At 39.0% G+C, this 112,125-nt stretch overlaps 2 protein-coding genes, 1 long non-coding RNA gene, 1 other non-coding gene and 1 pseudogene across 5 annotated transcripts; 1 reads left to right on the top strand and 4 right to left on the bottom strand.

Annotated features, from left to right (window-relative positions):
- Positions 1–6,485: 6,485 nt before the first annotated feature.
- Positions 6,486–20,636, bottom strand: CNRIP1 (cannabinoid receptor interacting protein 1). 2 transcript variants are annotated; one of them, XM_072635370.1, is made up of 3 exons: positions 20,046–20,636; positions 17,083–17,233; positions 6,486–7,604 (listed from the first exon to the last, which is right to left on the bottom strand). In XM_072635370.1, the coding sequence occupies exons 1-3, from the start codon at positions 20,222–20,224 to the stop codon at positions 7,440–7,442; spliced, it is 495 nt and encodes a 164-aa protein (XP_072491471.1). In that variant the 5' UTR covers positions 20,225–20,636; the 3' UTR covers positions 6,486–7,439. The 2 variants fall into 2 exon arrangements, with proteins under 2 accessions (XP_072491471.1, XP_072491472.1); XM_072635371.1 differs by having other exon boundaries at positions 20,078–20,629.
- Positions 20,637–23,897: 3,261 nt separating this feature from the next.
- On the bottom strand, positions 23,898–37,430 carry LOC140520912 (uncharacterized). Its single transcript, XR_011972703.1, has 3 exons — positions 37,369–37,430; positions 34,988–35,058; positions 23,898–26,041 (listed from the first exon to the last, which is right to left on the bottom strand). It is a non-coding gene; the product is annotated as an uncharacterized lncRNA (long non-coding RNA).
- A 15,011-nt stretch (positions 37,431–52,441) lies between these two features.
- LOC140521940 (U6 spliceosomal RNA) lies at positions 52,442–52,548 on the bottom strand. Its single transcript, XR_011973200.1, has one exon. It is a non-coding gene; the product is annotated as a U6 spliceosomal RNA (small nuclear RNA).
- A 6,986-nt stretch (positions 52,549–59,534) lies between these two features.
- Positions 59,535–95,867, top strand: PLEK (pleckstrin). Its single transcript, XM_072635372.1, has 9 exons — positions 59,535–59,687; positions 78,024–78,179; positions 80,742–80,923; positions 84,623–84,714; positions 88,332–88,516; positions 89,496–89,600; positions 92,401–92,484; positions 93,474–93,543; positions 95,313–95,867. Exons 1-9 carry the CDS (start codon positions 59,646–59,648, stop codon positions 95,447–95,449), a joined length of 1,053 nt encoding a protein of 350 aa, XP_072491473.1. The 5' UTR covers positions 59,535–59,645; the 3' UTR covers positions 95,450–95,867.
- A 1,677-nt stretch (positions 95,868–97,544) lies between these two features.
- LOC140520910 (DET1 homolog pseudogene) lies at positions 97,545–99,886 on the bottom strand (annotated as a pseudogene).
- Positions 99,887–112,125: the final 12,239 nt, after the last annotated feature.

The following is a 112,125-nucleotide window of genomic DNA, read 5'->3' as shown; positions in this document are numbered from 1 at the left end:
GAGAGGATAAGGGACTTTCTCACAGTTGCAAAACTATTAAGTGTTCATGGTAAGAACTGAATCTAGATCTGTCCAGGCTCCAAATCCAGTGTTCTTTACGTTATATCCCATTGCCTCTTTAGTGTAGTAATAATATATCAAAATTATTGGGGGAGGGGAGACAAAATAATATGTGAAGGAAGGGCATACCTGTACTTCTAGGTTCTCAGGTGGCATATAGTTGAGGCTTCCAGGTAAGTGAAGCGTCACCATATAGAAATCCAAATATCTCTACTCTTTCACCTGTTTGAAGGTGCTTTGGTCACCATCCTAATCAGAAGGGTCAGTTCCTCAAGAGGAGGGGAAGTTACCTGATGCTGAGAAGTAGAGACATGACTACAACTTGTATAAAAATAGCCCTTCCAGATGGCCTAGGGGCAATATGACCACTCAGCATTTCATTATAGCTGAGCACTCAGATTTTAAGAGTAGGAGCAAAGCTATGTGAACAGTAGCCAGAAACCAGGCTAAAGTCCAGTCATAAGCAGAACAGTTTGAGCCAGGGGAGATCACTTGACATGCCAAATCAGTCGAAGAGATTTACTGTTTTTCCAAGTTTTCAACACTTCCTCATATCCCCATAACTTCACCTATAGATTTAGATTCCCTAACTCCTAGGGAAATATATGTAATGACACAAGCTGTGCAAAAAACATAGAACTTTACAGCTAGAAGCAACTATGAAAGATTATCTAGCCTAAACTTCTTCTTCTTCTTCTTCTTCTTCTTCTTCTTCTTCCTCTTCTTCTTCTTTTTTTTTTTACAAATGAGGAAGTTAAGTTTCAGAGATACAATGTGTCTTTCCCCAAAATGGTAAAATTAGGTAAAGTTAGAACCCAGGTCTCCTGATGTTGCTTTCTATGTTCTTCTCCCTTTCCCTACACTACAGCACACTCTGTGCAAGAATGTGTGTATTCACTCATGTGTGTACTCTATGTCAACACCTCTATGTTTTCTGGTGACCCCATCTTGGTTTGGCAAAATCAGAAATTTTTTGGTTTCTTAGCACATTGAACCTTTGGAAAGTTAAATGATTTGTAAGTTCAAAATTCAAAAGTAGTAATAAAGACAGACTAAGATTTCCTTTTGGGTGAAAACCAGAGCTATAAGTAACATGGGGAATCTGAAACTTTGTCCAAACAGACAAACATAAGGTTAAGAGAGTGAGGTGAAGAAAAAGCATGATCTCTTTCAGAGGGACTTGGTGCATTTGCTTAATAAATGCCTTTTCTTTAATTCATTTATGTCTAACTCTATAATATATGTGTATATAAATGTACATGTGTCTATATATACATGCATATATATGCATATGTGTATATACACAATGCACATATACATACATATATGGTATACATGGTATGTACACATGTACATGTACGTATTCACACATATGCACTTGTGTATATATATACATATATATATGTATGTGTGTGTGCATATACCATGTGGTCCTTTGCTGGTCTTGTGCAACCTGATGCAACTATCTCTCTCTTTTCTTTCTCCTGAGAATCCTGTCATCATCATGCTCTCGTACCTGGACCTGTCTTCCTTCACTACCATACTGGGATGACTGAATCTGAGCAGGGGAAGTTACCCAGGCATAACTTTTGAGAATCCAATGTTAACTCCAAGTCATAATGAGGGATTGAAGTAAAACTTCTTGGTTACAGCTATATACAAAGCCACTTCTTATTTCTTTAAATTCCTTGTTATTTCAATAGATTGATGATCTCATCAATGTGGTTACTCCTGCATCAGTGCTGATAGCAACCCATCTGTGGCTTCTCACCCTGTATGACTTTTATCTGTGTCTTATACATTCTCCACAAGGAATTTGCCTAATGAGCTAGGGGCCTCTAGAACATTTGCTATTGTATAGATACCAATGTAGTGAATAGGTTGCCCATCTGTTATCCTTCACTATTACTGAGTGACCAAATTACCTCGTTTTCCAGTCATACAGCTTTCTGATGACATCCTGTATACTTCTTTTCCTGTGTGAATCTTTATTTGTAGCATTGTATATACATCTCATAACCACCAGTCACTGTCACATTGCTCCATGGGTGACCTGTAATTAAATCTTCAAAGGCATTTGAAGAGTGATTCCATGGTTTGAACCCAAACAACATCACTAGAAGAATATTAACATTAAAAAGAGGAGACTTTGTAGTTTTCAGAAGAAGAAATTGAAACCATTTATAATCACATTAAAAAAATGCTCTAAATCACTGTTGATTAGAGAAATGCAGTTTAAAACAACTATGAGGTAACACCTCACACCTAATATAACAGAAAAGAGACATGACAAATGTTGGAAGGGATGTGGAAAAATTGGGTCACTAATGCACTATTGTTGGAGCAGTGAACTGATCTAACCATTCTGGAGGGCAATTTAGAATTATGCCCAAAGGGCTATAAAACTGCTGATACCCTTTGACCCACCAGTACCACTCCTAGGTCTATGTTCCAAAGAGATTTTATAAAAAGGGACCAATATGTACAAAAATATTTATAGCATCTCTTTTTGTGGTGGCAAAGAATTGGAAATTGATAGGATGCCCATCAACTGTGAAATGGTTGAACAAGTTGTGGTAAATGATTGTGATGGAATATTATTATGCTATAAAAAATGATGAGGAGGATGGTTTCAGAAAAACCTGGCAAGACTTGCATGAACTGATGTAAAGTGAAGTGAGCAGAACCAGGAGAATGCTGTACACAGTAACAGTAATATTGTAAGATGATCAGCCATGCATGACACCTATTCTCAGAAATACATTGAATCACATAATTCTGAAAGACTATCCACTTCAAGAGAAAGAACTAGTAGAATTTGAGTTCAGACTGAAGCATATTTTTAAACTTTATTTTTCTTGTTGGTTTTGTTTTTGATCTGTGTTTTCTTTCACAATATGGCTACTACGGAAATCCATTTTGCATGACTATACATGTATAATCTATGTCAAATTGCTTAGCTTCTCAAGGAAGAGGTAGGTCTGGAAGAAGGAAGGGAGAATTTGGAACTTAAAATTTTAAAAATTAATGTTAAAGTTTTTATGTGTAATTGGAAAAACACATATAAATTTTAAAAAGACATACTAAAAAGAAAGAAGGGCTTTTGTTTTGAAGAGAAGCTGGCAAACAATAAAAACAAGGTAAAATTACTTAGGTGAGATGCAGCTCAATCTTTCTGAATTAAATTGAACTTAGTTTATGGTCTATCTGGGGTCTGTCCTTTGTGTGAGTGTTTGTGTGTATGTGTATGTGTGTATGTGTGTACATGTAAGTGAATTTTGCCCTTCCACTTTCCTATATGAATTATTTCCCCCATTAGAATGTAAGTTCCTTGAGGCCAGGTACTATTTTTGGTTTTGTATTTTATCCCCAGTGCTTAACATATAGTGAACTATTGCCTTTTAATTTTTGTACTAATATATGTGTGTATATTAATGGACTAGCTCTACATATTGTCCATCCCACTGTATATCACAGTGTTAACAATAAGCATTTCTCATCTGTTTGATCTTTCTGAGTGAATAGTCAGGCTAAAGTCTTTTGAGTCATTGTGGATATCATTTAGGAGATTCTGCAGTATTCTAGGGCTTCAACAGATCAGCAAAATATTATGTAAAAAACTAGAGAACAGCTTCTATCCACGAAATTACAGCAGTTTTTGCCTCAGTCACTGCCAGGAAGGAAAAAAAGAATGAGATATCAGCAGGTTATCATATCACTTTTGTATGAACTCGGTTCCAGCTCAAAATCTGAGTTATTGACTCTTCCTGCTCTGTAGCCAATTCAAAGACTTTGCCATCACACCCCTTAATTGTGCATGACTGGAAACCAGCTTCCTAAAGTTCCACATGTTGTACTGCAACAAGGCAGATGATGTCTACACGTTTTCAGTGTAATACACCAGGAAGGGCAAATCCATGAGCATTCTAAAAACTGGTGTGTCATTGACTGGTCCCCTTATTACACTGCTTTGATGGAATCTTATATGATTTTTTTGATATATGCTTGAATGATATCTTGATCAAGAAGATCCTGTAAAGTGGCATTTTGCTGTACCAAATCAATGATTTTATAATTGATAAACAGTGGGATCTTGTATTTTCTACATCTCTTAGTCAACTGAATGACTTATGTGGTCCACTACAGAATATAACTTGCAAAAATCTGCCTACCTATTCTTAAAAGATCTCATAAAATATCTCCTTTGCATAGAAATTCTTACAAATATTTTGTGCCTCATCAACATGAAAGTGACCCTGAGGTGTTGAGGAAGCTCTGGAACATGCTAGCATCTTGGAAAGACTGTATTGTTCATATAGTCCTAGTAATAGACTATGACTTCTTTTCAAAGAATATTCCAACCAAGTTCAGAAGGGGCTCATCATAGGAAGACTGATCTTAGGAAGGTAAAGAAATTCTTTAGCCAAAGGAACCTACAAATCAAAGAAATTTCTTTTCATTTTTAGATAATTTGTCATGATCTTTTCCCAAATTACATGACTCTTGGCTTCAGATACCTAGGTTTCTTTCTTTTTTTATGGGGATGAAATTATTATTATTATTAAATTATGGAATAAAACAAGCATTTTCATGACATAGTATAATAAAAAATTATTGCACATGAAGACTGCAAATCGATTATATACAACTTACTGTTCCTTTTAAATATGTAATATAGTTATGTAAATTTCTTTTTTTCTGTTTTTCCCTGTTTATTCTTCTCTCCCTCCCCACCTTAGAGATGCCTACGATTAGGCACAAATAGCTATAGATATAGATATACGTAAAATTATTCTATACATGCTTCTGTTTATCAATTTTTTCTTTGGATGCAACTGAAGTCTTTCTATTTTTTAAAAAAGGACAATGAAGTAGAAAAGCAGATTTCTTTCCAAGATAACTGAATCTATTAAAAGTCTGGCTATTGGATGGGCAAAGTCATATGTAAATCATTTCTCATTTAATGGCAACCTATCCTAATTGCAATCAAAGTGGCCAAGGATGGTGGAAAAGCAATAACAACCTTGGATATTGCTTTGCCTGTAATCCCCAATCTATAATGAATTAAGTGATATCACACTTATTTTCCTTGCTATCACAAGCTTCATGGATAGCCAAAACAATCAGAGTTAACAGTCCTTCTTATTTGCCACTAGTGATCAGAAATCCATTCTGTGTAATGAACATTAAGTAGTCTTCCATAAGAGCCAGTTCTTCAAGGGAAAGTATTTTGTTTTTTAGGAAATCTAAAATATATGGGTCCAAATAGAAATGTTATTATGTATCTTCTTATGCTTTTAACTAAATGAGCATTTTGTATGTTAGATTCTTGAATGCCTGTTATATACAAGATACCAAGCTATAGGCAAGAGAGACGTAGAGTGGGAATAATCACTTAATTCTTTATAATTATATGACAGAATGTAAGCTTCTTGAAGGTAAGGAGTACTTCATTTTTGTCTTTTTATCCTCAGTGCCCAATCTAATACCTGGAATGTATTAGCTGGTTAATAAATGTATGAGTGAACAAAATGAACGAATGATAGCTGACTATTTGAATTCATTCTGTGAGATGTAGCCCCCAAACTTTTTATTCAGTCCCTCATAACGACTGAATTCAATCTCAGAAGCAGCCCTAAAAGCTCAACATAACATTTTGACTTGTTTCCTCACCCAGAGAACTCTCTGACCATATCTCACATGACTCCCCTTTGCATACTCCTCATTTCAGCCAAACTGGCCTATTATGCTGTTCCTCAAGGGTGGTCTTCCATCTTCCACATCCATAATTTCACTGAGATGTTACCCCAAGCTCAGAACACTCTCCTTCCTTTTGGAAAGAATCTAGGGCTACCTTTGGGAGCCAGTTCAAGTGCCACCTTCTTTGGGAGATCTCTCCTCATCTTGTTATTGTCCTGATCTACCAAATTTCTAAGGTTCCCCACCTTCCTACCATCTTGCTGAAATAACTATATTTACTTTGTTTTATAGTCTGTATTTACTTATATCTGTACATATTTCACACCAGTAGAATGTAAGGAATTATTTTGTTTCAGTCTTTGTATTTCTGGCACTTAGCTTAGTGCTTGGCAATGTAGTAGGCACATGATAAGCGCTTTTTCAATTTTATTTAATTATAGCTTATGTCTAGGTCTCCATAAATGTGGGTAATAATGTCTCTAGCTTCTGTATAAACATTCAAGGTGGCAAATGCACATTGGGTACAGAGAAGACTTTATTTCACCACTCAGAAAATGAATCTGATTCAAAAGACTCATAGGAGCCCATAAAAGCAAGCATAGAAAACCTGTAGAAGATAACCTCTTAGGTTCAGATTGTATGAATGGGTAGGAGCTGAGGTTACTAGTGATATAGTCACATTGGCTTTACCAAAAGGGTCATTAACTAAATCAAGAGAGCAAATGTATGTTTTTTAATTCCTTTATTAGAAAGATCAAAAGTTGATTACAATTCCATATATAGTTTTACAAAGTTCACATGAGGGAGTAATGAAGGGATGCTACTAATATGTAGGTTTCAACCACATAGGTAACCAGTAGTTCTTAAATAAAGGGGCAATATGACAATTCAGGTAAACTGTCTTGCAGAAAGCAGAGTTCTGATAATCCCTTAGGCCCTACACTAGTACCTTGAGTTAGATTAGATTTAAGTTACTTATAGGAGCCCTAGGTATAGAGCTAGACTACCTCTGAGGTCCCTTTCATTTTAGACCTCTTATTTTACATATAAGAAAAACAAAAGTAAAAACGCTATCTCTCTGCAAGCTCACTTCCACAAAGTCAAGCTACAAATAAGGAACTCTGCCTGGCAAACCACATTAGTTATTGCTCATCATAGTACATATCTTTTCAAAGAGCCTGCTTTGAAAAATCATTCTAGAGTCTGAAACAGCAAAGGATACACATCAACAAATTCCACATGGCAAATATGGTCCATACACATTTTTTTTTTTTACAACATTGAACACAAAGGAAGAAGTTATTCAACTTGGAAACAAGCAGCACAACGGCCCACAGAACCACTTAAGTACACAACATCTAACTTGCATTTCTGCTTGGCTATTGCCAGAGGTGGTCAACAGTGTGACCAAGTACTTTGGGTGCAAGTACACAAACACAAAATATAGAAAGGTGTTGTTTTGTGATGTTGCATTATGATCTGCAACATGGCAGGGAGGGGATTGCATCAGAGGAGGATTATACCTCCAAAAGTTTGGGACTCATTTATTACCTGTACCCAGTGGGAGAGAGCAGCAATCCAAGTATGCCTTAGTGAAGGCTTGTGCTGGTCGTGGGTTTGATTTTTTTTAAAGGTAGATTTCTGAGGAGATTGTCCAGCAATATCAGCCAGGCTCACGTTCATAAGAATGATTCCTTGTTCACCCACATCAAGCTGCGTGTCTCATTCGGCTTACATTCATACTCAATGACAGAGAAGGGGCTTCCCCATTGGCAATGATCCCGTTTGTGGTAATTGTAGAACTTCACTTGCCACACAGTCTCAAAGGTCCCAATATCAGCAAACTGGGGGGAGAGACAACATAGCCATAAGAATGACAGTCTATTTCTATCAGCAGACAGCATTTTTTTTTTTTGAATAGCAAGGTTCTATGCTACCTTTCATGTACTCTGTATTCATCCCGTTTTGTAGTTAATTACGTGTTGTTTCTCAAATCAGAATGTGAGCATCTTGAGGGCAGACAATGCTTTTACACTACCACCATCTTTTTTTAGGTCCGTAGTGTGGAGCCCAGTGCCTAGCACATAATAAGTACCTTAGTACATAATAAGTACTTAATAAAGTTGACTATTACATAAAGTATAGTAAGGTCTTCTTCACTTTGTGCAAAGTTAGATTTCTGATACATAGTGTCATTGATGCATTGATATGAGGAACCTCAGAGAGTCCAGACTCCCTCCCTCCAAAGGCCTAGAAAGGAGGAAGTGATTTGCCTAAGGCTACACAGGTAGTAAGTGACAAAGGCAGAATTTGAACCCAGATTCTCTGACTCCAAAGCCAGTACTTTTCCCATTGTACTTTTCTGACTCCCAAAGTTTTGTAAAATCAAATAATTTTCATTATACCAGGAAACTTATTCTTTCAAAGGACCCCATGGCAGCTCCATTAAAAAGTTAATAATCATCTACTAATATAGCGATTTTAAGAATTGTAAAATTAATAACAATTACTTGAACACATAAAATAGAGGACAAAATCTTGCCCCAAATAGTTAGCCTTTAAATAGACAGAACTAAGCAATTTATCAAACAAATGGAAAACTGTTTCCATAGACATGAAAATGTCTTGCTAATTTATCTTACTCTTTATCTATGTATTATCTATTTTAAAATTCTAGAACTATCTATAAGAATCAGAATTTTAGAGGTAAAATTGTGCATGGTAAAGCCATTGCTTGCCTGACACTTGACTCAAGGAGACATTAAAAATATCCAAGGAAAATGTTAGAGATCCTATTCTAATTTCCTGGTATCTCTGAACTTTCGCAAGCCAGGAATACATTAAGGTTTCCCAGGGTAAATCTAAACCCTGAGATTCATTAAAGCTATTTAAGAGGTTTCTTGGGAGAAGTTGTAATGGCAGATAAGCAAATAGAGCAAAATCATTCATTTTGCTAAGTTGGTTCAACAACATGTACAGTTGATGGGAATGAAGAACCACTGACATTGGTCAAAATGGATATACTGGATACTAAGGGAGCATTCCTCAACTGGGAAGTGAATAAACAAATAATGTTAGGTGACTGTAATGGCATTCTATTTTGCCATGAGAAATGTAAGCTTCTTGAGGGCAGGGACTGTCTTTATTTCCTACACTTGAGATAATACTTGGCATATAGTAATCACTTGATAAGTGTGTGTTGACTATCATTGGCAAAAATTGCAGAATTAGAAGACCTGAAGGGGTTTTTATTTGTATTAAGTATTCACAGGGAAAAAAAATCATAGATCCATTTAAGTATCTAGGAAAAATCATTAAAGAACCCTCTAATTTATATAAGCTACTACTTCAAAGTTTATTTTGCAGAGGGTTTGTTAACAGGGTATCACAAGAGCAACTAGTATGAGAAACATTGTACCATACAATTAACCAAATATTTAAGTGCTTAATGCACATTCACTACTGTGCTGAATGCAAAACAAGAACTAAGATACCATGCTTGACTCAAGAAGCTTACAATATCCTTCCATAAAGGAAACCACATATACTTCCAAGGCAGGTAGGTAGAGTTGTCCTACATGGGATTCACTGCTACTCTTTTAGTTCAATAGGTTAGAAGAGTATAGGATACTCCACAGTCCACTCAGCAGATGCTTGAGTGCCCGATGGGTTAGACTGACCCAGCTGCAGTCCTCCTTGTGCTATTTCAAGACTTTGACATAAAGCACCAAGATCCTTGTCCTTATTTTATCCTCGACCCTCTCTCAATGTGGGGGTGGGGAGTAATCCCTTGGCAAGATCCCTAGACTTATCACTAGCCAGGAGAAATGGGCAGGAGGGTAGTCAGAGCTCTAAGACATTGCCGCCGCTAAAGAAGGAGGGATGTCAGAAGCTCTCCAAACATTTCCCCAGGATGCCTAAAACAATACCTCTGTCATTGCTCCCACCCTAGCTATAATCCATCTAATGGACTTTGGAATCAAGAATTATTTTTTCCTTTGTGAAATGTATTTTCCTTATGATTCCTAGGTTTCATTAGAACACTGAATAGAATTGCTTAAGTTTACAAAACGCTAACCACAGGTATGTAAACAGAGCCTTCCTCCCATTATATTGTCATGACTATGGAAAAACACTCAAAACACAGGAATAACCTAATCCTAGAGTTGGGGAAGGGAAGGAATGAACACATCTCACCATGTTTATGGCCAAAATGTCCATTCACATTTAGAATTGTTTATTCATTAGCAATATTATGCATTTGTTATTGCAAATTTCATCTGGACACTCCACCAAAGAGTTTCAGGGATGGACGACTTATATATTACTGACTTGGGTCTCCAGGGAAGTAGCTTAAAAATTCACTGGACTAGCAATCAGAAACTCTAGTTCAGGCTCTATCTATAGTTAGATTAATTGCACTAGGCAAATTATTTAACTTCTGTGTCTCAGCTTCCTCATCTGTAAATGGGTATAATACTGGCCTTATCTACCTTACTGAGCTGTTGAGAGGATACAATGAAGAAAGTACCATAAAAATCCTTGACAAGTAAAAAGGGCTACGTAACTATTGCTGTTCAGTCATTTCAGTCATGTTCAACTTTCCATGGCGACATATGGGGTTTTCTTGGTGAACATACTGGAATGGTTTACCATTTCCTTCTCCAGCTCATTCTACAGATGAAGAACTGAGGCAAACAGGATTAAATGATTTACCAAGGGTCACACAGCTAGTAAGCGTCCAAGGCTGGATTTACAATCAGGTCTTCCTGACTCCAGGCCCAGTCTTCTATCCAGTACCACCTAGCTGCCCCAATGTAATTGTAAGGCACTATTATTCCATGTCCCTTTTACCTTCAGTAGAGGGACTGCTTGGGAGGCACCTGTCTCCACAATTTTCATAGTTTAATCCATTAGAAAGGTTTTTGTTTGTTTGCTTTGGACTGGACATGATTTAATTGGAACTTAGGTAGAGAGTTGCTTTAAGCATTGAGAAGTTAGGTACATGCTAAGGGTTACATGGCCAGTATATGTCAGTCATAGAGCAGAAACTCAAGTCTTGCTGATTCGGACACCAGTTCTCTAACCACTACCTCTCTTAGAGGAATTATAACACAGATACCAAAGGGTCCAGAATTAAATGGAAGTTTCAAATCTCAGAAAAATGCCACATTCATTCTCAAACAATACTTTTACATCACATTCTTTTCTGATTGTGTCCCCCTGCCCTAATCCAAGCAGCTGTCCCTTGTAACAAATATTAAAAAAAAGAGGAAAAATATTTAATAAAATCAACATATTGGATGGATATAATAATATGTGCAATATTTCATACTCAATCTCTATTGTTATAAATAAAGGAAGGAGGTGCATTTTCTTGTCTTTCTCAAGATCCAGTTTGGCCTATAATGATAAATTACAGTTTTTAGTTTAATTTACATTACTGTACTCATGTGTGTATTGTTTTGCTGGTACTGTTTAGTTCACCCTGAAACAGTTCACATAAGTCTTCCTATGTTTCTCTGAATTCTTCATATTCAATGATTTTTATGGTGCAGCAGTATTTTATAAAATTTAATATCACAATCTGTTTAGCCATTTCTCTATAGATAAGTACCTTTGTTTCCAGTTCTTTTCTACCATGAAAAGTGCTGGTAGAAATATTTTGGTGTACCTAGTATCTTTCTTTCTGTTTTTAACTCCTTTGATTTATATTTTTAATAAATCAATCTCTGAGTCAAAGGGTATAAACATTTCTGCCACTTAAAAACAATGCTATATTGCTTTCTGGAATGGTTGGTCCAATTTGTAGCTCCACCATAGGAATGAATATTTAGATATGAATTAGAATGTATGACCACCTCAGGAGACTTTATGTACTATGACCAAGAAAGTGATCAACACAAAAACCCAAAGTTGCCAGGATGTTGTTGGTACAGTCAACTCTCTATTAACCTGTAATAAGATATTGGAGTGGTTTGCCATTTCCTTCTCCAGATCATTCTATAGATGAGGAACTGAGGCAAACAGGATTAAGTGACTTGCCCAGGGTCACACAACCAGTACATGTCAGGACTATTAGGAGGAAGGGTCTAGGATTTGTATTTTAAAGACTCCAGATCCTGCTTCATTCATACTCTTAATTCAAGATCAAAATGCCAAGTAGCTTGCTTTGATCATGAGCTGTCCAACCTTCTTGCTTAGGGATGGTGTTTGTGTGTTTGTGTGTGTGTGTGTGTGTGTGTGTGTACACACACACATATATATATATACATATATGTACATGTACATATAGATGTAAGGGGAAAGAACTTAATCTATACAAGAGTCTGCCAATTAATCTCCTTTTAATGATGGATATTGTAAGTTATTATCTACAGTCATTTAAGACACTAGCCTAATATTTCACACAGGAAGAACAAAGTAGATGAAGAATGCTGGTTTCCTAGACTATGATATGCAGTTATATCAAAGTCCATTCAGTTAGACTATAAGAACTCTATCTTAGAAAGGCACTGAAATTAGATAATGAGTTTGGCTCATAATGGAATAGGAGGAAGAGACCAGGCCGGCTTATCTTTGGGAAACTGCATAGCAATTTCAATTTTCCCAAGCTTCTACTTATTTGATTCTGAACCTAACAAAAGTCAAATAAAATGGGCATTTCTATGTACATAGAACAGAAAAGGTACATGAAACATACATCTCTATTATGTATAGTTTGACTCTCTTTTAGAGTACATAGTAAATTCAACAAATAGCTTTCAAAGCTATCCCCTGCTTATCTGTGTTTCTTTTCATATATTCTCTGTGTTAAAAAAGAATACCTCAATGACTGACTCTCTCAACACTATTATTTTTGAAGAATCAAAATTTTGGGTAACCCAAAAGACAATGAAGACTATTTGGGGAGAGGTTTAGACCTATAATTTCATTGGTCTAGGTAATTCCTAATGAGGAAAGTCCCTTTACCAATGTAGATAGCTATTCTGCAACTTCTAATCTTAGAGAACTGCTGCAGGGCACTGAGAGCTTATAAGAATCACAGAGAGTCACACAGCGCACATGTGTAACAGGCAGAATTTGATTGCAGACCATCCTGTCTCAGAATTCTGCCTGTTTTCCTGCTCTGTGACATCATTGCCCAGAGAGGTAAATGCCAAGTAGCGTTGGTTTTAGGATATTGGCAATGATACCTTGTGCAAGAGGCATAAAAGACACTATTCAACAATGTGTAAGACTGTGAAAGGGGGGCTATTTTTATAGTGTTAGCAAGGGATAACATGCACAACCTAAATGCTACATATTTTGAGACTTAGCCCTGTGAATCCTTTAGCCTTTAGGTCCTTTACAAAACTATGTGGTCTTTGGGAAGTTGGGAAGATCCTGAATTTGATCTCAGATATATCCCAGCTGTATGACCCTGGATAAGTGATTTAATCTCTCTCTGCCTCAGTTTCCTCAACTATAAAATAGGGTTAATAATAGCACCTACCTATTCTTCTGTGGTCCAAATGAGATAATATTCATAAACAGTGCCTAGCATATGAGTAGGCACTTAATAGGTGTTTTTCTTCTCTCCTTTTGCAAAGCATTTGTGTAATGGTATTGTTTTCCTAAGAAGCTGAATAATTAATTTTCTTTTAAATTACCACGCGAACTCAAAAATTCCTTGGGCCTCCTGAAATTTCTACTAACATTTAAGACATTTCTACAATATAATCAATATCCTACAATATAACCTTTTGCTTGTAACAAGCACATATCTTACTGAGTTCTACGATTTATTTTTCTCTTTGTAGCAGAGGGACTCTTTCAGTTGTTTTTCTTGGACTTCGAAATGAGCCCTCTGTATACTAGCTCATCTTGTCAAGGAGGCAGCCTGGAACTACACTAAGTAGTTGGGAGAAACAGTACTAAAATATTGCTTATCCCAGATAATATTCAAGGAGGCAGTAGACATGATTGTAAAAATGTTATTTAGATTATGATGGCCATATATTATCAATTCATCCAATACCAATGATGTGTCAATTATATATATATATAATATATGTATATATGTATGTATGTATACATATGTATCTGAATATGAAGCCCTAAGTGAGTTATAGACAATTAAAAGAAGGTTCATTTCATAGAACTTAAAATCTAGCAGGCACAGGGATATAATACACATAAACATACAATACTATGCAATAAATGGATAATTGCAATGTTGACTATATAAACAGAGAGGGTTCAAGGTGCTATGTGATGGGATTGAAAAAGAATCAAGGGAAGGTTTCCTGGAGGAGATGCCATCTGGCTTGGTTTTGCAGACCATGTTAGGTTTCAAAAGTTAGAGGTGGCAGGGGGAGGAGATTACAGACAAAGGGAATAACATAACATATTGTTCATCTTTAATTTTGAAGAGGACCAATGACCTCACAGGGTGATGTCTTGACTTGAGCATGAAGTGGATTTAAGTGAGGCAGGGTTGCACAAAGTTGTCAGGCTCACTCTGTCTTTCAGAGTCATCAAAGTCCAGTGGCAGGACAAAGTCAAGATGACTGGCAATGGCCCAGGATGCTATAGATGACCTTGGCATCTTCAATGTCTGACCAAGCTCTAAGTGTTCCATAATACCTACTTCAACTACTTTCATGGCCACTGGAATATATCGTTCTCATTTGCCCATTCTACCAGGGAAGTCTTTACGTGGTTGAGGTAGACATCCTCTTAACTCCTTTCTGATAGATTTGAGGCCTGTGGGTTACTCTCAAGCTGGTTTAGCCTATCTGCTGAGATGGATTTACTAGCGTATGGCCACTGCACATGCTATAGCTTTTTGGAACCACAGGTGAGTTGAGTGCCAGGTGGACACCAAGCCCTCACACCAGAGGTGCCAATCCTCCCTGAACACAGCATACATAAGCAAAGGCACTGAAGTGGAAGAGTTCCAGATGAATAGTGAGAGGAGAGTAAGTTGTTTGGCTAGAGTGTAACATATGTTGAAAGGGGGTGTATAACAGGTTGGAAAAATAGGGTGGCATCTAGTTGTTGAGGGCCTTGAATATTAGGGTTATAAATTTAGAGTTTTGTTTCATAGGTAAAAATGAACCACTGAAGAATTTTGAACAGAAGAATGATCTGAACTGTGCAAAGGGAAAATTAATCTGGGAACAATGTGAAAGGGGGGAGGGGGAGATGGGGAAGAGAATGGAAGAAGAAGCCAGTTAGAAGCTGTTGCCTTAGACTAGGCAGATGGTTTAAAAAAAAAAAAAAGGCCTGTGCTAACAAGGAGAGGATAATGACAACAGAAGGGCAGAGATTTCAGAAAGCAAAGTTTACCAAAGGCATTTACCATTTTTAAGACATTACTATTAAGTCAAATTTCGACTTCACCCCAAGCAACTAAATCTGAAAGTTAGCACCATGACATGGGTGACTAAAATAGAAAGCTGATCACAGTAACACCAACACTTAGAGTCGCAAGATCTGAGAAGTTTGAGGGTGTTTCTATTTTGATTTTACTTCCATTTTATTGGGGCGATTGAATGTCACTGAGGGAAATAGTCTCCAGATATGCAGAAGTATATGCTTTTTGGGGGGATTCCTTGATCTTTATTTATTTTTTTAAATTTTCCATCGGCCTTCTTCCCTCTAGTCATTCTTTTGCAGTTTTAATTCCAGGCCTTCTGAATTCACTAAGAAATTTAATAAGTCTCATTTTTCCTTCCTAACCCTTTTATACAACCAATGAAGAACAGATGGTATCCTGAGAAGTTGACATTCTTTTCGAAGGAAGCCTGAGTATCTTTCATTGCCTTAATTCTCCATACCACTTCCCCCAAGCCTGCCTAGCCTTTCAAAGGGAGCAAACCCAGGAATGTGTTGTTGGTTCATCATACACATGCAGTGCAACAGGAAGAACATGGGATCTGGAGTCAGATAACACATGTTTACATCTGGAGTCTGATATTTACTAGCTCTGTGAGTCTGAGCAAATCACTTAACCGCTCTGGGCCTCAACTTTCTCATCTTTAAAATGGACTGAGTGGGCAATCTTTTTACCTTTAGATTCTATTTCAAAGATTATTTTCCAAGGAAAATAATATTTTCTCCCTAAGCCTCAATGTTGTTTAATTTTAGGCTCCTTTTGCTTGAATCTCCCATTCATCTGAATTTCCCAGACAAGGGAGAAACTTATCGTAACTTGTATCAAAATATGGAACGAAATGAAGATTTTTTTGTTGTTAGTAACTAGGCAAGTCATGACTAATATTAGATAGCTACTGCTAAGTTTCTATAGACATATTGCTGTTGTTCAGTTGTGTCCTACTCTTTGTGACCCCATGTGGGCTTTTCTTAGCAAAGATACTGGAGTGGTTTGTCATTTCCTTCTCCAATGGATTAGAGCAAACAGAAGTTAAATGACTTACTTAAGGGCATACAACTAGTGAGTGTCTGAGGCCAGGTTGAACTCAGGTCTTTCTGACTCTAGGCCCAGCATTCTATCCACTAAGCCACCTTATACCTAACAATAAAAAGTTACTCTTAAGGTACCCACTAGCATTAGGAATCAGAAGACCTGAGTTCTGGTTGTGGTTACAATGACAACAACTATTAATTAAGGATATAGTGGTATATGTATTGTGTCTAAAATTGATTTACTCTCAGTAATTATTAAGCAAGTATAAATATCAATACAAATGAGGTTACTATGAGGTTGGCATAGCTTAGGGCATAAGACCCTAGCCTTAGAATTGGGAAGACAGGTTCAAATTCTACCTTAGATACTTGCTTTGTGGCCCTGAGCAAGTCACCTCATCTCTTTGGACCTCAGTTTCCTCAGATATAAAATGAGGAAAAAGGATTCAATGACTTCTTTCCAGCTCTAAAATTTGGATCTTATATATTTTCTCATGAATATTTAATTTAAAGATAGACTTTTTTAGACCTACTATCAGGGTTAGTCTTGACCTAGATGAATCAAAGCAGGAGAAAAGAAATACATTTCACTCGTCGTAATGGAGGCATATACCTTTTGGTTTTATTTTTGATTGTTTCCTTTGGCACCTACAGGAATCAGGTTTGTACAAAACCAAGAGTCTTTCAGCCTTCCCTCTCTTGCTCAAGTAATGGCCCTTAATTCTCCAACTCCTCTGTATTCCCATTCCCAGTGTATTTGGACTTTGTATATGTTTCCCAGGAGAAATATGCTAGTGATTCTATTTCATTTCCTCTCTTCTCCTTCCCTTCTTTCATATCTTCCCCTCTCCCATGCCCCAGAAAAAAAAATAAAACAACACACCATGCACACAGCTCCACTAGACTTACAGGCATGGTGATCTGGATGGGTTGTCGCTCCCCACTTTTTGTCGGGGCCACGCCTTCTGTGTCATATATTCCAGTGTAAACAACTCGGTCCCCATCGGGCTCTTTGGATTTCAGTTCTAATGGGACAAGCACACCACCAATGGAGATGTCTCTGCAAAAGATGAGAGAGAATCACATGCAGTAGGAAGTAGGTTCACCTCCTATACCTTGGAATAGAGCAGAATTCCCAATCAGGTTTGGAACTACGTCAAAACAGATTAGGCATTTACAATGGTGATAAGGGAATAGCAAAGAGAAAAGATCACTGGCCCAGATATCAGGATATATGGGTTCTAGTCCAAGATTTACCACTATTACAAACTGAATCAAGACAACTTACTTGACCAACTGAGCCTCAGTGTCCTCAGAGATTGTTTCAGATCAGAGGTTCTTAACCTGGATTTTTTTTTTTAAAAATTCAATAGCTATCTCAATACAAATTATTTCCCTCTGTAATTTTACTTATTTAATTTTATGCATTGTTATAATTTAAAATCATTATTCTAAGGGGGTCATAGAACTCAGCAGGCAGCCTAAGGGATCCATGACACACACAAAAGTTCAGAACCTTTGGACTAGAGGATCTCTAAAGTGCCATCCAGCTCTCATCTTAGAATTTATTGGATACCAACAGACCTACGTACCCTCAATTCCTTCCTTTCAGGTCTATCACAGTAGTAGGAATTCCTTTAGGAATTGGAGGTATTGTTAAAATGGAAGTTTTATAAAAACAATGTGTGACCAAAAAAGCTACATGAGAGTATAACTACCTCTCTTCTTCAAGGAGGTGGGACACTATGTGTATTAAAAAATGCATATGATGTTCAATTTGGTTGATATGTTGGTTAATTTTGTTGAATTATCCTTCCCCCTTTATTATAAGTGAAGGCTCTCTATAAAGGGGAGGGAAGAGTTATATATTGATAAGTACAGGTGATATAAAATTTTTTAATACAAGTGTTAACTAGTAGGGCAACATATCATTGCTATAATACATAAAGGGTCACAAAGCACTTATAGAATTTAGAGTTCATGAGACCTTAGAGATCTAGTCCAACTTTGTTTCCTGTAGCAGCTAGGTGACACCGTAGATGGAGTGCTGGATCTGAAGTCAGGAAGATGTGAGTTCAAATGTGGTCTCAGCAACCAAGTCATTTTGACCATTATAAATATCCAGATTAACTGCAAAGGACTTGTTAAGGAAGGTACTTTCCGCATCCAGAGAAAGAACTGATACATAGAAGTATGCACAGAATGACTGTAAATACACACACATATTTGTGTCTAATGGCAGCCATCTTTAAGGTGGGGGAGGAAAGAAAAAATGATTAAAAAAGAAATTTACATGATTATTTTACATTTAAAAGGAATAGCAAGTTGTACATAATAGAGTTGCAGTTTCATGTGCAATCATCTTTTTTTATTCTACTGTTATGGAAATGCTTATTTTATTTCATAAATTTAAAAAATTAAAAAAAACATATAGTCTCAGATACTTACTAGCTGTGTGACTCTGGTCAAGTCATTTAAGCTGTCTGCCTAAAATGCTTCCTCAACTGTAAAATATCACAGGAATGTTGTGAAGATCAAATGAGATAAAGTGTTTAAAGATCTTTATAAATGCTAGCTATTATTATTATTATTAAGGTTTAGAGAGGTGAAAAAAGACAAGACAATTCTGTTTTTAGGTGGGACAGAGAGGGAGAAGCAGAAAGGAAAAGGAAAGATCTACAGTATATTTGACAGAGTATTAGGTATTTCCAACTCCAAGGGCCTGCAGATGATAAAATCAGAGCACCTGAGGCAGTTGCCTCAGTCATTTCTTTGGTCAGTTCTACAAAGGATCCTCAGCCAAAGAAAGGTCCTGGAACCCTTTCACACAAGACTGTTTTAGTACTCTGAAGCCTAGTTCTTCACCAGCTCACTTGTACCAAAAAGGCGTTTCCCTTACCCTTACCCCCAGGATTTCCTCCCAATGGACAGGGAAGGGCTACACCTCTTTGCCCAACACTGTCATCCCAACCAGAAACTTGTCATCCCAACCAGAAGCCTCTGAAAAGGATTATCATGTGGCTGAGGAGAAGGGATTATGGGGAAACAGGAACACAGGCACAAAAGGTATACCCTTTTGCTACCAGGAGCCTGGATTGAAGTTGAGTCTTATTAGGATGGTGGCTGGAGTCCCAAGAGTTTAAACCATAGATATTACCAGGATGAAAACAAGAACTCAGAAGATAAAGGAAAATAAAGAAAAACAATAGGTTGAGGCCTGAGCTGGAGAGAGCCTTGGCTAAATTGGAGGAGGGGCACTTTTGCCTGTTTCTTATCCCCCAGAATGAGGACTGCTTCCCAGTCTTAGTCATCTCCCCCTCGTTTCATCCCCAACAATGGGGTATGAGATGACATGCTGCAGGGAGGGGGGAACTTTGGAACCTCACGGTCCCCTCTCCTCCCCCCGCCCCTTAATAATCTTTCTCTAGCCTCTCTGAGCAGCATAGGACCAGGAATGTTGCAGCAGACTCCTCTCCCCCAGATTACTTAGGCAGCGAGTTTTCTTCACCTTGCTGATTACTCCTTTGGGACACAGTAGCACAGATACCCAGGGAAGAGAAGTGGGAAAGGGATGGTGGGGCGACTGGGAAAGCTGTCTCCCTTTCAGGCTGCAGCAGATTTAGAAAAACCTGCTTTAGCTACGGCGACAGTGAAGACGGAAAAATAGCAATTAAGGAACAAAATGGGGAGAGGGGAGCTTAGTCAGCTAATTTCGAGGAAAGCGTGGGGGAAAGAGGAGAGAGGATTCTGGAAAGATATTAACTGCACTCGGAGTGGCAGAGATTTGAGCCGTACCCACCCATTCGCCCAGCTAGTCTCGGGCTTCACTGGCACTGCCCTCCCTTAGGTCTCTGGCCAGATACGTGACTCACTTCACTTGGAGAGTGGTGGGCTTGATCTTCACTTCCACCTTGTAAGAGGAACCAGTGAGAAGCTTGATGGTCCGATTCTGACCGAAGCGTTGCCCGTCCACTTTGAAGAAGACCGGACCATCGTTAGGCTGGATCCGGAGAGCGATGGAGAGGCGCACGAGGCTTGGGAGGTCCCCCATGGCTGAGCACCAAGGCTTGGGGATGCTGGCGTGGGGGCGGGCGGGGGAGAGAGGTGGCTGCGGCCCAGGAGCAAGACCGTGGTGGGCGGAGAGGAAACGGAGGGAGGGGAAGGAGAAGAGACTGCAACTCGCTAGCTAGGAGCCCGCGTTGATCCTGGTTTTGAAGGTTCGCCTCGCCCAAAGCAGCGAGGAGGCCAATCCGACAGACCACCCCTCGTCCAGATGTTTATGCTCCATTCCACCAAGACCCTCAAAAGCAGCGGTCAGCGGACTGCAGAACGGGTCAAATGGCAGCCAGGGTGGAGAGAGTTAAACCTGATTACCGCACCATAATCCCCTTCCTAGGGGGAGGGAGAAAAGGCAAGACAAACTCCTCCCTCTTCCAAATAGCCTCCCCAGCTAGCGGAGATAGAACTCTCCTCCTTCCTTTCCCCTCCCCCCAGTTTCCCTTCTTTCTCCTCCCCTTCTCCCCATCCTCTCCATCCTCCTGAGCAAAGGAAGGGGGATGCTGAGGCTAAAAATGCCTCCAAATGATTGGGACTAATGGGATGGGCCCCGGAGAAGCTGAAGTACGCCTTGGTCAGGCACCAAATTTTGTTTACACGGGAATATGATCCCTACCTAGCCCGAATGCCTCATGAGAAAGAACATAGGATGCTTCAGAGTAGGGGAATTGTTTGTTCCTGTGTGTAGACGTGAGGCAGGAAACAGGAAGGAAACCTCTAGCCCCTGACTTATGCTTGAGGAAAGATGGATGATTCCCTAAAGCTTCAGAATGATGACTGATAAATAGAGCAAGCTGTGAGGCCTTCAGCTAACATAGATTACAATCTAGATGTCGTTGGGAAAGGGACCTGTGTGCACAGAAAGCTTAGTTTTAACACATTAACTTCTGTCAAAATGAGATAATGATAAAAACAACGGAGACCTAAACACTCATTTGTATGAATGGGGTATATTTTATCAAAAGGGGATTGGGAGTTTTTTTTAGTCTATGTACACACAGATTGGCATTGAGGCTTTTTGTAAGATCAGTGTATGTCTGGTGATTAGATCATTCTTGGTCTTCATTTAAATGCAAAAAAGAAGCAAATACCTTATCTTTGTTATCTGAATACTATCTCACTGTTACAACATCCTCTATCTTGCTGGCATTTTAGTTGAAGGTGTGGTACATCCAAGAAAGTTCTTAATATTTTCTAGGAACAAAAGTCAAGTAACATCAATTTGTGCATTTCCCCCTTTGATATATTACTAGCTTCCCCAAAATCATATTAACATTTCCATCTTTTTTTTGAGGATTAGCTATAAATTCTTCAGAAAGAATCTAACATCTATTTGTGCCATATAAGGGCAAAAAGAGGAATGTGCAAAGGGTGTTAATTGTAGTATTGGTTGTATAGTGGCAATGAAAAATTTTACTTTTATTGTCAAAATGGATTATTGCTTCTTGCTAGTGTATGTCAGTTGAAGACTGATTATTTCAGAAGAAAAAGAAAAGTCATATAGTTAAGCTATTATTTGGTAGCGGCTACCAATGGCCAAAAAGCGAACACCTGTTTCAGCACCATCCAGGTGGACAGTTACTGGGAAATATTGCTTGCACCTGTGTAATGACATCACCTGTGAAGGATGACATTACAGATTAAAATCTGGAAGTGACCTTAGAGGTCATCAAGGTCAGTTCCTTTATTTCACAGATAGAATAATGAAGTCCAGAGATGTTAAATGACTTGCCCAAGGTCACACAAATAATAAGCTGAACTGGGATTCACTAAATTGGGAGCCAATATTCTTTTTCACTCTATCATGAATTGCTGCTTGTGGTAGCAGCAATAGCTTTACTCTTGTCTCTGTACAAGTTAGGATAGCTTTTCCTTAAAAGTTGTTGAGACTGTCCTCAAGACTTGGTTTGGGGGACCAAAGGCTTAAGCTGTTGATGTCACTTATTAACTACATAAACTCCAAACAGCCATAAGAACCTCCAGGCATGGCTTTGATGGTGGATTACAATGGGCAAGTCAGGCCAGGAAGTTTTGCTTAGTTGAATCAACTCAAGATATCTTCAATACTCATCTTTGTTGATTATCCTGCTATAGCTAGGTAAATTTCCTTTTATTAATCATCAAATAACCTATGAGTGTTTAATTTTGTTCCAATATTCAACCTAAACTACCAAGGGACTGGCCTGAGTTGGGTTCCAATCTCAACACTACAATCTCTTTAGAACTAAGGAAACCTCTAATTTCTTTAAAATATTTGGTTGCTTCTTTAAGGATTATAGTCTCATTTTACAAATAAGCTTTCACAAAGAAAGGTGAAAAAGTTCACTTGGCATTTATAATAGGTTTACAATCATACTAAATTAGATTCTCTGGTGATTAAGACAGGTGTAACCTGAAACATCCTTTCTCCTCTCCGTGGATTCAACTCCCTGCTTATCCATATTGTTCCTATCTTTTAAAGAGTTTGTTAAATCCTAACTTCTCTATGAAGACTTCTAAGACAATGCCAGCCTGGTGATCTTTCCAATCTCTGAGTTCCCACAATGGTTTTACACAATTGAAATGTCTTTTGTATTGTTACTTAATAGTTGTGCATTATTTTATGTCTCCAATAATATTATAAATATCATATTTCCCTCACAGCACTTATCAATATGGGGGCACATAACTGGTACATATTCAACTCATACTTGGTTGGTTGATTAGGCACTTTTTAGAAGTCATTAACTCATAATGATATTTGGATTTGTTAGTTTGCTGAACAAGAAATTTATAAAATAGTACCCTAAAAATCTGCAAGAATAAAGACAACATTCTAATTTACAATCAGGATATGACTGACAAGTGAAGAGATTTGGACTATGTCTTATCAGCTATGATCATACCTGGTTTGCTGGGGGCTCTTTGCTATGTAATCCAAGGCCAGATGAGCCTTTTCAATAACCTCTGGCTTTGTGCCAAGGGTTTTTTTTTTTTTTTGCCAGGTCTATGGCTTTCTGAGTAATAAAGAAGGAAAAAAATATGACCATGGAAAATCATTATCTGGATGTTACCTTTATCTTCATTTTCCCCCTGTGAGAGTACCCGTGTACACTCTCTCTCTGCCTGTCTCTCTGTCTATGTCTATCTTTTTGTTTCTGTCTCTGTCTCTCTGTCTCTGTCTTTCTGTCTCTCTCTCTGTCTCACACACACACACACACACACACACACACACACGCAATATAATCACAGCCTCTTCTCTGACTAACAAAAGATTCTTCAGGGATATTAAATCTTGGGATACAGTGAAACAATATCCTATGACTATGGCTTAGCTACATGTTCTTTCAGTATTAATAAATTTGCTTGTCATAATCAACATTACATTCACATTTTCTGTTCCTTAATATTTTCAGAAAATATTAACCTGGTAATCATGGGATTGCTAATCCTGACAATTGGGGAATGACTAGATAGAAGAATGGAATATAATAGAAAGTTAGGTGGCAGAGAGAAAAAACAGGATCAAAGAAAAAATTCACCTAAAATCAAGCATGGGGACTGACAAGGAACACATACGTTCCAATATTTTATAAAAAGTAGATGCTTAAATGTTTGTTAGATTGAATTTATTGGATTGAATCTAGAGAGATTTTAAAAAAGCCAACTCAGAAGAAAGGTTAGTAGGAGAGGGAAGTATTTATTTTTCTTTTGAAAGCTGACGCTTACTCATTAACAACAGAAAATGTGACTAATTTCTTTTCTGGAAAATGACATTTGAGGATCTTCTTCCATATCTTTTAATAATTCCACATGTGAGACACAGGCATTCCAAAGGTTGTAGTGAGTTTCTTACAGTCATTGTCTACATATATATTCCTATTCACAGAATCTCAGAATTTGAGAGTTAGAAGGGACCTCAGCAGATATCAAGTCCAACCTATATACCAGAAGAATTACCACTATAGCATGTGCAATAAGTGATTGAAAACCTCCAAGAAGGCACACCCATCAACCTTTTGAGACAAGCTATTCCACTTTTAGGGAGCTTAAATTATTTTTTAAATTATAAATCTAAATTTTTATTAAGACAAAAACTAACAGCTTGGTATGAAGTTCAAATATAATAAGTTCATACTTAATCAAAATTTTCACAGAGGCCCCAAAATGCTTTTATTTATTATTTTTAATATAATTAATTTATTTATAGTTTTCAACTTTCACTTTCATAAGATTTTGAATTTAAAATTTTTCCCTACCTGCTTTTCTCCCCTGCCCCAGACAGTGTGCAATCTGATACAGGCTCTATATATACATTCATATTAAACATATTTTCACATTAGTCATGATCTAAAGAATTAGAATCAATGGGAGAAGCCATGAGCAAGAAGAAACAAAGCAAAAAAACAAAAGAAAAGGAGAGTAAATAATATGCTTTCATCTTCATTCAGACTCTTAAGTGCTTTCTCTGAATGTGGACTAAAAATTCTTTTAAAAGGAGATTTTGATTATTTTTACAATTTAGTTCTAGAATGGACCTACTATAGGTGATGTGGAAAACTGTTAAATATCATGATTAATGGTATGAATATTCCACATATCAAGCAATTCTCAGGATTCTTTTTCAGAAAGTCCATTTTAACTGTGTTGTTAAAAAGTGAATCACCACCCAGGGTAAAAGTTCAGTTTGTTTTTCTACCCAGAGTTATAAATCATTTAACCTTTGTGCTGATCTAATTAAATTTGTGCTGCTAGTGTTAGACTGGCCACCACTGACACTTTTAGAATTTTGAAAAATGGTCAAGCTCCAAGAGTTATAGTGGCCTTGTCTTCCTCCACCTTCCATATGTCATTGGTTGGATACATAAGCTGAGATTTTAAAACAACTCAGTTGAAAGAGAAAGGGTGTCTCTTCAACTTCAAGAATCAGTACCTTTAAATATCAGATATTGTAACCTCTCTGTATTTCTCCTCCCCTCTAGCTCAATTCCTAAAATAATTCCCTCTCCAATGATCCTGGAGCAACTTTGAGGAAATAGCACTAAGTTCAGTCAGGACATACCTTGGCTTAAAGTCCAAATATAGAGAGGCCTCACTACAGGTTGTGGTCATTGAAAGGAGGCAGAATAGACATCTCTAGCCTGTTCTTCTTCTAAAGGGAGACTTTAATTCCTGCCAGGAGGATAAGCAAGAAATGGCGGCAAAGTCCACTCAGCTCTCTTCAGAGAGATGGTACTAGGCTAGAATTATATTTACCTACTCCTTTAAATATTATTAGTCTAGGGTTCAATCTAATTTTTGATCACTTTCTCTTTACTATTGGGGAGAACAAAGACCTCAAGTTTTATATACAAGGCCTACCAAATACTAATTCCACAATGAACACACATAGCCAACAGCAAAGAGAACTCATTTTTTTTCTGAATTGGTAGCCAAACAGAAATCGGAGAAAGTATATATAAGAGAATATATGCCAGACAATACAGAGTGAAGTTCTCCCACTGAAAGAGCGTAACTCAGCTCAACCGAGGGAGAGAGAGTTCTGGATCTCACCTAAGGAGAAATTCTCCAGCTAGCTGAGAACAGGGACATGATGAACACTGCCAGTTCTGCTCATGTTTTCCCAGAGATTTTCCCTTCAGCAACTCAAAGTGGAGTTGGCTTCTCACATCTTCTCTCTCAAAACTAAAATTCAGAAGTGCTTGAAGTGACTTGTTTCTTGAAAAATTCTGGAGATGTAAAGATTGAAGAGTCCCAAAGGGTGCTGGAGAAGGCCAGAGCTCTCTCACCTCTCACCAACTGTGCCATGCCCCATAGGGTAGGACATTAATCTCTGCCAATAAGGAGAGAGTCTCATACAAATGGGTTTTGGAATAGGAGTTACATTCATTTTAGACACAGCTCTATACAGTCTCTAATAGTCCTTGTTTATGCTATCAATGATAGTTTAAAAATATTAAACTTCTGGACATGGAACTAGATTATATCAGATCATCTCCCCTTGCCCTGCCCCCATTACTTTTATTCCTTCTTCTACCTCTTTGAATGATAGATCAGTCATAGCCAAAAACTAAGCCCATGGTACCCTTTCCTCTCTTTCCTCTACATATCTACAGTCTGAGGGACACAATGACTGCCATGTGATAGATTGAGTTCTTGTCATCTTTCTTATGTTCATCATCAAAAGGTTAAGATTGCCACATCAGCCTCTCCTCACAAGAGAAGACCAACTAGGGGAACTTGATGTTGGTTTTCTTGGCAAGGACTAGATTTTCTTCATCAGAGATTCTTCATTTCACCAGGAGCATTAGCTCCTCATTGGACTCTTTAGCACCCATAAACCTTTCTGGTTCCAAACCTCAGGCAAAATCTTGGGCCTTTTCTGACTCCTCTTTTTTCTTTTCTTTTTTGTTTGCTCTCCTCTAATTTGAATCAGATTTGTGTTTGTCTCTCTTTTTCTGTGACTGCAAAAATTTAGCAATGAGGTCAAGGCAGTTCAAGTTACACTCTCCTTGGTTTCATATGAGAAGCCTTTCCCTTTTGCTTTTTAGTTCATTTTGCCCTTCACCAATGCCTGATGAAGGACTTTTCCTCTCTTCAAGTTCTACCCTTTGCACAATCTGCCCTGGGGCTTAATAATACACATCTAATTCCTTCTCCATGTCATAACCCTTCAAATATTTGAGGACAATTAGCATGAACCTGCTGAATCTTATTTTCTTCAGTCTAAACATGGTCAGTTTTTTTAACCAATCCTCATATGTTATACACTCAAGGCCAGTCCTGCTTGCATTCTACTGGACACTCTGCATTTATAAATGCCCCTCTTTGACTGTGGCTCCCAGAACTGAATACAAGACTCTAGATAAGGTTTGATGAGGACACAGTAAAGAGAGGCTGTCACCTCCCTTATAAGTCATCCTTTACCAGGTTGGATCACCCACCTTGTTCAGAAATGATTATAAATGACTTTTGACTATTTCCCAAGATCAATTCCACGAAAAAAGATAAAGACAACACCACTGGAATATTCAAAAGTGAAATTTCAGCAGCATTTTGAGCAATGGACCCATCAATTACGTGAGTCAAAAGTCTGTGTTTGAGGGGGTATGGGGAGCCCAACACTGTTCAGACAGTTCTAAAGAGGGATCCACTGAACATGCCTTTATCTGATCATACAGAATGTATGTCTCTCTCTTCAACAGGTATAGATTTAGCTTGAGGCATGAGACTTTGGAATAATTTAAAGGGAGTGTGACCCCAGGGGCTCTTTGCCCATGGCTAAGGACCACTAATAGGGACTCAGTCACTTTTATTTAGGACAATTTAAAATAAATGAGGAATAAGAAATACCAACAAAAGTGGTAGCTAGGCCCTCAAACAAGAGAGTATAGATGTTTTGTTTTTTTTTTTAAAAACCTATTTGCCCTATGGTGGCCAATCAAGTACTACAAAATCAATCTTCTGCTCCTGTTCCAAGTAGTCCTCCTGACCCAAATGATGAGCCAGAGAACACCAATAGCTCTGTAACCAGGATGAAAAAAGAATTTCAAGTTCATACCTGATGAGCAAGCATGTGGTACAGTGGAAAGAAGGCTAGGATTGGGATCAGACAACTGAGATTCAAATCTTGTCTCTGCCACCTAATATTTGAATGACCTTGGGCAAGTCACTTAACCACGCTGACCTTCCATTTCCTCCTCTGTAAAATGAGGAGTTTGGACCAGAGGAACTCTTAGGTATCTTTCAACTCTACATCTATGATGTTACATGAGCCTCTGACAGAACTAGGGCTATTTAACCTGTAGAAGGGAAGATGGTGGGAGAGACTTGGCAGCCACCAAGTATTTGAAGGACTGTCACGTGAAAAACATTAGATTTGTCCTGCTTGGTCCCAGAGGACAGAACTTCAGGCAATAGGTGGAAGTTTCAGAGGTGCATTTGGGCTTGATGGAAGGAAAAAAAACTTCTTAACAATTAAATCTATTCCAAAGTGAAATAGGCTGCCTTAGCAGCTGGTGGATTCCCCTGATTGGAGGTCTTCAAGCAACATCTGGTTGACTACTTCTCAGGCTGTAAAAGACATTATTTTGCAAATATGGGTTGTGACCACTGGGGTCCATTTCAACTCTGAAATTCTGTGATCCTTTGATTCTCTGGTGGCCAGAGGCCTGTGTGTCCTATATAAAGCATATTTTCAACAAGTTTTCTGTTTCTTACCTCTGGGATCAAATATCAAATCCCTCATTTGGCTTTTAAAGCCCTCCATTATGTGGCCCCTTTCTACCTTTCTAATCTCCTTACCCTATTCACTGTCACCATGTACTTTGTGATCCAGTGACATTGGCCTCCTTGCTTTCCCTCACACTAGAGATTTCATCTTCTGACTCTGGACATTTTCATTTATTTTTCCTCATGCCTGGAACTTTCTTTATCCTCATCTTGGCTTCCTGGTTTCCCCAGTTTCAACTAAAATATGACCCATAAGAAAACTTTTCATATCTTCCTTAATGCTAGCTAGTACTTTCCCTCTGTTAATTATCTCCATTTTATCATATGTATGTATATATATACACATATGTATAAAGATAAACCTGTGTGTATGCATGTACGTTTATATCATGTCTATGTAGTTTTTTGTATGTTGTCTCTCTCATTAGATTGTAAGCTCCTTGAGAGCAGGGACTACCTTTTGCTTTTTTTTGTATCCCTACCTTTTAGCAGTGTCTGACTCTAGCACACAGTCTGGATACTTTGTAAAGTATTATTGACTGATTGATTATATCCCTGATTTATGGGTGCCTGGAAGTTTTCCTTTTTGTATGTTACAACTTCTTTTTCTTCTTATCTTCCAAAGAGAAAGTACTTACTCTGACTTGCATGAGATGAGTTATATTTCCACAACCTAACTGAATAATAAGTTGTTATTCTGACTAGCTTATTTATGACAATTGCAAGAGTATGCCTTCATTTGACTGACCCCTCCATTATAAACTGAGCATCAAAGTGAGAGATGACTCTTTAACAGGGGCAGATTCTGAACTGAGCTGTGACATTCAACACTTCGTTCACTAGCCATCCACTTTAACTACTTTGCTGAGGATGCCTAGCTCTCATCTGAAGTAAACAGGAATCCTGGAGTTAGAGGTGCCTGTGGGTCAAGTACATGTGTTCCGGTTTGTTATCCTTGCTAATAAACAGCTTTAATCAACCAAGTGGTGGGTGTAAACCTCCTCCTTGGCTCAAACCTAAATCTTGAGCAAAAATTACCATTGAACTGCCATAGCTGATATAGTTAGCACTGTGCTGGCTCAGTAAAACTAGCATACCCTGGGGGAGGAAAAGGGGGGTTGACAATCCCACACCTAAAGTTACTGCTGCTGGCAACTCAGAAGAATTACAGGCTAAAATTTCCCCCAAGAGAGAGATGAGACTGGTTCTAAATATAACTCAGGAGACATACAAGGCTAGTGCTTCATTTGTATCTGGACCCACTTCGTCCCTAAACAAGGACATTTCCAAACAAATGACAGGGCTTTAAAACAACTCTTTTAGTGTTCAGGTTTTTTTTTTCCTACATCACTTTGATCATTCAAAAAGCCCAGAAGAAGTTATCTAGGGTTGGAATCATCACCAAGTTATTCTTTAGGATGAAGAGAGCTGTGCTACTACTGGGTTATCTTTTCTTCTAAAAGAAACAGCTCCAAATCTCCTTTGGCAATCAAGGCCTGACATTCCAAAGGACATGAATGGAGAACCTCCAATATAATGTTACTGTGCTAGGTTTCTATCTTCCAGGAGTTGGAACAAAATTTTAGGCATATCTCCCTAAGGATAAGGAAGGGCTATTATGTGGTGGGTTGAAGGCATAAGAAACTTTCCCAAGTACAGGGCCTATTTCATCTGTGGGTTACTGTGATAAATATACACACACATACACATACAGATAGATATACACATATATACATATCATTTTTGTGCTTTACATGCATAAAAATGTGGTACTCTCTTTTTTCTCCACAAAATTTCCAATATTAATTAGTTGGTACCTTTTCTATCGTATATACATGGCCATTTTTATTGTATTTCAATAGGTAAATAGTGAAGCATAATGGACACTTCAAAAAATGCTTGTGTTGGTTGGTTTGAGTTGGTTGGAGTGCTTGAGTTGGTTTAAAACATGAAATTGAATTTGTGAGTTCATAGAGGCTTGTTGGGGTCAAGAGAAGTTCAAATTCTCTCATCTGTTTTCTCTACCATTTAGCACCAAATGCTTTTTTAATGGCTGATTTTGTGGTAAGGCAGTGGGCCATACCAAAGAAATGTATGAAGTTTAGGAATCTGGTGCCAATTTTGTTGCAGGACATTTGAAATCGCAAATGACAGAGCCATGGATGGTGAAGCTATGAACTCAGCTTCTTGGTGGTTCTCTACATTTATTCACTTTGTGGGATTCCCAAATGCTACTGCAACTTGTGAACCATTCTGGTGAAATATAATGTACAGTCACAAGTTATGAGATCATAGTAAAATAGTACCAAGCTTCCCCTTATATTCAGAAAAAATTGCATCTTTGAATCAGCTCCTATGAAATACACACACACACACACACACACACATACACACACAATTTTGAAATCTAAACCTTGTGGGACTCAGTGGGTAGAGGCTAAGCTTTGACTTGAAATTCTAAAGGCAATAATAATAAACGGATGATTGGAACATTTAAAAGAACCATCCCAAACAAACATTTGCTTGAAAACTTCCAGTAAGGAGGAACCTTCCAAGGCAGCTCAGTCTTTTTTTGGGTGGGTCTAAGTATTAGGAAATTGTTCCTTGTGTCTGGCCTATTTGGGGAAGGCTTGGCTGAGGAGATGGGATATGAGTTTGGTTTTCCTTTGAGTTTCCCTTCCCTCATTGTCCCTTTCTTCCTTTTCCTGCAGTTTCCTGCCCTCTGGTTAGGAACAAGGAACCTTCCTGTACTCTGACCACTCCCCTCTCTCTTCTCCTGCTCACCCCACTTTTAGTCTTGCTGTTACCATAGTGATGTGGGTTAGATTAGGAAGAAATTTGAAGCTGATTGTTTTTGGGATTTGTGAAATTTCACAATCTAAAAATAACTCCAAGGAAGTTTAGGCATTGTACTTTATGGGAAGCATCTGCTAGATGTTCAGACACACAGTTCCATCTACTTCATTTTTAGTTTCTACTACAACCTCTTATCCTTCCACCTTTCCCTTTACTTCACCCCTCCTAACCTCATTCTTTGCTCCAGCCTCCTGTCATTTTGTCCCTCTCTCTTTTCCCAAGTCATTATTCCATCCCTAGACTCACTTTCCTCACTTTGCACTTGTAAGACCAAGCAAAGTGGGATTTTTGTTGTTTTCTTTTTGGAGTTCAGTTTTCCAGGCTCATTGAAAACATCTGAAGGATTGATGTCCTTTGAACCCTGATAGCTCACAGCTATTCTGAGTCATGGTAGGTTTCGTGCCTACTGACTGAGCCAATCAGGAGCCATGGCTTTGTTATTTTATACACACACACACACACACACACACACACATATATACATACATACATACATATATATGTATACACATATACATATATATATACATACATATATATTATACTGGAAAGTTGGTATTTCACTTTCATAGTTTGCTTATGAGGAGGACCTTTTGAAGCCCTGGACAGGACTCTGAATAGCCATTTGTTAAGAACCCCCTCCCCCCAATTACTCTCCCATCCGGTAGTGTATGTAAGTGGTTGTATTACTTTGTTCAGACAGTAAGAACCCTGTCTTTTGAATCTTTGTGCTAACTTCTCTGCTTATATTATCTCCTTTCCCCTGAACTAGTGAATGATTTATATATGTTTAATTAAAGAAGGATTGTTAACCCCTTTGAAGCTGTCTTTCCTGTATAAATCAGATCAAAGAACCTGTGCTAGCAGGCCATCATGGGTGTGCTAGAGTGCTTGCTAATACAGCACTGAGTCTTAAAGTTAACCAGTTCAACTTTCATCTACTCTAAAATCTCTCAATCTCTTGTCCTATATTTGTTCAACCCTTTCTAGACCTCAAATCTGGGTTACCACCCATCTGATTCCTACGCTCCCATTCTCATGTTGCTTGAAATTGCTAGAAGTCATACACAATGATTTTCACTGAATCCTCTACAAATTTGTTATTTAATTTGAAATGGGATCGTATAATAAGCCTATCCTTCTCTGGTTGGCTTTCTATCATGCTTCCCCACAGCATCTGTTCAAAACCTTCTCTTTTTTCCTAAAGCTGATTATAGCACTTCCTACTTCCTCCCTCTGAGCAGATGTCCACACCTCATACTTAACCAAAAAAATTTGTAGTCATTTGTGACTGACTTTTTGTGACCCCCATGGACCATAGCAGCTAAACCCTTCTATCTTCCACTCTCTCCCAAAGTTTGTTCAAGCTCATATTCATTGCTGTGATCACACTACCCATTTTCTCCTCTGCTCTCCCCTTCCCCTTCCTTCATTTCCACCCAAATCAGGATTTTTTCCAATAAGTCCCATCTTCTCATTATGTGGCCAAAGTATTTAAGCTTTAGCTTCTGTATCTGACCTGCAAGTGAATAGGCTGAATTAATTTCTCTCAGTATTAACTGATTTGATCTCCTGGTTCTCCAAGGAGAACCTCATAAAATCTTCTTTAGCACCACAATTTGAAAATGTTAATTCTGTAGCACTCAGCTTTCCTTATAGTCCAACTCTCACAGCCATACATTGCTACTGGAAAAACCATGGCTTTGGGGAGGAGCCAAGATGGCAGAGTAGAAAGACGCATGTACACATAGCTCCGAACCCACAACCCATAGAATATCTGTAAAAAAGAACCCCCGGCGAATTCTGGAGCAGCAGAAGCCACAGAATGGTGAAGCAGAGGAGATTTCTGTTCCAGAGGGCCCTGCAAACCTCTCACGAAAGGTCTGTCGTGCTGTGGATGTGGAGTCCAGCCCAGCCCTGCCATGGCCACGCGGGTGCCAAGAGGAGCAGATCCAAGCGGGCTTCAGGGACAGAATCTCCAGCGGCCGCACGGGTCCCTCCACCCACAGGTGATGGGGGTTGGTGAGAGGGTCTCTTTGGCAGGTTGAGAGGGGAGAGGGGTGCCCCCCTAACTCAGGCCCCCTCGGGAGGCAGCAGCGGAGGCAGGAGCAGTCCGGGGCTCCCCAAGCAGGCAAGAGCCCGGATCCATTGTTGAAGGTCTCTGCATAAACCCCCTGAGGGAACTGAGCCTGTGAGGCGGCCCTGCCCCCACCTGAGCACCTGAACTTAATCTCACACTGAATAGCAGCCCTGCCCCCACCCAACGCCCTGAGGCTGGGAAGCAGCATTTGAATCTCAGACCCCAAGCGCTGGCTAGGAGGATCTGGAGGTGAAGTGGGTGTGAAGAGAATATTCAGAAGTCAAGTCACTGGCTGGGAAAATGCCCAGAAAAGGGAAAAGAAATAAGACTATAGAAGGTTACTTTCTTGGTGAACAGGCATTTCCTCCCTTCCTTTCTGATGAGGAAGAACAATGCTTACCATCAGGGAAAGACACAGAAGTCAAGGCTTCCGTATCCCAGCCCACTCAGTGGGCTCAGGCCATGGAAGAGCTCAGAAAGGATTTTGAAAATCAAGTTAGAGAGGTGGAGGAAAAGCTGGGAAGAGCAATGAGAGACATGCAAGCGAAGCATGAACAGCAGGTCAGCACCCTGCTAAAGGAGACCCCAAAAAATGCTGAAGAAAATAACACCTTGAAAAACCATGGCTTTGATTATACAGACTTTTGTGGGCAAGGTAATGCCTGTTTTTTACATGCTAAGCTCAGGTGCTACCTCCTTCATGAGGACTTTCTCCATTCACCTTTCCCTCTCCCCAAATGGATAGCACTTCTCTTGACAAAAATTACTGTGTATCTAACTTGTATATATTTCCTATTTCCTTGTCTGCTTACATGTGGTAATTTTAATTCTTTTTCTTTGTATCCTAATATCTAAAACAGTGCCTGACACATAAGTGCTTAATAAATGTTGGTTTAGTTATCATAACAAACAGTTTCTGTGAATATCTTGATATATGCATATATCAATATCTACATAGATTGATATCTAAATATGGATCTATATATATTTCTATGTAGCTCCCTCCTCCCCTTTATCTTCTATTTTCTTCACTCTTCTTGAGGTAAATTTCTAGTAGTAAGTTTACTGGGATAAAGGTTTATTGACTTTTCTCATAGAATTCTAAATTGTTTTCTAAACTACTTGAACTAATTTATGGATCCACAGACAGTATTTTAGTGTCTTCCTGCACACTCTCTAACACTGACTATTTTTGTCTTTTATTATCTTTGTCAATTTCATGGGTGTGAAATAAAACTTCAGAATCAGTTTACAAGTATTTTTATAGAATGTCTTTGCGAGGTTGGTAACTCATCAGGGAATGATTTAGAGTATAAACCTTGAGGTTTGGGTCATATCTCCACTTTCTGTAACAAGGCTGTAGATCTAATCAGTCCTACAAATATTTATTTACTGAGTCATAGATCACATTTATCAGCTGATTCCAAATCAACATTCTTTCCAGTACATCTTGTTGTCTTCTTTTGTGCTTCCAGAGTGCTGGCTATGTGTCTAGTGCTGTGCTGCGTTCAACATTTGGATAAATAAGTCAAGGTCAGACTAAAGTAAATTTATGACGTACAGTATGTTTATCAACCTAATCTCATATTGTATGTTTCCCCAGGCACTTACCTTTTCCTCATTTGACTTGGCCTTCTTTCTCACATCAGGTGTTCATTGTCTCCATGTTCTCCTCTTCTCCCCTTGAAAAAGGAATTCTTAAGTCCTTCATTTATACTAAGGTGTTAAGTCATACATTGTATGACTACAGAACATACAAAAGCACTAAGTGCCATCTCTGCTACTTATTATTCATATGATGTTTGAAGTCACACTGCTTCCCTGAGCCTTGATTTCTTTTCCTGAGTTGCCTGATAATGAGACCTCTGAGGTCCCTGCTAATTCTGACTTCAATGACCCTAATGCACACAATTTTGAGAATGAGAAAACAGACCTAGGGAAGGGCATTAGTTTGTCCTGGGTCACATGACTAGTAATAGCAGAGCCAGAATCCAGGTATCCTGACTTCCATTTCAACTTTCTTTGCTGACCCTCCAGTGACTGATATTCAGTTATTGTATGATTCCTCCTGGGATATTTGCATTTTTAACAAGGATCAAATTCCTATTTTTTTTTTTCAAAAAAGAACTTAGATATCTTTTTCAGAGTTATATTCTGTTTTTTCCCCCACTGCCCACAAAGAAAGAATTAAGTAAAACAGAAGACAAAATTACTTCATTTGACACCATAGGCAATATTAGAAACCCAGAGGCCAAGCCCACTCCATCTCTGCAGAGAAGAGTGAAGTATGTTTCATTCAGTCCCCTGGCATTACAATTGGTCATTGTAATTAATTAGAATTCAGCTGTCTTTAATCCTGTTTTCATTTCCATGTTGTCATTCTGTTGTTCTCCTGGTTTGGCTTACTTTGCTCTGTATCAGTTCATAGAAGGTCAACATCTTAAATGGAAAGAACTGAGCTTCCAGGCAACAGACAACTTCTAATCCTTGGAGTTTCTTTCGTTTGTTGGGGGTGGGGAGTAGGTGTAACCTCCAGGTTGTTTCCATTGATTGGTAGGTGAGTGTGAAACCCTCCATGTTACTCCTTTGGATGAATATCACCAACTCAAAAAGGAGTGGAGAAAGGGGAGTCACTTTTTACCATTGACTATGTGTTTGGGCAACTCATTCTCTGGGCCTCAGCTGATTTTTCTTTAAATTCAGAGGGTTAGACTAGATAAGTTAATTTCCAGATCTAATATCTTAATGGCTCTATGATTTGTTAGATCGAAACTTCAGCAATGTTTCTGCATGAGACAGGGTGAGGCCCCCTTACTAGGAAGTTAATTGGCACAGTAGTTAGAGTGGACTAGAAAATCAGGAAGACCTGAGTTCAAATCCTGCCATGGATACAATATGACCCAAGACAAGTCAATTAACCTCTTCTGACCTTAGTCTCCTTGTCTTTAAAATGGGGATAATAGGGGCAGTTAGGTGGCACAGTGAAGAGAGCACTGGCCCTGGAGTCAGGAGGATCTGAGTTCAAATCTGGCCTCAGATACTTACTAGCTGTGTGACCTTGGCCAAATCACTTAACCCTGACTGCCTTGCCTTCCTCCCTCAAAAAAGAAAATAAGACTTCTCCAAAAGTAAATACGTAAAATGGGAATGAAAATAACACCAACTCACAAGGTTGTGGTGAGAATCCAAAGAAATAATACATGTAAAGCTCTTTGAAAAATGTTAAAGTGATATGTAAATGCTAGCTGTTAATATCATTCGTGTTTCTTTCCTTCATGCTCCAGTGGGCTGCTCCTGATACCTAGAAAATGGGTGGAAGAAAGAGCTTTGTGGCCTTTACCTTCTTATTACATTTGGCCCTCATCTTATTTCCTAACTCCTGCTAGCCTTTTGTTTTATGGTCCTATAAAGTATCTCATTTTGGAGGGCTTGCCAATATTAAATCACTTCAGCTACTCATTTGCCCAGGATTTCAGAAGGCAGTGCCACAGGCCAAGAAAAAGTGGAAAGAAATTTTCACACTCCTTCCCTCAATGACTATTGACAAAGTGTGTATTATTTAACAGACTTTGTGCTTGGTAATGGGGCTACAAAGATGCAAAATAAAATGGTTACTGCTCTCAAGGGCGATAGTCTATTAGTGGAAAGAGCATGCAATAGCAAAGTAAATTTAAAATATATATATAAAACACACAGAGGAATTTATGGGAGGGGAGAAGAACATTAGTAAGTGCATGTATATGTATGTGGGGGGGGCAGGGAGTGAGTACAGGTGTCTTGTAGGAGGTGGCATTTGAACTATGCCTTGAAAGATGCTCAGGGCTCTAAGAGACAGAGGGGATGAAGAGGAACTGCATCCTAGGTAGGTATGGAACACAGACCAGGCGAAGGCATATTTATACTGAAGCAGAAATCGTATATTTTAGATACTACAGATCATGGAATGGGAACACAGCTTTCCACTAGATTCAAATCCAATCTCTACCACTTACTGCATAAGTAATTTTAGGCAATCCACATCACCTCTCTCTCTCTGGGCCTCTATTTCTTCATCTGAAAAAATGAAGAGAGAGGAAGTCGTATTGAGTACAGAAATTAGCAAGAAGGGACTTTGGGCCAGAATTTAGAGTGATTAAAGGAAAGTAATATGCACTAAAACTGAAAACATAGTCTGGGGCCAGATTGTGAAGGGCTTTAAATATCAGATGAGTTTGTATATTTTTTTTTATCTAGAGGTAACTGAGAATCACTGTAATTTCTTGATCAGAGGAATGACATGGTTAAGACAGATGCTTTTTTTTTTTAAAGCAATCGGAGGTAAGTGACTTGCCCAGGGTTACACAGCTAGTGAGAATCTGAGGCTGGATTTGAACTCAGGTCTTCCTGACTCAAGGGCCAGTGTTCTCTGTGCCACCTAGCTGCCCCCAGACTTATGCTTTAAGAATATCAATTTGGCAACTTTTGGGAGGATAGATTGGAGTGAGGATAGACTGAAGGCAGAGAGACCAAATATGAGGCTCTTGCAGTAGCCTAAGGGAGAGGTGAGAAGGTTCTGAACTAGGGCTGAGGTGGTAGGAATGGAGATAAGGAGACAGATGTGAGAGATGTTGTGGAGGAAGAAATAGCTAAATTTAACAACAAATTGAATGAGGGGAGCAGGAAGAGGGAAAGAGTTGGGAATGAGTCAAAGCTTATATAATTAATTGGGTGCCTAGAATGATGGAGCTCAACAAAAATAGGCATCAGAAAGTCAGAGGAGAGGGGGTTTGTTCAGGACATGGAGTACAGATAATGAATTCTTTTTTGGACATGTTGAGTTTGAGATGTCTATGAGATATCCAATTGGAAATATCCAAGAAGCAGTGTGAGACTGGAATTTGAGAGAATGCTTAGGTTTGTGTATATAGATTTGTATATACAAATTTGTGTGTATGAGTATATACACACACACACACACACACACATATACACAATATTGTATATGTATATATGTATATGTGTTGTTTGTCCTTCATTTTCAAAGAGGACCAATGACATCATGGGATGATAGTTTGACTTACATGTGAATTGGGTTTAAATAAGGCAGAGTTGCACAAAGTCATCAACCTCACTCTCTCTTCTAGAGTAATTGAAGTCCACTGGAAAGACAAGAGTCAAGAGGACTGGTAATGGCTTGAGATGCAATGGATGACCTTGGCATCTTCAATGTCTGACCAGGCTCTGAGTGCTCCACAACATCTGCATCAGTTGCCTTCATGGCCATTGGAACAAATTGTTCTCATCTGCCCATTCTAGCAGGAGAAGTCCTCGTATGCTTGGGTAGACATCCTCCAAACTCATTGATGGATTTGAGGTCTGCTAGTTACACTCAACCTGGTGTAACCCATATGCCAAGATGTTTGTTTGTTTGTTTGTTTAACTAGCATTTGACCACTACACATGCTACAGCTTCTTGGAGTCACAGGTGAGTTGAGTGCCAAGTGGACACCAAAGGTGGGTGAGCAGCCCTGAAAAAGCCTCAGCAAGTCCTCACACCAGAGGTGCTAGTACCTCATGAACACCCCATATATCCCATATGTATATATAGAACATAGAGGGAGGAAATAATAAAAATAATTATGATAATAACAACAATATAGTTTTGGAAGGAAGTTATCTGTTTAGAAGTTGTATTTAATCCCATGGGTGCTGAGGAACTTGCCATGAAAGAGAAGAGGGCCCAAAGTAGAACCCTGTAATATACCCACATATAGAGAGTAGAAGGAATGTAGATGACAATGTCACAAAGACTGAAAAGGAGAATCCAGATAGACAGGGGAAGAATTAATAGAGAGTAATACAATAAAAATCCAGGGAAGAGAGAGTATCTAGGAGAAGATGGCTGTCAACAATGTCAAAAGCTATAGAGAGATAAGAAAGAAAGGATGACTATCAGATTTGGCAGTTAAGAGGACATTTCAGAGGAAAGGGCAATTTCTGCAGTGATGAGCGTGGAAACCAGACAGCAAGTAGTTGAGAGCTGGGAGGTAAATAAGTGGAAACAAATAGTGTCTAGAGCTTTCCTCCCCAGGAATTATTTTAAAAATAAGAGAGATACCAGGGATGAGGCTGGTCAGGAGAGCTGTGGACCAGGAGAGCCCAGGACCCAGAATCCATGGAACTAAGTAGGGACCTACAAATCCTGCAGATGGAACAAGCAGAGGATTCAGTGCCATAGGAGCAGAGAGGACTAAAAGAAATCAGGACAGCCCCAGACTGGCTTCCTATTTCATCCAGTTAATTTTATCTCAGAAGGTATTGGAGACATTATAGTACAAAGATCTCTCAGCTTGGAGTCAGAAGACCTAATTCAAATTCTAGTTATATGAACTTGCTGTATAGGCTTCAGTTTACTCTTGGAAATCAATTTTGTCATTAAAAAAAAAGTTAGACTACATAGTAGCCAAAGTTGTGTAAGTATAGATTCAGAGGGAGGAGGGACCTTGGAGATCTCTTTTACAGATGATGCAACTGAAGCTCTGATAAGTGAAGCATTTGCTAAAAGATCATGGATGGAGAAAGTAGGAAATGTGAGATTCTAACCTACAGCATCTAAAATTCCAGATATTTTCCCTCCCACCATTATCTATCTTTTACATTTTTAACTTTATAATTAGTCAGTAGGCTTGGTATTCTGTGCCTATTCAGGCCCAACAGTATCCTGCCCACTCAAACCCATTCTGAGAACAACTTTGCTAGGCATGGAGTACTCATGGCCAAAGAGATGTAGTCATAACCCCTGCATATCCCTGCCTTTTCTTCCCCTCTTTCAGCACACTCCAAGACTGGCACACTTAGGTAATCTTTTCTATTCTCTGTGTTTATCTTCTCTCCATCCTGGATTGTATGCTCTGTGAGTACAGAGACTGTAATCTCCGAGAGCCCAGAACAGGGTCTTCTGAAACATTCAAATATTAAATTTTCACATGAATTTGTGGACTGAACAAAAAGTTTTTGTTTCTATAGTTTTTTTTTCAGAACATCTGGTGGGCCCATTCCACTGAAATGGAAGCTGTTTTCTAACTAGAAAGTCCTATTTTCTGAACTGATTTCATTTGGCCAAAATTCCTTAGGGATAATATGCTAACTGCTAAAGGAGTCATATTGCAACCAGAAGGGGGAGCTCAGGAGCCACAGATGGTCAGTTCCTGGAGGTGGGCCAGTAAGTGGTCTCCATAACTCTAGGGGTAGTGCATTTACCACTAAATGTTTTTCCTTCTACTCCTTCTGAAAAGAGCAGGATGACTGGCACTAATTTCAGAAAAATAGCTTTCTGCTCATGAAGGGTCAGTCAGTACTATTTAAAATAGCCTACTTACAGGACCCCTTTAAAGCCCTTGGCTGAGCTCATCACAATTTAGCCCAGCTGGACATGAGCAGGACATGTGAGATGGCTAAGTAACAAGGGGAATTCTAAGAAACTGTATCCTAAGAAGTGAGCAGCCAGCAATGGATAAAAAAAAAATGGATGTGTCTTATTTACGAAAAGGACTTGTTTGGACAAGTTGAAAGCTAAACATTCTTATGTCATCTAGACACAGTGACAGTGATACAGATAGATTTAAGGTTAAACATTTTGGCATGGATGTTGAAGACAATTTTTAGACACAAGCAATATTTCTGAATTTACCTAGAAAGCATGATGTTTGCCAATTTTTACTTTTTAAAGTAAAAGGGGTTTTATAGGTATGTCTTTATATAAATTGACTTCTTGAAAATGTTAATTTTTTTTTTGGTAATTGAGCCATATTAGAAGTGTAATAAAAGAACTCATTGCATAAATTCTACATAAATATTCACTTAATGTCTACTATAGACAAATCAACGTTTTGGTACTAATTTTTGCCCATAAGTAGCTTAAATCTTAGTAGGGATGATAAATTAAATACATAAATAACCATTATACAAACTTCTGAAGAATGTGTTAAGTGCAAAAGAGAGGTATAAATAAGGTGCTGGGTGAATTCCAAGATAAGCAAGATCATTTCCAACTCAGGGGATCACGATTTCATGGAGCAAGTTTAATTTGCACTGGGTCTTAAAGAGCAGATAGGGCTCAAACATGTCTAAATGAGGGTGAATGGGTTTGCAGGGAAGGCATATTTAAGGAACATTGTAAAGAAAGGCATGGATTGGAGAAAGGGAATGAGATTTATAAAAGTTTAGCTTGGATAAAGTATGTGATAACAATAACTCACACATCCACAGTATCATACAGTTTACAAAGCATTTTTCTTATAATAAGTCTTTCAAACAGGTAATATATTCTCATTATTCTAATTTTACAGGTGTGGAAACTGGGGGTCAGAGAGATTAAATGACTTGTCCTGAGACATGAAGTTAGTTGGTGTCAGGACTTGGACTTAAATCTGGGTCCTTTTGATTCCAAGTTTGAGATGAAAAGCTAGATTGGTTAGAGATTTCAGAGAGCCTTGAATGCCAGGCTAAGGAGTTATGACTCCAATAGTTAGTAGGGAACCTGTAGAGAATTCTGAGCAATGGGACAACATTATTGGCATATGTGGATGATTGATCAGGTAGTAGTATGAAAGATGGCCAGGAATAAGATGAATCTAAAGGGTAGAGGCAACTAGGTGGTACAGTGGTTAGAGTGCTGTGCATGGAGTTAGGAAGACTCATCTTCATGAGTTCAAATCCATCCTCAGACACTTACTTAGCTGTGTAACCTTGTTTGTCTCAGTTTATCATCTGTAAAATGAACCGGAGAAGGAAATAGCAAACCACTCTAGTATCTTTGCTAAGAAAACCCCAAATGGGATCACAAAGAGTTAGATACAATTGAAAAATGACTTACCAACAACAACAAAAAGGGGTAGTGGACCAGAATCCTGAAATGAATTCTTTGTATAAGTGAATAGATCACTCCTCCTCCCCATTTAAGGTTTTTTTTTTTGTTTTTTTTTTTTTTGGTTAGGCAATCAATGTTACGTAATTTGTCCAGGGTCACACAGCTGGTATGTGTCAAGCGCCTGAGGCTGGAATTGAACTAATAGCCTCCTGAATTCAGGATCAGTGCTCTATCCACTAGCACCACTTAGCTGCCCCCTCTCCCTTAATTTTTTTTTATTAATTTATTTAACTTTTAACATTCATTTTCACAAAATTTTGGGTTCCAAATTTTCTCCCCATTTGTCCCCTCCCCCCACCCCAAAACACTGAGCATTCCAATTGCTCCTATCACCAATCTGCCCTCTTTTCTATCATCCCTCCCTTCCCTTGTCCCCATCTTCTCTTTTGTCCTGTAGGGCCAGATAACTTTCTATACCCCTTTACCTGTATTTCTTATTTCCTAGTAGCAAGAACAGTACTCGACAGTTGTTTCCAATACTTTGAGTTCCAACTTCTCTTCATCCCTCCCTCCCCACCCATTCCCTTTGGAAGGCAAGCAATTCAATATAGGCCAAATCTGTGTAGTTTTGCAAATGACTTCCATAATAGTCATGTTGTATAAGACTAACTATATTTCCCTCCATCCTATCCTGCCCCCCATTGCTTCTGTTCTCTCTTTGGATCCTGTCCCTCCCCAAGTGTTGACTTCAAATTGCTCCCTCCTCCCATTGCCCTCCCTTCCATCATCCCCCCCTCCCTGCTTAACCCCTTCTCCCCCACTTTCCTGTATTGTAAGATAAGTTTTCATACCAAAATGAGTGTGCATTTTATTCCTTCCTTTAGTGTAATGTGATGAGAGTAAACTTCATGTTTTTCTCTTACCTCCCTTCTTTTTCCCTTCATTATAAAGTCTTTTGCTTGCCTCTTTTATGAGAGATAATTTGCCCCATTCCATTTCTCCCTTTCTCCTCCCAATATATTTCTCTCTCACCCCTTAATTTCATTTTTTAAAGATATGATCCCATCCTATTCCATTCACTCTGTGCTGTGTGTGTGTGTGTGTGTGTAATACCACCCACTACCCAGATACTAAAAAGTTTCAAGAGTTACAAATATTTTCTTTCCATGTAGGAATGTAAACAGTTCAACTTTAGTAAGTCCCTTATGACTTCTCTTTGCTGTTTACCTTTTCATTCTTCTCTTGATTCTTGTGTTTCAAAGTCAAATTTTCTTTTCAGCTCTGGTCTTTTCATCAAGAATGCTTGAAAGTCCTTGGTTTCATTGAAAGACCATTTTCTCCCCTGAAGTATTATACTCAGTTTTGGTGGGTAGGTGATTTTTGGTTTTAGTCCCAGTTCCTTTGACTTCTGGAATATCATATTTCACGCCCTTTGATCTCTTAATGTAGAAGCTGCTAGATCTTGTGTTATCCTGATTGTATTTCCATAATACTTGAATTATTTCTTTCTAGCTGCTTGCAATATTTTCTCCTTGACCAGGGAACTCTGGAATTTGGCCACAATGTTCCTAGGAGTTTTTCTTTTTGGATCTCTTTCAGGCGGTGATCGGTGGATTCCTTGAATACTTATTTTGCCCTCTGGTTCTAGAATCTCAGGGCAGTTTTCCTTGATAATTTCATGAAAGATGATGTCTAGGCTCTTTTTTGGATCATGGCTTTCAGGTAGTCCCATAATTTTTAAATTGTCTCTCCTGGATCTATTTTCCAGGTCAGTTGTTTTTCCAATGAGATATTTCACATGATCTTCCATTTTTTCATTCTTTTGGTTTTGTTTTGTGATTTCTTGGTTTCTCATAAAGTCATTAGCCTCCATCTGTTCCATTCTAATTTTGAAAGAACTATTTTCTTCAGTGAGCTTTTGAACCTCCTTTTCCATTTGTCTAATTCTGCTTTTGAAAGCATTCTTCTCCTCATTGGTTTTTTGAACCTCTTTTGCCAATTGAGTTAGTCTATTTTTCAAGGTGTTATTTTCTTCAGCATTTTTTTGGGTCTCCTTTAGCAGGGTGTTTATTTGTTTTTCATGCTTTGCTTGCATGTCTCTCATTTCTCTTCCCAGTTTTTCCTCCACCTCTCTAACTTGATTTTCAAAATCCTTTTTGAGCTCTTCCATGGCCTGAGCCCATGGTATATTTATTTTGGATGTGTGGGATACAGAAGCATTGACTTCTGTGTCTTTCCCTGATGGTAAGCATTGTTTTTCCTCATCAGAAAGCAAAGGAGGAAATATTTGTTCACCAAGAAAGTAACCTTCTATAGTCTTATTTTTTTTTCCCTTTTCTGGGCATTTTCCCAGCCAGTGACTTGACTTCTGAATGTCCTTTTCACCCCCACTTCAGCTCCAGATCCACCTAGCCAGCCCTTGGGGTCTGAGATTCAAATGCTGCTTCCCAGCCTCAGGGCTTTGGGTGGGGGCAGGGCTGCTATTCAGTGTGAGATTAAGTTCAGGTGCTCAGGTTGGGGCAGGGCCTCCACAAGGGACTCAGTGCCTTCAGGGGGTTTATGCAGAGACCTTCAACAATGGATTTGGGGTCCTGCCTTCTTGGGGAGCCCCGGTCTGCTCCTGCCCCCACCGCTGCCTCCCGAGGGGGCCCGAGCCACGGGGACACCCCACTCCCCTGTCGGCCGCCCAAAAAGACTCTCTCACTGACCCTTGTCACCTGTGGGTAGAGGGACCTGGGCGGACGCTGGAGATTCTGTCCCTGAAGCCTGCTGGGATCTGTTCCTCTCTGTGCTGTGCAGCCAAGGCAGGGCTGGGCTGTGCTCCGGGTCCGGTGCGCGATGGACCTTTCACGTCAGGTTCTCAGGGCTCTCTGGAAAAGAAATCTCATCCACTCTGTTGTTCTGTGGCTTCTGCTGCTCCAGAATTTGTTGGGAGTTCTTTACAGATATTTTATGGGCTGTGGGTTCGGAGCTAGCATATGTGTGTCTTTCTACTCCGCCATCTTGGCTCCTCCCCTCTCCCTTAATTTTTAAGAGAATTACAGAACCTCAGAACCAGAAGTTGTTGTCTAGTCCAATTTATGCCTGAATGAACATCTTCCCTAGTTCTGAAGCAGCCACATGTCTAGGTCAGTTTCAAGTACCAGTCACTCACATGGAAAAAAAAATATCATTCATCATCCCTCTTTGTGGAGGTAAAAGGCAATAGAAGACTTTCTCCAAATCTTGAGGATCTCAGTGATGGAGGATAAGACAAATTTATTTTACTGCTTCACAAGACCCATGCTTTGATCTGTCCCACCTGGGGCATCCCCCAATTGCACCCCCAGATTTGAAATATTTTACAAGTCAGCATGTACTCAAAATGATACCTGAGCAAGTGGTCATCCAGTCTTTCTTTGGAGACCTACCTCCAGTGAGAGAGACTCCAAAATGTCCTGAGTTAGCCCATTCCATTTATGGAGAGCTTTAATTATCAGTAAGAGGCCCTTATATCAAGCCCAAATTGATCTTTTTGCGACTTGTTCTTTTGTGTTCTCTGAGGCCAAGCAAAATGGACCAATTCCTGTTTTATGTGACTGCCTTTCAAACACTTCAGGATAGCTATGACATCCCCCTACGTCCTCTCTTTTCCAGAGTGAACAGCCCTCCCCTCATTCCTTCAACTGATCTTCATGTACTATGACTTTAGTTTAATAAGCTTTGGGCTTTGTACAGCAGATGTTCTTAAGGACAAATGAATCTATATCTTTTGATCACATTTGTCTGGTGTTAATTTGAAGCCTATGCCCTCAGACAACTCTCTGACTTAGAGTTGGAAAAGTCTTTGTAACTCCCATTTAATTCTTGATGAGAACCCTATGCCTCCAAAACCTTTTTGTGGGCTCTACAGAAATAAAATAGAATAACAATCCACTGGAGTTATATAGAGACTGTCTCCCTGTGTATCATATATTTATATGGATGTGTATATATATATATATATATATATATATATGTATATATATATCCTTATTGCTGATGTAGTTCACAGTCCTTCCGTGTCTAAAAACTGAAAGCACCTGGGTCTCAGGGCTGTTGTGAGGATACAATGAGACAATATTTGCTAAGTACTATATAAACGCTAGCTAGCTACTACTACTATTGGGAAAAAATTGAGCTTTAATTTGGTTACTAGTCAAGAAAACAGTTTTCATTGTTCATCACTACTGATAGTAGTTATTCATTACAACTGATTTCTCAGTAAGTAAAATTGATTTACAACAGGTGTCAAGTATAAGCTCTGAATTGGTCATCTACCTCCAGAACACCTGTAGTCATTGACTTCAGGACCTATCTTCTGATAATTGTAAACTAATGACAATCTTTAGCTGTAATTAACACACTCAGTCAAATAGCTACTATCATTACAATCTCCTCACCAGAATGTATCCACAGTTGCTTTCACTGTGCTCCCGTGGGGGATTATTGCCTCTGCCAAGTTGTGCAGGGGATATGCCCTGGGGCCTATCCTGCAAAGCTGCAGTGCCCCCATGTGTTATGTTTGTACCTGATTTGGCTCAGTTGGGTTGTTAAAACTAGAAGCAACCTTAGAGAACTTCAAGTCTTCCAGTATGCCTCATCTTACAGATAGGGAAACTGAGGCCCAGAGAGGTAAAGTGATTTGTTCTAGGTCATACAGGTAGATCAAAGTAGATCTGGGACTGGAACCCAGGCACCCTGATACCCAATCCAGTATTCATTCTGTTATATGCTCCTTCTTTTCATATCAGTAGGACTTTGAAATCAAAAGATATATTAATTTGGAATGATAATGGTGATGATGATGAATTTATGATTCTCTGTGGTGACATTCTTGCTTGGAAGGTGGCAGTGTGCAGAAGTGAGGATAGCTAACCTATCACTCCAATCTATTGGGATAGTAATACTTTAGGTCTGGAGTCACTGGAGATTAATTAAAACTTAAAGAACCAGGACGTTTCTGATCCTAGTTAGCTATTGTGTATTGGGTTTCCTTTTGGCACAGATGGCAGAAAATAGAAAACGATCCCTGACAATAAGGAACTGACTCAAGAATGAAGGATAAAAGTTGACTTGAATGCTTCTCAAGATCAGTGATTTCAGTTGTAGCATTTGGAGTTCTTTCTCACATGTGGCCCCCCAGAAATGCTATACCAGTTTGGGATGGGAGTTACTGCATGAGAGATCACTCAAAACCATGGCTAACAAACCCAAAGTTTACCAGCCAGCCAGAGGACACTTTAGCTCAGAACAAAAACACATTTAACCAAGTAGCACAGAGAACAGAAGGTCAAGGAATGCTCTCTCTCATGCACACATGGGTACATTCTCCTAAGGTGATCATATAACATCTGGGAAGGATGTTCATGCATAGAACATGTGTAACCAGGCAACAAACATAAAAAGCTCCCATATAAGAAACAAATGTAATCAGGGAACATATGTGAAGGAATATATACCAGGAATTCATGGCTAGGGCTACTCATATCTCTGAGGCTTTCCTCAGGTGATGTCATTACAATGCTTTCTGGTGGGCATTGTGTCTGCTCTTTATAGGGACTATCCCCTCTAGGCATCATCATCTCATCAAATTAACCCCACTGAGTTCTCTGGTCACCGAGAAACTTTCTTTGCTACCTTTTCCATGATTTTTACTCTTTAGAACCATTTGCTGGATCTCTGTTCTCAACTACTAAGGCAGTGGTGTAAAACTCACATAGAAATGGGGGCCATAAAATTTTACATAAGGATCCTTGTTGGCTGCATATTGACTTAGTTTTAAAATATAATATGATGTAGGTTTAATTGTATTTTTATTTATTTGGCTAGCTATTTCCTGATTACATTTTAATTTGGTTTGGGCTATACTTGGAAGTGTTGTGGACTGCATGCAACCTGTGGGCTACATATCTGACACTCTATACTAAGGTACTCAATAAAGCCTCTCCTTAGTGAGACAGGATGAGAACTTTTAGTGCAAAGTCTATGGGGCCATGGGTCACCATATCTAATGAAGGGGAGCCAACAAAAATTAGGCACTGAGCTAAGACTGAACCTGTACTTTTGATTATCCATTCCTGGCACTGATTGAAATCTGTTGTCTCAGATAATTATTTGATTTAGGATTAGAAAAGTCCTTGTAATTCCCATTTTACCATTGGTGAAGATCCTGTGCTCCTCAAAACACTTTCAGGGGCACTGGAAAAACTCGTAGGAGTTATGTAAAGGCTGTCTCTCTGCATATCAATATGTATAGTCCCAACACTGATGGTTATCACAATCTCTCCATGTCTTAATAGATGATTTCATGAATCATTGTGACAAAACAGAACAAAGCAAAACCCTTTATCCTGTCATTATCCTTCTATGAATGAATCTCTCCAAGTTTAAGCAGACTGAATCTTGTACTGTTTGCTACAGAAACATAGCTTGTCCTGATGTACGATGTTCTAGTACTCCACTAATAATACCCCTTGAGAATTCAGGGTCACCTGCACACCATAATGGAGGCCTTCAGGAAAAGATGGGAGAATCTCAATCTCTCTCTCTCTCTCTCTCTCTCTCTCTCTCTCTCACACACACACACACACACACACACACACACATACACACACACTCTCACATACACATGTAGATATCTGGAAACTGAGGACATGTTCACAAGCTGAAGAAATACTCAAATAATTGGAAGTGCAGTGGTTTCATGGAGGGAAATAGTCTATAACAGAGACAGGATTGAACTCGAAGTCAGAGGAGACTTTTTCATTTCAAATCCTGCAGTAGACACTTTTTAGATCTGCAAACTCAGGCTATTCTTTTAACTCAGTTTTCTAATCTGCAAAATAAAGTTAATATCAATAACATTTGCTTCATGAAATTGTAGTGAAAAACAAATGAGATACTCTAGGTAAAGTGATGTATAAATTTTCGTTGTTTTTATTATTATTTTAACTATTAAATTATATTAGCTGTATTTAACTATTGAGGGCCTTTGTGGGATAGTTGGATTTTCAACAGTCCTAGAATTCAGAGAGGCAGATGGCACAGCTTGGTAAGGTACTTAGTCATAGGGTTGAATTTAGAACTTCCTGACTATCTGGTATACCAGGAGCTGGAAAGTGTTAAGACTGTCAATAGTCACCCTGTAAACATATTTAATAAAAATGACTGGCTGATTGCATGATTTATTCATTTGGTATAAATAAAAAAGAATTAAATAACTTAAAATGAATTAAGAAGAATAAAAACATTTATTAATTGTTTATTACATGCTATTGCATTGTGTCAGGGGTGGGGAACCTGTGGCCTCGAGACCATGTGTGGTCCTCTGGGTCCTCAAGTGCAGCCCTTTGACTGAATCCAAACTCCACAGAACAAATTCCCTTAATAAAAGAACACATGTGATTTCAAGACCACAGGGTTCCTACCCCTGTCAGCTATGCAGATGCAAAAACAAACAAGTAAGTCAGACACTATCATCCAAGAGCTAACATTCTAATAAAGAAAGATGGCAACTGAAAAGGGATCTAGAGGTGAAACATGAGGTGGAAGGGAAGGAGAAAAGCATAGTGGCATGACTTGGGGATGGTCAGGAAATGCATAAGAAGTTTGAAACCAGGTCAGATGAGGTGAAAGCTCCTCAGTCAGAGTGCAGGGACCTCGGATTATGGCTGGAATATACAGTGACAGTGGTAGACAGTGTTTGGTTCTCCTCTTGTCTCTTTGTGGGAGGTTCAAGTGTATCTATTTTAGCCAGGTGTCAAGGCTTCTGATGCTCCAAAGGCAGTATGCACCATAATTGGTGAAAGAAAGATGTAGTTAGATCCAGTCAAGCACTATCCTACCAAGTGAGATTAGATGAGCTTAGTGCTGATTTCCCATTTCTAGAAAAAGATCTCATAATCAGCATATACTTACCTTCTTCTGTCTGTCTGTTTGTTCTTTGTTTTTGAAGAAGACCATGACATCAGAGAAATGATGACATGACTTGCACTTGACTTTGTTTTGAGTGGGGGTGGGGGGCTGTGCAAGGTCACCAGCCTGACTTCTCCTCCAGAACCATCTGAATCCAGTGACCAGATATTCATCAGGATGACTGAAGATGGCCCAGGATGCAGTGGGACACCTTGGCCTATTCAGGTACTCACTTAGAGTGAGGTAAGGCCATTCAGTGAATAATCCTCTCTAAGAAGTAATCAGGGAATAGCCCTTTAAGGAGCAAAAGAAAAAAGTAAATAAATCAAGCTGGGAGGGAAAGAACCACAGTTATTACATTTTATTTATTTTTAGTGTTCTGCAATCACTACCATAAAACTTAGATATTTTTCCCCCTACCTATTCCCCAATACCCCCATCCCTCTCCAAGATGGCATGCAATTCTATATAGGATCTATACATACATTCCTATTAAATACATTTTCACTATAGTCTTGCTGTGTAGAACTAAAATAAATGGGAGAAATCATATAACAAACCAAAACATAATACACACAGATAAAAAAATGATCTGCTACATTCTGTGATTGAATTCCATAGTTCTTTTTCTAGATGTGGAAGGCATTTTGGCTTAGAAGACCACTGGGAGTTTTTTAATTTTTTTATGTCCTTGCATTGCTATGAAGATCCAAGTCTACCAGAAAAAAACTCTCGCACATGGTGGTCATTACTGTGCACAAAGTTCTCCTGGTTCTGCTCCTTTCACTCAGCATCAGATCATATAAGTCTTTCTGGCCTCTCTGAAGTCTTCTTGTTCATCATTTGTTATAACACAATAGTATTCCATTACATTCATATACCATAATTTATTCAGCCATTTCCCAATTGATGGGCATCCCCTTGATTTCCAGTTTTTGGCCACTACAAAGAGTGCTGCTACAAATATTTTTGTACATGTAGGACCCTTTTCCATTTTTTATGATCTCTTGGGGATACAATCCTAGAAGCAATATTGCTGGATCAAAGGGTATGCACATTTTTGTAGCTGTTTGGGCATAGTTCCAAACTGCTCTCCAGAATGGTTGGATGAGTTCACAGCTCATTAGTGTTCCAGCTCTCCCACATCCTCTCCAACATTTATCATTTTCCTGTCCTGTCATGTTTGCCAATCTGATAGGTGTGATGTGGTACCTCAGAGTTGTTTTGATTTGCATTTCTCCAATCAAAAGTGATTTAGAGCATTTTTTCATATGATTATAGATATCTTTAATTTCTTCCTCTGAAAATTGGCTGTTCATATCCTTTGACCATTTATCAATTGGGGAATGACTTGTATGGTTGTATATTTGACTCAGTTCTCTATATATTCTATAAATGAGGCCTTTATCCCTGAGATTAGCTGTAAAAATTCTTTCCCAATATACTACATCCCTCAGAATTTGGGTTGTATTGGGTTTGGTTGTGTAAAAACTTTTTAGTTTAATATAATCAAAATTGTCCATCTTGCACTTCATGATGCTTTCTATCTCTTCTTTAGTCAAAAATTCTTTCTCCACAAATCTGATAAATATACTATTCCTTGCTCCTCCAGCTTGTCCGTGGTATCAGTCTTTATACCTAGATCGTGTACCCATTTGGACTTTATTCTTGTGTACGATGTCAGGCTTGCATCTATGCCTAGTTTCTGCCACACTGTTATCCAGTTTTCCCAGCAATTTTTGTCGAACAGTGAGTTCTTATTGCAGAAGCTGGGGTCCTTGCGTTTATCAAACAGGAGGTTGCTATATTCATTGCTTACTGTGTCTTGAGTACCTAGACTATTCCACTTGTTTACCCTTCTTTTCCTAGCCGGTACTGAGTGTTTTGATAATTACTGCATTATGATACAATTTGAGATCTGGTAGCACTAGGCCACGTTCCCTAGCATTTCTTTTCATTAGTCCCTTTGATACTCTGGACCTTTTTGTTCTTCTAGATGAATTTTGATATTATTTTATCCAGCACTAGAAAATAATTATCTGATAGTTTAATTGGTATGGCACTAAATAAGTAAATTAATTTAGGCAGAATTGTCAGTTTTATTATATTGGCTCGGCCTACCCCTGAGCAACTGATATTTTTCCACCTACTTAGATCTGACTTTATTTGTGCAAAAAGTGTCTTGTAATTGTGTTCATATAGTCCCTGGGTTTGTTTTGAAAGGTAAACTCTCAAATATTTTATAGCGTCTACCCTAGCTTTAAATGGGATTTCTCTTTCTAAAAAATTTGGAACGCTTCCTGAATTTGCGTATCATCCTTGTGCAGGGGCCATGCTAATATTCTCTGTATTGTTCCAATTTTAGTATATGTGCTGCTGAAGCAAGCACAGTTATTGTTGATAATCACTCTGAAGCCAAGGGTGGAGGTTGGGTAGGGACCTATTGGTGTGTAATCTATGGATTTCAGAGTGCCCTGGGTTAAAGGTTTGGGAAAGGTGAGAAAGAAAAAAGAGACAGAAAGAAATCTAACCAGTAAACCCCAACTTAACTGGGTGTCCTCTGGCCATTGAAATTTACCTTCCTTTGGAGAGGAGAAGGAAGCAGAAGGACTAAAGGGAGCAGATGCACTGAGTTACCCAGCTAGCTGGGTCCCCATTCAGGCAGCTCAGTCTACTCACAGGTCTGTGTTCATCTTTCATTTTTGAAGAAGACCATGACATCAGAGAAATGATGACATGACTTGCACTTGACTTTGTTTTGAGTGAGGGAGGGCTGTGCAAGGTCACCAGCCTGACTTCTCCTCCAGAACCATCTGAATCCAGTGACCAGAAATTCATCAGGATGATTGGAGAAGGCCCAGCATGCAATGGGAGACCTTGGCCTATTCAGGTACTCACTTAGAGTGAGGTAATGCCCATTCAGTGAATAGGCCTCTTTAAGAAGTAATCAGGGAATGGATCCTTTAATAAGCAAAAGAAAAAAAAAAAACAAACTGGGAGGGAAAGAGCAACAGTTGCTATTGATAATCACTCTGAAGTCAGGAGGGTATGGAAAAGAGCCTTCTTCTGAACACTTGACTGCATTATATAATATTTGGAAACACTTTCTTTTAAAAAGCTTGAAATTGGTGAATTCTTAATTAAATAAATTAATTAAAAATTACTATGATTATTAAAGTGAGGAACTTCTTTGCTTTCTTCCTCCCTGTCCCCTCCCCATGCAGTTTATTTTTAAAGAGTTGCCGTTCTTATAAGGTGAAAGTGCTGGCATTAATCTGAGAAAGCCAACTCCCCTTTGGGAGAAAATCCGCCAGTCATCTACTCAGCATTTAATTCAGCATTTACTTGTTATGTGGGAAAGTCCACATTCACTGCATAACACTTAGGACGCTTGCAGCTGGGTGGGATGGTTCATACATATCTCTGCTACTGGAAAAACTGAGGCTGGTGGATTGCTTGAGTTCAGGAGTTCTGAGCTGCAGTAGAGCTAAATCAATCTGGTATCTGTACTGTCTGGTATCAGCATGCTGAGCTTCAAGAGAGAGAACCATCAGGCTTCCTAGGAGGGTTGAACTGGCCCAGGTCAGAAAACAGATCAGGTCAGAGCAAGAGAGGGAAGCAAGGGGTAGGAAGAGGAGAAGGAAACTGTATATTTCACAAACTGTACCCCTAGCTTTAGAAATTCACCTCCAAAATATCTCTTCTCTCTCTCCTCTCCTTTCAGTCTCTAATCCTACTACCCTAGCATAGATTCTCATTACCATCTACCTAGCATACTACTGTACTCTCCTATTAAGATTTCCTGCCTTGATTTTCTCTCAAAAACAAACCAAGTCATTATTCACATTTAGCAGAATAATCTTTCTTATTTACAGATTCAAAGATGTCACACCTATTCTCAAAACTCTGCAAATAATTTATAAAAATAACTATGAGATCTCAAGCTATAGAGATAGAATCTCATACTCATTTAACTATTAGGTTTTTGATAGCATATGAATCATTCTGATGGACAAAGGATATTGAAGATGTATATAGTATGTGCTCAGACTGCCTCACCATTACCATCACATCATTACCCTTAATCTAAGAGATTAAGAACAATACATCATAGTCTTATTCTAGGTGGACCAGTGGAGAGGGTGCTAGATCTGAGATTAGGAAATCCTGGGTTCAAATCTGTCTTTAGTCTCTTACTAGCTGCATGATCTTGGGCAAGTTACTTTATCTCCATCTACTTCAGTTTTTTCAACCATAAAATGGTGATAGCAGTAAAATTTACTTCTCAGGATTGTTATGAGGATTAAATGAGCTAATATCTGTAAAGCACTTAGCTGCCTTCAGACTCTTACTAACTATATGATCCTGGGCAAGTCACTTTATATTTATCTGCCTCAAGTTTTCCTGACTTCAAGGCCAGTTCCCTATCCATCATACCACAGTGCCTCTCAGATGACATTGCTATGAAATCTGCAGATGACACTTTGTATTTGCAAAGATAACACTTTGCAGATTTTAGCCTGAATAGATATTTTTATTTTCATCTTAGGAATTTTGAGATATGAAGCAAGGAATGTTGTATGACTGGATACTTTATGATAATAGGTAGTATTTATATTACACTTTAAGGTTTTCTAATCATTTTACAAATATCTCATTTGATTCTCACAAGAGCCCTAGGAGGTAGGTGCTATTGTTACTTCTATTTTATAGATGAGAAAACTGAGGTAGAGAATAAATGACTTGCCCAGGGTCATCCAACCAGCAAATGTCACAGGTGGAATTTAGACATAAGTCTTCTTGATTCCAAGTTCAATGCTGTATTCACTGAGCCACCTTTTTATTAGATGGTACTACTGCTTTGGACTAATAATACATTGGACTAATGCTTTTAATTTTATCATGCATTTATCTACTATTTGCTTAATTATGATGTTGAGGTTTGAGTTACTGAAAAAATATTCTGGATCTGGAAGAAATAGAAGTAGCTTGTGGGGGTAGAAGATAGACAAAGTCAATGAGTGCAAAGGAATGATTTACACCTGAACTGAGTTCACTTTCCCCTACAACAGAAGAGTGGAATGCTAGATGATTGAATGCTAGTTTCTTTGCCTTATGTTGGTGACTGCTAACAGGCTATCATGTCACTTGTGGGTATATACAAATGAACTTAATTAGGAAAGTTATATATTTAAATGATATATTCAGTAATAATACAGGAAAATAATGCCTTTTTCCTGCTTATTAACTCTCCCTTTTTATTTAGTCAAATAAAGCAGATATATTTATGCTTTCTGGAGGGCAAAGACTGTTTTTTGCTGTCTCATGGTATCCTCAGGCCCTTGTACAATGTCCTGCCTTAGTGAATGTTTAACAAATGCTTGATAAATAGATGAATAAAATAAAAGAGAATATTATGTACAAAAATACATATATTAAAGTTATAGCTATATAGATATATTTACATATAGATATATTTACATATCTTGAATACTGGTACTTTCATTTTCTTGTATACTTCAGACAAACTTGTATTACCACTTATGATCAGTGTTGCCATGGGGGCATCTGATCCTTTTCAGCTTAGAGATTCTGATTCTCTGTATGAGAAAAAGCAAGTTTACTTAGGGGAGAAACAAGAAAGAGGAGGAGATTTTTCTAAAGATTTGGAAAGGACTTCCACTTTCCATAGCTTTAGTGATTTAAGGCAAGTGCCATTAATTTTGTCAACTTTACTTTATGGTTTTCCTTTTTCATGGTACAAAGTCTTCACTTATGATCCGTGACCATTACTGGTGCCATAAGAAATGGAATATGGAAAAAACATGTTTTCTGAAGAATTAAAGCACCTCAAGAAAACATATACATGCAAATAAACATAGATACACATGTATGAGAAATTGATTCTTTAAGGCAAAAATGAAATTGGTCATGAGCCAAGTTCTAATACTTGCAAATCTGGGAGTCTTTTAATCTTCCCGAGTCTCAATTTACTTTCCTGCAAAATGGGTGTATTAGTAAATAATTTACCCATTTTCTTAGACTGATTGTGAAGGAAGTACTTTGAAAACCTCATTAAAATGTGAGTAATGACAATAATGATGATGAAAAATGGAGAAGCATAATCTGTATGGCCTCTTTGGTGGGGATAAAAAGGAGATAGTAAAGGAATCAGCATTTCATAAGCACCTATTATGTTCCAGGCACTGTGCTAAGACATTTACAAATATATCTTTTGATTCTTGAAACCATCCTTCAAGGTAGGTGCTATTATTATCCTCATTTTACTGTTGAGGAAACTGAGTTGGACAGAAGTTAAGTGAGTTTCCCAGGAGTTACACAGCTAACAAATGTTTAAGGCAGAATTTGAACTCAGATCTTTCTCATTCCAGGCCTGGGGCTCTATCCACTCAACCACTTAGCCACTTAGCTACCTAGGTGATGAGACAGTTTGAATCAGACAGTTTTCTATTCCTGACACTGGGTGGTGCCATTTGTTTCAGAGAAGTTTGATAGTTGTGCAGAGAAATCATAGCGAATAGGCAGTATCAACCAGGTCTTGATGAACGTGGACCAATCGCTAACCTTGCTTTTGTAACTTGGGAAGAACCCACACATTAAGTTGTGTGAAGAAAAAAAATTAAACCGCTAAGAATTCTTCAGCTCTATGACTCCTTTATGAAAGAGGAGAAAATAATTTAATTTTTCAAATTTTAATTAATTAAGTTTTAGTTTTCAGCATTTACTTCTATAAGATTTTGAGTTCTCAATTTGCTCCCCCTCCCTCTCTACCTCCCTCTCCAAGACAACGTGCAATCTGATATAGGCTATACTTGTACAATTATATTAAACATATTTCCACATTATTCATGTTGTAATGAAGAATTAAAACCAACGGGGAAAAAACCATGAGAAAGAAGAAACAAAAAAAAAAAAAGAGGGGAAATTACATGCTTCAATCTGCATTCAGACTCCATAGTTCTTTCTCTGGATGTGGATGGTATTTTCCATCATGAGTCTTTCAAATTGTCTTAAATCCTTGCATTGCTGAGAAGAGCTAAGTCTATAAAAAATAATTTTCAAAATATCACTCTGGTATTGGAAGGGGACTTTTGCCTTTAAACTCATTAAGATGGACTTGGTCAAGAGTTAGGCTGATTCACACGCTCTTATCCTGGTTGTCAGAATGATCGATGTCAAAGCAACTCCCAGCACAAACCTTGGTTACTTGTTTAAACAATGATGTGGTAAAATTGCCATAAACATTTCTTGAATATTTTTCTGTACAGATAAGATCTCATGTAGGAAGTGTCACTTGAACCATGGTTTAAAGGAAGCTAGGTGTTCTACAAGGATGGCTAAGGAAGGATTGCATTCTAGACATGAAGCTGGGGGAGCTGCTTAGATAAATCTATGAAAACAAGAAATAGAATATCATTTTGATTAATAGCTTGTACTTCAGTCTTGCTAAAATGAGAAATGTGTGAAAGGGAGTAGTCTGAAGTAAAATCGGAAGTTTAGTGGAAACCAGATTGGGTGGTGATGGGAGGGGTGGGTTGGGGTGGGGTTGAATTTAATATCAAGCTAAGGGTTTTTTTTTCTTAGAGACAGGAGGAAGTTATTAATTTTTTTTTTTTTTTTTTTTTTTAGCACAGTGGTGCCATGGTAAAGTGTAATGTTTTAGGAATATATATTGGGCAGCTGTGTTAAGAATGGATTACAGAGGGGAGAGTCTGGATTCAGGAAAACCACTTATGAGACTATTAAAATAATCCAGGAGAAAGGTGATAAGGACTTGAATTGGAATAGAGGCTATGTGAAAGAAGAGAAGGGGGTGGAAGTTTTGGAGACACAACTGATTGTATAAGAGAGTTGATAAACAATTGAGTTGTGGGTGGCTCCATGGTGGCAAATGGAAGGATGGTGGTGTCATCAACAAAAATGGAGAAGTTTGAAGTAAGGATAGGTTTTGTGGACTATATGATGAATTCCATTTTAGATATACTGAATTTGAGTTCCTTAAGGATATCCAGGTAGAGAGGTACAGCTGGCAGTTGATAATATTGGATTAGAGTTCAGGAGAGAGATCAGGGCTAAGAATATTGATTTGGGAGTCACCTGCTTATGGATGATCATTCAAACAATGGATGCTAATTAGATCACCAATTTAGAGAATATATAGAGAGAAAAAATAGGAGAGCTTAGGTCAGAGCCTTGGGGACACACCCATAGTGATCAGAGTAAGTGTCACAGAAAGAGAGAATATTCAACAAGAGATGATTGACAGTGGTCAATCTGTTCTGTGTGGTCACATGTATCAGCCTAAAGAGGATGAAAAACAACTGTGAGATGCAGTGACCACTACCTCTTGTGGCAACAGCTAGAGAGAGAGGAATTAGAATTACAGAATTTCAGGGCTAGAAGGGACCTCAGCAGCCATCTGAGGAAGGAAGGAAACCCTATGATAGTATATTGGTCAAGTCACCCTCTGCTTGAGGGTCTCCAAGAAGGGACATGCTACTGTCTCTCAAGACAGTCTATTCCACTTTCTCATACCTTTAATTATTAGAGAGTTTTTCCTGATATCACGTCCTAAGGTACTCCTTTTTAAATTTCTACCCATTGCTCCTTGTTGTGCCCTTTGAGGCCAAATAGATTGTCTAACCTTCTAGCCCTTTGAGTACCTGAAGATAACTTTCATGCTCTCACTGCCCTGCCCCCCTTTCTCTTCTCTAGGATAAGCATACCTCATATTTTCAGTCCATCCTTTTATAACATTGAATCAAGGTCCTTCTTCTTTCTGGCTGCCCTCCTCTGCACAGCCTCCAGAAATAGGGCCTCCCTGAAGAGCCTCTTCCACAAGCTTAATCTTTGTTGGCTTAAAAGAGAACAGGGGAACAGGAAGGGAATGAAAAATTAAATTCAGCTCTGTGGCTGGTTCCAATAGCTGTTGATATTGTTATTTAAGGTCATCTTTGAAAAAGATCATCTCCAGATAAAACATACTTTCCAGAAAGTAGAATATTATTTTCCTCTTCAACTCACACATGTGGGAAACTTTTGTGCTTCCTGGAATTTCTATTAAAATTCTGGATTTTCCTTCAATAACTTTCAAACACCAACATTTCCATGAAGAGAATCCTTCCGCTTCACCTTGCCTTGCTCCTGATTTTTTTTAATGCCCACCCCACCTCTGGAAACATACCCCTCCCTTTTTTGTGACATACAGGAAAATATTTACCACAAGTTTTCTGTTAACACTGAAGTCCCCAAAATTTGCAAAGCAAGAGGGTGGTTAGGCACCTTGGTTCCCTATTCTCTTTTTTGTCTCAGCGAAGAGAAACCGGATGTGTTCATGTGATTGACAGGCAAAGGGGAACTTGTGAAAGTGACCATGCTATACAAAAAGAAACCCATAACTCTCTAGGGCTTCCAGATGAAGTAGAGCTGCTAAGACAACTTGACTCTGGGGAGCATTTAGCAGACATGGAACCAAAGAAAATCAGGGAAGGTTACCTTGTGAAAAAGGTAGGTGCTAGCAACTGCCTGAAAAGACATCATGTTTCCAGCAGGGAATCTGGGGGAGATGTCTGTGTTAGTTTTTATTTTTTAATCATTAATTAATTTTTTCAATCATTAAAATTTTTAAATCATTTTATTTTTCATTGACCTGACCTGGGATTCCATCAATGTAGGGGATCTCTCTTGGGATGCAAATTTCTTCCATAGAAGCAGATAAGCAACTTCCCTGTAACTCATAGTCTTAGACAGGCAATTAGGAATGATTGCTTTTAAGAATGTTTAATGCTAAGCATTGAGTAGAGGTGGGTTAAAATAAGGGAGCATCCTAGCATGTGAAATGTTGAAGGTAGAGCCATTATTCACATGTAAAACTACTCAGACTTCATGTTCATTTAAAAAATTTTTTAAAATAATACTTTATTTCCCCCCAATTACATGTATATAGACAATTTTAAACATGCATTTTTAAAAATTGAGCTTCAGATTCTTTTCCTCCTTTCCTTTCCTGAGACTTAAGTGATTTGATGAAGTTTATACATGTGATTATACAAAACATATTTCCATATTATTCATATTGTGAAAGAAGACATAGATCAAGAAAGGAAAAAAACAAAAATAAAGAAAATGAAAAATAGCATGCTTTTATTTGCATCCAGACTGTCAGTTCACTCGCTGGAGGTGGATAGCATTTTCCATTATGAGTCCTTTGGAACTGTCTTGGATGTTGTTGAGACTAGCTAAGTCATTTGCAGTTGATCATTGTACAATATCTGCAGAAATTTTTTGAAGTTTTTTTTTTTTTTTGGAAGGAGAAGATATAAAGTCAATAAGGTGGAGAATGAAAACAAAATGATTACTGATAAAGATAGTGATAGCCTACTTTCCTAGTATCTTAATGTTGACATGTTTAGAGAATAACATAATTTTAAAATTCTATTTTTTAGAGGCTTCATCTTGAATCTTGTCTTGTGTGAACTTGGGCACATTGCTTTGAGTCTGAATCTCATTTTTTTCATATGAAATAAGGCTGGACTAAACAATCTCTGAGGTTTCTTCAAACACTAAATCTTGTGATTCTACAATCTTTTGGTCAACAGTTCATAATTGGTTCACCATGTATGTGGGGCAGCAGGAGTTCCATTTTGCAGATTAGAAAACTGAGCTACCAAGAAAGAGATGACTTTCCCAAATATATGTGAACTAACTGTGATGAAGCTTGGAAAGACCATCTAACATTAGCCCCTTTTTGCCTCCCTGAATTGTCGTGTTGGGTTTGTTCCCCAGAGTCATTCTGAAACTCTCTTACCAAAATGTGAAGTTCACTGGCAGGGCTGAGCTTAGTTTGCATTCTGTGAAAAATACCTTCATAAATAGATAGGCAAATATTGTCCTTTTATGTGAGGTCAGTGTTCCACTGTGCCAAAAGGAAAAAGGAGAGTTTGTCTCATGGGTTTAGTTTATGTTCTTTCAGAAGAGGTCTGCATAAAGGGGTGCCTCACTAAAACCAACTGACTCCCTTGGATTCATAGAATTTTAAATCTGAAAGGGATTATAGAGATCATTTAGATCAATCTCTCCATTCCACAGATAAGGTAGTTGAAACCCAGAAAAGTGAAGGGACTTAGACAAGGTCACACAGTAAATTAATGGCAGAGCTTAAATAAGAATCCAGGTTTCCTGACTTTAAGGTCAGTTTTCCCACTGCTGCACAGGCCTTTATGAACATGTTTTAACTTAGTTCATAGGATGGTACTATCCTAGAAGTTAGAAACCCTGGGTGCCGATGAATGAACGGTACAACTGTGCATGCAGGGTATATCTTACAGCATTCCTAAAGAAAGCTAAAAGGCCATTTGCCTTTCAAAAGGCAGCAACCCTCTCTTGTAAATGGTAGTAATGGATATATGTCTTAGTTTTTTATTCTTGTGTAGCTAGGACAAGAGGCAATGACAGTTAGTGGACTGAGAACTAGGCTTTGAGTTGTTGTTGAGTCATTTCAGTCATGTCCAACTCTCTGTGACTCTCCATGATCCTGGCAAAGATACTGGAGTGGTTTGACATTTCCTTCTCCAGCTAATTTTAGATAAGAAAACTGAGGAAAAAAGAGTTGAGTGACTTGTCCAGGGTCACACAGCTAGTAAGTACCTGAGGTTGTTTTTGAACTTAGGTTCTCCTGACCCCAGGGCCAGCACTCTATCCACTGCACCACCTAGCTGAGTGAGACTAGGGTTTGAGACCTGAGTTCAAATCCCATCTCTGACACTCACTAGTTATGGAATCCCTGGATAATCTATGTGCCTCAAGCAACTCCCTAGGATGTAGTACTAAATTAGATTTGGTGGAGGGTGGAGTTCCCCATTCTGATGAAATCAAGGAGGCTCCCATTTTTATGGAAACAGGTCACAGCCCTCCCTTACTCAAAACAAAGTCAAGTGCAAGTCACGTCATCATTTCTCTGATGTCATGGTCTTCTTCTGAAGCCCGTGAGCAGGACAGCAAGTGTCTGCCCAAGCTCCACTTAATGGTTGGCTTAGAATGATTATCACTAGTAACAGTTTCTGTTCATTTAGTTATTTTTTTTCTTTTGTTCATTAAAAGGGCCATTCCCTGACTACTTCCTAAAGAAGCCTATTCACTCAATGGTCATTACCTCCCTCTAAGTGAGTACCTGAAAAAGCCAGTCTAAAAAGGCCAAGGTCTGCTCTTGCATCCTGAGCTGTCTCCAGTCATCCTGATGAATATCGGGTCACTGGATTCAGATGGCTCTGGAGGAGAAGTGAGGCTGGTAACCTTGCACAACCCTCCCTCACTCAAAACAAAGTCAAGTGCAAGTCATGTCATCATTTCTCTGATGGCATGGTCTTCTTTGAAAATGTAGAATGAACACAAACAGACCACAGAGGCTTGGGAACTACTGTTTTAATTTTTTAAAAAAGCTTTTCCATAAGGAGAGCTAAAAAGAATCAGTAATTATGAAATTGTTGTCATTAGAGAAAAACTATTAGACATTAACTTAAAAAATAAGTTAATGTATGAATAAACATATAGTACATATGAAAATGGAAGAACATATTCTTTGGTTATAGAATTGTTCATTTAGATAATGAACTTGGATAAAAAAATCAAACCAATACAAATAAACCTTTCACTGGGACACATAAAGACCAATCTTTAAAAAGTACCTAAGAGTAATAAATGGTGAAATCTATCTTGTGGGATTTAGAGATGGAAATTATCTTAGAGATTATTTCATCCAGTCCACTCATTTTATTTTCATTATATTTAGGTTCATTCTCAATGTCATCCAGGTAGAAAATAGTAGAGCAGAGATATGAGTCCATGTTCTGACCCTAAATTAATATTAGCACAATTTATATCTTCCCACAGTTTAGATTCATGTAAACTTCCTTTCTTACTAAAGTAAGGAGTTCCTCCAGTTTTTATTTTGCATTTCCTGTAATCTGTACTCATTTCTTAGAAATCCTGAGCGAGAATCTTCACAGTTTAATACATTAATTCTGAAGGGAAACAGTTTCCAATTTAGGTGTATAAACTTCTTCATATTCTCCTCCTCCTCCTCCTCCTCCTCCTCCTCCTCCTCCTCCTCCTCCTCCTCTTCCTCCTCCTCCTCCTCCTCCTCCTTCTCCTCCTCCTCCTCCACCTCCTTCTCCTCCTCCACCTCCTCCTCCTCCTCCTCCTCCTCCTCTTCCTTCTTCTTCTTCTTCTTCTTTTTCTTCTTCTTCTTTTTCTTCTTCTTCTTCTTCTTCTTCTTCTTCTTCTTATTCTTCTTCTTCTTCTTCTTCTTCCTACAATCTCTAATGCAGAGGTTCTCACCCTCAGTGTTTACAAGTTATTAACACTATCTCCTGTTAAAGTTAGTGGTCAGGAACTCTAATAGTCTACTTCTGAGAATGTTCTATCATTTCTCCAGTATCTCTAAGCAGCAGTGTGGTGTAGTGGATAGAGCTCTTGTCTTGGGGTTAGGAAGACCTGGGTTTAAATCTCATCTCAAGTACTTTCTTAGGTGTATGACCCCAGACAAATTACAACCCCTGTGATCTTCAATCTTTTCATCTGTAAAAATGAAAGTTGGACTAGATGGTCTTTAAGGTCTTATTCTCTGATCCTACAACTTTTGCTGCAATTCTTATACACTTTAAATTCTCTGACAAGATTTTAATTAGTTTTCTTCAATTTACACTTTTCCTATTTGGAGACAGGTTCAACTTGTTATTCAATGCAATTAGGTGGAAATGGAAAGGATAGCTTTCTCTGATTTTCCTAGTGAGAGAGCCCCTTGTCCATCTAGTTTCCTAAGCTCCAGTATGCAAAGATGCTCTGAATGGAAGGATTGCCCTGGAGAAGGTGTGGAAAAATTATTTTTGCAAACATATAAAGGAGTGCAGGTATACCAGCAGAAGTTTGTTGCTTGCAGCATCATTGACATTTTGTTTTCCACTTTATTTCTGTGCAAAATATTTTCCCCTCATTATGAAGTGCAGGTTCCCTTATTTCTGTTGTCTGACTGATAATTTCAAAATTGGTTGGGGTTTCTGGGAAGGAAGGCAAACACATCAATTTGTCATTTAGAAGTTTTGTCCTATGAATACAGTGTTTCAGAACTTTCTTGCCTATAAATTGGAGTCTTGCCACTTGTGATTTAAACTTTACCTATCTAATCTAGCTAAGTGAAAGACCCAATGAAATCTCAATATGGCATAGACAACCATTGCCAGGCCTTGGCAAATATCTGAAGTGGATGAAATTTATTTCCATTTCTTCCAGCCTCTCCTTTCTATGTATTTTCCCTTTGCAGTTTCTGCAGCTTTCCTCAATACTCACCTTTTCTTGCTTGACCCCTTTCAGATTCTTAATCTTGTCCTTCCCCATATTTCATTATCCCATGAAATTAATACACATCATAGCAGTTGCATGAATTTCAGGGTTGGGAAGCAGAAAATATAAGAGTTAACTCCCATTCTACTTCAGACTCCCTGCTGCTACTGTTTGTTTCTCTCCCTCTCTCTCTTCCTCTCTCTCTCTCTTTCTCTCTCTCTCCCTCTCTATTTCCCTCCCTCCCTCTCCCTTTCTCTCTTCCTCCCTTCCTCTGTACTTCCCTCTCCCTCTCCTAATTCTTGGCTACTCAAGAAAATAGTTCCAACTGCTTGAAAATACAATTAGTCTCATGATAATGAGCTCTCTTCCTTTGGGAAACCAAGCCTGACTCAGTATCTAATACTCATGTCCTCGCAATGGGCATGCAGTTGCATAGGATCTGGCTTGAAATAGCAGGAAAATCCCCTCTTAGCGCCCCCCTCCCTCCACCCTCATGCCAGCTTCCACATAATTGCTTTGGATGACTCTGAGATGAGAATTTGATCCAGTCATACATCAGTCTGGAGATAGAGTTCTAAGGAAAAGAGATCTTATTGGATCATATAATGCTGAGGAGAAACAGTGGGATGTTGTAAATAGTGAGGTGGCCTCAGAATCAGGAATTAATTAATCAGCTAAGCATTTATTAAGTACCTATTATGTGCCAGGTTCTGGTGATTTAAGAATGCAAGTTAAATTGTCTCTACCCTATAGAAACTTACACATTTTAAAATGTACATTCTAATTAAGAAAATAACATGTGTATATACATATACAAACATATATGTAGGAGTTCAAGAGATTCTTTCATGAAACATATGCATATATATTTATATATGTATATATGTGTGTGTATGTGTATCTATCTATCTATCTATCTATCTATCTATCTATCTATCTATCTATATGTACGTGTGTGTGTTTGTGTATCTATCTGGTAACTCTCTGAGTCTGTAAGATGCAAAGCTTCTGTCAATATGCATTGGTAGATGGTGTTTTCTTAATGAAAGTTCTCTATACAAGTGAAATCACAGGTCCCCCCCTCACGTCTCATCCTCCCCACAAAGAAAAAAAAAGCTGAGGAGACAATTCTTAAGTAAGATTATTGTACGACCCAAACTACTGGGGAAAGCTATAGCATTAGATATCATAGAATTTCAGATTTGGAAGGGGCTTCAGAGGCCATGTAGCACAATCCATTCCTGAAAAAGAATCCTATCTACAATTAAGTTTTGATCAAAGACCTTCTGGAAGGGAGATAAAAGGTGACCCATTTCAGTATTAGCCAGCTCTGACTCTTTTTCCTTACTATCCTTATTATTTCCTTATAAGACTCAGTGTACTCTATGAAACTTTCACTAATTGCATCTAGTTCTGTCCCCAAAAGTAAGTAGAAGAAGTTGAATCACTCTTCTCTATAACAATCCCTCAAATACTTTACCATAGCCCCTTCCTTCAAGAATTTTCTTCTCCAGATTATAAATCTGCCTTCAGCTGATCCTCTGATGACCTGATCTTAGAGTCCTTTATTACTGTGATGTTTACCTTTCCCTAGATCAGGAGTTTTTAACTTAGGGTCCCTGAGTTTGTTTAAAAAAATTTTGCATAGCTATATTTCAATGAAATTAGCTTCCTTGATAATGTTATTTACCTTTTTAAATGCACTTAAAAATGTCATTCTGAGAAAGGGTCCACAGGCATCACCAGGGATCTATAACATTAAAGTCTAAGAACTTCTGTTCTTCTTCTACATGCTCTCACCTTATCAATTTCCTTCTTAAAATATGGCATCCACAACTAAACATAATAAGCTAGGTATGGTCTGACTAGGGCAGGATACAGAAGGGCTATTACTTTCCTCATTCTGGACATGAGTGCAGAATAAAATTGCATTAGCGTTTTTCCTTGCTTTATCACACAGTTGACTGATGTTAAGATTGTAGTCTACTAAAACCCATAGATCTTTTCCCCACAGCTTTCTATCCATACTTTCCCCATCTGGTACTTTCAAATATATTATAAGCCCTTGGTAAAACACTTATTGATGATGAAGAAGATATGTATGTAAATATGTGTATTTATAATACCAGCCAGGAAAGGTTGCATTATCTAAGATCCTATTTATTACAGGCAAATCTCAATTTACTGGTTTCTTGAAGGAATTAATACTGCTTCTAAAGGCCCTAAGTTAGAGAAGTTACTTAACTCTTGGACAAATCGGACTCCTGTAGTATAATAGAAAAAGCACACCACTGGGAATCAGGAAATGTTCCAGGTAGTACTTGCTCAGTTGAAAACTAGTTATATGACCTTTGGCAAGTCACTTAGCCTGCCTAGGTCTCCGAAGGTTCTCTCATCTCTAAAATGATAAAGTTGGACTAGGTATTCTCAAAATTTTCTAATTTCACCAGAAATCCATTTAAACAAATTACCTTCTCTCATCAATCAACTAACCAATCAACAGACATTTATTAAGGACCTATTATGTATTGGCACTTTGCTAGGCATTGGGGATACAAAAATACAAATGAAATGGTTCCTACTTTCAACCAGAATATACAGTTATTCCTTCTGCATTATGAGTTTCCCCATCGCAGTTTTGGTATATTGCTGATCAGCATAAGAAATTAAATGAGAATTTTTGGGGAGTTTCACACAAGCCACAGACAACACATGAAGGTCAACTGATGACACAGAAAAATTTTAGAAACTCAGAACTGCATAAAATATAGTATGATATCAGCATATTTTATTTCTTAATACCATAATAATTCCGACTTCTCTGGCACAAAGGAGGACCCAAAAGTTTTACATGTATTTTCTAGATCATGGGGAGACCATTTTCTAACCCCCACAATGTGGAAGGGATAACTGTCTTTGATGGGTGGGGCATGAACACATATATGTATGAAATAAATACATAATAGGCATAAGAAGATTGGGGGAGGAGAGATTAGTAAGGGATTTGTGTTGAAGGTGACACATGCTTATCATGGAAAGAAATTAGAAATTCTAAGTGGAGAAGGTAAGAATGGAAGACATTCCAGATGCTGGGGGCAGCCAGTACAAATGAAGAGATATAGAAAGTGAAGCGATACATATAAGGAGCAATTAAAAAGTCATGTTGACTGAACTATAGCTGTTCTGAGAGAAGTAAAATATATGACCAGAATAATGAGATGGATCCAGTTGTGAAGGGCTTTAAATGACAAACAGGCAAAACATTTCTTCCTACAGATATTGAGGAAACACTGGAGTTTGGATTAAGAGAATAAGGGAGATGGCTAGACCTGAACTTCAGGAAAATCACTCTGGCAGGATGGGCTGGAGTAATGAGATAGGAAGACCAATTAGGCAGCTATTGCAACAGTCTGATGGAAAGTTAATGAAAGTTTGAATTATGCAGGTAGTTGTGTGAGTAGAGAGAAAAGAGAGGTATAACATATTAAAGCATTTGGCAATTCTTAAAGTGCTCTCTATATGCTAGCTATTATGGTAGAAATGACATGATTTGGCAGCTGATTGGATGTGTGGGGTGAGTAATAGTGAGGAATTGACTGTTACACCTAAATTGTAAACATAGATGACTAGAAGCATGGTAGTCTAACATATTATATAACCTGACTCCAAACTCATAATTTAGCTCCACCTCTTCCCCTCCTCCCCCAAAAGGTATAAACCTTTGACAATTCAATAAAACAGCATAAGTGAATGATGGCAAATGAGCCTGAATTTGAGGACTTTAATAGTTTACTATTTGTTAAAAGAAGGGTAAGGAGTGCATTTTAGGTGGTTATTGTATTTGATCTCAACTTTGTGGTCCTTTTAAAGTTACCTGCATCTATACAGTGGTAATAATTTTGTATATTGTTCTTTGTGCTCCACTCTCTTCACCCTTCATTTATGACATCATACAATAGTCATTCCTTGTGACATAAAGGCATTTAGTTGAGCTTATTTTACCAGTGGAGTCCAAGGCAAGCTAACAAAGTTGATTAATTTCAGAGTCAAAGGAACTGACTACCCATGAGCAAGTCCCTTACCCTCTCAATGTCCTAGGCAACTCTATAAGATTACACATGGCAATGCCCTATCTCTGAAGGGAGTTTCCATAACAGGAAGTTACTATACTTACAAAATCATTGGTCTGGGGGAAAAAATTTTGTGGGCAACATGTGCCTAGTTCATGATCGGATCACCATTTCTGGATACAAGCACTATATATCACATATTTTCACCTGGTTTCTCATTTGTAAAATCAAAAGGTTAGATCAAATGATTCTAAAAATTCCTGTTCTGATAATCTAAGGTTCAAATGTCAAATAAACACATTTATTAAGGGCACGGTAGAGAAGTGTGCAGAGCACATTGCCAGGTACTGAGGGAGATAGAATTTTGAGATTTAGAAATGATCCTTGCCCTCATTGAACTTGTAATCTAGCAAAGAGATATGACATATAAATAAATAACTCTAATACAAAAGTAATACATGACAGATTAAGAAGGGTATAAAATGTTATAATAGTTATATATGTGTGTGTATCTCTGTGTAATAGAAATATATACATATAATTGTTGGTGAGTTGACATGAACAGATAGGGGACACAGTGGATAGAGTGCTGAGGTTGAAATCAGGAAAACTAATATTTGTGAGTTCAAATCCAGCCTCAGACACTTACTATTTGTGTGACCCTGGGCAAGTCATTTAACCTTGTTGCCTCAGTTTGCTCATCTGTAAAATAAACTGAAGAAGGAAATGGCAAACCATTTATCAGCCAAGAAATTCTCAAATGGGGTCATGGAGAGTTGGACATGACTGAAGCAACTTAACATCAGCAAAATAATTCTTAATAATAAACAATATAATTCAGGGGGAGAAAGATAATTTCTAACTGGGGGATGAAGATGAAGGAAGATTTCCTGTAGGAAGTAACATTTGAATTGGACTTAATTTAATCATATTAATTTTGCAATATGTAGACAACCCCTCCCTCTTCTATATCAAATCTTAATAGGATGAACATGGTGGAGACTCCCATTTCCTATGCAGCCTTCTTGTTCTGTTTTCCTTTGTATAGTGAAATATTCATGTTTCTTGATGTTTGTCAAGTTCATAATGATAAAAATAAATGGATATATAGGAATTCAACAGGTGGGGAAGGGACAGAGAGGAAGCTATACATTCAGTCTGATATTAAGTGAGGCTATCCAGCTATCATGCCAAGAGAGAAAAATAAACATTTATTGACTTTTTTTTGCTAGTAACTAGATGCAATGCAAAGTATTGGATGAGGGATGTCATTGTTATAAAACATATTTGTCTTGTTTGCATAAACAACTACCCTATTGTGCAAGTGGCAGTTTTATATAGGAACCCCCTGCTATTCTCAGATAAGTAACAGAATCTGATAGGATCTCAGTGTTATCTGAATTATATGGCTTCCATGACATAAGTATCATGGTTGAGTTAACATGCAAAGAATGCAAGTTCATTTTTCATTTCCCTACTCAAAGCCCTCCCTAAAATATAAATGAGAAAGTAGAAATTTCTTGCTTCTAAAAAAACCTGTCATCTCATTGCTGAGGTAGCAAAAAGCATCTAAATGAAAAAGTCCTTTCTAGATTGTTGATCTCAATCACAGTTGTTCCCAAACTCATGCTAAGATAAAACAGGATGATGAAAGAGATCATAATTCATTTTGCTGTAGTTGGTATATTAACCTATGTCCCTTTACATTCAGGTCCATGAGAGAAGGTTGATGAAAGAGGGAAGTTAGGTTATCCTTAGCAGGTACAGAACCTAGGGAAATCATATTCTATAACTTATTTCTTGAGTTTTAGCTCAGTTAAAATAAATGATAATTGAACAAGCCATCAATGAACTCCCTAAGAAAAAATCTCCAGGGCCAGATGGATTTGCAAGTGAATTCTATCAAATATTTAAAGAACAATCAATTCCAATGCTATAGAAACTATTTGAGAAGATAGGCAAAGAAGGAGTTCTAACACATTCTTTTTATAATACAAATGTGGTGCTGATACCTAAACCAGGAAGCACTAAAACAGAAAAAGAAAATTATAGAACAATTTTCTTCATGAATATAGAGGCAAAAATTTTAAATAAAATATTTGCAAAGAGATTATAGCAACTTATCTCTATGACCAGGTAGGAGTTATACCAGGAATGTGAGGCTATTTCAATATTAGGAAAAGTATCAGCATAACTGATCATAGTAACAACAAAACCTACAGAAATCATATGATTATCTCAGCAGATGCAGAAAAAACATTTGACAAAATACAACACTCATTCACATTAAGAACAATAGAGAGCACAGGAATAAATGAAGTCTTCCTTAAAATGAAAGGTAACATCTATCAAAAACTATCAGCAAGCATTATATATAATGGGATAAGCTAGAAGCATTTCCAACAAGATTGGGGGTTAAACAAGGATGTCCATTATCACCACTCTTACTCAATATTGAACTAGAAATGTTAGCTTTAGCAGTAAAGGAAGAAAAAGAAATTCAAGGAATTAGAACAGGCAAAGAAGAAATAAAGCTATCACTCTTTGCAGCTGATATGATGGCATACTTAGGGAATCAAGTAAAAAATTACTTGAAATAATAAACAAATTTACCAAAGTTGCAGGATATAAAATAAACCCACATAAATCATCAACATTTCTATATGTTACTAACAAAATCCAACAGTAAGAGATAGAAAGAGTAATTCCATTTAAAGTTATTGTAGACACTATAAAATATTAGGGAGTCTACCTTCCAAAACAAACCCAGGAACTATCTGAATACTTTTTTTTTTTGTTATTTTCTTCCAAGGAGATTTGAATTTTATCTTATTTTTTTAATTTTTAATGTTCTACAATCACTACCATAAAACTTAGATTTTTTTCCCCTACTACATACCCCACATCATCCCCTTCCCTTCCCAAGACAGCACACAATTCTATATAGGATCTACACATACCTTCCTATTGAATACGATTTCACTATACTCATGCTGTGTAGATGAACTAAAATAAATGGAAGAAATCATATAACAAATCAAAACATAATACACACACACACACACACACACACACACACACAAATGATCTGCTACATTCTGCGAATGAATTCTATAGTTCTTTCTCTGAGTATGGAAGGCATTTTGCCTTAGAAGACCACTGGGAATTTTTTTTAAGTTCTTGTATTGTTACGAAGTTCCAAGTCTACCAGAAAAAACTCTCACACACTGTGGTCGTTGCTGTGCACAAAGTTCTCCTGGTTCTGCTCCTTTCACTCAGCATCAGATCGTATAAGACGTTCCAGGCTTCTCTGAAGTCTTCTTGTTCATCATTTCTTATGGCACAATAATACCCCATTACATTCAGATATCATAATTTATTCAGTCATTCCCCAGTTGATGGGCATCCCCTTGATTTCCAGTTTTTGGTAACTACAAAGAGTGCTGCTATAAATATTTTTGTATATGTGGGACCCTTTCCCATTTTTATTATCTCTTGGGGATACAGTCCTAGAAGCAATATTGCTGGGTCAAAGGGTATGCACATTTTTATAGCCCTTTGGGCATAGTTCCAAATTGCTCTCCAGAATGGTTGGATGAGCTCGCAGCTCCACCAACAATGAATTAGTGTTCCTATAAAACACTTTTCACACAAATAAAATCAGATCTAAATGACAGGAAAAATATCAGTTGCTCATGGGGAGGCCAAGTTAAGATAATAAAAATGACGCTTCTACCTAAATTGATTCACTTATTCACTGCCATATCAAACTACCAAAAATTATTTAATAAAGCTAGAAAAAACAATAATGAAATTCATTTGAAGAACATAAGGTCCAGAATATTGAAAAAAAATGCAAGGAAATGTACCAGATCTTAAGTTGTATTACAAAGCAGTGATCATTAAAACCACTTGATAATGACTAAGAAATAGAGCAGTGAATCAGTGGAATGGCTGAACAAATTGTGGTATATGAATGTAATGGGATATTATTGTGCTATAAGAGTGATGAGCAGGTAGGCTTCAGAAAAACCTGGAAAGTCTTATGTGAACTGATGCTGAGTGAAACGAGAAGAACGAGGAAAACACCATACATAATAACAGCCTCTTCTCAGCAATGCAAGGATCTAAGACAACTCCAAAAGACTCACGATGGAAAATTCCATCCACATCCAAAGAAAGAGCTTTGGAGTCTGAATGCAGATGGATGCATACCATTTGCTCTCCTTTTCTTTTCTTTTTTTTTTTTGTTTCTACTTGTGGTTCCTCTAATTAGTTCCAATTCTTCTTTAAATCATGATTAATGTGAAAATATATTTAATATGAATGCATAAGTAGAGCCTATATCAGATTGCACACTGTCTTGGGGAGCAGGGAGGAAAGGGAGAAGGAGAAAATTTAAAACTCAAAATCTTAAGGAAGTGAATGTTGAAAACTAAAAATAAATTAATTGTAAAAAAATAAAATAAAATGAAAGACAGTGTTGAAAGGGAATGTAGGCCGAATAGGGATAGAAGGCACAAGCAGCCAAGTTACGTTGCTTTCCTTTGGCAGTAGGGGACAGATGGAAAGAGACTGAAGGGGATTTGTATGGATTGATTATGTAAGAGTTTCAGGGCTGTTGATGTTCTTGTTTTTAAAAGCAACTAGGTGGCACAGTAGATAGAATGCTGAACTTGAAGTCAGGAAGACTCATTTCCCTGATTTAAATCTGGCCTCAGACACTTACTAGCTGTGTGATCCTAAGTAAGACATTTAACCCTGTTTGCCTCAATTTCCTCATCTATAAAAATGATCTGGAGAAGGAAGTGGCAAAACTCTCCAGTATGTCTGCCAAGAAAACCCAAATGGGGTCAGGAAGAGTCAGTGACAAAGAGTCAGACACGCCTTAACAACCACACCAACGACTGAGTCATCTTTTTTTGTGTGTGTTCTTGAGGCATTTCTCTGTAGGTCAATTAAAATAAAGTCCAAAGGTACCACTTTTAAGTACAGGACCGCTAAATACCCTAGGGATTCTTTGCCCATAAAATTTGTAAAGTAGATTCTTAGGTGATTTTTGAGTTAAAATATTATTTTCTTTATTGATACATTTGTCACTTCTTGTATTTGCTCATAATAATAATCACTGGTATTTATAGAGCCTTTTGTGGTTTGCAAAGCATTTCATTTGAGCCTCATAACAATTGTATGAGGTAGGTATTATTTCCATTTTACATTCCAGGAAATTGAGGCCTAGGGAAGTTTAATAACTTCACCATGGTCTCCTCTCCATTCCTTCTTACCTAATCATCATCATGGGGTGGTATGGGAAGGCTTGGTGGAAGAAGCAGATTTGAGTTGTGTTGTGTTTAAAAGGATAAAGCATAGTTTAGAGAGCTCTCCTTAAATCCAGGAAGACCAGGATTCAAAGACATATTAAATTTGAATAAATGAAAAAACAATAAGATGTGCATAGTGGAAATTATTTCATATGCAGTCTTCTTTCTGTTCTTTGTATTTGTTTGTTATGTTTGTCAACATCAAAATACTAAAAGTTAAAAAAAAATTAAGGCTAGGTAGGAATTCATCAACTTGGACAATAAAGAGTTACGTAGTTCTGCAAGTAGCAACTTTATGTAAGTACCCTCTGCCATTCACAGATAAATAAGAGGATCTGCTAGGAACTCAACATTATCTGAATTTTCTGGTTTTCATGATATATATGAAATCATAGAAAAGGTAATAGACAAAGAATCTAAGTTCAGTAGAATGGCTCTTTTTCTATTCTAGATATTAAATATGTTAAATGTTTACATAATAGAAAGTGAGGAGACATGTAAGTCCTGGGGAATGGTTATTGGGTATGGTGAAGGTCATTAGAAATCTTTGTGATTTCTCACAGCCACAGCTAGGAGAGCCACTTCAACAAGGGATCCACTGTCATTTCATAGCAAGAGTATTGGGTTAAGTGCCATTAGCTCACCATTATTGCCCAGGTCTGTGATTGGCTTGCTGAGGGCAAGTTACTGAATGCCACTGATGCTGAAATTTCCTTTCTTTAATATGGTAAGCTCATACCCATTTCCCAGGTATCCCCCAGGGATGGAAGGAAGATGAAATAAAAAGAATTGTTGAGTCTTTGGAATAATGGCAGGACATTAGGTAAAACCTGTATGCTTGATTTCCAGTTGGAAATCCTTCCTGAACTGTGCAAAGTTCAGTAACCTCAGCATCAGCATGAAAGCTCTGAAGTGAAAGCTGACCACTGTAAATAGGACCACTGTAAATGCCTCCTGTGGCATGCCCATTTGTGTTTGCTGTTTCTGGCAGTGGTACCAAGGGATGATTTGTGGAAGAGCATTTTAATTTTCCTTCCTTGTGTGAACCTCAAAATGTCAGAAAGGTATACTTAAGTACTCCAAATAACCCAATCTGGACATGTCATCTATGAACTTGTCCAAACCCTTATCCAACTTTGTTAACTCAAGTGTCTTCTTAGCTTTTGCTTTCTTAAGCTCATTAATTATCTCCTGGCTCTCCTCTCCAATTCACCTTTTGCGTTGCTCCCAAAATATTCTTCCTAAGCCACCAGTCTGACCATTATACTGCCCTAGTCAAAAGTCTTCAGTGGCTCCATTTTGTCTTAAAATAAATTGCAAATTTCTCCACCTGGCATTTAAAGTTCTCCAAAATCTGGGCCCATCCCATCCTTCTGGACTTATTTTATATTAGTCTTTTTCACATACTCTTTTATTCTCTCATTCAAACTACCCTACCAGCTGTTTGCCAAACTTAGCAATTCAGCAGCCATCTCCATACCTTTGCGTAGGATGCTCCTGTACCTGGAATGCAATTCTCATCTCTACTTCTCAGTATCCTTATCTTCTTTTAAGGCTCAGTTCAACTGCTGGCCCCTAAGCTTTCTCTTATTTCCCAGTTGTTAGTGCTTTCCCCCTCCTCAAATGACCTTGTTATTGACTTGCTTTGAGAACAGATATTTTCTTACTTTTTCATTTGCGTTCCCAGTGCCCATCACAATGACAGACTCCATGCCTGATAAATGATTGTTAATTACTTCAATTTAAGTTAAATTGTGATGAACTCCAGAGAAGTAAATTATTTTCAAATGAAGACAACATTCCTTCCAAGAACTACTATCTCCTTTTGTCTGTTGTCTGCTACATTACTGATGGGTCCTGTGTTTTCACTGGTTGGAGAACTCTCCATGAGGAATTACTTCTACCAATGCAAGCCATCTCCTCTGAAATTTAGTCTTAGTTGCTTAGAGCAATGAGAGATTAAGTAATTTTCCCAGGGTTACACAGCCACTGCATCAATGGAGGGACTTGAACCTAGCTCTTCTTGTCTCTAAGGCCAGGTGTTCCCATCATACTAAAAATATAAGATAAAAAAGACGTTGTTAACTGTTAAGAAGCATGATTAAGAACCAATGGAACTGGCCACAGAAGGAAACTGTACTTAGTTCCTGCAATACTGTGTTTGACACTTTTCAAAAATAACTCTGTAGCAAGGGTGTTAATTATTTGGGTGAGTTCCTTGTGGTTCCTTTCATCGGAAGCACCTTTTGAGTTGTGAGAGGAGGCCCTTCTGGAGTAAAGAAAGTGGACAATAACTAAAGAAAGAAAAGAATTTGTCACTATTTTCCATGAAGGTTGGTAGCATTTGGAATTGTCCAAGAGTTATATCTCAACCAAAAAAAAATTCATTAACCATTTATTAATTAGTTATTGCATACAAGGTCTGCTCTAGGCTCCAGGTATGTAAAGATGAGAACAGGGTCTACTCTCAGGGAATCTGCAATCTAGCAAGAGGAAAGGCAAAATATACAACTCAATCAATCAGCAAGCATACCTACTATGTTCTGGCCACTTTTTTAAACACTGAGAATACAAAAAATGAAAAACAAAACAGTTTCTGTCTTCAATGAGCTTACATTCTGTTGGAGAAAACAATGCAGATAGATGATAGATAGATAGATAGATAGATAGATAGATAGATAGATAGATAGATAGATAGACAGACAGACAGAAGATACATTCAAAGCAGATAGAAGGTTCCTTTGGAGTAGAAGGCATTAGTAACTGTAGGGATAAGGAAAAACCTCATGAGGAAGGTGGTGCCTTGAACTGAGTCTTGAAGGAAACTGAGGGAGGGAGGTTGAAAGACAGAATTTTCTAGGCATAGGGGAAAGAGATATCCACAGAAAAACAGTGGAGATGGAAGATGGAATAAGGAACAAATAGCACGAAGGTTAGTATAGTGTGCATAGGGCCAAGTTATAAAGAGCTTTAAATGCCACACAGAGGAGTTTATCTTTCATCATAGAAGTGTTATAAAACAGGAAAATGGGATGAGTCAAAAGGAGAAACCCAGGCAAAGTGTTATAAAGACACTGAGGAATGAGGGGTCATTTTTGCCTGGGGGGAGGAGTGGGGATGGAGTCAGAGAAGGCTGCATGGTAGAGGTAGTGTCTGAGTTAGGCTTTGAAGGAAGGAAAAGACTACAAGAGATGGAGATGCTCTCTCCAGACATGGCGGACAGCGTGAGCAAAAATAGATAGGAGAAGGCCAGATGAGAATGGGCAATAAAGATTAATTGATTTGACCAGAACATAAAATATGTGAAGGGGAGTGTTATGAGATACAATTGGATAAGTAGGTTGAAGTTAGATAGAGAATCTTCAGTGCTAAGGTCAAGAGTTTTTACTTTATTCCACTAGGTCATGAGTATCTACTGAGAATTTTTGAGTAGAGAAGTAAGTGTGGTTACAATGGTGCATCAGGAATCTTATTTGGGAATTCTCTTTAGAAAAGTATCTAACAAGTGCAGCGAGAGACCAGTACTGCAATGGGTACAGTAAAGAGAAGCAAGAGAGTTAGAAAGCCAGAATTCCTCCCCTTGAGGAACTTGCAACTTCATTGGGGAAAACAAGACTAGTGTACATGAAACAATTAAAAAACAAATAAGACAGGGTGTGATTCATTGTCCAAATGTTTGACACAAACTTAATTGCTTGAGGAAGGTCAGTGAGAAGAGATCAGTATGGGTCAGAGAAGCCAGAGAAGCTTTCATTCCCTGAAATGAGAAGTGACAATAGGTGTGGTATTTTCAGAGCTTAGTGAAAATTTAAACAGATTCACATTGGAAAATAATGGGAAATAACTTTATAAAATGCCTCCAAACTGTTGGACATCCTGCTTTCCACACTGATCCTTTCTTACACTAACCTTCCTGTAGCATTTAAAGTTTGCTCCACACATAAAGGTAATTAGCTATATGCCCTCTAGTATATATTAGCAGCCTTCAGTGCTAACTGGGCAAGCAACCTCCATGTTAGTGTCCTGACTTGGTGTCTAGGGACATGGAAACTGGAAGAAATAAATATTCTTTTTAAAAGATTCATGTTTTTTTTCTTTCTGTGGTGTCAACATAGGGCAGTATGTTCAATAGCTGGAAACCCATGTGGGTTGTGTTGCTGGAAGATGCTATTGAATTCTACAAGAAGAAAAGTGATAACAGTCCCAAGGGAATGATACCATTAAAAGGAAGTACTCTTACCAGCCCTTGCCAAGACTTTGGTAAAAGAATGGTAAGTTGTTTTTTGTTTTTAATTGTTCCCTAATATGGTCTTATTATTTCAATTCAACTCAATAAACATTTCTTAAATGTTATCAACATGAAAAATATTGTTTTATATTCTAGGAGAAAAGATAGCAGATAGGAGAAGACTTATGATTTCCTTGGTATTGGGAACTATATGGCAAGGAACCTTTTTCTGCTAGAGCAGGTTGGCACCTCTCATCTTGGAAAGTTACCTAGAACACTGAAAGGCTAAGTGAATTGTTAAGGGTCACAAATCAATGTGTGTCTGATACAAAATTCAATCTTCAATCTTCCTAGCTCATAGATCTGACCACCAACAATTATGCCATGCTGTCTTAGGTATGTGACCCTGGCACTTGATAAAGGTATGCTGAACAGAATCGCATTAGAAAGTACACGGGGTCCAGTCATGGCTTTGGAAGCGTGGAGGTTTATGGAGTCTGAGCATACTTGGGTAAAAGAACTCATGAGCCAGACCTTCACAGGTACTTCTGGACTAGACTGGAGACTCTCCCAAACATGGCCTTATTCAACTCATGTCATATAAGAAACAGAGCCATCAGCATTCATCCCTACTGTGGGCACCAGTCTTTGCAGTCTGGTTAATTTTTAATTTTCTAATGTTCAGGATGAGGCAGCATGAAGCATGGGAATAGAGGGTGGACCTTTAAGATAAGAACCTTTAGGTTCATGGCATGTCTCTGATAAATAGTAGCCTCTTGGCCGTCTCAGTGTTTTGAGTTGTCAAACAGATGCTGATCTGCTCTGGTAGAAGAAATTTCTTCACCAGGAGTTCCCTACATCGAAGCAAGCATAGCTTAGTCACAAAGACCTGCAGATGATACCTATGACAATAATGACAGCAAATTTCACCCTTTGACAGCTCAGTCCAATAAATGCTGGGATGCAAAGTGAATTCTTCCTGTTTACTCCTATGCATTTAATTATGATTTAATCAGTGCCCACACAAAACAGCCAGAGCCCAGACTTGAGTGTCAATATTGAGACAGTGAAAATTGCTTCAAGTAATAGAACAGTCATCTTTCCAAACACAACCTTTTTGTTTATGGTAAACTGAGCCTCTGGCATCCAGGGAGCCTCAAGGTTTGTACTCTTAAATACATACTCTGTCCCTAGTGCTGCACAGATATCACATCCACATGGATGTGATGAAAAACAAAATTTTTCATTTAGATAAGGGAGAGGGGAGACTAGGAGCAAACAGTTGTCATCTCTGCTAATATTATCTTATTTTGTCCCCTCTTCCCTCATTTGAATGTATGCCATAAGCTCTTCATCACAATAATTACCAACAGCCATGATTAAACCTGCATTTTCTAAATCATAGAGGAAAGGTGCTTCTGGATAGGTAAACCAGTAATGATATTTGGAGGGCTACTAAAGAGTTTATGACTATCAAGCTTATAATGATTTAAAACCAATAAGATTTCTGAATCCAGAGATTCTAACTTCTTTGCCAGAAAAAAAAAATATCTGACTGCAATAAGTCAATTGATCAACAAACATTTATTAAGTACCTAGTATATACCAAGAACTATATTAGGTGCTGAGGATACAAAACCAAAGATGAAACATTCCCTGCATTCAAGAAGCATCCATGATGTTGGAGGAGACAACATTTGTATAAATATATACACAATTCATAGAAAATAAGTATGTGGTAACTTCTTGAGACATGCAGTAGCAGCTAGGGGAATCAATGAAGATCATGTAGGAAGCAGCATTTGAGATGAGCTTTGAAAGAAGTGAGGGATGCTAAAAACAGGAAATGAGGAGGGAGTGCATTCCAGGCAGGAGATATAGACAATGCAAAAGTGGAGGCTTGGGAGATGGAGTGTTGCATATGACGGCACTGGACAGTGCAGTGTTCCAAGGGAAATAATTTGTAATAAGGCTAGAAAGGGATGTTAGGTACAGGTAGTCAAGGGCTTTATATGGCAAACTGGAGTTATATCTGCTTCTAGAGGTAACTTTGTTCATTTGTTTCTTTTTAGCAGAGTAGTTGCATGCTTAAACCAGCATATTAGCAATATCACATGCAAGATGGATTGGAGTGGGGAGAGACTTAAGGCAGGGAAGCCAATTAGGAGGCTATGTCAATAGTCCAAGTGCAAAGGGATTAGGACCCGAATTAGCATGGTGACTATCTAAATAGGGGGAGCTAGGTGCGCAGCTGTGGCACATGAACTCAGAAAGACCCGAATTCAAATCCAGCCTCAGACACTATATAATCCCAGGCAAGTCACTTAACTCTGCTCCAGTTTCCTCATCTATCAAATGAGCTGAAGACCAGTATCTTTGCCAAGAAAACCTCAAATGGGGTCACAAAAAAGTCACACATGACTGAAACCACTGAAAAACAACTGTGTAAAGTAGAGAGAAGGGGATGGATGCAAGAGATATTATTGAAATAGAATCAATAAGACTTGGTAACTGATTGGATTGGAATGGCTGGATTCTTTGATTATGACTAGGCTCAGGCCTCTGCTTCGTTGTTGTTTACTAAAATGCTTTGTTCTGATTTTAGTTTGTGTTTAAACTTGCTACAACCAAGCAGCAAGACCACTTTTTCCAGGCTGCCTACCTGGAGGAAAGAGACGCCTGGGTGCGAGACATTAAGAAGGCTATTAAGTGCATTGAAGGAGGCCAGAAATTTGCTAGAAAATCCACCAGGAAGTCCATTCGACTGCCAGAAACCATTGACTTGAGGTGATTTGTTTCCTTTGTTGTTTTTTTCTTCTAGGTTTTAGGTTTACAAAACTCTACCAGCATAAATTATGTTCCCAGGCAGGAGCTCTAGTCTTCCCTATTGCAGGCCATGAGGTCCAGTCCAGCCTAGTACACTAAATGACCTATTGGTGGCCAGAGAGAATAAAATGCAGCATCTCAAAGAGTCTGTAGCTCCTAAACCAGGACTATTTCCTCCACTGAGCTTTATCATTCCCAGTGCACATTAGGTGTTCAACTCTTTCAGGTCACTGTATCCAATATGAGAGACCCACAGCTTCAAAGAGAGGCCCAGACCCTTCTGATCTTAGCAAGGGCACAGAGTAATTAAATATATGGAACACCTCTCCCCTACCCCCCAACACCAAATTGCAGAATGCTACTTACCGAGCAACATATCCGCAAGTACAAATGAGTATAGTGAGAGAAAGCCAGGTGTCCTGGGAAGAGCATTGGATCAAGAAGAAGAGGGCTTAGGCCACTGCTGGCTACCTCTAACTAGCTTTATAACCTTAGACAAGTCCATTGATCTCTTTGAGTCTCAATTTGCTTATTTGCAAAATGGATTTACTACTACCTGCCCTATCTGTCCTATAGGGTTGTTATGAACTTTATATCATCATGTACAGGGGAAAGAACATTGGCTTGGGAGTCAGAGGACACGAGTTCAAATCCCTCCTTTGAGGCTTATCACCTGTGCAATCTTGGGCTAATTACTTAACCTTCCTGGCCCTCAGTTTCCTCAGTTTCTTCATCTGTAAAATGGGGATGATAACAGAACTTAATTCACAGGGCTGTTATGAGGAGCACATGAGATAACTTATGTAAAACCCTTTGAGAACTTTAAGGTGCTGCAGAAATGCTAGCTATTATTATTATTATCTATCAAATGAATGTTCTGGAGAAGGTATTCTCTGAGACCCCTTCCATGGCTATAATCTATGATCTTATGATCCTTGAACAAATACGTTAATCTCATTGACCTTCAGTTTCCTCATTTGAAAAGTAGGGATGATAACATGTGCCCTGCCTGTCTCATAAGGCTTCGGTGTGATTCATATTAGCAAGATATAGTAGGAAGAATACTGACTGAGTCAGGGAACATGGGTTGAAATCCCACCTCTGTGGAATTACTGCCTGTGTAACCTTGAACAAGTTGCTTAGCTTCTCTGGTGACTCAGTTTCCTCATCAGTAATGTAAACGCATTGGACAGTATGGCCTCTGAGGCCATAGATCTATGAACCCTATGGCTAGGATGATATATGTGAGATGGAAGTAACTGTTCCCTTCTCTGCCTCTCCCCACCCCAAAGCATTTCTCTCTGTACCTTCTAGCTCCTGCCATGTTATACTTGAGAAGCTTAGCCTAATTTGGAAGATTCATTGGTTGACAATAACCTGCATATACTCGATTTTTACCAAAATGCATCATTAGGAAGTCAGTAGGATGCCCAAGAGGAGCTAGAAGTCTTTAGATCAACTTATATCCAGATATTTGTTGTGGGGCAGAGATATGTTTAACTGATAGCATGAGGAAAGGTGGGGAAAGATTTAATTTCTTCATTCTAATTTGGAAACTCCTTACATCTATTCAATAATGTGTCATATGAGGGGAATTTTGAGAGAGAAGATATAAATTTGAGGTTACAAATTACCCAGATCTATAGTCTAAGATGGGAGAAGATGCTGCTTTTCCTCCTCTCAGAGTTTACCTTTGATCAGTTACTGTTAAACAGTCAAGTTCACTGTCATAAAAGAGGTATAGGGAACAAAACCAGAGAGCAGCAGGTAGAATCAAGAATGTATAGTTTATGTAGAGGTTTGTCAGAAGTTCAGTCTTTGGAAACTGGCTAAGGCAGGAAAGAAAGAACAGGGAAGGATTGGTGAGTGGAGGGGCGCAAGGTTTGGTAGATTCATTGAGGCTAGAGAAAATCAGGAAGAGCTGCCCTTGAGAAGCAATGGGATACAGTGGCACAAGTCCTGGTCCTGGACTCAGGGGATCTGGTTTTAAATCCTCTCTGTCAATTTCTGTCTGTGTGACCTTAGATAAGTCACAGTCTCTGGGCCTTGGTTTTCTCATCTGCACAATGAAGCAATGAATGGGATGGCTTGATGACTTCTGAGGTCTCTACCAGCTCTAAAATCTAAAGTTTAGCTCTGAATCCTAGGGCCCGGGCTGCTTATTCTTTGTCCAGCTTCCTGAGAGCATTACTGCAGCCTGAAGCAGGTCAATGAATGCAACTGAGTCTTGTTTTGGACTGGGAGTCAAAGCAGTAGCTCATCCACAGGTCTTCAAAGCCTTGGCCACGTTTTCTCCATTTGTGTGAATTTCACCATAAGAAAGCCCCCCTTGCTCCATGATAGCTCACATTTCTCTGAAAAGTATACTTGAAAACTAGTTTTCAGCACCACTCTCTCACCCCTACACACGGTGCTCAAAATAACTCCCAGGGGCTGTTAAAAGGACACACTGGGGGTGGTTGCTGATAACTTGCCTATCAAATTAGGTCCTAGAAAGGGAAACCAGACTGTTTCCTCCAAATGGCAAGAAACCAGGAGTGGTGAGCCTTTGTGGCCCTGTTGCTTCTGAACATGTCAGAAGGGGTCATGCTGCTGACCACAGTTGTCAAATATACGTGTAAAAAGGATGGCTGGACAATGTTGAGGGGAAGCAAGATACAGGAAACAGGAAGACCACTTTCTGTTCTGTGGCTCAGTATTCCTGTGATAGGGCTCCCCACTTGCTCTCTAAAATAACACTAAGAGCTCCTCTTCTCTTCCCTCTCTCCACACTTCCCTCAATGTCTTTATCTTTCCTTTTTCCCCTCTATTAATCTGTTTCCATTTAGAGAAAATGTAAAAATATACTTCATGTATGGTTGAGACATTTCTCTGTAAAGAAGCTGCACTGAATGTTCCCTTTACATATGAGGTCTATGATGCCAGATGCCAGCTAGCTATAACTTTCTCTTTTGAATGTCAGTAGTTAATTTTCCAAATAAGTTTTTTTTTATTTGTTCAGTTCATTCACTCAACAAATATTTGAGTACCAACAGTGTTCAAGTCTGACCTCAGACATTTATTAGCTGTGTAACCCTGGGCAAGTCACTTAACTCTGTTTTGCCTCAGTTTCCTCATCTGTAAAATGAACTGGAGAGGGAAATGGCAAACGACTCTAGTATTTTTGCCAAGAAAATCCCAGATGGGGTCATGACTCAAGTAACTGAACAATAAACAGCATGTAAGTCACTGTGCTAATTGCAATATAGAATATAAAATTATGCTAGCCAGGGTCATAAGCCACATGCATAAATATTTACAGGGACCAAGGCAATATGCAGTTAACTGCTAGCTCACATAGTAGGTAGAGAGTTGGATTTAGAGTCAAAAAATCTTAGGTTAAGGTCCTGTCTAATATTTAGTGATGATGTGACCACATACCTAACCTTACTGAACCTCTGTTTCCTCCTCTGCAAAATGGGGATGACAGTATATATGGTAGCTACCTCACAGAATTGTTATGCAGCTCAAGTGAGGTAATGTATGGAAGATGCCATTCATAAGTTAAAGGTCTATAGAAATGTTAGTTACCATCATGGTCACTCTCTCCAGGGTAGAAGGTATGTGGATGAATACCTGATAGATTCACCCTCCTTACTCATTCCTTTTTCTTCTGCTCAGTGCCCTATATTTATCCATGAAGGATGCTGACAAAGGAGTAAAAGAACTGAAGTTGGAGAAAGACAAGAAGGTGTTCAACCACTGTTTTACAGGTAAAGTCTGAATTTCCCATGTGCTTTTTGCTAGGAGATGCCACCATTAAAATGAAGGAAATGCTTTGGATTCTAACTCCCACTCCAGTAAGGATAGAGAAGATAAGAGAGGAATGCTGGACAGAAAGGATAATTTGGGACATACTCAGTGAGCCAACTGAAAATGAAGAGCTGCACTCCGAGTCAGAAAAACTAGAAGAAAATCTGAGCTCTTTGTTACTCAATATAATTTATGATATAATGGAAAAACGTGTCTTTACTAGGAAGTGGGAGATGTGTTCTAGTCCTAACTTTGCTACTAGATGATTGTATGACTTTAGACAAGTGTCTACCAGTTTCTTCAAGTTTAAAACAATGGAGTTGGATTAAATAATCTCAAAGGTATTTTCTTGCTGTGATGTTCTTCAATTCTATGAGAGCTTGTTGATTAGATCATAGAAGTTTTCAGAATTCCATTTTAAGTCATTCAACCTTGACTAAGCATGATTATAATAAGGATATACCTTGAGTTCCCCAAAGCAACGACTGACAATGAAGTGTGTGTAAACTCTGGTTGGTCCTATTATGCTAGAAAGTCTTCAGATACTGGCTCAGTAATGGCCTGTGGCCCAAGCTGCAGTTAATCAAAAGACATTTATTAAGAACATAATATGTGCTAAGAATTTTGCTAAGCCCTGGGATTGAGAAGAAAGGCAAAAGATAGTCCCTGCTCTCAAGGAGTTCACAGCCTAATAGATGAAGTCTAACCTAGAGAGAATTATCCCCATGTTAGTCTGGGGGGCAATGAGATTTTGGGCCATGGCTCTTAAGGATCACCTGTTAAATTATGATAGCTGTGACTTGCATCGGTTGAGGGATTACTCAGGCTCAAGAGAATGAAGAGTTTTGTAGCAATGGAGTATTCAATCTTCCTTTCATTCCACACTTATTGAGTTGAATATGGGAAATGTAGATTGCATTCAGTTTTCTCAAAATTCTTGGACATTATGAATTTGAGAAGCTCCTAACAAGAAACAATATGTTTTGTTACAGTCTATTTTTATTCAAGTACAGGCTGTACCAGATGACTTCTGAGCTCTCATTCACCTCTGAAATACTGTAATAATAGAATCTCTAATAATGGCTAACATGTACACAATATTTTATAGTTTAGAAATATTTTTTCATAATGATCCTGTGATAAGTAGTGACCTTACTATCTATATTTTATGGGAAAAGGAAACTGAGGCTAGAGGGAATTTAAGAAATATAGCCATAGTTAGGCAGATAGGAATTACAGTTATTGTAATGATGCTCACTCTGTCTATGGGGTCTCAGTCCTTGTTACAAAATACTGTGAGCATAGAAAAAGTGAATGCTGCTGAAGCCCATTAGTATTCAAGGAACTATGACCTATTAGGTACAGCATTCCAAGACTGAAGTCACAAATCATACAAGGCAACACTTAAGGAGCCATAAAAAGTCACAGACAGGAGAGCAGTATATGGAGTTAATGAAATCAAAAGTACTCTGGGCTTCAATTTCTTTATATGAAAAATGGGAACTAGACGAAAATTTTTTTGTAAGACCTCCTCCAGCTTGATGTACCTTCAGAGTTTGTCTCTCAAGGCTTTGAAAAGTTGCATTTTGTGTTTCTGATGGGAATACTTGCACTGGTATTATTATCACAGAGTCCTGAAGTAAGAAATATAATTTTGAGTATTATGTGCAAGAACTGTGTTAGGGAAGTGGAAGATACAAAAAAAAATACATGAGTTCTTTTGTCAAGGTGTTTATGGTTCAGCTGAGTCAACAAAAATACACTCACGAGTCGTCAAATAACAATACAAAACATATTAACATAACAAAAGAAGAAATGCTATGACACAGTGTTAAATGCTAGATAAATATGATAGACAACAGCTGTCATGAATTTAGAGGAGAGAGAAAGAGATTGCTGTAGGCTGGAGTGGCCAGAAGGTAGACTGTTCCTAGAAAATTGGGTGTGATTTTCACGAAAAGGAAGTTGTGGGGAATCTTAGAATGGTCACATTAGAAAGAAATGGCACAAAGATGTGGAAGTAAAAATGGCCATACTATAGCAAAAAAAAAACACAAGTTAACCATCCTGGATGGAGAAGAGGCTTCATCATGTGAAGCAGTGGGAAGAAAGGTAGGAAAGGTAGGTTGCAAAAATTTAGATGTCAATTTACATAGCAAGGTTTGGGTGAGGTAAAAGAGAAAAGAAGGCAAAAACTTTCAGTACATCATATTCCTAGAGGTTAATGAAATAATTGTGTCTTTAGGACCTGGACCTTGTCACTCTTCCAGTATTATACATATACACATATAGTTATTCATATAGAACAAATTTTATGGAAAGGCAAATCAAGCAATTCCAAAGCGTACTTGCCTTCTGGGAGGTGTCTGAATCACAGAGGCATAACAAGTGTGGATGTGAATGTATAAGACATAATGAGAGAGTTATGGATTCACCAGAATGTTGGAATGTTGCCCAGCAGTAAACCTTGATTTCAGTTCTTTCTGTGTTTTCTTTATCTGCTTTTAGACTGTTATGAGTCTTTTATGTTTTCTGCCTTTTCTAGGATGGTGACATAAAGAGTGTATTGTAACCAAAATGCATAAGCATATGTGTGCTTGTATACATAGGACCTGGGGACCCTACTACCTACATACATGGAAGCCTAGTCACTTTCTAAATTTGGGGAATTCTCAGAATAAACTCTAGAAGAGGGTATAATGAGTTCTAAAGAGAATATTACCTTACTGTATCAGACTCTGAGATCAGACTCCATCTGCTTGAGACCAAAGCATGAGGGATCCTGGTTCCTGGGTTGCACCTAAATATTCCTTTTCGTCAATTTCCCTCTGGCAGATCAAGTCCTCCAAGCATGTAATTCAGCCACCTGTCTCTGTCCCTTTGAACAGGCTATCCCTTATACCTGAAATGGATTCCTTTCTCATGTCTATGCCTTAAAACCCCTAGATTTCTTCAAGTTAACTCAAGTACTGCCTCCTGTATGAAGTCTAATCTGTTCCCTTCATTTTGTTAGTACCTTCCCCTGACAACTCACAGACTTCCTCTGTGTTGCTATACCTCGATAGAATATAAGCTACTTGAGAGCAGAGACTGTAGGTCCTTAATAAATCTTATTGAACAAATGAATGAATAAATGAATGAATGAACTAGTGATGGTTAAGGCATATATGATCATGTTGCACAACTTCCCTAACCAAATCAATCAAAGTCACGCCAACCATTTCCCTCATCTATCTAATTTAGAAGACCCAAATATTGTCATAGACTATTCTCAAAAACTGTGACAATAATTTAAATATAAGGATGATTTTATCTATCATCTAAAAGATTAATTTTCTTTCTCTTTTCAATCAGACAAAATGCCAGATTTCTCATTTTGAGATGCCTAATATATTGTTAAGGAAAGGACATTTTTCTTTGCATAATTTTTTTAATGATAGAGGGCTCACCTCTTGGGATGATTTAAATATAGTCTTGGGCAGGCATGGGGATGGATGGTGTCATCTTCCAAAGTTCTTTCCAGTCTTTTGATTCTAGTTTTGAACTAGTAACCTGACCATTGATTCTTCCTATCTAGGTAACTGTGTGATTGACTGGCTACTATCTAAACAATCTGTCCGTAATCGTCAGGAAGGTCTCATGATAGCATCTTCACTGCTAAATGAAGGTTATCTACAGCCTGCTGGGGACTTGTCCAAGAATGCAGTTGATGGGACTGCTGAAACCTCCTTCCTTGATAACCCTGATGCTTTCTACTACTTTGTAAGTGGGAAGAGTTACCTGCTCATTCTTATAATGAAGATAGTCCAACCAGATTGCACAACAAGAGTTCTTGACTTTTTTTGAGGTCATGAAACCCTTTGGTAGTCTGATGAAGCTTAGGAACCCCTTGTTTTGAAGAATGTTTTAAAATAGAGAAACTACATTTGAATTCAAAGAAAACAAATTATATTAAAATAGTTATCAATTTTTTTTTGAGTTCACTTATCCCAGGTTAAGATCTCCTGTCCCAAACAGTTGTCAAATTATATCTACCTATGAGAAAAAAATGTCACAGAATTCAACTCATGGAAATCCCCATAGTACCACTGCAGATTTCTCTTTCAAAATACATACTCACTCTAGGGTCATATTATACACGTAGCAAGAGGAAATTTCTCTGGGGATTTTGTCAGTTCTGTTTCTTCTTTGGATTAGAGCCCAGATATTTGGACACTGCATGAGAGAAACACTATGCTTAGGAGACTGAAAGAAACTTCCCAGATACAAAGTTTCATTTCACTTTGGGTGAAGTTTCGCTGTCACTCTCATTTCCTCAGACCACTTCTCCAGTCTTCATGGAATACAGAAAGCAGCAAGTGCTAGAGTTGGGGAAATGTCCCAGATGTTACTTGGGGTAAGAGTGAGAAAAAGTAACAGTTTGAGAAAAAGTAGTCTTTGAAGGAAGAAAATTACCCAGAGAAAGACTGACTTACAAGTAAAGAAATAAACAAACAAAGGAACAAGTCAAGCTCAGGAGGGGTAAGAATATTCATAGAAGCATGCTTGAAAGGTGAAAGACAGGAAATATAAAGGAGGGATGGAGGAAGTAGCATTTTAGGGGAAAACCTAAAAGATTCAGATTGGGGTACAGGTAACACAGAAAGGCAGAAAGAACATTAAAATGATGGTGATCAGGGAAATAAAAAGTGATGGCAAACCTATGATTTGGTGAAAGAGATTCGTGTTGGTTTCCCATTAGGCAGACAGTGGATTCTTCTGTGAGGAGAATTCCAGTGATGATGATGTGATTTTGAAGGAAGAATTCAGAGGAGTCATCATTAAACAAGGGTGCCTCCTGAAGCAGGTGAGTAGCCAGTACCATACCCTTTGGATTCTTCTCTTTCATTGGATTCTCTTTTCTCCTACTTTTGCCTTCTCCCTCTTACCTGAAAGTCTGTTAGTGGCTACTTGTGGCAGTAGTTAGAACTAAAAGTTCCCGGATGTGCTCAAAAAATCCAAGGGGAATAATATGAGGAAGAGTAAAGTAGAGAAAGAGAGAGACAACTTGAAATAGGGGAGAAGTCATTATCTTCAAAACAATAAGAAAAAGAGAAGGCAAAAAAATATATATATTGCCACCTTATGAGATGGAGGATAGCCAATGTGACAACACCTTACATAGAATGACTGTTAAATGTTAAATTAATTCTTAAGTAGAGCCATTTAATGCTAAATATATATTCATTTTACAATAAACAAATAACCAATGAAGAGGGAAATATAGATGGGGAGGATCTGAAACCAAGTAAGAGAAGTAAAATGTTATTTAAATGAACAATTGATATTCACATCTGTAGGCTAGCAGTGAATGATATTGTAAGCACCGGAAGAATTAAAGTGACATTTTTTGGGAGGAACATATTGACTCCAATCAATTAATAAGTATGCATTAAGAAACTACTATGTGCTAGCACAATGCTAAATGCTGGTGATACAAGGACAAAAGTTCCTGTGCTCAACAAACTTACATTCTAATAGGGTAGGTTTCTGTATTGGAAAAGAATCCTTGGAAAGTTTGTATTCAAAGACTCAAGTCACATTGGAGCTGAAGGAGACCTCAGTGACATGATGGATTTGGGTTTAGTTGATTAAACATTGGATTAGATGATTCCTGCATCTATATCCTTTTAGCATCCCCAGTTATCACCATTAAAACTATTTTCCTTACAACTGGTCGCTATCAGAAATAAGAAAAGAGGGGAAAAGTTCATAAGTAATTGGAAGAAAAGAAAGAAAGGAAAAAAATGAATCTGGGATTCTTTATGGCCACCTAATGTTAGCTGAGGCTTTAGAGACCTTCATCAAGTATTTTTCAAACACAATTGTATTTGATCATTATGACAACAATGTAGGGGTAGGTAATACAAGTATTATTATTACTGTTTTAGAGATGAGAAAACTGAGACTCAGAAATGCCAAGGCAAATAACATAGCTAGCAAGCTAAAAAGCCAGACTTTGAATCAAGATCTGATCACATTGTTCTTTTCCTTACAACATACTTCCTCAGAAGGGGTTTAGTTTCTCCTTCCTTCTAAGTCAAGTACTGATCATAGTTTAAAAGTCAATCTGGATGCTACAATATTTTACAATATAATCGATAGATGGCTGAGAGAAGTCTGATGTCTTAGTACACCAGGTTTCTAGTAAAGTGCCCTAACCCAGAGCTGGCTGAATGGGACTAGACATTGGCATATTTGATTTTTTTCATCTCTTTTGTTTATTTATATAATTTACTTCATTTTATTTGTGTGTGTGTGCGTGTGCGTGTGCGTGTGTGTGTGTGTGTGTATTTTGTCTCTCGTATAGATTTTAAGTACCTTCAGTCAGGGACTGTGTCTAATACACACACACACACATATATATATATATATATGCATACACATATATGCATATATGTATATACCTTCATATACACAAACACACATAATACATATGTGTATATGTATGTATGTGTGTGTATTATATATGTATATATATATATATATAAATATAAAATAAACCTATGGCCTTGAGGCATCGAGTTCTCAATGTAAATTTTCACTTTTTCTGGTATTGAAATTAATTTCTTCATGTCATATATTTCAATTAGACCTTCCAATCCAACTTTTCTTTCACTTAAATTTAATTAGCTTTGGTAGTGTTTTTGGTGGGGGTGAGAGGAGAAATTTAATCTAAGTTTTAGCTTTTAGCTGAATTAGTTAAGAAGTAATGTTCTCTAGCCATATATATGTATGTATATATATATATATGTGTGTGTATATAAATATATACATAAAGTCTTCCTAGCACAATGTGAGGCACATGGCTGGTGCTCAATAACTCTTGTTGAACTGAATGCAATTGGTGATGGGTAGATGGTGATCTTTATAGCTGAGTATGAATTCTAAGAAATGGCCTGAAAGTCCCAGATGTGCATATTATAAATCGTCATGGCATCTGTACCCTCCTCAGTCAGAGATATGTCATTCTAGAATAATGACTCAATCCTGTCACATTCTGATGCAACCAAAGTGCTTAAAGGAACTTGAGCAGTACCCACTGCTTCCAAATCCTCCTTGTCATCTTCCTCTGAAGATTGACTCACCAGAAACAGGAGGATTACCCAGAAATTATGTGAGATCCCACAATATATTCCTGGAAGAAAAGGAAGGAGTGATGACTACAAGAAATTGTCATGCCAATTCAGTCAACCTATCAGTCATCAAGCATTTATTAAGCAGTTACTATACATCAGGCACTGTGCTAAGCACTGGGGATGCAAAGAAAAATGGAAAACAGTTCCTACTGTCAGGAAGCTTATGTTGGAGGAGGAATGTTAGAGAATATGTATGTATGTATATAGATACAACTAGTCCAAAAACCACTTTCCACCCCCCTTCTGCCCCAAGAATATAAGTTCTTTGATGACAGGGATTGTTTCATTTTTATCTTTGTATGTTGACACTGAGCACAGTGTCTTGCACATCATAGGTGAGTCATAAGCATTTGTTTGTTGATTGAATGACACCATTGCTAATTTTGTGCCTCAATCCTGGGTTAGGACATGGTGGTACTGGGCTGATAATCTTATTTTTTATCCTTTGTATGCTGATACTGGATGCAGGGGCATAGGAGGAAGAACTGGAAAGTGAGGAAATTTATTCTGAGGGAGGACCCTGCCTATTTGCACTACTATGATCCTGCAGGGGTGAGTGCCGTGGTTGCAGAAGAGGGATTCAAACATCATTCTCATTATTATACTGAGTAGCCCAACTTTGCTCCCAATTCTTTTTGTCTATCCCAAAGTACTCTTCCAACTCCAAATGTGTGTTCCTATGATCTTATGACCTTCTAACCTCATCATTTCCTCATATCTTTTCCCTATTTCCTGCTTTCCTCCATCTCCTACCTCTTCTCAGTCTCCACTGGAGATATCTATCCGGTTAAAGAGTTGTAAAGGTCATTCAATAAACCTATGGCTTTGAGGCATCCAGTTCTCAGTGTAAACTTTCACTTTCTCTGAGATTGAAATTAATTTCTCCATGTCATATATTTCAATTAGACCTTCCAATCCAACTTTTCTTTCACTTAAATTTAATTAGCTTTGGCAGTGTTTTTGGTGGGGGGGTGAGAGGAGAAATTTGATCTAATTTTTAGCTTTTGGCTGAATTAGTTAAGAAGTAATATTCTCTAGTCAGGCTTAGTTAGATAACATTTTGCTTATTTAATTTAAGCAGTTTTGTCTTTTATTGTCAGGAGGTATTTAGTCTGAAGCCTTAAGCCTCCCCTGAGCAAACAGGATTCTCCAGCTCTGTTTTTAACTGAAGGATAGTATTCTTTGATTATATCCTATGACCTTTTAGGCAATAGATGGGCCAAGGGGGTCTAAGGATTCTGAAAGAGATATGGTTAAACCTTAACTTCCCCTACTTCTCCTTCCTGTTTCTCCACTAATTTGAACTTTTAATTGGGGAAGTACCCCAGAATGCACAAGACTTGTTTACATCTTTCTGTGTACATCCTCCACTGCCCCCTCTGAGGTATAGGTTTGGGAATATGAGTTGCCAAGTTTCCCTTCTTTATTCCAAGGGCTTAATATATTTTTGTTGACTTGAATTGAATCTCCATCTGAGTTGTGTAACTCTTCACCAATCAGTCTGTGGTATATTTTGTAGGCATAATGTTCTCCTTTTCCAGGGAGAAGATCCACTGGGGGCAATTCATTTGAGAGGCTGTGTGGTTACTGCAGTGGAGAGCATCCCTGATAGTAAGTACAAATCTCCCCTCTAGAAATACAGAGGGAAGACACACTAGATTTGGAAGTAGAAGACCTGGGTTTCACTCACTAGCAGTTAGGTAGTACATAGAGTGTTAAGCCTGGAGGCAATAGGACCTGAGTTCAAATCCAGTGTTAGACATTTACTAGCTGTGTGCTACTGGGCAAGTCATTTCACTTCTGTCTGCTTCAATTCTTCACCTGTAAAATGGATTATAATAGTACTTATCTCCAAGGATTATTGTGAAGATCCAAAGAGATAATAAATATAAAGTACCTGGGACAGAGTTGTTACTTAATAAATGTCTATTTTTCCCTACTGCCTGTGTGATCTTGGGACAGTCATTCATCTGAGCCTTAGTTTTCTCCTTTACAAAGTGATGGGGTTGGATTGGATGATCTGTGAGCTTGCTTTCCACTCTGAGCCTATAATCATGTCTATCCCAACAGATTATTATCAGCAAAAATATATTTATGCCTGTACGAATGGCTTCCAAAAGTTTTCAAAGAGATCAAAGCTTCCCATTTGTAATCTTTCCTGTACAACCCCAGGAACATCATAAGGTTTCATGGCTTTCTGAGGATCTTGCATATATACATGAACTACACTGAACAAAACCTGGAGTCTATAAAAGTGTCAACCAGTTTAGGGCTTTTTTGTCCTTAGTCCACCTTAGACTTTGTTATTACATCATCTTTTAACACTCTTTAGGTTTTAAGGTTTCTTAAGTCCTTTGTATTTATTGGCTGAGAAATCCTCTACTGGGGTAGCAGCATGATATAATGGCTGGATTTGGTGCGGGATATCTGACTTGATTCTGTCTCTTTTACTAACTTGGACAAGCTTCTCTTCTGGGTCTTTGTATCCTCATCTGAAAAATGAAGCTTATTAGATTAGATGATCTCTGAGAAGATTCCTAGCTCTAAAATTCCATTATTCTATGAATGATATAAGCATAGACATTTAAATTTAGTTTGCTGGGTCCCCAGAGATTCCATGGAACCCCAGTAAAATTCAATAAAAAGTCATTGTTCGTACTTTGCCATCTGGTACTTACAGGCTTAAAATATCTAGACTAGAGTATTTTTATAAATTGAAGACTTTGGATGTATCTGCCTCCCATTTCTCTTTCAGCACCCATCTTGTTTAAATAAGATTCTCTTCTGATCCTGAAATTTTCAGAATCAGATTTATGGCTCCTTAGAGCTCCTTAGAGTTCTGTTGGAGACTAAAATTACAAGGTTTATTCCAGTATGAGCAAATTGATCTCCCCCAACTTTGTCATGATAGTGTTCTAGGCATAAGGTAATTAAAGTGAGAGCAATGAACAGGTAAGTGCAAATCCATGACTATTCTTAGGAAAAGAAATTTAATCTATACCAAGGACAACACGTGAAGATTATTAGCTGAGAAAAGGAGAGATTTCTGATTAGTTTGGAAAACTGCTAGTAGCTAAAGGCTTGTGTGCAAATAATAAGTGACCTTATCCAAATAGACATTTTAAAATTTCCTTAGTATTTTTACATTATGACAATCAATATTAGAGAATTTGGAAGTCATGCTTTTCAAAAAACATATACTTCATTTGTTTTTAAAAGAGAAATCAGGATAACGTTGAAAATAGGACAAAATCACGTTCTAAAAATCTCTCTGGGCTCTATAGCTATACTGTTGCTTGAACATTGGGGATTGAACCAGATGATCTCTTTAAAGTAAGGGTCCTCCAATAGTTATGATATTCTTTTTCTGTCCCCTATAGTTAAGAAGAGTGGTGATGAAAATCTTTTTGAGATTATAACGGCTACTGAAGTTCATTATTTCTTACAAGCGGCGTCCCCTCAGGAGCGCACAGAGTGGATCAAAGCCATTCAGGTGGTCTCTCGGACCGGGAAGTGAAAAGGAACCTTCAGCTCTAACAGAATTCCCATGGGCTCAGTCATCAAGGCTTCTCTTGAGGTCACCCAAACAGGAGGAAAAGAAGACCTGCTGTAGATTCTGAAAATAACTAGCCTTGTATTTGATGATTCCTGTGTTCTAACTCCTACTCAGTCCTTTTTTCTGTCAGCCTTCCTTGTGTAGATACAACCACTTTTGTGACTGTGGCAAGTCAGTTATCCTCTTGGGGTTCAGTTTCCTCATCTTCAAGAAGATGGAGAGGGTTACAATAATCTCTAATGCATGACAGTGGTGGTGGTGACCTTGGTTGGAGTGTGGCCTTCCATCTTAGATGCTTCCAAATATGTTGTATGCCTGAGAAAATGACTCCTTCTAACAAATCCTGAAAACAAGTAATAAATTGACTAGTCCATCAACACTTTTTTCATTTACTTATTCTCTCACCTTACTATTGTCCCCTAGGAAGAGGGAAAGAGTACTCTCACTAGAGTAAAGTCTAAGATACAACCAAGTGCATTTAAAAAAATTTGTGATTGATATATTTTGATTTTATAGTACTGAAATATCTTTTATATCAGTTTTCCTTCCATTCTCAAAGAGCCATTGCATCAAATACAGATTTTTTTTAAGAAAAAGAGAAAAAATGTAAACCCTCCAAAAGTACATATTTTATAAGGGAACTGCACTCTGCTGAGCAAACTAGGATTTATTATTTCTTTCTTTTATGTTCTCCTACTAAAAGGAATTGAGAGATTTATAAGTACCAAGATTTTTGTTTTTTTAAAAAAGAAAAACTCTTGGTCTAACAAACTTTATGTATAAAGTAAAATTTGTCTTTGTTACTCCCAGAGTCTTTTTAAAAATACTCTTCTCAGTGCTAAATGTCAAGTTTACGATGCCTTCCTATTTTTTCCTTGTTATTAAAACCTGATCTCAAGAAAAGATCAGATACATCATTTTTACTTTAGTGGGAATTTGAGTCAGTGTTACCACTCTCAGGGGTATGTGCCTTTAAAGCCTCACCTCTAACTGTAGAAGAAAGGCTTTGTGCTCTGTGGAAGGATTTTTAAGCATCCGTGGCAGGTGAGAGAGACTGGGAGAAGGAGCAGAGGAGTCATTTTAAATAGTCTGAAATTGTGCTGAATGGCTATCTATTGTATGAAGCTGATCCTGATTCCATTCCAGGGTGTCCCTTTCTTTGTTCCAGTGAGATATTATCTCTTTTCCCCTTCTTGTTGTGTTTGATTTTTTTAAAAAAGGGAAAAATGACCCAGTACATAACATCATACCACAGTTGAGTGTTGGGATGTGAAGTGGTGTGAATTCTATCCACGGATAATAGCTAAGACCCTTCCTCACCCTCATTACTATACTACTGAGTCAGAATGGAACATTGACCCTCTGATTGGGTCTTGACCTATTTGGAAGTAGGAAAACCATAGCTCTAAAAGCTGTTCACTGTGATGGTAGCGGACGTTGCAGAGACAACCTCCAACATACCAGCTTAATGCATTTAGGCCTTGCATTTACTCTAAGGCCTAAAGACTTCTTTCTGACTATGTTTACAGGGCTCTCCATGAATCCTTCTCCCTATGCACTAGTCAGACGAGGCAGAAGCTGCCACCAAGTTATGCTTATGCCAGTGGCTTTGGGTCCCATCCACTAACCTGTGATTCTACTTCAGCGTCTTTCACAATGAAGCTGGTAGAGCTATAGTGACATTTACAGAAGGAGAAGGGAGTAAGAAAAAGTGTTTCCCTATTAACCTCTCTCCTCACTTTTCCCTTGTCCCCTACCCCCTCTCCATATCTACTTTTATGAAATCCTTGGTTCACATGGCCCATCCTACCCTCAGGGAGATAAGTGAGGCTCACAGTACCTTTTCTGTAGTTTTCTTCCCCCAACCGTGCACAGTACTTTCTTATTTTTTTCATTTAAAAATGACCTATTTATTGAAACATAGTCAAACTCTGTGTTATATATAAGTGAAATAAACATGGATATTAAAGTATCTCGTTATTGGAGCTATGATTTCAGTTTTTGCCTCTTATTTAGAATTCCTTCAATGAATTCACAATACATTTATTTTTTTTATTTATTTTTTTTAAATTACTAAGAAAATATGTCTTTTATTTTTACTTAAAAAGACAGCCTCAGTTTTTGGCTAAATGAAAAGGAATGAGCAGGGTCTTCATCAGTTATTAAGTCTGGCCACAATGGCAACCAATTGCTCTGCTTCAGGCTGCATACCATTGTCAAGAAAAGAGGGAAGGGGGAGAAATAGTGGAAAACTCTCATCTACACCTCAATAAAATATATACACGCAGAACTCCCCCCTCTCAAAATAATTAAAGGACTTAATGCTGGGCAATCTCTTGTGGAAAAAGTGGGAGACATTTAAATTATTTGATAGCTAGGTTGTTTGTTTTTCTTTAAAGTAAGTTATTCTGGGTCCAACTCCTCCCTTCTGGCTCATGTTTCAGTGACTACAGATCAAGCAAGGCCCACCAACACAGACCTTGGCTTCAAAAGAACAATGCTGGCCCCTGGAAGGCTCTGCTCTCTAATGTGCAGAGATGAGAGGGGGCACGAGTCTTAGAAGGTGAGACAAGCTGGCTTTGGTGGGCCCCCAGCCTATGTGCAGCTGTGCCGCATGTGGAAGTTGACCACGTATTCGGCGTTAGTCCTCTGCACTGAGATGGCAAAAGGCTCAAAAGGGTGCAAGGTAAAGGCGACCAGGCGGAGGACTGTGTGGTTGATGGGGCGGCCCAGCAGGCCTGCCTGGATCTCAAACTTGAGCAGACCAGAATCCCGGGCATAGAACCTGATTGGGTGATCTCCACAAGTCTTGGGCCGCTCCATAACTGAAACCCACTTATCATCATAGCTGAAGAGAGACAGATCGAGGTAAGGACTGCCGCTGTATGATTGGGCGCTGATGGGGAGCTGACCAAGCAGCCGCTGTACTGCTTCTGTGTGCCCTCCATATTTTGCATTTACAATAGTGTCTTTAAATCGGCGTTGGATCTGCCTCGCAAAGTTGTTGCTAGAAGCTGAACAGGGAAACTGGACGGCTTCACTGTGCAGGGTAGCATTGCGGAAGAGGTCACAGAAATTCTCAAAGAGCTCCAGCAATTCATCCGAGGTATTCTCAGATACTGCTATCACCTCTGTCGTCACCATATTGTACACAACAAAGAAGGAAGGCTGTGATGGGTCTGTGACCCGTAGTGTCACTACATCTTCACTAGTGTGCTTGATAAAGAGGTGATTTTCATCTAGAAGCTGCATCTTCCACATGCGCAACTGTCGTAGCTGGTCAAAATACTGGAAGAAGCACCTCTTGGCCATGGCACTACCATCCTGCTCTGCCCGGCGCCACAAGTATACCAGTAGCCGGTGCTTTAGGGAATTAATGAAAGGCTCCTTGTAGGGGTTGGCCATGCCTCTTTGGCTGTCTCGCTGTACCTCAGGGTAGACAGCTGACAAAGTGAGCAGGTCATCCTCATAGCAGAATCGACTAAGGGTACGGACATCAATAAAGGTGCCCTCAGGAGTGACTTGGAAGACATGAATGGTCTGCTGCTGTACTGAAAGAATGGCTAGTATGTTCTTATATAAGTATAGCCCTTGATTGTGGGACAAGATCACTTTATCACATTTGAACGTGCGGGTGTCACACAACTTGCCAGTGTGAAGATCAATGATATGAAGGGAATAGTCCCCCAAAGGGGAGCGGGGATTTGGTGTCACTGACTCACTGTTGCGATAAACTTCATAAAAAGGAGGATGAGGCTCTTCAGGGAGGTAGGCAGCTGAACCCACAATGACACAACGGCAGTCATCTGTGAAGAGGCTACACTCACGGTTTAGGTGTTCACCATTAGCAGCAACATTGGTGATATGCAACAAGACGAAGAAGTGTTCAAAGAGTCGGCCTCGGATGTTGACTGACCTCTGGTCACTGCCATTAGCCAAAATTTCACCCTCATAACCCTGCAGTAGGTCCTCTGCTGCTTGGCAGCCCTGGTACTCGTAAATCTCCAGTGATGTCTGGTCTGAAGAAAAGGCAATAAAGTAGTGCCCATCAGGTGAAAATTTTCGCAGGAAGCAAGGTGGCTACTCCACATTAACCACAGTAAAGTTGGGGAAGACGTTCTGGTGGAACACTCGAACCTGGTGCCAGTGGGTACCAGCCTTGCCTGAACTGATGTGCCGACGCTCCAAGCGGTGGATAACATTTTGGTTCTGGATTCTTCGAGGTTTGATTGTTGGAACATCATGATCCATCATCACAGCATCTTATTTCCGTCCGTCCCGCGCCCCCCCCCGTCGCGCCGGGCTCATGAGGCCGGGGCGAGGGGATCCCCGGGCTGCGCTGGCCGCACTCCGAAGGCCGCCACGGCCGCCGCCGCCACCGCCATGTTGCCACTGACGCCGGCACCCGGTGACAACGGCCGGGATCCCACAATACATTTATTAAGTAGAAAAGTGTATAGCACTGTTCTGGGCATATTTCTGAACACTATTTTGCCTCTTTTTTAATGTTTATTTATTTATTTTTAGTTTTCAACATTCATTTCCACAAAATTTTGAGTTCCAAATTTTCTCTCCATCTCTCCCCTCCCCCCAACCCCCAAACACCATGCAATCTGATTACCTCTGCCCTCCCTTCTGTCGCACCTCTCTCTTCCCTTATCCCCATCTTCTCTCTTTTCTTGTAGGGCAAGATAGATCTCTATGCCCCATTATCTGTATTTCTTATTTCCCAGTTGCATGCAAGAACAATTCTCAACATTCATTCCTAAAACTTTGAGTTCCAGCTTTTCTCCCTTCCTTCTTCCCCACACATCCCCATTGAGAAGGCAAGAAATTCAATATAGGCTATATATGTGTAGCTTTGCAAAAGACTTCCATAATAGTCATGTTGTGTAAGACTAACTATATTTCCCTCCATCCCATCCTGCCCCCCATTTCTTCTATTCTCTCTTTTGACCTTGTCCCTCTCCAAGAGTGTTTATTTCTAATTACTCCCTCTTCCCATTTGCCCTCCCTTCTATCATCCCCACTACCCCCTTCTCCCCTTCTCCCCTACTTTTCTGTAGTGTAAGATAGATTTTCATATCAAATTGAGTGTGCATGTTATTTCCTCCTTAAGCCAAATATGATGAGAGTAAACTTCACTTTTTCCCCTCTCACCTCCCCCCTTTTCCCCTCCATTGAAAAAGCTTTTTCTTGCCTCTTTTATGAGAGGTAGTTACTCATTTGAGGGTTATTCCTTTCTCCTTTTACCTGTGTATTATACATTAGAAAGTGATTTCCATGAAGGCAGGACTATTTTGTTTTTACTCTTTTTGTATCCTCAGCACTTAGCACAGTGCCTGGCACTTAGGTCCTTAGTAGGCATTTAGTAAATATTTACGATTGACTTTTAGACTAGAAGGCCCATTTATCTTTCAAAGCAAATTGACTCTACTGTGTATCTTAGGGAAAATATAAATAGAAAGCAGCTTGAAGGCATGAGCCTGAGCTATTTAGACAATCTTCTTCAGAAATTAATATTTAAGATTAGCTCTGATAACTAATTTCATGGGAGGAAGAGAGTCCATGAAAATGCATTGACTATTTCAGACCCACAGAGCTACTCAGACTAGGGGAAGATGAAATTTCCTCCCCAAAAGTACCTTAGAAACATTAGAGCATCATTAAAGAAGTAGCTGATTCTCTAATGGAATAAAGCACTTAGCACAGTGCCTCACACATATTAGACACTATATAAGTGTCAACTATTATTGTTATTATTATAATTCAATGGATATAAAATGGTATATAATGGTAGTCATAATACAGATGGTTGATTTGAGACTTTTGCTTTCAGATTGATTGAAGTTATAGATGTCTAGGGAACATAAGTGACATGTTCCTTAGGTTCCTAGGTTCCATGTTGTTTAGTAACATCTGACATTTACATTATAGATACTATCAGAATAACCGTGAGATAAGTTCTTCATTTTCCTGGTGAAAAAACAGATTAAGAAAAGTTAAAGGACCTGTCACTAGGGTCACATGATTAGTAAGTGTCTGAGGAAGGATTCTAAGGGTTCAGATCTTACTGACTCCAAGTTGAGCTCTTTGTCTACTGTCATGATGCCTCTTAATGACTAGGAGCATTTCATATCATTTGTAGAGAGTGCCAAGTCAGAGGAGCAGGATCCTAGTTCCAATGAGACCAGGCTTCTGATAGGTAAACTAGTGGGTGGTATCAGCATTTATGGGTACCCCCACTGTCCTTATCATACTCAGATCAGGGCTCTATGGGAGTATCAGAGTCAGGCGGCAGCTAAGGACACTCTACCTGTGACTAGGATGGCATGTTTTCACTTGCTGAACATTGGGTATACAGGAAGCTGCAATAAAAAACTTTGGGGATTCAGTTTGAGTTATACAAGTGTTAAACTCCCTGAATTTTTTATTTCTGACCTCACATCTTGGCTCTGATTCACACTTCAGCAGCCAGTTTTCCACTTGTCACGACTCCTTAGATATTGTGTTGGCTCTACAAACATCTCAGTGCCAACCTAAGATAATATCTGTAAACAGTGCCACATGCTGGTGGTGATGATGATGATGTCTGTATTTTTGGTTACATTTGCTCTCCTGTTGACTCTGATCTCACCTCCACAACCCCAGGCAGGGTTCCCTCATCAATTGCCCCTGCAAGTTAATAAACATTAGTAAATGTTTATGATTGACTGATAGAGAAGGCCCATTTATCTTTCAAAACAAATTGACTCTACTGTGTATATTAAGGAAAATATAAATAGAAAGTAGCTTGAAGACATGAGCTTGAGCTATTTACACCATCTTCTTCACAAATTAATATTTAAAATTACCTTTGATAACTAATTTCATGGAAGGAAAAAAGTTACTGTAAGGTACTGAAGTTACATGCAAGCCTCAAACAAAGTGATGCTGGAGAAGGAGAGATGTGGTCAGAAATGGAATAGTTAAGTAATACTAATTTCAAAGAAGGAAAACAAATGACAGAATTATAACGTAGGAAATGATTGAGAAGCTATGTACGGGGCAAAAAAAAGGTCTACGGCATAAAGTGACTGATGAAAAATCACTAATGTGATTTTCAAGAGTAAGAGTATAGCACGTTATTGGAGAGTAAACATAGAAACAAAAGCACAAGGCCAGAGTCGTTCTTATATATAAGTAGAATAGGCAAAAGTTATACATTTTCAATAGATAATATTATGGTAATAATAATGGCCAAACAGTAAATGTTATATGTCTATAACCAGTATGGTATCTGAATGAAACTTCTGCTGAGAAGATTGGTTGAAACAAAATATTTATCTTCAAATTTGTGAAAAATCCATCATGGCCCAATGGACAACTGGCAAACAATTAAAAACAAAGAGGATATCCAAAGATTGAGGAATAGTCCAACAAACTGTGGCAAATGAAGGTACTGGAACATTATGATGCTGTAAGAAATGATGAATACAATGAATACGGAGAAGCATGGAAAGATTTATGTGAACTGATACAAAATGAAGTGAGCAGAGCCCAGGGGAAAAATATACACAATGACTACTATAAGGTAGATATAAACACAGTGTCTGGCACTTAGTAAGCACTTAATGCTAATTAACTCACTAACTAAATGAAAAGAACCACACACATGAAACCCACAAGTGAATGTGGCAAAATTACAAAAAGCAAGCTTGGCTCAAAAAAAAAAAAAAGCTATGAGAAAATACCCACATTCTACCTTTTTATAAAGATAGGAGATCCAGAAGTGGAATATATTGCACGTATTTCAGATTATTTTGATCTCAAATCTCTTGATTTGATTTCCTCCTTATTCATTTTCATTTTTTTGGTCTTTAAAAATGTTATATGTTATATGGATAACACTCTGAGAGGAGAAGGGAGAAAGATACTGGGAAAATTTTGATAATGCAAAAGAAAAAGATGTCAATGAAAACATTTTTTAAAAGTCTAGCCTGTGAGAGATTTAATCTATATAGCTAATAAAATAAAACTGGGACCAATGAGTGAAGGAAGAAAATGAACATTTATGAAGTTTCTACTATGTGCCAGGGGTGTAGGGGGAGTTCAGGGAAGACCAGTACCTTTGGTGTGAGGGCTGCTGAGCCCTTTTCAGGGCTCCTTTTACCTTTGGTGTCCACTTGTTCCACCTAACTCTCACCTGTGGCTCCAAGAAGCTGCAGCATGTGAAGCGGCCACACCTCAGTAAATCATTTTGGCAGATGGGCCAAACCAGGTTGAGGGTCACCAAGGGGTCTCAAACCCATTGGTGAGTTAGGGGGTTATCTACCCTAAGCATATGAAGACTTCCCCTGGTGGAATGGGTGAATGTGAACGATTTATTCCAATGGCCATGAAGGCAGCTGAAGCAGGCGATGTGGAGTGCTTAGAGCTTGGTTAGACACTGAAGACACCAAGGTCATCCACTACATCCTGAGCCACCACCAGCCATCTTGACTCTGTCCTGCCACTGGACTATGATGACTCTGGAAGAGAGAGTGAGGCTGATGGCTTTGTGCAACTCTGCCTCACTTAAATCCAATTAATGCACAAATCAAAAGACAACACTCATACCATTTTACTGTTTTTGCTTAAAGTCCTGTGATGACAGGCAAGTGATAAAGCAGCAGGTCTGGATACACTGGGAGCTGTAGTCACAACCATGCACACAGGTGGCCCAGGACGTAGGGTCATTTCTCACTAGAAGCAGCAGTAGAACTCAGCAGTTCCCTGGGTGTCTGAGCAGCCTATTAAGTATCACATTGCTCACCTCCTGGTGTGAGGAAGGGGCCTAGGAAGGTGTCCTAAAAATTGTCTGCTTACTCAACCCTGGCCTAATTACTGTGACAGGTGGGGAATCCCACTCTGAGGTTGAAATACAAAGAAATGTACAAAATTTACAAAAACATCTGCAAAGATGATTCCACTCACCATTGGCACATGGAACATGCGCACACTTATAGGCAACAACTGCTCTTGTTGCAAGAAAACTCAACAGATATCACATCCAAATAGCAGCCCTGAGTGAAACAAGGCTGGCAAATGAAAGTTGGAGTTGGCTACACATTTTTCTGGAGTGGCCAAAGTGAAGGGAGTGCCTTGAAGCAGGTGTAGGTTTTGAGATCAAAACTAATCTAGTCAACAAGCTGATATGCCTGCCAAAAGGAGTGAATGACAGGCTCATGACAATGCGATTGCCACTTGCAGGAAAATGCCATGTCACTATCATCAGTGCTTATTCTCCCACCATGATGAACCCTAATGAGGTCAGGGAAAAATTTTATGAAGACCTAGAGACACTTATCATCAATGTGCCAAAAGAGGACAAGCTTATAATTCTGGGTCATGATCCTAGAGATGCGCTGAACACTTTCATAGTGTTCTCAACAGACCATCATCAGCCAATGCTGAGGCCATTACCCATTTGCCTCAGGTTGAAGTCAATCCCTCCTTAGCTGAACTTCCACCTGAAGAAGAGCTTCTGTCAGTAGGCTCCTTTCATGTGGCAAAGCACCTGATACTGATTCTATTCCAGCTGAGATTTACAAGATAGGGGGACCATTACTCATACAAAAGCTGGTTGAAATGTTCCAGGTTATATGGCAAGAGGAGGTTATCCCTCAGGAGTTCAAGGATGTCTCCATTGTCCATCTCTGTAAGGGTAAAGGGAATAGGTTGTCCTGTGACAATCATAGGGAGATCTCTCTTTTAGTCATTGCTGCAAGATTCTTGCTAGAGTCTTCCTTAATAGCCTGATCCTTCACCTGGAAGATGGTCATCTACCTGAGAGCCAGTGTGGCTTCAGAAAGGGCTAAGGAACAGTTGATATAATGTTTGCTGTGTGACAACTCCAGGAGAAATACCAGGAGTAGAACAGAGATCTGTGCACATCTGTAGATAAGACCAAGGTCCTTGACCCTGTTAGTTATGAGGGTTTATGGAAAATTATGTCAAAATTTGGTTGCTCAGAGAAGTTCATCAGCATTGTTCATCAATTTTATGATGGCATGTTTTCCTGGGTTCTGAATAGTGGACAATGCTCTCGTGCCTTCCCAGTCACCAATAAAGTGAAACAGGGCTGTGTGCTTGCTCCCATGCTTTTTAGCATGATGTTTTCAACTATATTATCAAATGCTTTCAATGAGGATAAACACGGCATCAAGGTCAACTACCATACTGATGGTAAGTTCTTCAATCTGAAAAGGTTACAAGCCAAGACCAAAGTGGAGAGAGTGTTGGTGCATGATTTTCTGTTTGCAGATGACTGTGCACTCAATGCAGCCTCTAAAGATGAGATGCAACAAAGTATGAATCAATTCTCTGCTGCCTGTGCTAGTTTTGGCCAAATAATTAACACTAAGAAAACACAGGTGTTCCATCAGCCACCATCACACCATCCATATGTGAAACCATCAATTGCAACAAATGGAGAAGTTTTGAATGCTGTGGATAAGTTCACTTACCTTGATACTGTACTTTCCAGGGATGTATACATTGACAATGAGGTTGATGCACGCATTGCCAGAGCTAGCTCAGTGTTTGGGAGGCTGAACAGCAGGGATTCGAGAAGGTCAGACTGAGCTAGCTCGGCTAGCTCGGGTATTTCCACCTCTCCCTGGGAGATACGTGATGGGTGGAGTCTCCCTGCCCTCGAGGTCATCCCGGATCTGGGCACACTATTGTTATCTAACAGCACGGTATTCAAATGCAAACTGTGCGGCTGAAGGTTAAGTAGGATTGAGGAAGCCTGAAAGCTCTCTTAGCACGTGAGGAGCCAAGAGGACAGTAGGCTCCACTTTCTTCTTTCCTCTCTCCCCTCCCCCTCTCTCCCCGCTTGTACTTCTACTTCCAATCCCTTAAGATCTTAGCCTCCTTAGGAAATCTCCCCCTCTTCCTCCTAAGGAAGACCCCCTGCACTTGTAACCTAGACCCTGAAATAAAGCTCAACCCTTGTTCGACTCTGGAACGTCCTTTCTCTCATATGAGCATCCGGTTTTGGCCAACCGAAGACCTTGGAGGTGAGGTAAGAAGACTCGGGTAGCCCACACAGGCCTCTAGGCCTGGCAGTTGGTGTCTCCGAACAGGGACAGGAGCGCAGATATCCTGGGTGTTTTTGGGGAACACCCGGAAGAGGCTGTGAAAGAAGCGAGTCTCGAATCCTAGATTCGGAAGGAGAGAAAGAGTGAGAGAAGCTTCCTACACCCATGGGAAAAGGGCAGAGATGGGGAATCTATTGCCAGTAATAAAGCCAGAGGAACAGGAGGTCTGGGCTGAGAAACTTCACAGGGAATGCAGGAAGGCGGGGGTCACAATAGAGTTAGATGACCTCCGAGAATTTTGTAAAAGGATTTGGAAAGTTTCTCCTTGGCTCAAGCAGGCAGGAATATCAAGAGAAAAATGGGGAGCGGTCGGAGAGCAAATGACTGCTTATGAGCAACAATACCCTGGGGAGCAGGAGGATTTAGATTTCCTGATATTCGGTGTAATTAAGAGCCTGCTGGAAGGGCTGGAGAGGCCAGGGCGGGATTGGAATGAGAGTGGAAGCGGAGAGAGGGGAGGGGAGAACACGGGAGGGACGGAGAGTCCAGGCAAGCAGAAAGTTAAGCGGAAAGTTAAGGAGCGTAAAGAAAAAATAGACTCGGAGCTCCATCTAGCGGATGGAAAAGGTGAGGCAGGGGAGAATACGCTGTGCCTTCCCTCCGCGCCTCCTTATAACCTGCTCCATTGGTCAGACAGTTCAGGGCCACAGTCCAGTTTGGAAAAAGGAATAAGAAAGGCTATAGAGAATGGAGAAGATGTAGGGACATTTCCTGTGCTAGAAATAGCGGACCCCAGTGTCCCCGGTGGCGTTCGAAGGAGCCACATACCCATAGAGTGGAAGAGAGTGGCGACTCTTAAAGAGGCTTGTACCAAGCATGGCCCTAATTCACCCTTTGTCATAGCCATGCTTGAAACTCTCAGTGGTCAGTTCGTTCTGACTCCTAATGACTGGAAGAGCTTAGCCAGAGCCTGCCTTACCCCTGGGCAGAATGTGATTTGGGTATCAGAATTTTCTCAGAGGGTAAAGAGCACTACCGGTGGGCTAGGGGCTCAGGCCCCCCAGGCTTATCAGCAATTTACAGGAACAGGGCAGTTTGAGGCTACAGGAAATCAATTACAGTACTCAGCCTCCGATTATGTTTTGATTGCCGGAATGGCTATTGCCGCCTGGAAGGTTATAGCCTCTAAGAAAGAGAGAGAGTTTCCCATGACTAGGATTACGCAAGGAAACAATGAGCCATTTACTAATTTTGTGGCCAGGCTGCAGGAGGCAGTAGGTCGAGATATGGGAGAGGAAAACCAAGGGACAGAGATAGTGTTGAGGACATTGCTGCGGCAGAATTGTAATCATGACTGCAAAAAGGCAATGCTGGGACTGCCAAAGAATGCATCTGTTGAAGAAATGATACAGAGATGTGAAAGGGTAGGAAGTCAGGTCTACTTGGCACAGGTGCAAGGGAAGTACCTGGCCGCCGCCTTAAGTAATATCTCTTTGGAGAAAAAATGTTTTAACTGCGGAAAACCGGGACACCTTAAGAAAGAGTGTAGGAAAGAAATAAGTACAGGGAGGGGCCAGGACCCTTGTTTTTCATGTGGAAAGCCAGGTCGCTTAGCTAAACAATGTAGGAAGTCGGGAAACGGGGTGAGGGGCCCCTCGAGGGCCCCGAAAGTGTACCCTTTGGCAGAGAATTGGGACGGCCCCTTGGAGGGAGAATACAGGAGATTATGGGGCCAGAGGAAGGAATGCAACACCTTTACAGCTTAGAGAAGTGACAGCTTGCAGCTCATCAGTTTGCCATGATCCCCCTGAGAGACCCCATACAGGAGGAATCCCTGATATTACAGAACCCCTCTCATGCACCCGTAGTTATATATACAGGAGTTTATCCCACCGGCACCACAGCACTTCCATGCTCCAATGTGGTAGCCGAGCCGGCTCATATAGACAATCAGCTTCCCATAGCTATTGCCCTTCCTTTAAAGCACTCAGTTCAAATCCAGTTACTAAAGGAAATAGGACAGAATAGACCCGAGTGTACAATCTGGCTCAATGGAATTCCCATGACTGGCCTCCTTGATACTGGAGCGGATAGGACCTGCCTTAGCGGTCGCTCAGTACCCCGGCACTGGAAGCTCAAAGAAAGCCAGAGACCAGTGTGGGGAATAGGAGGGTGCCAAAATACCTTAGAGACAATGCACCCAGTAAAGTGGGAGGCAGAGGATCACCAAGGGACCGTATGGCCATTGGTGATTCCAGGACTTAGTTTTAACATCTGGGGCAGGGACATCATGAGCCGCCTGGGGATGAAGCTATCAAATTTTTAGTAAGGGCCATTGCTGTTGCTCTGGAGTCCCCACCCTTGAATTGGAAGTCAGACACCCCGATTTGGGTGGAGCAGTGGCCCCTGACTCCAGAAAAACTCCAGGCACTACAACTACTGGTTAAGGAGCAATTAGCACCCTGGAATGCTCCTGTGTTTGTTAAAAAGAAAAAATCCGGGAAAGTCAGATTCCTTACAGATGTTAATCAAGCATTTGTAAGTACCTGGCAGCAGCTATACCAAAATAAACAGCCACTATGCATTCTTATCAATTTTACCTTAAAGGCGATCCTCGCTAAACAAAGAAGGGGAAAAGGTCGCCTAACACAATCAGAGCTTGATACAGCTGTCTCAAGGAACTCACATACTACTCCAGCTATGAGACATTTTAAGATACTAATATGGGGTCCAGGGTATGTTTGTGTCTCCACAGGAAAAGGGAATGCGTAGATTCCCATTAGAAGGATCCGTAAGTGAGAACCGATGTCGGAGACGGTGGAGACGCAGGAGGTGGAGACCCCGGAGAGCCCGGAAACCCCGGAGAAGGATCATACACCACCTGAGCCTGCTGCTGACAGCTTTAACTTTGCTGCCCAGAGAGGAGGCAGCACTCATCGCAACCGCAGACACTGCTGCTGACAGCTTCCCATCTAGGCATCTCTTTCCACTGGCTGAAGGAGGACTTTGATATCACAAACCCAGGACTTGGGGGGGGAGGAGGTGACCAATTTTCCACCTGTATAGATCCATTTGCAACATTAAGGGGGGTGGTGACGTGTAAGGCGCCAACACCAGCTGCTCCTCTTAAAAAATGCTTTGGGATTAGTTGATTGCACTTCCCCTGTTGTAACTCAGCCATTTAGTTTCATCTTTGTTTTATTTGATGCCTCCCTTTGTCAGCTGTGCTAGCTGCAGATTTCTGTGTGAATGAAGTCTTGTTGTAGGGTACTCATATGTTAAAGGCCTTCCTAATCCACTCAGCCTCCAGCCACTGTTTGCTCTAGAGCCAGGTGCGCTCCCTGCATAACAAAGAAGGGGAGATGTTGGGATTGGAAGCTCCATTCCGTGTGGAGGGTCTCGGGCGGGTAAAAGTGGGACTTCTAAATCTTAGAGTCTTACGAGGCCCTCCATGAACAGCGGGGATTCGAGAAGGTCAGACTGAGCTAGCTCGGCTAGCTCGGGTATTTCCACCTCTCCCCGGGAGATACGTGATGGGTGGAGTCTCCCTGCCCTCGAGGTCATCCCGGATCTGGGCACACTATTGTTATCTAACAGCACGGTATTCAAATGCAAACTGTGCGGCTGAAGGTTAAGTAGGATTGAGGAAGCCTGAAAGCTCTCTTAGCACGTGAGGAGCCAAGAGGACAGTAGGCTCCGCTTTCTTCTTTCCTCTCTCCCCTCCCCCTCTCTCCCCGCTTGTACTTCTACTTCCAATCCCTTAAGATCTTAGCCTCCTTAGGAAATCTCCCCCTCTTCCTCCTAAGGAAGACCCCCTGCACTTGTAACCTAGACCCTGAAATAAAGCTCAACCCTTGTTCGACTCTGGAACGTCCTTTCTCTCATATGAGCATCCGGTTTTGGCCAACCGAAGACCTCGGAGGTGAGGTAAGAAGACTCAGGTAGCCCACACAGGCCTCTAGGCCTGGCAGGAGGCTCTGAAGAAAACTTTGGGAGAAAAGAAATATTAGACTGACTACCAAACTGAAAGTCTACAGAGTTGTTGTGCTGACCTCATTGTTGCATGCCTGTGAAACCTGGACAGTCTAACAGTGCCATGCCAGGAAACTGAATCACTTCCACTTGAATTGTCTTAGGAAGATTCTGAGGATCACCTGGCAGGATAAGGTACCAGACAATGAAGTCCTTGCTCAGGCTGAACTGCCAAGTATTCAAACTATGCTTCAGAGAGGGCAACTCCAATGGGCTGGCCATGGTGTTCGAATGTAAAATGTACACTTGTCAAAAAGACTATTTTATGGAGAATTTGCATGGGGCAGGCGATCACATGGTGGCCAGAAGAAATGATACAAGGATACTCTCAAGGTCTCTCTCAAGAACTTTGGATTTGACTGTGCAACATGGGAGACACTTGCCCATGACTGCTCAGCATGGTGTGCCCACATAAGAAAAGGTGCTATGCTCTTTGAGGAAAGCAGAATTGAGACAGCACAAAGTAAATGCAAGATACCCAAATTTGAGATATCCCCCCCAAATACTCACAGACTCTCTGTGCCCAACCTGTGGTAGAGCATTATGAGCTCACCTTGGTCTGATCAGCCACAGTCGGACACACTGAAATTTCACTTTATCATGATGATGTCACTTTGGTCCTCTTCAAAGACGTAGGACAACAACCAACCATTCTTGGAGCTCCTTTGCCTTCTGAAATATCATATTCCAAGTCCACTGCTCTTTTAACATGGAAGACACCGAACCTTGTGTGAACCAGATTATGGCTCTACAATATTTGAATTCTTACTTTCTGGGTGCTTGAACTATTTTCTTTGACCTAGGAATTCTGGAATTTGGTTATAATATTCCTGATAGTTTTTGTTTGGGGATCTCTTTCAGGAGACGATTGGTGGATCCCTTTAATTTCTATTTTACCCTCTGAATCCAAGACATTGGGGCAGTTTTCCCTTATAATTTCTTGAAATAATGATATCTAGGCTCTGTAATCTAGGCAATCTCATAATCCTTAAATTACCTCTCTTTGATATATTTTCCAGGTCATTTGCTTTTCTGATGAAGTATTATACATTTTCTGCTATTTTTTAGTCTTTTGACTTTGTTTTATCTTTTCATGATATCTCATGAAATCATTAGCTTCCACTTGCCGAATTCTAACTTTTATGGAATTATTTTCTTTCTTTCTTTTTTTTTTTTTGAAGTTAGATTCTCACTTTATTACCACCAACCAAGAGGAAATTCAATCATCAGATACCATATCTGTGGCATAGGACCTTCCTCTATATTCTCTGGCTTCTTGGTTAGCACCCTGTCCTCTCCAAGGAGTCCGCACAAGCCAATAGACAAAAAACATCCATGCAACTCAGTTTTATTCCATTGGGAAAGACTGACTGATCATATTCATTAGGGAAACCATCTTAATTCTCAGGGCCTTAGTTTCCTCATTTAAAAAAAAAAAAAGGAGTTTGGATTAGATGAGTGGACTCCAAACTTTTTTGACACGTTCCCCTACAAGTAAGAAAATAGTTAACTTTGTAACCCTGATGTGTATTTTTATTTATA

The sequence above is a fragment of the Notamacropus eugenii genome, chromosome 1 (assembly GCF_028372415.1).
Source record: "Notamacropus eugenii isolate mMacEug1 chromosome 1, mMacEug1.pri_v2, whole genome shotgun sequence".
Classification (NCBI taxonomy): domain Eukaryota; kingdom Metazoa; phylum Chordata; class Mammalia; order Diprotodontia; family Macropodidae; genus Notamacropus; species Notamacropus eugenii.
Note: the sequence above shows the minus strand (reverse complement) of the source record. Positions and strands in the feature narration are given on the sequence as shown.

What these genes read in the sequence shown, in the direction of transcription:
- PLEK (XM_072635372.1), top strand. Translation starts at nt 59,646, where the DNA reads ATGGAACCAAAGAAAATCAGGGAAGGTTACCTTGTGAAAAAG. An exon ending in AAGGTTACCTTGTGAAAAAG is followed by an intron (nt 59,688 to 78,023) that starts GTAGGTGCTAGC and finishes GTGTCAACATAG; the next exon opens with GGCAGTATGTTCAATAGCTG. An exon ending in AGTGGAGAGCATCCCTGATA is followed by an intron (nt 93,544 to 95,312) that starts GTAAGTACAAAT and finishes TGTCCCCTATAG; the next exon opens with TTAAGAAGAGTGGTGATGAA.
- CNRIP1 (XM_072635370.1), bottom strand. Translation starts at nt 20,224, where the DNA reads ATGGGGGACCTCCCAAGCCTCGTGCGCCTCTCCATCGCTCTCCGGATC. An exon ending in CCCACCACTCTCCAAGTGAA is followed by an intron (nt 17,234 to 20,045) that starts GTGAGTCACGTA and finishes CATCTTTTGCAG; the next exon opens with AGACATCTCCATTGGTGGTG. An exon ending in CCATCCAGATCACCATGCCT is followed by an intron (nt 7,605 to 17,082) that starts GTAAGTCTAGTG and finishes CTCTCCCCCCAG; the next exon opens with TTTGCTGATATTGGGACCTT.